Raw genomic sequence first — 144,179 nt, forward strand, 5'->3', positions numbered from 1 at the left:
CTCGGGATGTCCCAAAGCGCTTTACAGCCATTGAAATACATTTGAAGTGTAGTCACGGTGGTAATGTAGGAAACGCGGCAGCCAATTTGCACATAGCAAGGATGTACAAGCAGCAATGAGATAATGACCAGATCATTTGTCTTTTAGTGATGTTAGTCGAGAAAAAGAAAATAGATACTTGCATTTATATAGCTTCTTTCACGACCACCAGATGTCCCAAAGCACTTTACAGCCAATAAAGTACTTTTTGAAGTGTTGCATTGTAGGAAATGTAGAGGGATAAATATTGACCAGGACACAAGGGGGATCTCCCCTGCTCTTCTTTGAAATAGTGCCTTGGGACCTTTTACACCCCACCTGAGATGGCAGACGGAGAACATCTCATTTGAAAGACGTCACCTCCGACAGTACAGCACTCCCTCAGCACTGCACTGGAGTGACAACCTGTCACCTGACATCCTGTATGTTGTTCTCAAGTCTCTCGAGTGGGATTTGAAACCACAACCTTGTAACTCAGAAGCGAGAAAAAAAAAACATTTGCATGATTTCCAGACCACCACGAGAATGACTCTGTATGAAAATGCATCACCTGATATGAATCATACAGCCCAGCTCGGCAGTCTGTTCTGAGTTATTTAATCTCAATTGGGATGGTGGTAGCTGGGGTGCTAGAATTGCCCTCAGCTCCTCTGGGCTGTGGAATGGCAAAATTAGCTATACTCCAGATCACTTTCCATTGGCTCCTAGTGGAAAGTATGCAGGGATGGGCATGAAGTGAAGATGAGATCAGGTTCAGCTGTGATACTCCTCAGGGATCAGACAGGCACTACTGCATCATCAGGCACTGGATACAAAAACCCTTTCCAGGTTGACTGCCAGAAAAAGACTCATCACACCCCATTACACTGCCAGGAACAATGGGCTTTATTTTCAACACCAAAACGGCGCCCACTGATTTTTTTTGAGCAATCTTGACTTTGCAACTTTCCTCAAAGTTTATACGCCGGCGGCGACTGTCTGCGCCGCATTTTTTGTACGACAGATTTTTTGGCGCATGTCTGGTTGAAACCTGATTTCCGCACCGATTTTGGCTCTTTTTGGCCATTTAACCAATTTTCGCCAACACCGATTTTTTTCAGGACGGAGCACAGTGGCCTTAAGTACCGATCAGAAAAACCCCACGTTAACTTGAGGAAATCGGTGCTGAGTATATTTCTGAGTTTTCGGAGCGAGGGAGGAAGACAATGTAAAACTCAAATTCATGACGTTTTTTGCAGAAGGAACGCGGAAAATAACTCGGAAAGTTAATTTTTCCCACAGAATGTTAGAAATGTAACATTTTTCCATGTTATGTGGGAAGGCAAATTGCGACTCCACCCCACCACCGAATCTCTGCTCACGGGGCACGGGTCCGAGGAGTGCTGGCCGGCCAGACACAAGCACAGGAGCTCGGTGCTTGATCCCACCCCTCGGGCTCAGCTTGTAAAGAAGCCCGGGGGGTGGGGAGGGCGGGTGGAATACAAGTGCCGAGCTCATGTGCTTCTGTCCAACCAAGGGAGCGATCCTGCTGGCATGCTCTCTGAACTGGGCATTGGAGACAGCAGCAAACATACGCATTTCGGCAAAAAGCTCTTAGTGCCATAAATCACTGTGCATTGTGTTTCCATTGAGACAGAACTTAGTGTTGCGCATGCGCGCAAACCAGGGTGAGGTCCGTACTACTAGGGCATCACCCAGCAAAGGTGTGTGTTCTGTGCTTCAGTAAGTATTGTCTCACAATAACAAGAATAACAAAATTAAGAATAATAATTATGGGTGCAAATAACTATAGCTCATGTGGTAAGGTTGGTTTACATGCATGCCGTGCAGAGGCCACCATTGCAGAAACCAGATTGCTCGGGCGTTAATGGAGAGGAGGCCATACCCTGATTGAATCTACAGAGCGCTCATACCTACACCTGAGTGAGGCAGACTACATTCGCAGGCTGTGATTTAAAAAGGAGGTCATCACAGAGATTGACCAGCTAATCAGGGCAGACATACAGCCAAGAAGTGGCAGGAGGACTGACCTATCTGTGGAAGTGGAGGTTACTGCAGCACTTGCCTTCTATGCTTCTGGCTCATTTCAAGCAGGCAACTGGGGACATGTGCTGCATCTCACAGCACGCTACACATTGCTGCATTCGACAGGTGACTGCTGCACTATATGTCAAAAGGGACCAGTTCATCAATTTCCCTATGGCCACGCAGGCAATGCGAGACAGGGCTGTGGGGTTCTCCAGAATTGCTGGCTTCCCAAAGGTACAGAGTGCGATCGACTGATCCAATTTGCCTTGAGAGCACCTTTGGACTCCAAGGTTTATCGCAACAGGAAAGGGTTCCACTCCCTAAATGTGCAACTCGTCTGTGACGATCTGCATCGGATCATGGCAGTGGATGCCAAATACCCAGGAGGCATCCATGATGCTTTCATCCTACGAGAGAACGTTATATCTATGATGTTTCAGGAGCTGTCAGAAGGGCAGAGCTGGTTGCTTGGGGACAAAGGGTACGGGATCGCCACCTGGCTTATGAACCCCCTACCCAATCCCCGCACTGAACCAGAGTGTTGGTACAACATGTCGCACATAACGACACGGAGCATCATAGAGTGGACAATTGGGATACTGAAGCAGCGTTTCCGATGCCTGGACCACTCTGGAGGCTACCTGCAATACGCCCCTCACCACGTCAGTCAGTTCACTGTTGTATGCTGCATGCTGCACAATTTGGCCATCATGAGGGGCCAGGCACTGGACATTGAGGGGCGGGGGGGTGAAGAGGAGGACAATGAGGATGAGGAAGAGGAGGAGCAGCAGGAGGATGAGGAAGATCAGCAGCAGGAGGAGGACGATGACGAACCCATGCCACCATCTCAACCCACAGGACGATGGTGGACAAGGCGACCTCATCCACCTATAGCCATAGCTAGAGACTTGCGTCAGTGGCTAATCCGTGATCGCTTTGATAGCTGAAGGCTAAACGGCCCGACAGTGTTGACTCTTTGCACCTGTTAGTGTGAAAAAATAGTTACATAATAATGTACATAATGTTGTGTTGGTTTAATATAATTCAAAAAATAATGTGGAGGATTCTGCTTAAATTTTTAAAATAATTAGGTTTATTAAATGTTTGTACAGTTTTACTTAACTTTAATAAAAAAACTTTGTATCAAACTGTAAACCTTTCAATGAAGAAAACAAGTAGCAGCAACAACAAACAAACAAACAAACTCTAGCTGCAGCAATCTCTCCTCCCCCTTATTCAAAGACCTTAGCGCTGTGCACCCCCCTTGCCCCTGTTGTTGCCTCTACCCCTACCTGTGCCCGTTGTCGCAGACTTCTGCTTCATCACCCTGACCCAAGGTTTTTTCTGCTTTCTATGCGAAGGCGCATTTGTTGTTGGTGGGGTTGGACAGGGACAGACCTAGCAGACAGCATTGTGGAAGGCCCGGGTTCATCGTCGGACTCTTCTTCAGCCTGTGGATGAACTCCCAGCACACTACCTGACTTTGGTCTGGGGATTGGAAGTGCGTGTCAGCACTAGATGCTGCCAATCACTGTCGGGTAATGACAGCCTGGGTGTGTCCATTTACTACAGCAGCTATCTCCGACATTCCCTCCCTAATCTCCGACATTCCCTCCCTAATCTCCGACATTCCCTCCCTAATCTCCGACGTCCTCTCCCTCATGTGTCCCGACACTGCTCCCATTCCTCCAGACAGTGTTGCTACTTCTACTGACAGTCCCGCTAATTCTACCCTCACCCCACCCATGGTGTCCAGGAGCGATCTCGTTAGCTCAATGCTCTCCTTACTCATTCCCATGATCTGTCCTATGTCTCCTGTACCCTGCATTTCAGGTTCAGCTCTATTATCTACTCTCTCGCACATCTCCCAGGTGTGGCTTGCTGCAACCCACTGAGATCCGCAGCCTCAGACTGTACCCCGTGAAATGTCGCGCGGTTGTATCATAAGAATTAGGAGAAGGCCATTCGGCCCCTCGAGCTTGCTCCATCATTCAGTGAGCTCATGCCTGATCGTCTACTTGAACTCCACTTCCCTGCACTGTCCCTATATAAGAACATAAGAAATAGGAGCAGGAGTAGGCCATAAGGCCCCTCGAGCCTGCTCCGCCATTCAATAAGATCCTGGCTGATCCAATCATGGACTCAGCTCCACTTCCCTGCCCCATAACCCCTTATCCCCTTATCGTTTAAGAAACTGTCTATTTCTGTCTTAAATTTATTCAATGTCCCAGCTTCCACAGCTCTCTGAGGCAGCAAACTCCACAGATGTACAACCCTCTGGGAGAAGAAATTTCTCCTCATCTCAGTTTTAAATGGGCGGTCCCTTATTCTAAGATCATGCCCTCTAGTTCTAGTCTCCCCCATCAATGGAAACATCCTCTCTGTATCCACCTTGTCAAGCCCCCTCATAATCTTATACGTTTCGATAAGATCACCTCCATTCTTCTGAATTCCAATGAGTAGAGGCCCAACCTACTCAACCTTTCTCCATAAGTTAACCCCCTCATCTCTGGAATCAACCTAGTGAGCCTTCTCTGAACTGCCTCCAAAGCAAGTATATCCTTTCATAAATATGGAAATCAAAACTGCACGCAGTATTCCAGGTGTGGCCTCACCAATACCCCGTATAGCTTTAGCAAGAGTTCCCTGCTTTTATACTGCATCCTCTTTGCAATAAAGGCCAAGATTCCATTGGCCTTCCTGATCACTTGCTGTATCTGCATACTATCCTTTTGTGTTTCATGCACAAGTACCCCCAGGTCCCGCTGTACTGCAGCACTTTGCAATCTTTCTCCATTTAAATAATAACTTGCTCTTTGATTTTTTTTCTGCCAAAGTGCATGACCTCACACTTTCCAACATTATACTCCATCTGCCAAATTTTTGCCCACTCACTTAGCCTGTCTATGTCCTTTTGTAGCTTTTTTGTGTCGCTCAGCAAAGGGCTTGGCGTCCTCAGGGGGGTTCACCGGCTCCAGTTGCAATGTAACCATCTCATTATTGGGGGTCTTCCTGCTGCCCTTCATTGTCCAGCTCATCCTCGTCCTGAAGTTGATGAAGAATATCTGGACTGACAGCTTCCTGATCTTTTGCTTCAGCTTCTGTCTCTTCCTGATACACAACATCTGCAAAACATAACACAGCAAATGTTTGGTTATCAGCAGGGGAGGGGGCAGAGGGGGCAGGATGACATGAGTACACGGGTCACACAGCGCAAGGTTATTTTAAAAGACCACGATGCCAACCCAGACTATGCAATTTGCAGGGCTTACCCTCTCTCAGTAACCTGGGCCCAGCGTCCACATTAGTGGTTGACCTATCTTGCGAGATTTAATCATATCAGCGATCCTCTGTTCCACGGCTGTTAGTTGCAGCCTACTTGGCGCACCTGCTCTGGTTTTTGACCTTTCTCAGTTGATCTGTGACAACTTCCTCTGCAAAGATGAATATAGAACTTTTTAGGAGATGATCTTTCTGCTCTGGTGGCCACACATACACAAACACACACACACACACATATTAGTCACATTTACGAATGTAATTGCAGTGCATAAATAAAAATATTACGTACAGTAACTGCTTGGCCAAGGTCCTGCCACTTTTTTTTGATCTGCGTTCCGCTTCTCAGGGTCATGGCCACTGCATTAAACTCTTCTGCAACTTGGTTCCAAAGTTTTGATAGTAGAGAGGGGTTCAGTTTCTTTTGTCCCATTCTCCCTTTGTTCTCCAGCACATCCCATCGCCTCTCAATGATGTCTGCCAGGGGCTCAATTTCTTCTGCTAGAAATCTCTTGGCCCTTCCCTCTTCCCCTTCTCCTTCTCCTTCTCTGTCTCGTTCCCATTTCCCCTTCCCTTGGATCCATCTTTTGCAGCTAAAATGTAAATGTCCAGATCCAGCTCCGATCTGAATATGTTCTCACAAGCTGCTGATTCAGACCAGGAAGTTCTCCGTGGATGCGCGGACACACCTATCACGTGGAACAAGTTTTTTTCCTGGTGCGTGCTCATTGACATTTCGATACGCACTTGAAGCTCCGCTCCCAGATTTAACTTCAGGTACCGCAGCTCCAAAATTTAATTTTTCTTTGACGAAAGTTGCATTTTTTTTCGCCGCAATCAGGCACAAAAAATTGTCCGTACATCCTCCTGGGCGCCAAAAATCGACAAAGAGGAAAGTAGGGCCCAATGGATGTATACTCCAACATCAGACCAGCAAGGAGCATATATCCTTAACATACTGTTGTTGTAACTTAAATCAGATACAGATAGAATACCATTAATTTAATGAAATGTCCCAAAGGGTTTCACAAGGTTCGAGAGGGTTGAACGCTAGGGATAACAAGCACTGGTGGTGACCAGATGCCGGGTTGAAAAGATTTTGGGGAAGCTTTCAAAGGTAAGGAGATATAGCAAGGTGGTGGGTGGGAGGGCGTGTGTTTAAGGAGCGAATTTCAGAATGCAGGACCATGATAGATGAAGGACTGGAATGCACAGTACTCCAGACTCGGGGGAGTGGAGGATGTGAATCGGGACGTAAGGCTGCAGAGGTAGGGTGGAATTTTGAAATGAGAAGGAAAGAACTTGCATTTATAGAGTATCTTTCCTGACCTTAGTAATTCCCAAATTGCTTCTCTGCCAATAAAGTACTTTTGAAGTGTCGTGGCTGTAGGAAAATGAAGCAGTCATTTTATGTACTGCAAGGCCCCACAAACAACAATGAGATAAATTGGATGTTTTTAGTGATCTTGGTAAAGGGCTAGGTATTGGGCTGAACACCTTAATACTTCTTCAGTACTGCTCTGAAATGTTAGCCTACATTATATAAGCCATTCTCTGGAGTGGGGTTTAGAATCTATGGCCTTCTGACTCAGAGATGAGAGTGCTACCACTGAACCGAGGTTGGCACCAAATGAGGACAAGGAATTTGAACTCAATGTGCTGGGGGATGGGAACAAGGTGGAGCAAAGGAACGTCAGGCAGCATTTATTCACCGCCCCCTCCACCCTTGCCTTATAGAACGTGAAGGCAGCACAGGTCATATGAGGGCCTTACTAAACGGTTTACATAAGAATATTGTGTTTAAATATCGGGGACGCCTCGGGTCTCACCATTCAGGTGCGGTGCATATGCCCTGCACCCACCCCGCTCCCCCACACTCAGAAATGGTTGTGCCCGAATTCCTAGGCCAACTCTATTGGTTCACATTCCTCTGTTAAAATCATTAATTGTTCATTTCAAATGTGTTCATGTACTTGTTTGAATAGTGCACGGAAATGTCATGGCTTGTGACCTGGCGCATTCAGGTCCTGGTGGGCATTATGACAGATTTGCGGACTTCTGCCAAATTGACAGTTTCACCGGGACAGCCGTGCAATTTTTGGCCCCATCGTGTCGATAAAGAGAACGAAAGAACTTGCATTTATATAGCACGCTTCATGACCTCAGGACATCCCAAAACGCCTATATAGCCAATTAAGCACCTTTCAATAGTAGTCACTGTTATGATGTAGGAAACACGGCAGCCAATATGCACAAAGCAAGCTCCCACAAACAGCAACACCCAGCTCTACCTCACCACCACCTCTCTTTACCCCTCCACTGATTCTAATTGGTCACATTGCTTGTCCGATATCCAGTACTGGATGAGCAAAGATTTTCTCCAATTAAATATTGGGAAGACCGAAGCCATTGCCATTGGTCCTTGCCACAAACTCTGTTCCCTACCCATCGACTGCATCCCTCTCCCTGGCAACTGTCTGAGGTGGAACCAGTTTGTTCGCAACCTTGGTGTTGTACTTGACCCCAAGGTGAGCTTTCAACCACATATCTAGTCCATCATCAAGACTGCCTACTTCCACCTCCATTGCATCACCTGACTCCGCCCCTGCCTCATCTCATCTGCTGCTGAAACCCTCATCTATACCTTTTTGCCTCTAGACTTGACTACTCCAACACACTCCTGGCCGGCCTCCCATCTTCTACCCTCCATAAACTTAAACATCCAAATCTCTGCTAACTCACACCAAGTCCTGTTCACCTATCACACCTGTGCTCGCTGACCTATCTTGGCTCCTGGTTGAGCAACGCCTCGATTTTAAAATTCTCATCCTAATTTTCATATCCCTCCATGGCCTCGACCCTCCTTATCTCTGTCATCTCCTCTAGCCCTACAACCCTCCGAGATATCTGTGCCTCTTCAATTCTAGCAGTTTGTGCATCCTCGATTTTAATTGCTCCTCCATTGGCGGCCGGGCCTTCAGCTGCCTAGGCCTAAACTCTGGAATTCCCTCCCTAAATCCCTCCGCCTCTCTTTCTCTCTTTCCTCCTTTAAGCCGTTCCTTAAAACCTACCTTCCATCTGCCCTAATATCTCCTTATGTGGCTCGGCATCAAATTTTGTTTGGTAACCCTCCTGTGAAGCACCTTGAGACATTTTACCACCCATTAAAGGCGCTATATAAATACAAGTTCTAATTGTATGTGAAATGACAATTGGTAGCTCTTTCACAGAGTCAGCACAGTCACGATGGGCTGATAGGCCCCCTGTGTCATGCGATTCAATGATTCTATACTGCTGCTAAGAAATGTACTGGGGCTGAGAATTCTGTGAATCAGTTAATATGCTTTGTGTACATTCCCCAAAAATTTAGGTTTGCAGCAGTTTGATTTGTCTGTCCCAGGGGATCTCTTGGTAGAGTTTCTGCATATCATTAAACAAAACTAACGCATGTCCACAATTGAGCGTAAAGTGTTATCCAACACTTTGCCCTGCTGCAAGTACTCTAAATAAACTCTAAATAAACTGACAGCCCAACTGTAGGAGTGTGCGTTTTGGCGTGGGTGCACTTCCTGTCACACAAGGCAGGATGTGCCAGTCAATATGTGTCAGTCGATTAAACTATTATCCTGATCCAAATAAGCGTTTTGCATCGCAGCCTGCTAGTGACAGAGGAGCAAGAAACGGCCCATTTACTCCACAGATGCAATTTGTTTTGAATGTTTGATGATTGATTGATAAAGAAAGACTTGCATTTATAAAGCGCCTTTCACGATCTCAGGACGTCTCAAACCGCTTTACAGCCAATGAAATACCTTTTGACGTGTAGTCACTGATGTAATGTAGGAAGCATGGTAGCCAATTTGTGCACAGCAAGCTCCCACATTTAGTGATAATGATCAGATAATCTGTTTTAGTGAATTTTGATTGAGGGATAATTATTGGCCAAGACACCAGGGATAACTCCCCTGCTCTTCTTCAAAATTATGACGTGTGATCTTTAACATCTGCCTGAGAGGGTAGACAGGACCTCGGTTTAACGTCTCATCTGAAGGACAGCACCTCCACTAGTGCAGCTCTGGAGTGTTAGCCTACATTTTGTGGCACTTGAACTTACAGACTTCTGACTCAAAGAAAGGCAAGAGTGCTATCAACTGAGCCACATCTGACACTTGAGGATTAAATACTGAAGTAGAAACAGAGCAAAATAATTTGTTCCGATTGTAATTCAGGGTAAACGGCCTTCCTTGATATCAGAGATAACTTTGTACAACAGAAAACCTGCCTGAAGCAACTATTCTGTCACTTTGTAAAGGGGGAAAAAAATCATATTGCACACAGTGGGCTGATAATTCAAAGCGAAGTTTACACCTACAGCTTTCCACTGGCATGAAAGCAGTGGAGAGATCATAATGTTGTGATCAACACTTGTATATTGTAATTTTAAAAACGGTAAGAAAACATCCTAGCAGATTTTGCCTCATAACATCTTCAGAATGTACAGGATAAACGATGGCATGATGCAAATGAGTATATGCTACCCATGATCCTTTGTGCAATGACAGGAAACAGCTAATAGGAAATTGTATAAAATAGTCAACAGATGTGTGAGTTCATTTGTTTCCAGCTACATGTCGTGTCGCAAATAGCCATTTTATTTTTAAATGGAAAAGTTAAGAAAGGAGTATGAAAATGGCAGTGTAATATCTGAACATTTAATACTCGCAGGTGCTGGAAGGTGCAGTGGATTAGCACGTGGACATTTCAGCTCAAGAACTGAGCTTAAATCCAGACCAGACTGATGAGATAAGAATCTCCTCTGTTTGTTGGCTGAGGAAGAGACGAATATGTTGATAGTGTGAGATGAAGTAAGGTGGGAAGAATTGTGTGGAGCATAAAGCCCGGCATAGACAAATTGGGTTGAATGGCCTATTTCTGTGCTGTATAATTTTGGTAGTCTCAACCCACTTCCTTGCAGGCGAGGAGCCACAGCTCAAAACGGTCAGTAAATTGACCCAAAGAGACCACCACGCTGCTGATGGGGGAAATTAAAAATGTCATATTAGTACAATAGAGGGTGCTCATCTGAGGTTGAATGAGACTATACTGAGATAGAATAGAGGGTACTTTGCACTGCAACAAGCTGTATCATACCTGAAATGGGATTGCTAGATGCTGACACTGGTACCCAAAGTAGGAAAGTGCTCCATTTCCCAGTGCTGACATGCACTACTACAACAACAACAACTTGTATTTATATAGCGTCTTTAACATAGTGAAATGTCCCAAGGCGCTTCACAGGAGTATTATGAGACAAAAGAAAAAAGTTGACACCAAGCTACATAAGTAGAAATTAGTGCAGGTGACCAAAACCTTGGTCAAAGAGGTAGGTTTTAAGGAGCATCTTGAAGGAGGAAAGAGAGGTAGAGAGGCGGAGAGTTGTAGGCAGGGAGTTCCAGAGCTTAGGGCCTAGGCAACAGAAGACACGGCCTTCGATGGTTGAGAAATGACCTTTACCTTGAAGACTGCAAAATTCATACAAAAAATTACAATTGTATAATTCTATGCATGTGCACAAAATTATGGTTATGATTTTTGCAGTTTAAATAGGGTACAAATTGAAAGTGCAATATATGTAGTGGAGGCAAATAGCACTGATGCATTTAAGGGGAAGCTAGATAAGCACATTAGATGCAGGATGTTCCCGATGTTGGGGAAGTCCAGAACCAGGGGTCACAGTCTAAGGATAAGGGATAAGCCATTTAGGACCGAGATGAGGAGAAACTTCTTCACTCAGAGAATTATGAACCTGTGGAATTCCCTACCGCAGAGAGTTGTTGAGGCCAGTTCGTTAGATATATTCAAAAGGGAGTCAGATGTGGCCCTTACGGCTAAAGGCATCAAGGGGTATGGAGAGAAAGCAGGAATGGGGTACTGGAGTTGCATGATCAGCCATAATCATATTGGATGGTGGTGCAGGCTCGAAGGGCCGAATGGCCTACTCCTGCACCTATTTTCTTTGTTTCTATGTTTCTATGAAGGAGAAAGGAATAGAAGGGTGTGCTGATAGGGTTAGATGAAGAGGAGTGGGAGGAGGCACGTATGGAGCATAAACACAGGTATGGACCAGTTGGGCCGAACGTCCTGTTTCTGTGCTGTAGATTCTAATTTATGCAGAGTTTCGATGCAGGGTGGGTGAAGTGGTGTATTGTTTGGTAACAAAACAAGTACGGGCAGAAAGCTCGGATTCGGGACAGTTAGCTGCTGCCCTCTGAATTGCCGCTTCAATTGACCCATCAGGTAGAGACACTGAGCAAAGGCCAGCTGCTTCCCTTCATGGAGAGAGGGAAAATCAGGGGATTAGTCGTCTCAGGCCAGTCTCCTGCATCTCTGAGCTGTCAGCTCACAGGGTGACACTAACAGAGCCTTGAACCTGTCTGGGAAACAAAGCATAGTCCAGAGATGCCCAGAAGATAAATGGGGAAAAGGGGGAACCACAAATAAGTTTAAAAACAATTTAAAACATTTTACACAAAAGACAGTGTGAAGCCTGTAAGGTATAAGCAGGCTTCAAATCATTTATCTTTGCTAAATTTGTTGATCTTAACTGTGGAAGCAGTAGTGGAATTACAATTTGTCTTAGCCAACTTTGTCCTCCTGCATTAGGGCGAGGAGAATCAACAACAACAACAACTTGTATTTCTATAGCACCTTTAACGTAGTGAAACATCCCAAGGCGTTTCACAGGAGTATTATGAGGTCAAAAAAATTTACACTGAGCCACATAAGTAGAAATTAGGGCAGGTGACCAAAAGCTTGGTCAAAGAGGTAGGTTTTAAGAAGCGTCTTGAAGGAAGAAAGAGAGGTAGAGAGGCGGAGAGATTTAGGGAGGGAATTCCAGAGCTTAGGGCCCAGGCAGCTGAAGGCACAGCCACCGATGGTTGAGTGATTATAATCAGGGATGCTCAAGAGGGCAAAATTAGGGGAGCGCAGACATCTCGGGGCGTTCTGGGGCTGGATGAGATTACAGAGATAGGGACGGGCGAGGCCATGGAGGGATTTGAAAATAAGGATGAGAATTTTGAAATTAAGGCATTGCTTAACTGGAAGCCAATGTAAGTCAGCGAACACAGGGGTGATGGGCGAGCAGGACTTGGTGCGAGTTAGGACACGGGCAGCTGAGTTTCAGATAACCTTTAGTTTACGTAGGGTAGAATGTGGGAGGCCACTGAGGTTCCTGTACCTGTCTGCGATCCAGTGAATCCAGCTGGAAGTGCACATTGGTTGAGGACAGGATTGGGCTTTGCTTTGGTGCCTCCCATGTTTGTAAAGCTTGCCAACCCTCAAAGAGTCAAGGCTCACATCCAAATTATGGGCATTTAGGTGAGGTAATGGAAGGCAATGTTCCCTCTAAGCTGCGTGGCCACGTGGGCCGCTCACCGGTGTTTACATTGTAAATACCGCGCATGTGCAGACATTTAAAGGGACCGCGCATTAAAGGAAACATGCCGCGCAGAACAAAGTGTAGCTTACAGGGACCATTGGTGGAGGGCCACCAGTACCCATGGAACAATATCCCATCAGCAAGTTAATGCATTCAGGAGAAGCCTAAGGGAGAAAGTGACCAGACGGATAAAAACAGTATGATCAGGGTATAGTGCATCTCACGAACTGAACAGGTCACCAGAATGATACTGGGGCAGAAAGGGTTACAAAACTAGACAGGCTGCAAAGATTGGCTTATATTCCCTTGAGTATAGAAGATTAAGAGGTGATTTAATTGAGATGTTTATAAGATGATTACAGGATCTGATAGGGTAGATAGAGAGAAACTATTTCCTCTGATGGGAGAGGCCAGAACTAGGGGGCATGACCTTAAAATGAGAGCTAGGCCGTTCAGGGGTGATGTCAGGAAGCATTTCATCACACAAATGTTAGCAGAAATCTGGAACTCTCTCCTCCAAAAAGCTGTTGAGGCCGGGGGTCAATTGAAAATCTCAAAACTGATAGATTTTTGTTAGGCAAGGGGTAGATAGAGTTAAGAAACGGATTTGTCATGATCTCATTGAATGGCAGAACAGCCTCGAGGGGCTGAATGGCCTCCTCCTGTTCCTGTGCAACAAAGGATGCTATGAACATAAACCTTGTGAGATCACATGCTGATTGGATCATGCGAATTGAACCCAGTCTCTATTGTGATTTCATTAACCAGAGCTTTTACTTCTCAACTGGATGTGGTGGTTGTGTCTGCTTTGCTTGAACAAATGATGCTGCGCAAACCTTTGACTGACCCATTAAATTAGTGGCAGATTTGAAGCCAATCCCGGAGATTAGCTGATCCCTGTACTATACAGAGCAATATTTAAGACTGTCTACTCTCAGCTATGGAGCATATTTGTAGGAAATGAAAACAACTCACGCATGCAAATAGGCTGGCAAGACAAGTGAATTTTTACAGTGAAGGCAACAGGACATTTGCAGTGCTCAATGATACACAACAAGAGCCCTCCACTTATGAAGCATTAGAGGAGTTGCCAGGCCTTTTTCTGGAGAGAAGGTAAGAATGTTGCATCCTGTAGTGCTGTGCACCCAGTCTCCCCACCCCCCCCCCCCCGCCCCAGTTATTAGTGCAATTCTCATCTGCGTGATGCATAAGTAAATAGTCTATCCTAGCATTGCATGAATGAATAATTACAACAAAATTCTGGCTGCAGAAGACTGTCAGTTTTAAAATCGAGTGATGCCATGTTACTAATGTTCTTCTACCATTGAACAGACTGTTACGAGATATTTTCATCTACACCAGCAAATTCTTGTTAAAGGGTCACAATCTTAGAGACGATTTTGAGATTGCATACACATAATCCATGTGTTACATCCGCTAACACAAAAATTCACAGGCAACCTGCAAGGGTCTGAGTCTTCATATGGACTGCACATTCAGAATCATAGGAGCAGCAGTAGGCCATTCAGCTCCTTCAGCCTGTTCTGCCCTTCATTTCAATTATAGCTCATCTGTACCTTATCTCCAGCTAACCTCCTTGGGTCTGTAACCTTTGCCTAACAAAAATCTATCAATCTCAGTTGTGAAATTTGTTATTAACCTAGCCTCAACAGCTTTTTGGGGGTGAGAATTCCAGATTTCCACTACTTTTTGTTCGAAGAAACGCTTCCTTACATCACCCCTGAACGTCCGAGCTCTAATTTTAAGGTTACACCCTTCTTTCTTTGTACCTCACCAACTCCTTTAATAATCTTAAACGCCTTAATTAGATCACCCCCTAATCTTCTATAGTCAAGAGAATAAAAACCTTGTTTTTGCAACCTGTCCTGATAATTTAACCCTTATAGCCCAGGTCTCGCAATCTGCCATGGGAGTGAGTAATTGTTTTCTTTCCCAGCACGTTAAATATGCCGAGCCAGTTCTGTCCATCTGCATGTAGTTGCCATTACTCAAGCATCACGATGCAAGCATGTAGTCATACGAGGCGGTAACATTCCTAGGCCGCTGCAGATCTCAGGCCTTTATTTCCATCGGCTGATTTTTTAGCATTGTGTAGGAATATTCCTTGAAACAGAGTCAGCAGATTTATTTTCAAATCCCTCCATGGCCTCGCCCCTCCCTATCTCTGTAATCTCCTCCAGCCCCACAACCCCCCGAGATGTCTGCGCTCCTCTAATTCTGCCTTCCTGAGCATCCTTGATTATAATCGTTCAGCCATTGGTGGCCGTGCCTTATGTTGACTAGGCCCCAAGCTCTGGAACTCGCTGCCTAAACCTCTCCGCCTCTCTACCTCTCTTTCCTCCTTCAAGACGCTCCTTAAAACATACCTTTTTGACCATCACCTGTGTTAATTTCTATATATGTGGCTCAGTGTCAAATTTTTATCGCATAATACTCCTATGAAGCGCCTTGGGATGTTTCAGTACATTAAAGGCGCTATATTAATACAAATTGTTGTTGAAATCGTTAAAGGCAAGAAAAAAGAATTGGAGATAAAGGTTCTTTTGTGAACACCTAGGTGGAACATCACATATACACAGCAGGTTTGGGCTCTGTGCACGTAATCAGTCTCTAACAGACCTACAGGAGATTGGTGATAGATTCAAATGGAAAGAGAGGAAATCAATGAAGGGAGATTATTTTGGCATCATTCTCTCAGGTGCCAAATTGCTTGGGGTTGGAAGATAGAATAACCTTTAGTTACTGGTGTAAGATCAGGGGGTAGAGTTTCCACTTTGGATGCAATCGGGTAATTGTGCACAAATTGTGCTATTTAGGTTACAGTTCAAGTTGCCGCTAAAATTCATTTGCATTATCACAAGTGCAAAATCTTCAATGAACCAGTGCAATCACACAGCGTGACAGAACACAATTGTTTCTTTTTTGTCTTTCTATGAAAAAGTATTCCTTGATGTATTTATGTGTGGTAACCTGGTGCAATTTTATAAAAATGGCTGAAAATGGGTTTATCACAGAAAATAAATATTTTTAATAAGGGTGTCCCTTCCTCCACCTGATTTAAAATAATTGAAAATTACAAACATTTTTTAATACTGAACCATTTAATAGTTTCTTTGGTGTACACTTGTCGGATTCTTAGTAAATGAAATATTTTTGATATGAAAAATCTTTAGAAACGTGCCTACTTGTGTCCGTGCGCTTAAGATAATGAGCGCAATTTGAAGAGCCTTCCCAAACCAACGCAATCGGCAGAATCTTGCAATTGTGACCCGAGGGCGTGGCCATTTTTGTGGGCGGGGCCATTTTGTCAGGCGAATTGAATCTTGAACCAGTGTAAAAGATGGCGGAAACCATGAACATAAGTGGGTTCAGGCTAAACTCACTTATGTTTAAACTTCCCTGATCTTTTGCGTTGTCGGGCTGTTTCCGCGCGGATTGCGCTGATATTACTAACGTAAACGAGCGGAAATTCTACCCCAGATGCTGCCGGTCCATTTTTAAAAATATGCAGCATATAATTTGCAAATCAGTCCTTTTGAAATCAGACACTTTGAAGCCGTCCATTTACGTTTGGGGCATAGCTGTCACTTTTTTATTTTCAGTTGTAATACAACAGAGAGGACAGTTCTCTGAGGTTTTGAAAATGTTCTGCGCAAAAGATAGCAGTTTTATACCAGGGCAAAATCCAATCCCACACACTTCATTATTCAAACTACAGTTCGAATATAAATCCATCTTTGCATGGATCTAAAGGGATTTCTCCTACTTAAGATTGCAGTTGCCCATAACTAATTGCATTTGCTGCACTCATGCATAGACATTTGAGGCAGTAAGCCAGTGATTCCCAAGGATAAATAAATGGGAAGGCACCGAGGCATGTAACTTCAAAGGGAACTTGTGTTAACTAGTCACCAACTGTCAACGTTAACAAAAGTGGACTTTTGTTTAAGCAGCTAGAAAACGAAGAGAATGCAACATTTTCTGGAGTTTTGCGCGTGGGTCAGAGGTTGTCCTTCTCTTTGTGCAGACTGCAGCTGGCAGGCTGGCCGATCTCTCCCCTCTCCTCACACTCGCACACTTTTGTCTTCAACGACAGGAATCTTTTCTAAAGAAAAGTGAATGGCGTACAAAAGAATTCCTCCTACTGATCTCCTGAAGACAGCAGAAACTGACTATCAGAGTCAAAAACACACAATATTGGCCAGGACACCGGGGATAGCTCCCCTGCTCTTCTTCGAAATAGTGGAGAGAGCAGACGGGGCCTCGGTTTAACATCTCATCCGAAAGACAGCACCTCTGACACTGCAGCGCTACCTCAATACTGCACTATCAGCTTAGATTTTTCGTGCTCAAGTCCCTAGAGTGGGACTTGAACCCACAACTGTCTGACTCAGAAGCAAGAGTGCTCCCCACTGAGCCACAGCGTTACACTGCCCCTTTAAAGCATGGTGATATTAATTGCTTTGTGCACAAATGAAAGTTATAGGCCGAGAATTCGGATCGTGTCCGAATTGGGGCCAATCTAGGTGCAGTGCCCGCTGCATTTGCCTCAAGGGGCCGATGGCAGGACCACCAGAAGTTGGTCTCATTGGTCTAGTACCAGCGAGCTGCGGGTGCTAGTTGTGGCATTGGAGGCAGTTCGCTAATCGTGGGCGGGGATGGGGGGGAGGAAAGTGAGATCGTCTGGCTGGTTTGCCGAAGACAACGGGTATATTGGGGTGGGGGGGGGAGTGCGAGGGGGGGAGGGTGCGAGGGGGGGAGAAGGCATTTGGGAGGAGGGAAGAACTGTGGCCAGCAGTGGCCTGCTGTGGTAATGTGGTGCCAGGAGGACCGCTGCTACATTCAGGCAAGCAAAAAAAATGTGCCCTTTAAAGGCTACTGCATGTCTGGGAAAACTGATTGCAGCGGTGGGCCGCGACCCATTCCACAGGCAGTGAGTTTAATGCCAGTCGGGTAGGTGCCCTGGATGACCTCAGAGCTCTTGAACCAATATGGCATGTCGCGCACGTCCGGCTTGGACTGAGCGCACACCCGCCTCACGCCATTTTGTGTCAATCTTTCCTGCATTTCTAAGCCATATTGTATTTAAAGTAAAACTGAATTGCTGTATGTATGCAAATATACCACAATAAATCTGTCATTAATAACCCCAGGGATACATGCAAATCCTGATACCCTTGTTCTAGTTTTGCAGACTGTTTGGGAGTGCCTGTGGTTTGGAACTCCCACATTTGGAATATTGATTCTGTATTAGAAGCAGGGTCTTTCCAATCCGAGCATGAAACATAGATGCATCCTGACCCATGAATCCACTGAGTGTGCGCTCATTCCACGCCAGACGTGCACGACACGCCATATTGGTTCAAGAGCTCTGAGGTCATCCAGGGCACCTACCCGACTGATACTCGCCACTGTATCACAAGAGATCAAATGCTGATCATCTTGGATTGCTACGCCTGCCAATACTGCCAGGCAGCACTGAAGTATGCGCACCAGTGGACCACGAGTAAAAACAGACGCATACCATGGCAATAGACCACCAGGGACTGGAAATCTCTCACAAGACCACCAAGGATAAAACAAATAGAAGCAGACATTCAAAAGAATGCAAGACTTTCCCAACTTGCTGCAGTTTGAGAAACTTAATTTAGCTTTTCTCCTCCTTCATAATTTGCCTCATAATTACCTTGTGTTATCCCAGAAAACTACACTTTGAAGAAGGTATAATCAGAATAAACGTCATTTGATTAATTGCTATTTACAGCAGTAGGGAAAATACAGACATAACAACTTTAAAATAACATTTACCAACACATATATCACACATGCTCACATACACGGATAAACACTGCTGAGGTTTACTTTTTATAGAAGTATGCACACAGATCCAGTAAAAGGCATCAGCCGTGGCTTAGTGGTCGCACACTCACCTCTGAGCCAGAAGATTGTGGATTCAAGTCCCACTCCAGAGACTTGAGCACCTAATCCAAGCCGACACTCCAGGTCAGACCTGAGGGAGTGTTGTACTGTTAGAGGTGCCGTCTTTTGGATGAGACGTTAAACGTCTGCTCTCACATGGCTCTATATAAAGAGTTCTCCTGGTCCTGACCAGCATTTATCCCTCAACCAACATTATTAAAACAGATTAACTGGTCATTATCACATTGCTGTTTGTGGCAGCTTGCTGTGTGTAAACTGGCTGCCGCGTTCCCTACATTACAGCAGTGGCTGCACTTCCAAAGGACTTCATTGGCTGTAAAGTGCTTTGGGATGGCCTGAGGTCATGAAAGGCGCTAGATAAATGCAAGTACAGGTTGAACCTCCCTCATCTGGAACCCTCGGGACCTGGCCATTTCCAGATAAGGGATTTTTTTCCGGACGAGGGGTGGTCACGTTAAATTGGATGGTACAGGTACTGAGCAAGTGGATATTGGGGCTGGCTGGCTTGGGGCTGGGAGTGCAGCATAGAGAACATTGTGGGGGTGGGGGGGGGGGGGGTTTGGTGGTGGTGGATCGCGGGGTCAGGCCAGCGATTACGGGAGTCGGCAGCGAGGAATTTGTTCATGTCGGAGTTCTGCACATGTGCCACCCGGTGGCCGGGAGTGGTTCCGGACGAGGGGTGGTTCTGGATAAGGGGATTTTGGATAAGGGAGGTTCAACCGGTATTTCTTTTGAAAGCTTCAGCTAGACAGTCATCTGCACGCTGTGTGGCTGAGCTATATTTGGTATACAAGGCGTTCCACTCTAAAAAAAACATTACATCCACTGAACCCATTCCAACTCTGTGGGAACCATTGGCATCTTCCACTTGCTAAGATTTTTATTTTCTCACCAACACATCAGCCATTGTCATTTTTAATGACTTGAACTAATAACAATGCACTTGTTGTCATTATTGGTGACCTGCCGGTCTTTATGGAGGAAGGGGTTGTGTTGAAGGAATCACTAAAATCAAACAAAACAGCACGATTAACTGATTATTGATAAGTAACATATGGGTTCCATAATGACTCAGTACGATCTAGAATCGCACTGCACAGAGGGAGGCCATTGTACCTGTGCCAGTGCTCCTAAGAAGCTAACCATTTAGTTCCATTTCCCCATAACCTTCTACATTTTCTTTATCCACTTCCTTTTTAATAGTTGTTATGCTTTGGGTACTATTTCTGGTTGGGATTCCATGCCCTAACAACCCTCTATGTAAAAAATAATTTCTAACCTCTCTCTTCATGCTTTTGATGAAGATGCATCTCTAGCTGCTGACCAGTGGAAACAGCTATTCCTGAGTTACCTTATCAACCTTGAGCTGCCGTAACCTAGAAAAGTCCTATGTTGGATCCCTCAGTCTGTACTGAGCTTTCTGATCCCGGCCAAGGCATTACAGCACTATTTGGATCATTGCCCCTGGTCTAGTGAAGGGAAAATAAAACAATGTTGCCAATCCTAATCCTAATTGCTATCCAGTAACCACAGCTGGAAAGTCCATGTGCATCTCAATGTTGGGAGAGACAGGATAGGGTTTGATTCCGATAGTTATACACCCCACCAATGCTAACCAACTTAGTTCATGCATCAATAATGGCCACTGGGGTGGGATATCTCAGGCTGCCAACACACATGCAATGGGAGCCCGGCGTGAGTTCTGGCCTCCAGGTGAGGTCGGAGAAAAGGACGGAAACTTCGAAGGGAAACGGTTCATAATGATATGAACTACACCACATGTTGGAGCTCCAGTATTAATTACTTGTACCAGAGAGTGATAGAATGCGACTTGTGCTTACAATCCACCAGCCACAGGGTATTGTCTATCTGCCTTGCCATCGCAAGGGGGCAAACCCATCCAAGTTACACTGGGGGAGCAAAATATCAGGACAGATTCGCTGTATGTCGATGTAACACCACTGCTGCCAAATAACTGATACCCACTTTCCCTCACTTGTCCAGCACTCCTTCAGTGTTATTTTCTCGGGTTAAGCAAAATTCTCATCCTTGTTTACAAATCCCTTCATGGCCTCGCCTCTCCCTATCTCTGTAATCTCCTCCAACCTCACCCACCCCACCCCCACCCCCCCACCACCCCCCGAGATATCTGTGCTCCTCAAATTCTCTCCTCTTGAGCATCTCTGATTGTAACTGCTCAACCATCAGCGGCCATGCCTTCAGCTGCCTGGGCCCTAAGCTCTGGAACTCCCTCCCTAAACCTCTCATCCTCTCTACCTCTCTTTCTTCCTTTAAGACGCTCCTTAAAACCTACCTCTTTGACCAAGCTTTCTGTCATCTGCTGTAATTTCTTCTTATATGGCTCGGTGTCATTTTTTTTTTGCCTTATGATATTCCTTGTTTGAAACGCCTTGGGATGTTGTACTATGTTAAAGGCGCCATATAAAAACAAGTTGTTGTTGTTGTGGCTACTGTTTCTTCTCTTTTTATGTGTGTGTGTACACAATGGCACTTGCACAATTGTCTGATAATATTTTTCTACTTTATTTTAAATGGAGGAAGAGCATCCATGAGGGCGCTGAGCACCTCGAGTCTCGTCGCCGAGAGCATGCAGAAAACAAGCGCAGGCAGCGGAAGGAGTGTGCGGCAAACCAGATTCCCCACCCACCCTTTCCTTCAACCACTGTCTGTCCCACCTGCGACAGAGACTGTAATTCCCGTATTGGACTGTTCAATCACCTGAGTACTCACTTTTGGAGTGGAAGCAAGTCTTCTTCGATTTCAAAGGACTGCCTATGAATGATGATGATGATGATGATGATGAGCATGAGGAGAAATGACAGGAAGGATGATTGTGAGCGGAACCACAAAGAAGAGCAGAACAGTTGAGGGAGGATGTCAGGCAGGTGAACTTCTGTCAAGACAAATTCAGCAGATGGAACCTGTATAGGAGCACAAGATGGAAAAGCGGGGACAAACTTAACTTTTCTTAAAATTGGGAGGACAGTTAAAATTGCCCAAGTTACATATCAGCCGTGGAGCTGCTGAGAGCTGACAGTTTCCTATTATCACCAGCTCTCCTGAGCAGGCGGCAAGAACACCTGCCCAAAGCCAGCGGGGTCCTTTTTCACATCCACCTGTTGGGTCTGGATGATGTCATCGGTACCCGACTGCAATTTTTACTAGGCGGCTTGAACGGGGAGCGGCAGTAAGTAGTGAAAAAGAGTGGGGCCACAAGAGGCCCAAAAAGGTAGGTTTTAACAAAATGCTTACTTTCCTATGGGGCCAGGAGGAGGAGGAGTACTCCCCCAGGCTCCACAGGTAAAGCATAGGCCTCCCCTGCCACCGGCCCACTGCTCCCACCTCCCCTCCGATTGTGGGACCCGCCCCATCAGCTGGTCCTGACTCTTACCTGCTGGGCATCCTCTGGGCCGGAACTAGCAGGAAATCGGCCGATGGGGCTTAAATGAGAGCTGGGAGTTAAAATTCCCCATGGGCTCGTTTCTGGAGTAATGGGTGAACTTCTGACTCACACTGAAGCTCAGAGTTAAAAGTCGCAAGGTGTACGATGGGTTGACCATTCCCTCTCACCTGTTTTTATATATAAGTTAAAATTAACCCAAATTAATTTTATTTATTCTGCTCTGACCAGAATAAATGGGAGCACCGTTGCCTTGTATATATTTTGCACTTTTTAAACGTAAAGTTTTTATTCTATTGCAATAATGGAGACGTTAGTTTTCAAGCGGAAAATGAACCCTGTCATATTTGTAGCTAATAATGAGACCAAAGCCTTTGCTTTGCCGATGGCACTGAATGTGGCTGATGTCTTCTTTCAATACAGCAGAATTGATTGACACAATATCGAGCTTCGCTAGGCTTTGAAGACACGTGAAACCAAGGCAGGCAGTTAACACTTACGGACAATAGCCTTTGTTTTACCAGCCACTGTGTACGACAAGAGCCGAAGCCTTTGATCAGACCCGCAAGTGACAGGTAACACAAAAGGTCTGCCTTTCTTCACCGGGAGATAAAAACATTAAACCAGACGTGCAGGACAGAGGCGGATGATGAAACATATTGTGGCCTGAGGAGGAGGCATGGGAAGGACCTGATGGCAGGCCGTGAAACCTGCAATGGAGATGTGTCTAGCAGTCCCGTTTCATTTGTCTTTGAGTTGAGTACCCCAGAGAGTTCTGTTGTTTTCTGCTCAATTATTAAAAAAATCGCTTTTGGAGAATTCATAACCGTGTAAACTTTTTTTTTATTCATAGCTAGCAAGGGCAGCATTTATTGCCCATCCCTAATTGCCCTTGAGAATGTGGTAGTGAGCCACCTTCTTCAACTGCAAAGGGCAGTTGAAAGTCAACCACACTGCTGTGGGTCTGGTGTCACATTTGGCCAGACCGGGTAAGGACGGCAGATTTCCTTCCTTAAAGGACATTAGTGAACCAGATGGGTATTTATGACAATCCAATAGTTTCATGGTCACCATTACTGATCCTAGGAGGGGTTGAGATTCATTTTTTAACAGGACCCGTTGCCATCGGAGAGGGGCAGCTAATGGACGGCTAAGTCCTCACCATCAGCGGCGACCGGGTTCCTGGGCTCACTGGAGATTTAGTTGGGCAGTGGGGGACGGCGGCAAGACGTACTGCTGCGCAATCGGCCGCCATCCACGTGGTGACGTCATCATGCGTGCAACGCCCCCTTGCTGCTGCAGCTCCAAAATGAGGTGAGTACAGTGACCTAACCGGCAGGCGTCCTTACAGCCTGGGAAAGGTGGTGGGACATCAGGGATCCAGGGGCAGTAGCGTTCAGGGATTTATGTTTATGTGTTTATTTTTTTAAATATTTAGGCATTAATTAGTGGGGAAGTGTGGGTGAGGGTGTGGGTGTGGATGAGGGTGAGGGTGTGGATGAGGGAGAGGGTGTGGGTGAGGGTGAAGGTGTGGGTGAGGGTGAGGGTGAGGGCGAGGGTGAGGATGAGGGTGAGGTTGTGGGCGAGGGTGAGGATGAGGGTGAGGTTGTGGGCGAGGGTGTGGGTGAGTGTGAGGGTGAGGACGAGGGTGAGGACGAGGGTGTGGGTGTGGGTGAGGGTGTGGGTGAGGGCGAGGGTGAGGGTGTGGGCGAGGACGAGGGTGAGGGTGAGGGTGTGGATGAGGGTGAGGGTGTGGGAGAGGGTGAGGGAAGGGTGAGGGTGAGTGTGAGGGTGAGGGTGTGGGTGTGGGTGAGGGTGAGGGTGAATGTGAGGGTGAGGGTGTGGGTGAGGGTGAGGGTGAGAGTGTGGGTGAGGGTGAGGGCGAGGGTGAGGATGAGGGTGAGGTTGTGGGCGAGGGTGTGGGTGAGTGTGAGGGTGAGGACGAGGGTGAGGACGAGGGTGTGGGTGTGGGTGAGGGTGTGGGTGAGGGCGAGGGTGAGGGTGTGGGCGAGGACGAGGGTGAGGGTGAGGGTGTGGGTGAGGACGAGGGTGAGGACGAGGGTGTGGGTGAGGGTGAGGACGAGGGTGTGGGTGAGGGCGAGGGCGAGGGTGTGGGTGAGGGTGTGGGTGAGGGTGAGGACGAGGGTGAGGGTGTGGGTGAGGGTGAGGGTGAGGGTGTGGGCGAGGACAAGGGTGAGGGTGACGGTGAGGGTGTGGGCGAGGACGAGGGTGAGGGTGAGGGTGTGGGCGAGGGTGAGGGCGAGGGTGTGGGTGAGGGCGAGGGCGAGGGTGAGGGTGAGGGTGTGGGTGAGGGTGAGGGTGTGGGTGAGGGTGAGGGTGTTTGTGAGGGTGTGGGTGAGGGTGAGGGTGAGGGTGTGGGTGAGGGTGTGGGCGAGGGTGAGGGTGAGGGTGTGGGCGAGGGTGTGGGTGAGGGTGTGGGTGAGGGTGAGGACGAGGGTGAGGGTGAGGGTGTGGGCGATGACGAGGGTGTGGGTGAGGGTGAGGACGAGGGTGAGGTGAGGGTGAGGGTGTGGGCGAGGACGAGGGTGAGGGTGTGGGTGAGGGTGTGGGTGAGGGTGAGGACGAGGGTGAGGGTGAGGGTGTGGGCGATGACGAGGGTGTGGGTGAGGGTGAGGACGAGGGTGAGGTGAGGGTGAGGGTGTGGGCGAGGACGAGGGTGAGGGTGTGGGTGAGGGTGTGGGTGAGGGCGAGGGTGAGGGTGTGGGTGAGAGTGAGGGTGTGGGTGAGGGTGAGGGTGAGGGTGTGGGTGAGGGTGAGGACGAGGGTGAGGGTGTGGGTGAGGGCGAGGGTGAGGGTGTGGGTGAGGGTGTGGGCGAGGGTGAGGGCGAGGGTGAGGGTGTGGGTGAGGGTGAGGGCGAGGGCGAGGGTGAGGGTGAGGGTGTGGGTGAGGGCGAGGGTGAGGGTGTGGGAAAGTGTCAGAAACTTTTCTTTCCCTTTATTTTTAACTTTCATGCCGACAGACTCCCGTGGGGAAATTCGGTCGGCCTCCTGAACTTCCTCTCTGTTGGCGCCCGAGAATGAGTGTGTAATACCACTTTTAGCGCTGCTCTCTCATCTTTGGGTGGCAAAACTGAATTTTGCAGTTAAAATCAGCACTCAGCCTGTTTAAAAACTGCAGGACCGAATTTTGACCCCTAGCTTTTTATTCCAGATTTATTTAATTAACTGAATTCAAATTCCCCAGCTGCCGTGGTGGGAATTGAACTCACGTCTCTTGGATTACTAGTCCAGTAACGTAACTACTATGCTACCATTCCTGCAACCAAATCCAGCCCAAACTACTTGTCAGGAAGATTGAAGGTGAGTTGGAGACACATTGGGGTAGAAATGTGTCTTGGGATGTACCGTTAAACAGGTGGCATTGCACCGGATGTCTGTTATACGCCCGCTTGATGTTCAGTTCTAGAATCATAGAATCGTTACAGCACAGAAGAAGGCCATTCGGCCCATCGAGCCCATGCTGGCTCTCAGCTAGTCCCACACCCCTGCCCTTACCCCGTAGCCCTGTAAAAATAAATGTTTGACTGAAGTCAATGGCACTGAATATTGGGCGGAGAGTATAACGGGGCTCAATTCAATACCACCAGTTTTGCACTACCATCCAAGACAAATTTCTACCCCATATCTTATTTTTCAAGAATTTCCCTTAAGTTTCTACAAGGTTTAAAGATAACTTTCCATTTCCCTCTCACGTCCCCCAGTCGGTTTCAACATTTGTAAATTGAAAATGATCCTCACTCGTTGAGTTTCCAGTCAATATTAAAGGGAGAATCAGTGGATAAGACACCTAAAGGTACAATCATACATACTCTATTGACAGGATTCTGAGTAACAATGACAGAGTCCTGAGGATGGGTCATCTGCAGCCCTTTTAGTCGGGGAATGGTACACAGCCCCGAGGAAGCTAAAAGAGAAGGGGAAGGGGAGATTGCCTGCCATTATTGAAGAACTAATGGTTGACGCATTCCGTCGGCTGCCATCTTTGATGCCACCAAACACGTTCGCCCCGTCAACAGTGACATCAGTGGGCATAATAACACTCCTGTGAAGCACCTTGGGATGTTTTATTACGTTAAAAGGGCTATATAAATGCAAGTTGTTGATCTTGTACAAATATTACAAATGCTTGCAAGCAGGAAATACCTGACAAAAGCACTCTCCAGGTTTGAGCCTTGCACTCACTGAAGGCAGCAGCAACTTTGGAAACAAATACATCTGATCCGAATCTATCAACTTCAAAGAATTCATAAAATGTATTATTTTCCAGGTCGGTCCAGTTACACTAGCTTTTTATAGAATATGCAGCCTTAGGCAGAGAGTTTTGAGGCATTACGTATGTTTTGACTACTGAATTCTTTAATAATAACGCTGTGCTATCACAGGGCCCCACTGCATACAGGAAATCCCATGTCACCAGATACTCCTGGGTAAAAGATCTTAAAAGAATAAATTAACAATAAAATATTTTTTTTTACCGCTTTGGTCAATGAAGGTAATTTGTAATAATATTAGATGTGACACAATGATTGAATTTCTAAAGGCTTGTGTGGGACTCATCAATTATTTCTCTTCTCCTGATTTGATTTCAGTCACAAGCGCTTTGATTCTCCTATCTCCTTTCCCAACATTATCGCCGTGATTTTAACCCACCAGGAGGCAGGAGAGGTTCGGTGGGGTGGGGGGGAACGGGGGGGGGGGGTTAAAATATCAGAATTGCTCAACCCGACCCCAGCCTGCCACATTCCTGTCCGCTGTAAGATTTCCGGCAGCAATTCAGGCCCAGTGCGAGGCCCCCGCTAACAGCAGGCAGGGGCCTACTTAAGATGGAGCAGTCATGACTTGATGATGTCATCAGCGCCACGACATATTTTAAACCTCACCACAGGTAGAGTCCCGTGCTGTCTGTTGCCCGGCAGCAGAAATGTGGCGGGAAGAAGCGACTGGCCAAAAGAGGCCCAAGTATGTTTTACAAACTTTGCCTGTTTTTAAGCTCCACGTGGGCCAGGAGAAGCAAGAGTAAACCCCCAATCCCCCTTTCCCCACTGCCCCAGGCCTCACAAGGAAGCCTTCGGCCTCCCCAACCCTGGCCTTCAACCGAATCCGCCCTGACATCCCCCCCCCCCCCTCCTGATTATGATCAGGCCCAGGGCCTTCCTCCTCTCTCACTGACTGCCGGGGACTCTTCCCGCGTCTCCCCGGCTGCAGCCTCTGGCCGCTAGCTTCCTATTGCCACCCATCTGCCAAGCTGTCAATCTGGCCGGGTGTCAGGTGGGAAGCTGCATGTATTTTTTTAAATCATTATTATAGGCAGTCCCTCGAAATTGAGGAAGACTTGCTTCCACTCTAAAAGTGAGTTCTCAGGTGGCTGAACAGTCCAATACAGGAATTACAGTCCGTCACAGGTGGAACAGATAGTCGTTGAAGGAAAGGATGGGTGGGACAGGTTTGCCGCACACTCCTTCCTCTGTCTGTGTTTGGTTTCTGCATGCTCTCGGCGACGAGACTCGAGGTGCTCAGCGCCCTCCCAGATGCTCTTCCTCCACTTAGGGCGGTCTTTGGCCAGGGATTCCCAGGTGCCTATGGAGATGTTGCACTTTATCGAGGAGACTTTGAGGGTGTCCTTGAAACGTTTCCTCTGCCCATCTGGGGCTCGCTTGCCATGTAGGAGTTCCAAATAGAGCGCTTGCTTTGGGAGTCTTGTGGCGGGCATGCGAACAATATGGCCCGCCCAACGGAGCTGGTCAAGTGTGGTCAGTGCTTCGATGCTGGGGCTGTTGGCCTGATCAAGGGCGCTGTCCTTCCCGGGGGTTTACAGGATCTTGCAGAGATATTGTTGGTAGTATTTCTCCAGCGATTTGAGGTGTCTACTGTATATGGTACTGTATATGGTTAAATGAAGTCCTGCTGTTAAGATCGTTTGAGCCTCCACATCCCTGGCCTTTCCGGGTTCTTGCCCCATTACCGGGCTCCCTCACAACTCCGCCTCCCTGTTAATATCAGGGCCAATGTCTTTGCTTCATGTTTGCCATCTTGGCAACACTCAGTTTTACATCAGCGCTCAGTCATGCCCCCATCCACCAACCTAACCAAAAAGGAGACGGTGCCCAAGTTAAAAAGTTGCTCACAGCACACAAACAGTGATATAATTGAATAATTCTCTTTCTAAACTAAATTGGTAGAAATGCCAAGACTTTTTGCAGTCTGTCTGTTTCCAGTCATTCCTTTGGCCCCAATTTTTGATCAAAGTGTTTAAATAATAATACTGTCGATTCAGTTTAAGGCATCTCAGCAAGATTACGAACGCACATTTGCACAGAATGATTCCTGGGGCACCTGCCCTCCCAGGGTTAGAGGCCTGGGCACTGCCCTCCCAGGGTTAGAGGCCTGGGCACTGCCCTCCCAGGGTTAGAGTTCTGGGCCCTGCCCTCCCAGGGTTAGAGTCCCGGGCCCTGCCCTCCCAGGGTTAGAGTCCTGGGGGCGCAGGTTCTGACCCCAATCCAAATCTTAACAAGGATGCTACCCAAGATTACCCAGCTTAATTACAATCCAGCACATTTACATTCTATTTAATGAGTCAGTGCATCATTACAATTATAAATTTAATAATTTAATATTTACTCTTGCAGATGTCACCAGACTGTTCCAGCGCTTGCGGCACTGGTTTGCCTCTACCACTTCGGCGATGTCCGCCCATATTCGCGATATATCCATGGAGTGGAGGTTTCCCACGCCCACCCCGGGTTAATTGGCCCCACCAAGTCTCCACCTCGTGGACCAGAACTTCGTTGACTTCATCATAAAAGGCTTTCGCCTTCCTTCTCCCTGCAACCTCCACAACACTCTCTCCCGACTCCTCAGTTCCATTTCCATTGCCTTGACACAATCTTCCTTCTCTCTCTCTCCCCCCGATGATCCCTGACTTCCCGAATCGCGGGAAAAGTTAATTGACGGATAAAAAAACGCTCATGCGCAGAACGGCTGTTACTATGGAGCCGGCCTTGCACAACTGAATACATCACTATCGCCCATTCCACATCGCTAAGGTTATCACCCAAATTAAAAAAGCAAAACTAGTGGTTTTAAAAATGGGCAATATGCCGGCGATCCTGAAAAATAAAATAACCACTACCACCGGAAATATCGTCCATTTTTGGGCGATAGCGATAATAATGGAAAGTCTAGCCGAACGTCTTTATCAAATCATCATTACAATTTGTAGTCACATTCATATTTGGATTCTGGGAGATCAGCACCTGGGAATTGACTCCTTTTGACCAGGAAAACCTTGCTCTACAAGTCTGCTGCTGAGAAAGTGTAAACACTGTAAATCAGCTCACAGATGCCAGTCTCCCAGAATGCAAATTCAACAAGTGGCAGGATTAAAGTGGCTTTTGTGTCATCAGTTGGTAGCACTCTGAAGGTTTTGGGTTCAAGCCTTACTGACACTCCAAAGTAATACTAATGGAGTATCAGAAGTGCTGTCCTTTGAATGAAACATCAAGGTGAAATCCTATCTCCCTGTTTTAGAGGGAGTTGAAGTACATGGAGTTGTCTTCCTCACGAAACGCACCAGAACAAAAACAGAAAAATTGGTCATTAATTTCATTGCTGTCTGTAGAATATTAATATGCAGCCAAAATGGCTGCCACTTTTACCTACGCAACAGGCACTGTACTTCAACGTAATTTATTGTACATGAAGTGCTTTGGGATGTTTCTGAGCAATGTCATATGGTACGATATCAATGCAAGTCTTTCTTTCATTGTGCTCCTTTAACACTGCTGCTGCCATGCACTTTGAGAGAAATGAAACAAACTGCAACCAAAAATAAACAGTTTGATGCATTCAGATAGCATCCTTCATAGCCTCAGAATTTCCTAAACCGTTTCACAACTTCTGAGGTGTAATCACGGTTGTAATGTAGGACACGTGGCAGCCAATTTGCATTCAGCAAGGCCCCACAAATAGCAATGAGATAATGACCAAATGATCTTTTGTGCATGAAGGACAAGGGCAGCAGGCACATGGGAACACCACCACCTCCAAGTTCCTCTCCAAGTCACACGCCATCCTAACTTGGAAATATATCACTGTTCCTTCATCGTTACTGGGCCAGTATCCTGGGACACCCTTCCTAACAGCATTGTGGGTGTACCTTCACCACACGGACAGCAGCGGTTCGAGAAGGCGAAACATCACCACCTTCTCAAGGGCAATTAAGGATGGGCAATAAATGCTGACTTTGCCAGTGACACCCACATCCCGTGAATGAATATATATATATTTTCTAAATTGTATCCTGGGCCTCTACAATCTTCGGATCCTATCCCTACTTCACTTTCTATAACCTTGATAATTATCTTTAGTATTGTTCACCCTAACTTTATCGTATGCCTCCTTGGTGACCGACGTCTGCAGACTTGGACAGCATCCAGGCTGATGTTGCGTAAATCCCTGGATGTAGCTTGGAAGGTGCCTATGATCTAAACGTTGAGGGCTCTTCTGACTTTGATAGCATTGGACAAAGCTGGCTTGTTACTTGATTGGTGCAGCTAGTAATCATGCAGAAGGTGGCAGAAGGTGCATCCTGGGCTTTCTGAGTGAAGCAAAGAGTACTAAAGCAAGGAAGTTATGTTAAACCTTCAGAAATCACTGGTTCGGCCTCTGCTGGAGCATTGTGTTCAATTCCGGGCACCGCACTTTAGGGAGGAGACCAAGGTGATTTACTAGAATGGTTCCAGGGACGGGGGTAATTCAGTAATGTGGGGAGATTGGAGAACAATGAAAGTTAAGAGATTTAATAGAGGTGATCGAAATGATGACGGTTTTTGATAGAGTAGATAGGGAGAACAGCGAAAACAGAGGGTCAAGAACCAGAGGACACAGTTTAAGATAATTGGCAGAAGAACCAAAGGCACCATGGAGAAAAATGTTTTAATGCAGTGAATGGTTAAGATCTGGAATGCACTGCCTGAAAGGGTGCTGGAGGTAGACTCAATCACGGCTTTCAAAAGGGAATTGGATATATACTTGAAAAGGAAATATCTGCAGGGATACGGGGAAAGAGCAGGGAAGTGGGACTAATTTGATGGCTCTTTCAAAGAGCCAGCACAGGCTCAATGGGTCAAATGGCCACCTTCTGTGTTGTACTATTCTTATGATTCTATTAAAGGTAGACTTGCTCATTCATTCTGCAGAGGCTATTTACTTATTGTGCAGGGCATAGAGGTTGGTCTTAGCCTTCTTTGATACTGCTTTACCTTATTTTCCTCCTCTCTGTTCACCTCCTAATCATCTTCCCCCATCACGGCAGCAAAGAAGAGAGTTCCTATAGGGAAATGCAGCTTGCTCTATGGTATCCTTTATTGTGAGCTATTACATTTTGGTAGGAAGAATAGGGAGGTCACTTATTACTTGGAGGGTGCGAGTCTAGGTGGGGTAGAGGAAGAAAGGGATCTCAAAGTACGAATACACCAATCACTAAAAGTTGCGACACAGGTTAGCAAGGCCATAAAAAGCAAACCAAGCACTAGAGTTTATTTCTAGAGGTATAGAATTGAAAAGTAGGGAAGTTATGCTAAACCTAGGTTAGACCACACTTTGGGCCCAAGTTTCCACAAGAAAAAAAACGGGTGCCCCTCCGAGCTGGGCGCCCGTTTTTCGCGCCTACAACGGCACCTAAAAAAATCCTCGGTATTCTCCACCTTCCTACAGGTCCTGTGGCCCTCGGCGCAGCCAGCACGTGCTGTGGGGGGGGCGGAGCCAGGTCCCGGCGCTGCAAACAGTGCCGGGACCTCTGCACATGCGCGCTACAGTCGGCACGCAAGTGCAGTAGCTCCAGGCGCCGAACTGTGTGGGAGGGGCTCGAAGCACACAGCCCCTAGCCCTGGCCCAATGGCCTCACTGGGGCTGCGTGAATGAGGCTCCTCCCACGGCCAGCTCCTGCTCCCCGCCCGACCAGACCCGACACTCGCTCCCACCCTCCCACCCCCCCCGACCAGACACCCGCTCCCCCCCCCCCCCGACTGACCCGACCCGACCCGACCCGCGCTCCTGTTCCCCGACCCGACCCCCGCCCCCCCGCTCTCTCTCTCCCTCCCTCTGCCCCCCCTCCCTCTCCCCCCCCTCCTTCCCTCCCTCTCTCTCTCTCCCTCTCCCTCCCTCCCTCCCCCTCTCTCTCTCTCCCTCCCCCCCCTCTCTCTCTCTCCCTCCCCCCCCCTCTCTCTCTCCCTCCCCCCCCTCTCTCTCTCTCTCTCCCTCCCCCCCCTCTCTCTCCCTCCCCCCCTTTCTCTCTCTCCCTCCCCCCCTCTCTCTCTCTCCCTCCCCTCCCTCTCTCTCTCTCTCTCTCTCTCCCCCCCCTCTCTCTCTCTCCCCCTCTCTCTCTCTCTCTCTCTCTCTCTCCCCCTCCCGCTCAGCGGCACGAACGGCTGCAGAATTCTCCCTGGCTGAAGCACTTTCACACAGGTAGTAAGATGGTTTATTTAATCTTTTCTTGGCTTATAAATGTTTATTCAGGTTGGATTTATTTGTATAATATTTGTAGAAGTATAAATAAGGATTTATTGTCGAATTTAATGAGTTCCCTTCCCCCCCCCCTCCCCCCCACCTCGTTCTGGACGCCTAATTTGTAACCTGCGCCTGATTTTTTAATGTGTAGAACAGGTTTTTTCAGTTCTACAAAAATCTTCACTGGCTCCATTCTACTTTAGTTTGGAGTACGTTTTCACTGTGGAAACTTTCAAATCAGGCGTCAGTGGCCGGACACGCCCCCTTTTGAAGAAAAAATTCTGTTCTAAACTACAACTGTTCTACCTGACTAGAACTGCAGAAAAAAAAATGTGGAGAATTGCGATTTCTAAAATAGTCCGTTCTCCACCAGTTGCTCCTAAAAATCAGGCGCGAATCATGTGGAAACTTGGGCCCTTAGAGTGCTGCGTACATTTCTGGTCGCCATATTATAAAAAGGATATAGAGGCACTGCAGAGGGTGCAGAGAAGATTTACAAGGATGATACCAGAAATGCAAGAATATACATATCAGGAAAGGATGAACACGCTGGGTCTCTTTTCTCTTCAAAAAAGAAGGCTGAGGAGGTGACCTAATAGAGATCTTTAAAATTGTGAAAGGTTTTGATAGAGTGGATACAGAGAGAATGTTTCCACTTGTGGGGAAGAGCAAAACTAGAGGCATCAATATAAGATAGTCACCAAGAAATCCAATAGGGAATTCAGGAGAAACTTCTTTCCCCAAAGAGTGGTGAGAATGTGGAACTTGCTACCACAGGGAGTGGTTGAAGCAAATAGTATAGATGCATTTAAGGGGAGGCTGGACAAGCACATGAGGAAGAAGGGAATGGAGGGTTACACTGATAGATTTGGATGAGGAAAGCCGGGAGGAGGCTCGAATGGAGCATAAACGGCAACATGGACTGGTTGGGCCAAATGGCCTGTTTCTATGCTGTGTATCCTGTGTAATCCTATGTAAACATTCTAAGAACTATAGAACAGCTGAAGCCCTGACTTGAGGAGAGAGGGGCTAGGGCTGAAATTGGAGAGAAAAATTGGAGGACAAAAAATAAGTGGCCTTACTGACATCTTGTTATCTTATCCAATAAGGTCTACAAAAAAATGTGATTATACTCTTGCAAAAACTTGGGAATAGCAAACATATTACAAAAGCTTTATCTACCCTATTTTGAGCACAGTTTGTTAATTTGTGAAATCATGAGGTCACAGGGCAGGGTGGAGGGCTGACGCTTGGCACACACTCGGGAGGAAGTACTGACCTCATGCTCAGGTACACTGCATTGATCGGAAACACGAAGTGGGTGTGGTATGATAGATCTGATGATGTTTGTGCTGTGTTTCAATGTTCCAGACTCCACACAAGCGTCTACAGGAAAACCATTTGTCAAGGACTGATGCCAACACATTATTCTTCTGATATGTTATTTCCCGCAGAAAACAATTTAGAGAGGTTGCTAAATGGCTGATAACAGGAACTTTTAGATTAAATTTATCGTGTGCAGTGCACACTAATGATACTTAGTGCACCAATGAAAGGTCACGAAATATGATTGAGATCTTTGGATGGCTGTGAATAAATTATTGTAGCAATATTTTGTTTCCAGCCATTAAGGCTATAATGCCTCGTAAATTCATTTATTGGTTCCATGGTTAAGAATTGGAATAATTGACACCCATGTTTGCATTGTGAGTGGTTTTCTCAGTTGGTGAGTTAGTCAGCTCAGCTGGCTATCGTTGTAGGCACAGAGAAGAGCATAGGTTTAGGACGTTTGACAATGTTAAAGGTGCTGTACAAATACAAGTTGTTGTTGTTGTCGGTAACTTATCATAGGATAGCGGGGCCTCAGCCTTTCACCATAGTTAAATGGTTCAGATGAAGGAATAGAGAGACATATATCCAAGTTTGCTGACTGTAATGTATGCACCTGGGAGTATGCTCACAGGTTTATAGAGCTGTTGAGTTGGGAGCGGCTTAGCCAGTCACGTGATGTTCACAAGACTCAATAAAACCCCAGCCAGTTGGGTTCAGAGGATTCAGTGGTTGTGAGCCCCGTGGATGAACTGGTAATGTGTAGTGTGATTGTTAAACCTTTGCTAATAAACCGACTAATTCTTAAAAGCATGAATTCTTAAGCAAAGAACCCATGAAGCAAATACATTGCACTGACTAAGTTAGATGGCACAGTAAGTAGTGTGGATGGGAACAGAAAGCTGCAAAGGGCTGTTGATATATTAAGTGACTGGGCAAAACTGTGGCCAATGGAAGTCAATGTGGGGAAGTGTGAGCTCATCCACTTTGAACCTAAGAAAGATAGATCAGAGTATTTTCTAAATGGTGAAAAGCCAGCAATTGTGGAGGAGCGGAGAGGTTTAGGGGTCCAAGAACAGAAATCACTAAGAGCTAGTGGAGCGATGCAAAAAATAATTAAAAAGACAAATGGAATGTTATTCTTCATCTCAAGGGGGCTGGACGTTATGTTATAGTTCTATAAAGCTGTGGTTAGACCACATCTGGAGCATCGTGTTCAGTTCTGGGCACTACACCACAGGAAGTATATATTGGCCTTGAAGGGGAGCAGCTCAGATTCACTACAATGATACCGAGGCTAAAAGTGTTAACTTATGAGGAAAGGTTGCATAGAGTAGGCTTGTATTCCCTCAGGTGTAGAAGATCGAGGGGTAATCTAATTGAGGTGTTTACGATGATTAAAGGATTTGATAGGGTAGATAGAGAGAAACTGTCTCCTCTGGTGGAGGACCCCAGAACAAGGGGGCATAACCTTAAAATTAGAGCTAGGCCGTTCAGGGGTGATGTCAGAAAACATTTCTTCTCACAAAGGGTAATGGAAATCTGGAACTCTCTCACCCCCCCGAAAAGTTGTTGTGGCTAGGTCAATTGAAATTTAAAATCATAGAATGATAGCTACTTATTAGGCAAAGATATTAAGGGATATGGGGCTAGAACCTCCACTTTTTTTGCCTGCTTAACACCCACTTAATGCCCATTTTACCACTGAAATGACGTATAATGCCCATATATCGCCCATTTTGGCACAAAATGGAAACTTATCGCTGAGCATTACTTTCCCCATGTGGTTAACGGCGAGAAAAAATATTACTGCTCGCCCACTTTTTTTTGATGGAATCAGCAGAATGGGCAAATTTAACGCCCATAATATCGCCCAGCGTTACTTCCACACGAAATTAACGCCGAAATGCAATATTTAACGTCCGGCGACTGCTTTTGCCGTAAAGAGCATATTGACCCAAACTAGCAGCCATGGAGATCGCCCATCGTCAATTTCACCAACTCGCACACATTTCGCCCACAATATCGCTCGCTCAAAAAACTGCCCACAAAAAGTGGAACTAACCAGAGCGAATCACAGCGTTATGGACGCCATGCGTCCTTTAAAAGGCTGCTGTGCTTCAACCTCGGCAGAGTTCAGACGTACTCTGCAGGTCGGTGGACATCTTGACCACACTGTGACCGATTGGAATTGAAGAGGTGTGCTCGTCTGGACATTGCTCACAGACAAGGAATCGGTACAAAACAGAGAGCTACTGCAATGGGGCCTGTCCTTTTTCACCCTCTCTTGGTGACCAAATACATGCAGCAGACTCGACATTGCTGAAGGAACGCTGCACAGCATTATGTGCCCAATGTACGAAGTGACAGACTGATGAGGAGGACCAGATGTTACACCCCTCGCAAGTACAAGGAAAAACACTCTTACCTCGACTTGCCCGACACCACCTGCCTTCGGAGACTACACTTCCACTAAGGGGTTATCACTGAGGTATGCCAGCTGATAAGGGCAGATCTGCAGCCTGCCAGCACAATCAACACTGACTGCACTGTCTGCTGAGGTCAAAGTCACCGCGGCACTGTCGTTCTACGCCTCGGATTCTTTTCAGGCCACAGCTGGCGACATTTGCAGACTTTCTCAGCATGCCACACATCGCTGCATTAGACAGGTCACTGAAGCCCTGTACGCATGCAGGAGGGATTTGATCAGCTTCCCTATGACCATGGAGGCACAGAGTGAGAGGGCTCTAGGTTTCTCCAGAATTGCAAACTTGGGAGCAATAGGCTGTACGCACATCGTGATGCCAGCACCTTTTCAGGATGCTGAGGTTTTCAGGAACCACAAGGGATTCCATTCCCTGAATGTCCAGCTGGTTGTCGACCACCAGCAAATTATACTGGCAGTGAATGCTCAATTTCCAGGCAGCATCCATGATGTGCACATCCTGCGTGAGAGCACTATATCTGACTTGTTTAACAATGAGCCACAAGGTCAATGCTGGATGCTTGGGGACAAAGGATATGGCCTTGCCACCTGGCTGATGACCTCCCAGCGTGACACCCACACCGAGGCCGCGAGGCGATACATTGAGAGCCACAGAGCAACTCGCAATATCGTGGAGAAAACCATTGGAGTGCTGAAGCAGTGCTTCAGATGCCTGGACCACTCAGGAGGCGAGCTCCAATACCACCCTAAGCAGGTAGCTCAATTCGTGATGGTCTGCTCCATGCTACACAACTTGGCTATCAGAAGGGGACAAGAATTGCCTGATGAGTCTGACAGTCCACCTCACCAGAGAGAGGAAGAGGAGGCGGACGCTGACGTCGGGCCAGACAATCAGGCTGACGCTGAAGCCATGCCCCCGCCCTCCTGTAGAACGCATGGAAGGTCCCATGGTGGCATGATAGCTGCTTACGTCAGGAGCTCATCAATGATTGTTTTGCCTGAATGAACGTTGGTGTTATTTACAAGGCCGACACACTGCTGGGTGTGCAGGTCATGCATCGATGGTGGGCATCACCTTGGTGACAGTTAAAGTTTACGTTGATTGAAGTTAAGTGTAATAATACCCTTTGATGTTAAGGAATCACCAGTGTGTAATGGTGCAGCTATCTGAGCCAATGTGCTGCAAGGTTTTGGTAGATAAAAAACATTTAAACCGAACATTAGCCCAAAATCATCAGTATTTCTGTACAAACCAACCTTCCCACCCCCCCCCCCCCCCCACCCCCACGCACCCACTTCTCCTTCCCACCTCTACCCCATCCCCTCCTGACTCCAAGCCGCCTGGCCGAGGAGCTCCTCAGGCGATGCTTCATTGTGGGGTGGGGGGGTGATGGCCGAAGTGCTGTTTGGACGGATACGGGAGAGGACGGTCCCGAGGTGGGAGCGCGCTCCGAGCCATAAGCAAGATGTTGCTGCTGGCTCTCGTGTGTGGTTGGCAATGGGGGTGCAGTGCGGCACTCCGGGACCACTGGGAGCCCTCTGCCACCAGTGTTCCTGGCTATCAGCTCCAGGGCCGCCTCCATCCCTTCCATTTTATATCTTATTTGTTGGACAAAAACTTGGTGCCAACTATGTTCTTGGTGCTTAGTGGGCTTTTTGCTGCTGGTGAATCTCTGTCATTCCTCCCACAACAGCCAAACAAACACACACCACAGCCACACAGGCTTTCAGTGCCTCTGAGCTCCCTCTCTCTCTGTCTCCTCTTCTGTGCATGTCATGATGACCCTTGACTTCCTGAATTGCGGGAATCGAGCGTTGCCATGCCATTACTAAGGCCACACTTTATGGCAGAAGGTCAGAAAAATTTAACGCTACCGCCCATTTGATATCGCTCGCGGTAACGCCCAATTTCAAAAATGTAAACTAGGTGTTTTGAGAATGGGTGAGAAGCTGGCGATCTGAAAACCCTTTTTTACTGGCCACGCCGGGAATAACGCCCATTTTTGGGTGATCAGCTCAAAAGTGGAGGTACTAGCCCATGGAACCAAGGTGGGTAAATGGAGTTAAGACACAGATAAAAAAAAGGCTTACATTTATATAGCTCCTTTCACGACCTCAGGACCTCCCAAAGTGCTTTACAACCAATGAAGTACTTTTAAGTGTAGTCACTGTTGGAATGTAGGAAACGCAACAGCCAATTTGCACACAGCAAGCTCCCACAAACAGCAAAGTGATAATGACCAGATAATCTGTTTTTTTAGTGGTGCTGATTGAAGGATAAATATTGGCCAGGACACCAGGGATAACTCCCCTACTCTTCTTCAAAATAGGCCCATGGGATATTTTGCAACTACCTGAGAGAGCAGACGGGGCTTTGGTTTAATAGCTCATCCAAAAGACAGCACCTTCGACACTCCCTCATTACCGCACTGGAATGTCAGCCTAGATTTTTGAGCTCATGTCTCTGGAGTGGGACTTGAAACCACAACCTACTGACTCAGAGGCGAGCGTGCTAACAACTGAGCTGACAGATCAGCCATGATGCCACAGGGAAGAGGGCTGAATGGTCTACTCCTTTTCCTATGTTCCTAAAATAGAAATGTGACCAGGCCTGTCGCATTTGAATGATCCTAGAACTCGGTTGACTTGCAAGTTTCCTAAACAAAAAGAAGTTCTGTGGGTGTGAAAGAAAGAAAAGAAAGACTTGTATTTATATAGCGCCTTTCACGACCACAGGATGTCTCACAGCGCTTTACAGCCAACTAAGTACTTTTGAAATGTAGCCACTTTTGTAATGTAGGAAACATGGAAGCCAATTTGTGCACAGCAAGCTCCCACAAACAGCACTGTGATAATGAGCAGATAATCTGCTTATGTTGTGTTGATTGAGGGATAAATATTGGCCAGGACACCGGGGATAACTCCCCTGCTCTTCTTCGAAATAGTGCCATGGGATCTTTTCCGTCCACCTGAGAGAGCAGACTTGGTTTAACGTCTCATCTGAAAGACGGCACCTCTGACAGTGCAGCAAAGGAGATTGGGATTTGTTGTTCCTTGAACAATGATGGCACCAAGCTTTAGATTTTTACATCTTGAGATGGAGACAAGGCTGTTTGAACTTGTTGGTCCAGGATTAGGGTCAGTGGTCTTGGCTGAGCTGAGCCACTGATCCTGGGCTGTACACTCATCCCTAAATACAAAATCAATGTTCCAGATTTTAGCTCCCACCTCCTGGCGGAAACCGAGTGGGGCGGGGCAAATAAGATGATGGCAGAGACTCAGCCCCTTTGATCCGACTGCCTTCCCGCCGTGTCCCGATGTTAACCTGCCATTTTGAGCAGGTGAGGGGGACACCACAGGAAGGCAGCCAGGTCCTTCTTTAGACATGCATGTCACCAGGAACCGGATCTGCAATTTTTGCTGGAGGTCTAAGCGGAGGAGCAGTGTCGGCTCCCCCAACAAGCCAGCTCTGTCGACGGGTGGATCGTGGGCCAGAAGAGGCCCAGGCAATCTTATTTCAGGTTTTCTTGTGGGCCGGGAGGAGCAGGAGTGGATCTGGCCAGGTTCACGCGGGAGTCGGAGAAAGTTTACGGAACATCCCCGAACTCCCCAAAAAGGGAATCTCTGCTCCACAACGCAACACAGCAACTCAGGGCCGTAAAAACTGATCTTTTGTGTATGGGTTGGATGGAAATAGTGTTTACATGATGGTGGACAGCAAGAGAGAGGGGACAAGGCAGGCATCTTGCCCTATACATTAATAAATATTCTCCCTTTATAGTTTATCAGAAAGGATTACTGGGAATTCAAGTTTGGACCATTCTCGTCTGAAAATCACATTCTGGTGGGAGCTCTGTTTACCACCAATGAGTAACCATGGAAACTACAGAATAGTTCATCACTGAGTCAAACAGCAGTCTTTGTGCGTTATCAGACTTGTGGCATCTTGTTCTTTCCGAGGTGCTCTTTTTCTTTAAAGGAGGTCACAACCTAGGAGGGCAGAATCTAAAAGGAATAAGCAACTCTAGGCTAAACTCAGGAGCAGCTTAAAGGGGCATTGCCTTTGGGGAGAAAAATGATTGGCAAATCTCCTTTGCCTGGGGAGTGGAAAACGTCTCGAAGTGCTGCACGCCCTTTTTGTTACTGTGACATTACACACAAGCAACATGGTGATGCATTTTGACACAAACTCCTCTACCCCAAAATGGAGAGCCTCTGCTCCTCGGAAGTGTGAGGTCAGCTGCACACATTGCTCCATGTTTTAGTAAACAACTGAGCAATTCAGGAGAAACGTCTTTACCCAATGAGTGGTTAGAATGTGGAACTCGCTGCCACAAAGAGTAGTTGAGGCGAATAGCATAGATGCATTTAAGGGCAACCTAGATAAACACATGAGGGAGAAAGAAATGAAAGGATATGCAGATAAGGTGAGATGAAGCAGGGTGGGAGGAAGCTCGTGTGGAGCATAAACACCGGCATGGGACCAGTTGGGTCAATGCCAAATCGGCATAAATCAACATCACTACAATCGATTATCTGGTCATTATCACATTGCTGTTTGTGGGAGCTTGCTGTGTGCAATTTAGCTGCTGTATTTCCTATCTTCTTCTTTGTAGGCAGTCTCTCTGGGTCGAGGGTGACTTGCTTCCACACTAATATGAGTTCTTAGGTGAATGAAGAGACCAATGCGGGACCTACAGTCTCTGTCACAGATGGGGCAGACAGTGGTTGAAGGGACGGGTGGGTAAGGTGCTTGGGTTGTCGTGCGTTCCTTCCGCTGTTTGCGCTTGCCTTCCGCATGCTCCCGGCAAAGAGACTCGAGGTGTTCGGCGCCTTCCCAGATGCTTCCCCTCCACTTTGAGCGGTCTCAGGCCAGGGATTCCCAGGTGTCGGTGGGGATGTTGCACTTCTTCAAGGAGGCGTTGAGGGTGTCCTTGAAACATTTCCTCTGTCCACTGGAACTCGCTTGCCGAGTGGGAGCTCTGAGCAGAGCGCTTGTTTTGGGAGTCTAGTATCGGGCATGTGGACGATGTGGCCCATCCATCGGAGCTGATCGAGCGTGGTCAATGCTTCGATGCTGGTGATGTTGGCCTGAGTGAGAACACTGGCGTTAGTGCACCTATCCTGCCAATGGATTTTCAGGAGGCAGCGTTGGTGGTACTTCTCCAGTACTTTGAGGTGTCTGCTGTACATAGTCCATGTCTCTAATATTACAACAGTGACTACACTTCAAAAGTACTTCATTGGCTGTAAAGCACTTTGGAATGTCCTGAGGTCATGAACAGCGTAGCACTCTCGCCTCTGAGTCAGAAGGTCGTGTTTTCAAGACCCACTCCAAGGACTTGAGCACATAAATCTAGGCTGACATTCCAGTGCAGTGCTGAGGGAGTGTTGCGCTGTCGGAGGTGCCGTCTTTCGGATGAGACGTTAAACCGAGGCCCAGTCTGCTCTCTCAGGTGGACGAAAAAGATCCCATGGCATTATTTCGAAGAAGAGCAGGGGAGTTATCCCCGGTGTCCTGGCCAATATTTATCCCTCAATCAACATAACAAAAACAGATTATCCGGTCATTCTCACAGTGCTGATTGTGGGAGCTTGCTGTGCGCAAATTCGCTGCCGTGTTTCCCACATTCCAACAGTGGCTACACTCCAAAAGTACTTCATTGACTGTAAAGCATTTTGAGACATCCGGTGGTCATGAAAGGCACTATATAAACACAAGTCTTTCTTTATATAAATGCAAGTCTTTTTTATTTAATTCTTTTTGCCCTCTTTTTTTGTGTTGTAAATTCTATGTGATTCTATGTAACTGAAATGGTTGTGAAGCACTTTTGTCAAGAAGATGATGGCACCATTTAAATCTATAGTGTAACACAATGACCACACTTCATTGGCTGTAAAGCATTTTGAGACATCTGGTGGCTGTGAAAGGCGCTATATAAATGCAAGTCTTTCTTCAATGTTTCCAGAAGCTCTGTGAGAACATTCCATTATCTTTCGGTTTTTAATATTTTCTTATCCTCCGATTGTGAGAATGAAGTGACACATCTCTAATTTTTTGTTGCCCGTGTTCCATTCCATTGGCAGTCAGTCACTGAGGCAGAGCTCGAGTTAATTGCCAGGTTTTAACGCATGGGTGCCGTAGGCTGCTCTTAGTCTCTGGGTTCGGAGGTGAAAGCCTTTGATTTTTAGCAAATTAACTTGAGGCAGATTTTGAACAGTCACATGTTAAATCATCTGGCCTGATATTAATTGGGAATCCTTTGCAAACCGGTGTGTAAGTCACTTGACTGGTCAGTCACAGCACATGCACAATATGAAAAAAAACAATGTTCCACAATCTGACAAGATGTGCCCAGTAACGGATAGGTGGACGGAGGCCTGGAACCTTTAGGATTTCAGTCAGCTCCCAGGGCTGGGGGAAGGGAAACTTCTGTTATAGTTAATATGTATGTAAATGTAAATGTGAAGAGCTGTACTTCACAGGCGCTTGGTCTGTGCGGATGAGATACGATAGAATCCTGCAGGGCCACATATGCTTGTGATAATGGACTACCGGAGTACATCACTCCCCTCGCTATTATGCTTCCGACTCTGTAACAGGTTCCCACAGCACATTTCATCAGCAGCAGACTTGCTCTCTCCCTTCAGCCATTTTCTCCCCTCCTTTTCCTCACGAGGGAATGTTTACACGGGCATGGGTCACTATCTCTCCCGAATGAACATTAATCATGCACAATTCTTGACACTGAATGTTCCATCACAGTGGGCACCACATCTGATTGCAATCCCGCCCTCAACTGAACAGACACATACACTTCCAGCAAGGGTCATTGGATAGAGATTAGGAGTGGGAACCATGCCTGAGTTTCCCCTCGGTAACCCACGGGTTCTGAGGCCAATTGTAGCATTCTGCTCCCCTCCCCCTCCCCTCTCCCCACCCCCACAGTGTCTTAGCTGAGACCAGTTCGCTCAGCACAGATTAAGGATCGAACCTTAGACCTTCCTCGTCTCTGTGGCTCAACTACTCACTGGTCAATATTTATCCCTCAAGCAACATCACTGAAACAGGTTATCTAGCCCTTACCACATTGTGGGAGCTTGCTGTGCACAATTTGGCTGCCGTGTTTCCTACGTCACAATAGCGATGTATGAACAGTAATTCATTGGCTGTACAGTGCTTTAGATCATCCTGAGGTCGTGAAAGGCGCTATATAAATTCTTTAAGGGCTGGATTTTGGGTCTTCTGTCGCCGTTGTTAGTGCCCCAGAGGGGTGGCAATGGTGACGGGAATGGTCTCCGAGCGGACGGCCAGCTTGTGAAATGAGTTGCTGTGTTTGCGAGGGCACTGAGATGCACTGCCCGGGAGCGTCGAGCCAGTGTGGAACGCCACCGGTTTTGACTGCGCTTTGATTTTGAATTGACGCTGAGCCTCTAGCGCCCTGTAGCGCACCCTAGTGGGACTGCCCGGAAAACCAGGTGGTCAGAGCTGTCCCGGCGGCGGTGAGTACAGTAAGTAATGCATGAGGTAAGTGTGATTGTTTATTTTATTTTTATTTTTGCGATTTATCCTAATGCGGGGTGCTCAAGGTATTGGGAATGTTTTTTGCGTGTTTCGTGCCGATTTTTTTCTTCAAGCAAGGCTCTCTTCTGGCGCTCCGAGGCCGGCTCTTTAGCTCGGGATTTTCAGTTGGTCAGCCGGCCTAGCGTCCTAAAAGAGGTGTGCAACGTCTCCCTTAGCGCTCCGCTCCACACTCAGGGCCCAGTTGATGAATTTTGTGGCTGCAGACGCAAACCATTTGGCAGAGCAAACTTTACCGCCGTTACTGCCCCGAAATGACCAGACCCGAAAATCCAGCCTAGGCTTTATAAACTTGCTGAGCAGCCACAAGCTCGCCTATATTGCCTGAAGATTGAGATTCATTTGTTGAAGTGCTCATTCATTTGCCTTCCTTCTGATGCTGTGTGGAACTGCAAGTCCACAAAGGGAGAAACAGGAGGAAGTTCACGGTGGGAACTATTGTAAATCTTAAATAAGGAAGGAGACTTAGTATGTATTTCATTCATACCTGAGCATTTTGAAAGCACATATGTTGATTGATGTTGCCCCAGCAATAGAAACATCCACATGATTTTTGCAGTTAGTACAATTTTGTTTCAATCCCTCATCAAGACACTTAATTTTGAATCATTTCTTAAAATATTAAATACGTCTGAACTAAGAGAACTGTTCCTGAATTTGGCCCCAGTGTCTGGCCTACTACCAATGGTTGGCCAGCATATCCTCACCATGGCCTACATAGCTTAAGCATCATGTGATAGGGAAATGGTTAACCCCACCAGAATATAGTATTTCACAAATCTATGATGAAACAACCAAACCCTCCTATCCACCGCGCCCCCCCCCCCCGCCCTCCACCCAACACTAGCTGAGTGGTAAGTGCTATAGTATATCGTAATGCTATCATCACTCCCTGCAGGGGGAGGTGGGGTTGCCAAGTCCAGATTTGGCCAACGTCCTCCAATATGTATTGCCATTCACAGCAGACTCAAAAAGGGTAACAAAATTGTGATCGGGAATTTTAAAGTTAAATGAGTTCAATTATTTGCAGTCAGTTTTGGCCAAGTCTTAATAGACAGAATTGGCTGACCTCAACGTGATTGTGGGGGGGTTAAGACCCTTCCTGATTCTCCCCCGCCAATGGCTCCGCCATTGCCAGGAAACCATCTACAGGCCTCTCTGTAAGGCTCATCGTGTCATGTGCACTGCACCATGTATGTTGTATGCAGCAAAAGCAACATATTGCAATGTGTTGTTACCAAAGTACACTTTTAATAAAATATTGTTTTAAAAATATCATTGCTTGACTAATAATTAGAAGTTTGACGTGTTAGATAAGTTATCAGGGCAACTTCCACAGACCGCTGATTAAAAAGGCTCAATTAAAGTCTCATTCTTTTATCTACACTGGCCCAACCCTCCAACATGCTGGGGTTGTATATTTGTCTTAACTGAAAACCGGATTTGAATTTTACTTCTGGCAATAGTTTTGTTATACTTTTTTAAGACAGCTCTACTTCTGTGTAAACATTACAAAATGCAATAGTTCACTCTCAAACATGATCCTCTGCCAACTTCTTTGAGCTACATGCTGTGGTGTCACAGAAATCCAGCTTGTAATATTGCAGTCATTTTCCACATAGGCAGTCATATTCCAGCCTTCTTCCTATTGTTCTAGCACAGTAATTGCCTGGATTCCTATTGGGAAGGGATGTCATGGATGGCTCACTTGGGAGGTGTACAACCCAGTGTGGAACTGACTCATGAAGAGACCCAGCTTTGATCCATGCCCTGTGCCCTTAGATTTGGGAGGGTGATAAACTGACTTGAGTTGCTCCCCCAATTGCTCTCACTGGGGAAGGTGTGCACGTAGTTTCGAGGTGTGGACAGGATCAGGCTTGACTTAATGTACTTTGGTTGAGTAGCCTGCCAACACTCACAAATAAAGAGTGACCACATGGACAAGTTACTGGACAGTGGCCAGTTTATCTGGAACTTTAGCAACAGTAAGAGTCCGCATCTTCCGGAGAGGAGGGGAAAAGGTGTAGGAAGATAAAAAATAGAACAATTTGAGCACGATTGAACTAATATATCCAACAAGAATGAGGAATGTTGCTCTCATGTGAAATGAAATTTCTGAGGTGAATTTGTTCAGACGACAGCAGCATGAGATTCAGAACATGAGTTGGATTGTCGGCTTTTGAGATTTCGGGGCAGTAATAGCGATGGGGCAGTCCTGATACCGCCTGGAAAAAGTTTGCGCCCTCGTTTGCAAAATTCAGCAAAAAATGAGGTTCCATGATCGGGGGCGCAAATTCAGACGTTACACAAGGGAGTTTTTGCGCACCAGCCGAAAATTGAGGTGTGAAATAAGTTTTGCTGATTTAAGGGACTTCATTATTGCTCAGTGCCCTGAAACATAACGTCTATTGTACGGTTTTATTTTGGTGGGTGTGTTTTTGTGACTTTGTTGCAGTAAAATTTATGACTCATCATCTTGTGCATCATTCCAACGTTCACCGGAGATGGGCCTTTATGGGGGCACATACTGTGTCCAGTATTAGCTCCATCCCTCAGTTTCCTCCAATTAGGCGAACCGGTCCATTACGAGCTGGCAACGTGGGACACTTGGTCCGACAGCATTTCCACGCTGCCTGCCCCCTGTGGATGGTGTGGCGATCCGATGGGGGCCTCGCCAGGCTCCTCTTCATCGTCCTCCTCCTCCTGAGTTGAGCCTGCAATCCCCACTGGCAATGCCTGGCCCCTCATGATGGCCAAGCTGTGCAAGATGCAGCACACCACAATGAACTCGGATACGTGTTGAGGGGAATATTGAAGGCTGCCTCCAGAGCGGTCCAGTCATCGGTCTGCCTGTAGGAGATGGCATATCTCTGTCAGCATTTCCTTTTGGAAGTACAGCCTTCTCAGCCACTGCTCATCAGAGAGCTGGAGTTATGGGCGTTGGTGCCTGTAAGCCTGTGATAGGGGGGCGGGCGATAAGCCCTCCTCCCCAGAAGTCTTTGGCCTCTCCTCATCCATGGGCCGACATGACCCCTTCTTCTAGCATTGACGCCGCCTGGCAATAGCATGGAGCATGATACGCTGGTGAACTAGTAATGCCCCCATTTAATTCTCTCACTGAAGTTGTAAGGGCACTGTAAAAGTGCCATTTGCAAGTCGGAGCTTCACATAACGTGATGTGCGCAACCGTTGCAGCCAACATGACCTGCGATGTAGGAGCCTCATCCCTCCATTTAAAAACGCTGCCAATACCGCCTGCTGGCCCTTGGGAGCACCTGGTTTTTCAGACGTTTCCTGGGGCGGGCGTTAAATGAAGCGTTAGGACCTAATTTTGCATCCGGGGCGCTAGTGGAGCATTGCAAGACGATTGACATCATGATCTTAGTGAAACTCAAGGGCGGGGCAGTAAGTTTTAGCGCCGCCACAAACCATGAGCCAAATTTGCCGACCAGGTGGTAAAAGTTGGACGCCTGCCGTAATGCCTAGAAACACCATTTACCGCTATCAGAGGCACAAGCGAGCCGAAAACCCAGCCCTAGGTGGTGGGCAGACAGTTCACAGACTTTATTTGCCCTTTCTTGAAAGGTTTCTTTTGAATTTCCTGATGCACTACCTGATGTGTTCTAACAACAACATTTATATAACGCCGTTAACATAGTAAAATATCCCGAGGTGCTTCATAGGAGCTTTATCAAACAGAATTTGACACCGAGCCACATCATCATCATCATAGGCAGTCCCTCAAAATCGAGGAAGACTTGCTTCCACTCCAAAAGTAAGCTCTCAGGTGACTGAACAGGCCAATACGGGAATTGCAGTCTCTGTCACAGGTGGGAAAGGGTGGATGGGGAGTCTGGTTTGCCACTCGCTCCTTCGGCTGCCTGCGCTTGTTTTCTGCATCTTCTCGGCGACAAGATTCGAGATGCTCAGCGCCCCCATCAGATGCTCATTCTCCACTTAGGGCGGTCTTTGGCCTAGGATTCCCAGGTGGGGATGTTGCACATTTATCAAGGTGGCTTTGAGGGTGTCCTTGAAAGTTTCCCCTGCCCACCTGAGCTAGATAAGGAGTTATTAGGACAGGTGACCAAAAGCTTGGTCAAAGAGGTAGGTTTTAAGGAGCGTTTTAAAGGTGAAGAAAGAGGTAGAGAGGCAGAGAGGTTTAGGGAGGGAATTCCAGAGCTTAGGGCCAAGGCATTGAAGGCATGGCTGCTATTGGTGGAGCGATGAAAATCGGGGGATGCGCAAAGTATTAAGCGCAAGGAGGAAGGTGCCAGCTGAGATCCCTCTGTGCTGTTGGTCAATCTCACTTGGGGTGCAGTTGTGCTTAGTCCTTGAGATATGGAAGAGAAAATTAGTCATGATTCCTGCTTCTAATACCTGTCCAGTATTCCCTACAGCACAATGCACAAGTGGATGTTAGACGACAAAAAGATTGGGCTCAACCATGATGACTGATCAGCCCGCCAACATTCTGATAATCAGAGACTTTCACATAGCCCCACCCTTGGGTGCCAACTTGGCTGAGCTCATCGTACCGTCACCTCTGAATCAGAAGTTTGTAGCTTAAAACCTACTCCAGCAATTGACTACATAATCTGGGTTGTCACGTCAGGGCAGTGCTGAAGAAATGCTGCATTATTGGAGGTGAAATACTAAACTGAGACCCGCTCTGCCTGTTCCAATGGTTCCGGGGGATGGTAAAGATCCCAAGCAGGGGAATTATCCCCAGTGCCCTGGCCAATACTTATCCCACAATCAACATCAGTAAAAACAGATTAACTGGTCATTATCCCATTGCTATTTGTGGGAGCTTGCTGTGCGCAAATTGGCTACCGTGATTCCTACATTACAACAGTGACCACACTTCAAAAAGTACTTAATTTGCTGTAAAGCGCTTTCAGATGTCCGGTGGTCGTGAAAGGTGCTATCTAAATGCAAGTCTTTCTTTCTTTGAGTCTTTCTTTTTTCTTTTCACTATCTGAAGAAGAGTAGGGTGATCTTTTCGTGTCTTAGGCAACTGTCCTCCTCAAAACAAGACCACCAAAAAAATGGATTTAGCTGGTCATTTTCTGTTGGCAGAGCGTTACTGTGCACAAATTGGCAGTCATGTTTGCCAAATAAAAACAGTGACTGCACTCCAATAGTATTTCAATAATACCTTACACTTGTCTAGTGCCTTTAATATAATAAAATGTCGCAAAGTACTGCACAGAGGCAAACATAACCAGTCATTCGAAATGAAACACATTGGAACACTCTGGGAACAGGATGAAATGCTAGAGATGTACAAGTTCTTTCTTTAGGATTACACCTCAATGCTAATTAATCACTGATACTAAACCCTTTCATAGAATCATAGACCAGTATAGCACAGAAGGAGGCCATTCGGCCCATCGAGTCTGCGCCGGCTCTCTTGAAGAGCAATCCAGTTAGAACCACTCCCCTGCTCTTTCCCCACATCCCTGCAATTTTTTCTCCTTTAAGTATTTATCCAATTCCTTTTTGAGAGCTACAGTTGAATCTGTATCTACCACCCTATCAGGCAATGCATTCCAAATCTTACCCATTCTTTGCATTAAAAAGTTTTTTCTTATGTCGCCTCTGGATCCTGTGCCAATCGTCTTAAATCTGTGCCCACTGGTTATCAACCCTGCAGCCATTGGAAATAGTTTCTCTTTATTTACTCTACCTAAACCCTCCATCAACCCCTCAGGGTGTACCAAACTGGTACAGAACATGCTTTGGGCAATTTTATTTTTGAAATAAAGCATCACTCTTGCAGAATACCATTTAGCATTCCTAGGGGATACATAGAAACATAGAAAATAGGTGCAGGAGTAGGCCATTCGGCCCTTTGAGCCTGCACCACCCATTCAATATGATCATGGCTGATCATGCAACTTCAGTACCCCATTCCTGCTTTCTCTCCATACCTCTTGATCCCTTTAGCCGTAAGGGCCACATCTAACTCCCTTTTGAATATATCTAACGAATTGGCCTCAACAACTTTCTGTGGTAGAGAATTCCACAGGTTCACAATTCTCTGAGTGAAGAAGTTTCCCCTCATCTCGGTCCTAAATGGCTTACCCCTTACCCTTAGACTGTGACCTCTAGTTCTGGACTTCCCCAACATTGGGAACATTCTTCCTACATCTAACCTGTCCAATCCCGTCAGAATTTTATGTGTTTCTATGAGATCCCCTCTCATTCTTCTAAATTCCATTGAATATAATCCTAGTCGATCCACTCTTTCTTCATATCTGAGAATCAATCTGGTGAACCTTCATTGCACTCCCTCAATAGCAAGAATGTCCTTCCTCAGATTAGGAGACCAAAACTGAACACAATATTCAAGGTGTGGCCTCACCTATACTCTACACATATAGTTTAAGCCCTGTATATGAAAATTCAATAAGCCAATGCCTGATGGAGGCACTATTTCTGATTAAGCCCCAGTCTGTTGCCAACCTTAAACCTGAATTTATGTTTTGTGATTTTGTGCATTTCTTTCTCCAGAGTTTTGTTTCCAGTTATGTCCTGTTTACGTCTTTACTTTTTGCAGAAGAACAAACCTTTTGCACTTGTCACTTGCTAAGTGATTTGAGTAACAGAAATGTGGGCATCCATCTTATGTTCCTGCTAAGCTGTCTGTCCAAAGTCAGCGAGTTCCCCGTTAATGAAGGAGACTGGGTTTCAATGGGATCATCAAAGTGGAGTCGAATTATCATGATAAATTACAGTGATACCTGAGTGCCAGCAAGTAATGCACAGTAATAAAAACAGAGAATGCTGGAAATCTCAGCGGGTCAGACAGCATCTGTGGAGAGAAAAATAGAGTTAATGTTTCGGGTCAATGAGCCTGCTTTTGTGTAAGTAACGCACAGTGCCTGTTTTGATGTGCATACATCATGTAGCTTCATTAAAAGAAGTGATTACTTTGGCCGGAATGCATACAAGGACTTGAAGATATGAGCGAAGGAACACTTGGAGAATAAGGCTGGTGATGCTGTGTGAACCCTGTACATAACAGACCTTCATGGCAAGCATTAAAAGCATTGATTCGTAACTAAATTACAACAACAACTCGCATTTACATAACGCCTTTAAAGTAGTAAAACATTTCAAGGCGCTTCACAGGGTCAACCAACATTTGACACCGAGCCACATAAGGAGTTATTAGGACAGGTAACCAAAAGTTTAGTTAAAGAGATAGGCAATAAGGAGCATGTTAAAAGAGGAGAGGGACATAGGGCTCAATTTTGCCCAAGACTGTTTTTTGGCATATTGCCAGTGTTCTGCCCGTTTTTCTAGGCCAGAAATACTCCAAAAATAATTGTCCCAAGTTTCCCCGCTGTATTTTTCAAATTTGGCGCTGCGCAGCCTATCCTGTCGCCTCGGGGGGTGGAGCCTGCTGATGCGCCGAAGAAAACGATGCTGCACCTTCTGCGCAAACGCAAAAAAAAATTGACGCTTTTGACATGATTCCAATGGGCGTGCATGCACAGTACAGCTCCCGGTCTGCAATCAGACATTTTTAAAGAGCCAGTCGTGTGCGTGAGAACGTTGAGTGCTGTGTGAGAACATTAGAAAAATTGGAGCTGTAATACAAGATGCAACGCGGTACAAGGACCAAGAATTTCTTACAGGATGAAGCGGAGGCACTAGTTACTGTGATCGTGGTCAGATGGAAGGAGCTGTACACCAGCAGAGGTCACATAAAAGTTCCACCCAAAGAAATGAAGAAACACTGGAACCAAATTGCAGAAGATTACTGTACAATGGTGATCACCCCGGGATCTGGAGTCCAGTGTAAAAAAAAAGTGGCAGGACCCTGGTCAAATAGTTGTGTAAGTAATATTTTCATTTATTCAATGCAATTGCAATTATAATATAAATGTGACCAGCTGTATATGTCCCACTCAGCCCGAAATTCAGTACCGCTGGAAAGCTGGTGCTCCCCTCACCTTTTGTGGCCATTAGTGCCGAAATCTTTTCGTGGCTGAGCCTCCCCATATTCAGCTCTAAAAGGGAACAAATGGGTTCCAGCGTTAATGAACCCTTCCAAAGTGGATTTTTCAGCGGTGTGGTTGACTTAATTTGAGTGTTATCACCACTGAGAAATTCAGCATGCAGGTAAGGGTTTCTAATGAGCCAGCTGCTCCCTGGCCTTTTTAAAGGACAGGGTTTACAGCAAGGCCCTGAAGGGGGGGAGGAGTTTGGAAGGATGGCTGGTGTAAGAGGTGCAAGGAGAGCCAACAGGTTCACTGATATGGAGCAGGAGACACTGATGGACGGTGTGGAGGACAGAAGAAGAATACTGTTTCCTGACGTGGGGACACCTGGCAGACCGCCAGTACATAATGCATGGAGGGAGATTGCAGGGGAGCTGTCAGGCACCTCCATATCTGTGAGGACGAACCCTCCCAGGAGGGTGCTGGCCAGTCTGCACCTGGCCCTTCCAGGGTGGTGATGGGTCGACGCCTCCTAGCTCTGGGGTGATGAGGATCCTCATCCTCCTCCTCCTGCACCGCCTCCTCCTCCTCCTGCTCCTCCTCCTCCTGCACCACCTCCTCCTCCTCCTCAGGTGGTACTGCTGGCTCGACCTCCAGCGGCTGTGCCCTCATGATGGCCAGGTTGTGCAGCAGACCACGACGATGATGGAGACCCATTGAGGAGAATACTGCAAGGTGCCACCAGAGCTGGCCAGGCACTGGAACCTCTGCTTAAGGATGCCTATGCACTGCTCGATGATGCACCTGGTGGCACAATGAGCCTCATTGTATGCATGCTCTGGCACTGTCCTGGGGTTCTGCAGAGGAATGAGCAGCCAAGTGGACAGGGGATAGCCCTTGTCCCCAAGCAGCCAACCATAATCCTGATTCAGGCCGGTGAAGGCGGCGGGCACACTGGTCCGGCGCAGAATGAATGAATCATGGCTGCTGCCTCCCTTGCCCGCTGCCTGTCTGCGTGCCACCCTGCTTCTGACCAGGTGTACCAAGCGTCGTCCTCCCAACACTCCTCCCATCCTCAGCGTGAACCCTGCCAAGCAGGTCTCTGCAGCCCACAGGCCTCCACTAAGTTGTACAAAAGTATGTGCAAACCTCTGAGCAGCACTTAGCAGGTTGAATGGAGTCAAAACAATTAAGAAAACTATTAAAAGATAAATACAGTGGATGCTGTAATCTTAAATAAAAACCATAATAATTAGTAAAGCTACTAAAAGATAAATACAGTGGATGCTGTAATCTTAAATAAAAGTGCTAAAATTAATAAAACTATTTCCTTACCAAAGGGCCCCGATCGCGGCAACACTCCAGCAGTGTCTGGTTCAAGCACCGACTCGAATATCTCACGGGGGCACTACTGGGAAAAGCCTTACAGTTTTGCAGCTGAAAATCCCTGCCTTTGCCACTTTCCAGCGGCCCGCATGCTGCAGAGCTCTCCGCCGTTTCTGGTGGAAGTGCACACCGGTCAAATCCCCCCCGAGCGGAATATGGCTCGGGGAGGGCAAATCATCCGACTGCAGCGGCCGACTGATTTTTTCGGTCGACTGCCCAAACTCCGCGGTAGCTGTCCCTTTGTGGACGGTGAATTTCGGGCCCACCCTCTCTTTAAAAAGTTGTATTTTCTTCGCAGAGGAAAGTGGCACATAACAAAAGGGAAAGAACCCGAACAGGAGGAGGCCCGGTAATCTGCACCCACTGACACCCTTGGAAGACAGGGTCGCTGCTTTAATGGGTCCTGCCTGGAGAAAAGCAACCACCACTGCACAAGCTGGGCCCACACTCGAGGGTGAGGGTAAGTCCTGCAAATTCCACAGTCTGGCTTTGCTAAATGTTAAGTACTGTGCGGGATAGCAATGCTTCGGTTCATGGGGATGTCTCCGTCAGCCACGCTTGGGTTGATGCAATCATTCATCGTGGTCCTTCAAATCAGCCTGCTGCTTGCACTGTGTGAGCCTTCTCATGCCACCCTGACCCCTCCTCTGCTGCTAACCATTTGTTTGCTGAGCTTGAGGCCAACCTTGATGATGCAGAAGAAGATTCAGATGAAGACATGCCTGAAGACGAGAACATCTTCCAATCCCACCTTCCAGACCAAGAGCATGGGAGTGAGGATGAGAGTGAGGAGCATGGGAGGAGATGGATGAAGCCCCCACTGTTGTACTCACTTTTGAGGAGGTGCAGGTGCTGCCCATTGAGTTGCCAGCCCCTTCCCTCACTAGTGGTTTGACTTTTGGTGGGACATTCCATGGTTTCCCACCATCCGAGGCTACGGGTCCCAGTGGGGTGCAGCGAGTCAGACGCAGGGTGAGGAGGGGAAGGAGAGCTCGACAGCATTTTCCTGAGGTGCAGGATCCAACAGATGTGGTTCAGATGATGGGAATAAGTGCGTAGAGCATTGATCTTACGCAGTCACTCCTGGACACCATCAGTGGGGTGGGTGATGAGGTATCGGGACTGTCGGGAGAAGTAACAACACTCTCACGAGAAATGGGAACACTGTCTGGGGCCATGAGTGAGGGAATATTTCAGTCAGCTGAAACCATGTCAGTGAACATGAGGGAGGGAATGTCACAGATAGTTCAAACACTTTCAGTGAACATGAGGGAGGGAATGTTGCAGGTAGTTGGGATACTTTTGCTCAACATCACGGAGGGAATGCTGGAGGTCATTGAGATACTGTCAGGGCGCATTGGAGTCAGCTGCTGCCATAAGAGAACACGCCCAGACCTCGCGCCCATTGACAGAATCAATTGTCACTCCCACTCCAATCCCCAGAAGAGGCCCAAGCCAGGCCCTCCACATTACCCCCACCCCCCCCCCCGCCAACAGGTATGCATACCCGAGATGTTCAAAAGACTAAGCTTGGTACCAACCCCAGAAACACTGTGCCACCACTTGCGGGCAGGGATGGTGGAGTCACCAAGACCAAGCGCAGCGGGTGGTCTTAGAATAAGGTGGAGGAGAGATGGGTGTAGCCTTTCTTTGCTGCTGCTGCTGTTGTTGTTATTACTATTGTTACTGTTGTAACTGTTATTGTCAAATTAAAAGTTTCTTGTAAGTTATGTAAATTTACAAGTTTAAAAGTTAGTAAGTGATCTTAAAGTTTTTAAGTCATCTTAAAGTTTTTAAGTCATCTTAGAGTTTGTAAGTGATCTTAAAGTTTGTGAGTGATCTTAATTGAAAACTGTAAAGTTTGATACAAGAAGAATTTTATTAAAGTTAAGTTAAATGAGAGATAGCGGGATCGATGCCCGCATTCTCCACACTGCTTTCTTATTAAGGCGGAAATAGACAGATTTTTGAGCGCTAAGGGAATAAAGGGTTATGGGGAGCGGGCAGGGAAGTGGAGCTGAATCCATGATCAGACCTCATTGAATGGCGGAGCAGGCTCGAGGGGCCAACTGGCCTACTCCTCCTATTTCTTATGTTCTTATGTTCTTAAGTACAAAGAACTGTTTGTTAATCTTTTGAATAAAATATATTTTTAATTAAAACTGAATCTTTTACATTATTTGTTCCATTATTAACACAATGTTTGGAACTCGAGAAGAATCATTTTGATTATTTGTTCAATTATTAACACAACTTTCGAAGAAAACAAGAATCATTTCCATCATTTGTTCCATTAACACAACACAACATTACGGAACAGCTCCAAACAGTAAACATGGTCCATGTGGAATAGTTGTCGCTGAACCCTCAGGCAGCAAAGCGTTCATGGATGAGCTGCTGGCGCAAGGCTCGAGCAATTGTTAAAGGGGCACGACGGCCCGCCCTCCTCCGCCGTCGTGCTCCGGGTTCAGGTACTTGCATGGCTTCCTTTGTCCTCATCCTTATCCTCGTGCTCGTCATCTGCATCTTTCTCATCATTATCATCAGCCACTCTCACCGCAGGTGGGTCTTCTACTACCACCAACTGTTGCCTCATGATGGCTAAGTTATGCAGCATGCAGCACACAACAGTGAACTGACTGACAATCTCAGGGGAGTACTGCAAGTAGTCTCCAGAATGGTCCAAACATCGGAAACACTGGTTCAAGATGCTAATGGTCCTCTCTATTATGCTGTGCATCGCAATGTGCGACATGTTGTATTCCCAGTCAGCTTCCATCCGTGTTACGCGTAGGAACGTCATGAGCCAGGTGGCAAGGCCATACCCTTTGTCTTCCAGTAGCCAGCTATGCCCTTCTGACTGCTGCTGAAACATGGCAGATATAACGCTCTCGCATAGGATGAATGCATCATGGGTGCTTCTAGGGTATCTTGCATCGACTGACATGATGCGGTGCACATTAATGGAGTGGAAGCCTTTTCTGTTCCTGTACATCTCGGAATCCTCCAAAGATGCTCGCAAGGCGATGTGGATACAATCAATGCAGCCCTGTACCTTTGGGAAGCCAGCAATCCTGGAGAAGCCCACAGCCCTGTCACGCATTGCCTGGGTGGTCATGGGGAACTTTATGTAGTCGTTCCTCCAGGCATATAGTGCAGCTGTCACCTGCCGAATGCAGACATGTGTTGCATGTTGGGAAATGGCGCATACATCCCCAGTTGTAGCTTGGAAGGATCCAGGTGCATAGAATGAAAGTGCAGCTGTAACCTTCACTTCAACTGACAAAGAAGTCCTCCTGAAGCTTCTAGGGTGCAGGTCTGCTTTCACCAACTCACAGATCTCAGTTACAACTTCTTTGCAGAAACGCAGCCTTCTGACACAGTCTGCATCACTCAAGTGCAGGTACAAACACCTGAATTGATATACCCGATGTGGGTAAGGCCTTCTACCCAACATCCTATGGGCTCTGAGGTTCCTCATGCAATGACATTGAATCAATTGTCTCCTACATAACACCATGATGCAGAAGGCTCGCACAAGGTATGTCATTGTCAGTATTGCCCTCTTGCTTAAATGTTACCTTTGCAAGAAGCTCAAAATGGGATACTGAAGTTGTATGTTCAGCCATGAACTCATTGAATGGCGGTGCAGGCTAGAAGGGCCAAATGGCCTACTCCTTCACCTATTTTCTATGTCTATGTTTCTAAAACGGCAGGAAGGGAGGCAGGATAGGTTCTTTGTTCTCTCTCCCCGCAAAGTCATTATGGACCACATCCAGGTCTGAACAAGCACAGTGATCGTGTTTACAGAGGGTGCAAGGTGGGAGGAAAGAACAAATAGGAAAGATCTGTGAAAGGTTGGAGGGCAGGAGTGATTAAATGACAAAAGGGATGATAGTGCAAGGCACAAAATGCTGATAAGGGGAGAAGTAAAGAGACAAAAGATGTGTCCAGAGGAGGTGTAAATGGCTACAGAATGCCCAAAAGAAAATAGGAGCAGTGGTTAAGAATTAAAGCTGTTAAACTCAATGTTGTGGCCAGATGGTTCTAAAGTACTGTACTTTCTTACTGTGACTGACATAACAATCATTAAACATCATCCTGTCTGGTCTCCAGGTATGTGGTATGTTGTTCATGGCACTTATACTGGTTGTTACCTCCAGTCATTCTTGGGCAGCTTGCTGAGGGCTCTGCAGCACTCTAGCCCAAAGAGGCTCCTTCCTGTGTCTGATTTCCTCCTTCAGAATTGCTATGGCTCCATTGGAGAAATAGGACGATTTTTGTTTGCAGACATGTTTGCATAAAGAAGGGTCTGCAGACCCTACAGCAGTCTGCGAATTCCCACACAACAGCTAGCAAGTTCCCAATTACAGGCATTTTCCATACCAGAGGCTCCCTGAGGTTATGAAAATGACGGTGACCCTGAAAGGACCCAATCAGAAAATCTAGGCCGCACTGTCAAATGCAAAGTTCACTTACATTCATGACATTGTAAATCAGTGCAGTTACTCATACGACACTAATGTGTTCCATTCCTCTCATTCGCTTTTATTATTTTTCCCCACTGTTAATAAATATCCCGTTGCTCTTTTGGGTGTTCAAACACATGGTACCATTTTCAAACAGAGAGGCAATCCAGTTGTCTTGATGTTAATCACTAGAAGATGCAGGAGAGTCACATGAGATGTCTCGCTCTCCAAATTTCCTACCTTATGAGGAAGTGCCTCATCTCTAGTTGACTTTTATCTTGACTTGCAGCGTCGTGGAGTAAACTCTCACCATATCACAATGTAGCATGGGTATGCTGGGCCACCAAGGGTCACGTTTCTCCCACTTCCCTTTTCTCCTCTTGTTTCCTGTCTGTTTTGAAGGAACAGTTCAGTGGGTGCCGGCTGCATTCTCGTACCTTGCCCAATTGGTCATTCCTCATGTTGTGAGCCCAGGCAATGAGTGTTGACGGTTAAGAATAATAGAATAGTACAGAAGGAGGCCATTCGGCCCATCGAGTCTGTGCCGGCTCTTTTGAAGAGCAATCCAGTTAGTTCCACTCCCCCTGCTCTTTCCCATATCCCTGCAATTTTGCCTCCTAAAGTATTTATCGAATTCCCTTTTGAAGGCTATTATTGAACCTGTATCCACTACCTTATCAGGCAGTGCATTCCAAATTCTAACCACTCATTGCGTAAAAACGTTTTTCCTCCTGTCACTTCGGGTTCTTTTGCCAATCACCTTAAATCTGTGCCCTCTGGTTATCGACTCATCTGCCACTGGAAACAGTTTCTCTTTATTTACTCTATCTAAAACCTTCATAATTTGAAACACCTCATTATTCACCTCATTAGTCAATTCCATGCTGCATTCCCTTGATTTACAGAGGCACACTTTGCAGAGGTAGCTGGAGAGCAATCAGAAGCTGGAACTCTGGTTGTTTTTTTGACTTCTGTGATATATTCACAGAGCACAGCACACACAGCTTCCTAACATGGCAGGCAGCTCTCTCGGAAGTCTCCGGAAAGGTGCCTGGTTCTGTTTATTATTAACTCTGCAGTTGCATACACAATACATCCACATCCACAGTGTGGAGCTACAAACATTACAAGCTTACAGACATTACACTTCTCCCTCCTTAATGAAGAAGTTATTATAACAAACATCGTACATAACTTTCATGTTTATACATAACACAGGATAATAACTTATTTTTTTCCATATTTACAAATGTAACTTTACCACTTGTTTCCTGTTTCGAAGAGGATACCTTTGCTCTTGAACAGAACCCTCCAAACATGGGGTCGATTCTAAATTCATTCGAGGCTCATCCTGAGGAACATTTTCCTCCATGGAATTTCCTTGATTTTCATTTGAACTCACTCTAACTTCAGACTCTTTGTTTTCCTGACTCGGACTCAGACTTTCATTCTGGTTCTCTCCTGGATTTGTTTCCAGTACATTGGATTTAGGATTTGCTACTGGTATATCAAAACTATCTGATGAGTCAGAAATAATTGAATCATTCCTACCTTCAATTCCTTCCATGTCTGTAGGTAAAATATCAATCTGAACAAACCTAACCTGTCCATTATCAAACATCTTTACCAAATATGTGCGAGGACCACATATCTTCAACACTCTTCCTGGTAACCACTTTAATCATTTATGGTGATGGTTCTTCACTCTCACCTTCTGGTTTAATTTCACTCTTCTCTCGTTTACTCTACCTCTATCACGATTCTCTTTCTGTCTTAATTGTGTCTCTTCTACGGACTGTGCCAAATTTGGCTTTAACAACGAGAATCTGGTTCGTGGCTGTCGTTTGAGAAACAACTCTGCTGGTGTTCTACCAGTAGTTGTATGAGGAGTATTTCGATATGTAATCAAAAAATGAGCCAATTTGTGATCCAATGACAACTGACGATTCGTTGGATTTGGATCTAACATTTGTTTTATGAGGGCACATTTTACAAGTTGTACAGTGCGCTCTGCTGCACCATTCGAAGCAGGGTGGTATGGTGGAACCTTGGTATGTTTCACACCATTTTTGCTCGTGAATTGTGCAAATTCTTCTGAACGAAATTGTGGTTCATTATCTGAAACAATTTCTTCAGGGAGGACAAATGAAGAAAATAATTTTCGTAAAATGTCCAATGTTTTACTTGTTGTTATTTTCCATATTGGAAACGCCTCAACCCACTTCGAATGGCTATCAATCACAATGAACAATTGTTGTCCTTCTAACTCAGCAAAATCAATATGTAGCCTTTGCCAAACCCTGGGAGGCCATTTCCGTGGCTGTAATGGTACTGGTGGTGGTTGCTTGCTTACTGACTGACATGTCGTACACTGACTCATGATGTACTCTATATCTTTATCAAGACCTGGCTACCATAAATAACTACGTGCAAAACTTTTGGTCAAGCACATTTCCAGGTGCTGGTCATGGAGGTCTCCTAATAATTTGGACCTGAATTTATTTCATAAAACCACTCTTGCAAACCACATGATATAATCTTTATCGACTGATAATTCATTCCCACAAATGAAGAATGGATGTGTATCTTTGTCTGTTACCTGGTTTGGCCATCCATTTGCAATATACTCATACACCTTTGACATCACTGGGTCACGTTTGGTTTCTCTACCAATCTCTTCAGCTGTGACTGGCAGTTCATCAATGTATGAAAAATAAAACACTTCTTCCCTATCAGGTGTAATTTGTGATGGGGAAGGCAATCTAGACATTGCACCAGCATTACTGTGATCAGCTGATCGTCTGTATTCAATATCATATGTATATGCTGACAAAATCAAAGCCCATCTCTGCATTCGGGCTGCAGCTAATGTTGGCACTGGGGACTTTGGATGGAGGATTGCTGTTAGGGGCTTATGGTCCATAACAATGGTAAACTTACGACCATACAAGTATTTGTGAAACTTCTTAACCCCAAAAATTAATGCCAAAGCTTCCCTTTCAATTTGCTCACAATTACTCTCACTGGCACTGAGAGTGTGTGAAGCAAAAGCAATTGGTCTCTCCTCCCCACTACTTAATACATGAGAGATTACTGCCCCAACTCCATACGGAGAAGCATCACATGCTAGCTTAATCTCCTTGTATATGTCATAGTGAACTAACATGGTGCACTCTACCAATTTGCTTTTACACTCCTTGAATGCTGTATCGCATTCTTTTGACCACTTCCAATGGGCCTGTTTTTTCAAAAGTTCATTCAGTGAATGTAATACTGTAGCCAAATTTGGTAGGAACTTCCCATAATAGTTCAAAAGATCCAAGATTGAATGAAGTTCAGTGACATTCCTGGGAATGGGTGCATTTCTAATTGCATCCAATTTTTCCATGTCTACTCTTTGTCTACTCTGTACCCCAAGTACACCACTGAGTTTTAAAATAACTCACACTTACGAGCAGGCACTCGTACTCTGTGCTTCTCTAGCCGTTTGAGGACTTCATTCAATATGTTATTATGAATTTGCCTATTTGGTGCTGAAATTAGTATGTCATTCAAATAACATACTACCCCTTCAATACCTTGCAAAATCTGGTTCATCACCCCTTGGAATATGGCAGGGGTGGAAGACACTCCAAACAGTAGCCAGTTAAATTGATATAGGCCTAGCTGAGTATTTATAGTCAAACATGACTTGGACTCCTCATCTAGTTCAAGCTGTAAGCAGGCATTCGTAAGATCCAGTTTTGAGAAGATCTAACCACCTGTCAGCGTTGTGAACAAATCTTCTATTTTCGGCAATGTATTGGGGACATTACCCTCTAGAACCTGGTTTGTGGTTACTTTACAATCACCACACAATCTTACCTTACCATCAGACTTAGGTACAACAACAATGAGTGTAGCCCAATTACATCGATCTATCTTACAAATAATGTTCTCAGTCTCTAGTCTTTTGAGTTCTTGCTCGACTTTCTCCTTGAGTGTATATGGTACGGAACGTGGCTTATAGTAAACCGATCTAGCGTCCTTCTGTACCCTGACACTCGCCTTGAAGCCTTGGATTGGACCGCCCATTTCGCAGAACATCTTCGCTACTTCTTGATAACCTTATCCGTTGATGAAAATCTCGCTTCCACACAGAAAATCTTACTCCAATCCAGCTTCAGTGAGCTCAACCAATTTCTTCCTCGTAAGACAGGCTTGTCTCCTTTCACTACTATTAGAGGCAAGTTCTGAAATTGAGCTTTATATTTCACCGGTACGGTGATACGACCTACCACAGAAATTTTCTCTCCCGAGTAGCCTCGCAGCTCTATCTTGGATTTCTCCAGTTGGAAATCACGCAATTTGTCGCGGTATAGTGACTCCGGTACTACACTCACGGAGGCACCCGTGTCAATTTCCATTGGTATCTTGAATCCTGCAACATCTATGTGGATTTTGATGCTTTCCGAATCGCTGTCCGTTAACCTTGTGCTCCTGATGACATGTAACTCTAACATCTCCTCGTCCTGTTGTTGTTCTTCCATGCTATGTAGTCTCTTGGGATTTCTACTCAGAGATTTGAACACTGGACTCATAGCTTTGAAAACTGGTTTACCCTTCAGTCAGCATGCCTTCGCAAGATGCCCAGTCTTTCTGCAGAAGAAACACTCTGCCTTCACGTATGGACAACTTTGAGCAATGTGTTGTCCCAGGCACCTATAGCATGACTTCGACGCTCTGTTAGAATTTCCAGTTTCTGAGCCTTTCGGCCATGCCCGTCTTTTACATTGAACCTGCAGGTGATTTACCTCAGTTGACTGATGACCATAATCATTATTTAATTCTCGGGAATATTGTTCGGCCATGCCCATCGACCTCGCTGTCTGACAAACAATCTCAAAAGTCAAGTCATCTGTCGTCAATAACTTCCTTCTGATCGCATCATTTTTCACCCCACAAATAAAACGATCCCATAATGCTCGGTTTGGAAAGTTTCCAAAATTACAGTGCATCAATAGCTTTTTTAATGCTATGATGTAATCACTGATACTTTAATCAGTCTTTTGATTCCGAATCCAGAAACGATAGCTTTCAGCAATTTCTAACAGTTTGGGGTTATAGTGCTGCTCCAGCTTCGTTAAAATCTCTTTAAGCGTTGTGTCCTTTGGCTCATCAGGCACAAGCAGATTTACAAGGGTTTCGTATAATGCCGGACTCACCTCAGATAAGAAGATCGCTTTCTTACGTTCCAACACAGTCCGGTTCTGGACTGCATTGTCTGGAACTTCGATTATGTTATTTGCAGTGAAATACATTTCTAGCCGATCCACATACACTTTAAAACGTTCGCGGTCCTGTCTATATTCACCCAAATATCCCAATACACCTGCCATTTTAATCTCCAGCTGTTCACACCATGTGCTGTATTTTACCTCGGATTTTGTAGCTTTTTTCCAAAGACAGAAACTCCCAAAGTCTCTCTGTCAGCTGGCTGAATCCTTCGCCAACAAAATTTAAGCTTTAAATCATCCGAAAAATCCCATCTTCCGTCGCCAAATGTGATATATTCACAGAGCACAGCACACACAGCTTCCTAACATGGCAGGCAGCTCTCTCGGAAGTCTCCGGAAAGGTGCCTGGTTCTGTTTATTATTAACCCTGCACTTGCAGTACACAATACGTCCACATCCACAGTGTGGTGCTACAAACATTACAAGCTTACAGACATTACAACTTCTTTTCCCTAGCCTGTGCAGCGGGGTAGCATTGAAACCAAACTTTGTGCCCCCCCCCCCCACATTGCCCCAGCTAAGATTAGTGACCCCAGGGACCAAGGATCAAACATGGGACTTTGGGCCCAAGTTTACCTAAAAATAAATAATGGCACTCACTTACCTGGGTGCTCATTTTTATTTGGCCCGTCAGCGCTGAAAATAAAAAAACAAAGTCCCCTTCCACCATGCGCAGCTTCTGGCACCAGCACTACCTGAGCTGAACTCGTAGGGTGTGGCTTCAAGTGTGTGCTGGAACCGCACAGCACATACGCTCCAGAAAAAAAAACAGGCAAGTAATTGTGCATTGGGTACTGCGCATGTGCAAAGAAAAAAAAAAAATTTTTTTTATACGCACATTACGCATGCACACAAAAAAACCCTGCGCAAGTGCTGTACAATGTATAAAAACAGCACATGGGGACTGTGTGGATCACCATTGGAAATCCGTAAGTGGCAGAGGTGGATTTGCACTTCGGAAATACAGCTTCGATCACGAGATGGCGGCAATCAAAGGGCGCAGAGAAGGCGAAAGGGGCAGAGAGGGAGCGGAGAAGGGGAAGCAATGAGGGCGAAGAGATTTCTCGTGGAAGAAATTGAGCGCGTGGTAGACTTAAGTGTGACTAGGTGGGAAGTTATTGGAAACAAGGGGAGCTTCGGTAAAAAGAACCTTAAACCCTCTGCACTCGCAAAAGTTTGGGACCAGGTTGCAGTCGAGTTTAATGCAATGTCCCTCACCCTGAGAACCGGTGCGCAGCTGAAAAAGAAGTGTCAGGACCTCGGACAAGCAGTGACTGTAAGTAATATGTTAAACTTACATTTATTTGGGCTTTAAAATATATGTATATTTATGCACTGCAATAACATCTGTAAATGTGATCCGTGTGCGTGTGCGCACATGTGTCAGAAGGACCCTCTCTTTAAAAGTCCCATTTTCATCTTTGCAGAAGATGGTGTCACAGATTAACCGAGAACGGTCACAAACTGGCGGAGGTTCGTCAAGACGGCTGCAACTAACAGCTGTGGAGCAGAGGATAGTGTCCATGAGTAAATGTTACAGGATAAAACCAATCATCCACGCGGAAGCTGGTCCCAGTTTCCCAATAGAGGGTAAGCCCTGCAAATGGCACAGTCTGGGTTGGCTAAATGTTACATACTGCGTGTGCTGCCTACGCTTCTCCTTCCTCAATGCTGCTAACCAAGCATCTATCTTTTATTTTGCGGTGGTTGAGCATCAGGAGGAGACAGAAGGTGTACCTGAAGTTGAAGGTGGGAATGTTCAGGAAACTGCCACTCCAGATAGTCCAAATCAGGAGAATGTCGCTAGAAGACGTCGACGATGGTAACATGGTTACCTTGGATTTGGAGATGATGAACCCCTTGAGCAAGAGGACTTTTTTAGGTGTGATGTCTAGGGCTGCGGGTCCAGGTGTTTCGCAGCAAGCCACGCCTGCGAGACATCAAAGAAGGGCACACTGGAGACCTGATGCAGAAACAATGGATTCAGAGAACATAGGACATCTTGTGGGGATGAGCAGGGAGAACATCCAACAATCGTGCTTGCTCCTGGGAGCTGTTGGTGGGGTGAGGGCAGAGTTAGGGAGACTATCATCACAGCTGGAAAGACTTTTGGGACACTTGAGCAAGGTCGTAGGGGGGCTCAGCCAGTCTGTCATTGATGAGTGTTTTCTGTTCTGCACCAAAATCAAGGGTTGAGGATGATAACAAAGAGCAACCCGGGCCCTCCACAATGACACAGTCTGACTCTGTCCCTGTTGTAAACCAGCAGCAAGAAACGCTGCAACGGAAAAAATCCGGATGAAACCTGGGGTACGGGGGCTAAGGAAGCAGAAGTCTGCAACCATGGCACGCGCAGGGGTAACGGCATCTACTGGGGCAGGATTGGTGCACAGCGCTAAGGAGGATTGATGGCTTGCTTGTTTGTTTTTTGGTTGGTCTGGTTAATTGCTTTTTATAAAGTTTGCCACTGTAATCATTAAAGTTTCTAAAGGTACGAAGGTTTTAAAATAAGTCATGTTAAGCTAATTACCGTTCTGCTGTACAAATGTTTAGTAAACATATTTATTTTGGACTTTTAACCTGACTCCTGCACTTCATTTCTTTTACTCAAACATATTATAGGATAAAGGGACAGACACAACATGTAAAATGGCCTCAACACTTGGAACATATTCGTTTAAATGATACAGGGGCAGGTTCCACTACTAAGGTGTTCATGGATCGTAACTTTTTCTGGGTCACTGATACATGCCATGCAGGACCATGGTGCATGTATCAGTGACCCTGACCCAGTGTTATAAGATCCATTAACAACTTTGTACAGGAACATGCAAATGTAATATCTCCACAGATATATTGTTGCACATTATTGTCCACCTAAACACTCCAACACTTCATTTAAACATGAAAGATTTGTGGTGGGATTATTTAATAATAATGTAATTTATTAGAAATCACTGCTGCTTTCCCATGAGCCTGGAGTATCTTGCACTGTCTTCTGTGTGTAGACCTTCGGCCTGGGATAGCAGCGGGCCATGTGGGTGGAGGACCTTCGGCCTGGGATAGCAGTGGCTGCAGTCAAGGAGGAGAAACAGCAGAAGGCTGCCCTTGCTGCTCACAGAGGAAATCTTCATTTTGCCAGCTTCTTTGCAAAGCCTGGTGGATGTCTTGGAAGATGGATTAACTATGAAGAATTTTTGAAGATTTTGGTTGATTTTGGGACCCGGAACCATCGATGGAAAAAGGTGATTTTTTTTTTTATGGCCTGAATGCAGTTTAACGTCGCAGGAGCAGCATTCTTGGTAAATTTTCATTTAACATTTTTATTTTTATACTTAGTTACTGGTAATGTAGTATTTTAAATTGTGCTAATAATTAAAAGTTTTAGCGACGGAGTCCATTCGACCAGGGATAGGAGTTGTCCAACTGAAGGCCGGGTTTTTTCCTACGGTGGTTACAGAGTCTGTACGGCGGGTTAAACAATTCCGTCGGGTGGAAACTTGGCCGTAAGCCCAGAAATGGCGCGGAACCTTCTTCGCAGGTACACCAGCGCCAGAATGTATGGCACCAAACATTCTGCCGCTGGTAGTAGACGCCGGCGCACCGACACTGGGGAATCTTTGAACTGGGCTTTGGCGCCAAAAAACTCACTGGGCGCCAAACTCACTGGGTGCTGGGGAAATTTGGGCCTTAGTGATTTAACTTACTCAGGCATTTACCCACAAGGATACAACCTCGCTCTATATATTAATGGTGTCTGAGTACGACTTAAATTATTGATCATTTGTGCTGAATTTGCGAATTCTTACTAACTTGAGACATCTGTCTACAGGAAACTGAAATGATATTTTAATCTACAGGATCAGATGGGTTTGGCGGTGCGGGGGTTAAAACTGGCAAAATTGACCATACGTCGGGAAGCCAGCTCCGACCCGCCAAGTTCCGTATTTTCCTCGAGTGCGTTAGGCTGCGTGCGCCCAGCCTCCTTGGGAAAGGCGGGTTGCCAATTAACAAAAGTGTTAATCGCTCAATTAGAGCAATACTTCAACGCACTTTTCAGTTTAATGTCAGGTCTACGGGTTCCCCGGGCTTCCTGAAGCTCGCCAGTGAAAGCAAAGTGAGTACACAGCGGTCGTTGAGGGGCTGAAGCAATCTCAGGGAAATATGACAATCGGTACTCAGGACACACAGCCGCTTTCGCACCTGCTTGTGGCAAAGGGTTTGCTCACAGTACTTTTGCTGAGAGGTTACCTTCTACACTTTGAGGGTTTTCTCTATCGCCTCAGGACGGGTGCCGCTTATCCAGCCTCAGATTGGACCTCAGCTGAGGACCAAGATGACCCGCAACAGTACCCACAGTCTGCCGGTCACAGACCTGTAGCTGCACAGCTGAGAGGGGACCAGCAGAGAGAGGACAACCAGAGAGGGGAGCACAAAGAGGGGACCAGTGGGGAGTTACAGCTCGCAGGAGGCACTGCCCGTGAAACAGGGTCGACAGGCAGAGGCTCTGTTCCCTTGACATATTCGAACACCAGTGTCTCAGGAGGCTCAGCTTGTCACATCAGGTGGTGGCTGACGTCTGTAGCCCGCTAGAAGAAGACCTGCTCTCTGCTGGACCTGGTGGCCATGCGTTACCAGTAGCTGTCAAAGTCCCCACCACCCTCAACTTTTTTGCCTCCAGATTTTTCCAGGGCTCTGCCGCAGACATATCCAGGATCTCCCAGTCGGCCGCCCTCAAATGCGTTACAGGTGGCTGATGGCTTGTTTGCCAGGGCCGGCAGTTATGTCAACTTTGCCTGCGATGATGCCGGTCAGAATGAGCGGGCGCTCGACTTCGCGTCTCTGGCTGGCTTCCCACAGGCGCAGAGTGCCATCGACTGCACTCGGGTGGCATTTCCGGGCACCCCCAGTACCACCAGAAGCATTTGTCAACCACAAGGGTTTCCGCCCCATCGACGTGCAGCTAGTGTGCAACCACAAAAAGATCTTTATGCAGGTGTGCGCAAGATTGCTGTGGAGCTGCCATGAGGCTTTCATCCTGCAGTAGTCCAAGCTCCCTGATCACTTCGGACCTGGAAGCAGACTTAAGAGATCGAAGCTCGGCGACGAGGAATAGCCACTGCAAACGTGGTTCATGGCACACGTCAGAAACCCTGTCTTGATTGAAGGCCTCCAGGGTACAGCCTCTGTGTCCAGCTAGACAGAGCTTGGAGAAGGCACCCTCTGACGCGGACTCTCCACTGTTGTCCCTGTCTCTACCATCTGGCTCTTGCTCACTAGTGAAGTGTGAGTCACCAGGTGAAAACCCAAATACCTGCCTTACTGGTCCCACCAAAGTGTGAGTGTCATGTATTCTACATGGCTACTGTTGGTACTATCTCAAGGTGTGCCACCAGAGGGCACAGCAGTGGGAGACTTGTAGGTTACCTGTACAGGTGTGCCTGGCCTAGTATAAAAGGCAGGCCACCAGGTGTGATCCTCACTCTGGAGTTAACTAATGAAGGACTAAGGTCACTACAGTTCAAGTACAACATACTGCCTCGTGGAGTCATTGCTAGAGCATCTAAGGACACAACAGTGAGTATCTGAGCCTATGCCTGGTCTGAATGAGTCCTGTGACGTTGCACCCTCAGAAGGACACAGCTCTTCTGAGGAGTCATTGCTTCCATGTCCACCGACTTCTGCTGCACGCGTGAAGGCCCTGTGGGAGATAAAAGACATGAATTAGTCCCGGCAAGGTAAGAATGTTGCAAGTTATGCAAGATGATCATATTTCACTCGCTGTTGCAACCAAGTCAACATGACTGAGTGCTGTATGAGATGTGGTTGTCGTTTCTTTCATTGTGTTACCAGGTAGCTGGGAGCTCCCCCGCTTCCCCATGTCTGACAGCCAGGGATGCCATAACAATAACTTGCATTTATATAGCGCCTTTAATGTTGCAAAATGTCCCAAGGCGCTTCACAGGAGCGCCATCAAATAAAATTTGATACCGAGCCTCATAAGGAGATATTAGGGCAGATGAATTGGTAGCTTTTAAGGAGCGTCTTAAAGGAGGAAAGAGAGATAGAGAGGCGGACAAGTTTAGGGAGGGAATTGCAGAGCTTAAGGCTTGGCCAGCCAAAGGCACGGCCGCCATTGGTGGAGCAATATCCAGGATGCTCAAGAGGCCAGAATTGAAGTGTAAAGATCTTGGGGAGTTGTAGGACTGGAAGAGAGGGAGGGGCGAGGCCATGGAGGAATTTGAAAACAAGGACGAGAATTTTAAAACTGAGGCGTTGCTTAACTGGGGACAAATGGAGGTCAGCGAGCAAAAGGCTGATGGATGAACGGGACTTGGTGTGAGTTAGGACTTTACTTATTTACAGCGCCTCCTCTTCTGCAGATGTGATCTGCAGAGGCCCCCCCTCTGTTCTCTCCCTCACGTTTCGTGCTCTCTTCTCCTGCAAGGAGGGAAAGAACAGACCTATGAGTGAGTGTAACGGCATGTGTTCATCCAATGGATGACTATGAGGGAGAGGCATGACATTGCATAAGGATGAGGGTGAGTGGGAGTGGTGGATGGATAGATGGGGATGTGAGGAAGTGCACAGAAAGAGAAGGAGGGATGCACCTGCAAGATAAGCTGGTGTGAGGAGTAATGTGATAGAGTAGGCTTGAAATGGCAGGGTGAGGGGGTGAGGTGATATACACACAGCAGGAGGTAGGTGTATGTGCCACCATGCTCACCTTTCCTGCCCTGGTTAGCTGGTTAAAGCGCTTCCTACACTGACTCATAGAAACATAGAAACATAGAAAATAGGTGCAGGAGTAGGCCATTCGGCCCTTCGAGCCTGCACCACCCATTCGATATGATCATGGCTGATCATGCAACTTCAGTACCCCATTCCTGCTTTCTCTCCATACCCCTTGATCCCTTTAGCCATAAGGGCCACATTTAACTCCCTTTTGAATATATCTAACGAACTGGCCTCAACAACTTTCTGTGGTAGAGAATTCCACAGGTTCACAATTCTCTGAGTAAAAAAGTTTCTCCTCATCTCGGTCATAAATGGCTTACCCCTTATCCTTAGACTGTGACCCCTGGTTTCTGGACTTCCCCAAAATTGGGAACATTCTTCCTGCATCTAACCTGTCCAAACCCGCCAGAGATGTATATGTTTCTATGCGATCCCCTCCCATTCTTCTAAATTCCAGTGAATATAAGCCTAATCCAGGAGCACGGCACCACCTGCCCGCTGCTGACCTCCTCCGCAACCTCCAATCACGTCTCCTTGGTCTTAGCTGCGGGCTTCTTCCTCCCGTTGCTATGGAAGAGTATTTCTCTCCGGTTCCTCACAGCCCCCAGCAGCACATCCGGAAAGGCATCAGTGAAGTAGGGCACAGCCTTTACCTGTCTGGACTCCATTTTGACACTTGCTGCTCTCTTCTTCGCAACTCCAAACTCCTTCAAGTTGCTTGTTTGGATTGTCCCTTTAAATACTGGAGTTAAGATCACATCACGCAGGTCCACATCACGCCCGTTGCTGCTGATTGGTCGGGAAACCCGCAAGTAATATGATAACGAGGTGGCTGAGTTAAAAAGCAACTGAAAGCTGCACTGAACTTCCGGATTTCCCACGCGCTATTTGAACCTCCCTCTCGCCAACCTCCTTCAAGTTGCTTGTTTGGATTGTCCCTTTAAACACTGGAGTTAAGATCACATGTTGCAAACTTAAAATCAGGGCCTTGATTTGTTTTGAACCCACCAAAAACAAACAATCTTGACTGCATCTGTGAACAACAACAGCAGCAACAACAACCTGTATTTATATAGCGCCTTTAACATAGTAAAATGTCCCAAGGCGCTTCACAGGAGTTTGTAAAAAATATATTTTTTTCACGGAGGATAGAGAGGTAGAGAGGTGGAGCGGTTTAGAGAGGGAATTCCAACATTTATGGCCTAAGCAGCTGAAGGCACGGCCACCGCTGGTTGAGAGAGATCAGCCCCAGTACCACAGGCTCTGATACAATTTTTAACCAATTCTCATGATAATGTAGGCTGCTTTATCATCTAATTTAAAAAAACATTGTTTGTGTTTCTGTTAACTCGACTGAATAACAGTTAAAATTATGAAGAAATGGAAAAATCTTTTGACAGGGTCTAATCTTTTGTTTAATTTACACTCCAGCCAATCCTGTTCCAGGAAACCATTGATAGCGTGTCAAATAATATTTATATTCTGATTGTGGTTCTTTTGGCTCTTCATTTCTGAGGGGGGGGGAGCTGAACTGTCTGTGATGGTTCCTGAAAAACCGAAGGGAAGACTGTCCCTGCAAAATGTTATCAGCGTCTAAAGCGATTTTAATCAGAGAAAGAAAAACAATCCACACCCAGTCTTTTCAACACCAGCCAGTGAAAGTTCATGCGGTGTACCACTCTGAAACAATTACTATTTCCGCTTTATTTTTTCAGGTTAATTGCAATCATTTTCTAGGGCCTCCGGGACATGTCCCACCCAAGTTGGCAAGAGATTGGCTGCAGTTCAGACAAGTGCTGCAGGGCTGTGATAGGAACGGAGTAACGAGAGGATTACTGACACGAGCAGAAAGCTTTTTATTTCAGCTTTCACGACATCTTTGTTTTCCTGTGCAAACGTTTTTGTTCGTTTTTTTTTGGCAAAGGCTTCACTTCAAAGAATAATCTGCGACATTAACTTTTGATATTTTAAAGGCAGTGAACAAATTCACCGCGCTGCAAATTCCTTTTTAAAACACTCTCTAACATGTCATCGCTGATGGAACAAATCCAGGCCTCGTTAGAAATGGTGAAGCAGGATGCTTTTCATGGAAAGATGAGTTCACTTTAACAAACTCCTGATGTGAATAATAAAAGACAAATTATATATGTAAGGTCCTTACACAATACCACAAATCCACACGAGGCACATTCTATGGACGAGGTCACTCTGTGACCTGCACCTTTATTCACAGGACCAAGAAGTGCTGATCCTGTGTGGGACCTCCCTTTTTATATACCTGGATGACCAGGTGAGGAGTGTCTCCCACAAGTTCACCCCCTGTGGTCAAGGTGGGCATTTCTCAGGTATATACAGTATTGCAGTGTTGTTACATAAAGGTTACATACATGACATCACCTCCCCCCCTCTGGTCTGCGCTCCCTCGTGGAGCGCCACAGTTGGGACTCTGGCTGTTGAGCCTTGGCCTGAGTGTCTGTCCCCTGTGGTGATTCCGGCCTGTCCGGGCTGACCGCAGGGACTGTGCATGCTGCTGAATGTTCTTGTTGCTCATTCACTGGCGGTGGTGTGAATACCATCTCATGATCTTCCTCAGGTTCCTCAGTGTCCATGCTGAACCTTTTTTTACTTGGTCCAGATGCTTGCGGCATATCTGCCCATTGTTAAGTTTAACCACGATGACCCTATTTGCCTCTTTGTCTATTACAGTACCTTCAAGCCATTTGGGCCCCAAAGCGTGATTGAGAACGAATACGGGGTCACCAATTTCTATACATCTCCCCCTTGAATTACGGTCATGGTACTCATTTTGGGACTGGTGCTTTCCCTCAACAATGTCGGACAAGACAGGATGAATGAGGGACAGCCGAGTTTTGAGTGTACGTTTCATAAGGAGCTCCACGGGCGGGACCCCCGTGAGCGAGTGTGGTCTGGACCTATAGGCGGCATTGAAGGGAGGGACCTTGAATCCTGAGCATGCCTTGTTTTATGATTTGGACCGCACGTTCCGCCTGGCCATTGGAAACCGGCTTGAACGGTGCTGTCCTGACATGGTTGATGCCATTACCCGACATGAACTCCCGGAATTCGTAGCTAGTGAAACATGGGCCATTATCGCTAACAAGGATGTCCGGCAAGCCGGGGGTCGCAAAGACCGCGCGTAGACTCTCCACAGTGGTGGATGTCGTGCACGAATTCAAAATGATGCACTCGATCCATTTCGAGTACGCATCAACCACGATGAGAAACATTTTCCCCATGAACGGGCCTGCGTAGTCTATGTGAATATGTGACCATGGCCTGGTGGGCCAGGGCCACGGGCTGAGTGGGGCCTCCCTGGGGGCATTTCCCAGCTGAGCAAACGTCGTGCACCTGCGAACACAGTGTTCCAGGTCTGAATCAATTCCCGGCCACCAAACGTGTGACCGGGCAATGGCCTTCATCAGCACGATGCCTGGGTGCTCGCTGTGGAGTTCCCTGATGAAAGCTTCCCTGTCCCTCTGGAGCATGACTACCCGGCTGCTCATCCATCCGCCTGTGAAACGGTCTGACCTCCTCAGGGCATGCTCCGTGTGCGGGCGCCCAATCCCCAGTCAGGACACATTTCTTAATCAAAGATAGGAGGGGATCTCTGTTGGTCCAGATTTTGATCTGGCGGGCTGTGATGGGGGAGCCTGCACTGTCAAAGGCATCAACAGCCATGACCATCTCAGCGCTTTGCTCCGCTGCCCCCTCAGTGGTGGCCAGTGGAAGCCTGCTGATCGCGTCAACACAATTTTCAGTGCCGGCCGGTGGATGGTGTAGTCATAAGCAGCCAGTGTGAGAGCCTATCCCTGTATGAGAGCTGACGCATTGGCATTGACAGCCTTGCTGTCTGACAACAGGGATGTTAACGGCTTGTGGTCCGTTTCTAATTCGAACCTCCTGCCAAAAAGGTACTGATGCATCTTTTTCACCCCATCGACCCCATGCGAGTGCTTCCTTCTCAACCATCCCATACCCACGTTCTGCTTGAGAGCGCGACCTGGAGGCATAAGCCACAGGTTGTAGTTGCCCCTCAGCATTGTACTGCTGCAACACGCACCCAACCCCATAGGACGATGCATCACATGTCAGAACCAATTTCTTACAGGGGTTGTACAGGGGCAACAACTTATTTGAACAGAGTAGGTTATGCGCCCGATTTAAAGCCCGTTCTTGACAGTCCCCCCAAAACCAATCGCAACCCTTACGCAGGAGCACTTGTAGCAGCTCCAACAATGTGCTTAAGTTCGGCAGAAAGTTCCCGAAATAGTTCAAGAGTTCCAGAAATGAAGCAACTCCGATGTGTTGCAGGGCCCGGGCGCTCATCAAATCACCTCTGTTTTGGATTCGCTAGGCCGAATCCTGTCTGCAGCAACCCTCCTGCCCAGAAACTCGACTTCGGGAGCCAAAAACACACAGTTAGGTTTCTTGACTTGCAGGCCTACCCGGTCCAGTCGGCGTAGCACCTCTTCCAGGTTGTGGAGGTGTTCCTCGGTGTCCCGACCCGTAATGAGGATATCGTTCTGGAATACGATCATTCCAGGAATGGATTTGAGCAGGCTTTCCATGTTTCTTTGAAAGATCGCGGCCGCTGATCGAATGCCAAACGGGCACCTGTTGTAAACAAACAATCCCTTGTGCGTGGTGATTGTGGTCAGTAGTTTGGGTCATGTAGGCTGAAGTGAGGTCCAACTTGGTGAACAGCTTGCTGCCTGCCAGCATGGTAAAAAGATCCTCCGCTCTCGGAAGCAGGTATTGGTCTTGTCGGGACACCCGGTTGATAGTGGCCTTGTAGTCGCCACAGATCCTGACCAAGCCATCCGCTTTTAGGACGGGAACAATGGAGCTCGCCCAGTCGCTAAATTCAACGGGCGAGATGATGCCCTCTCTCAGCAAATGGTCCAATTCGCTTTCAATTTTCTCCCACATCACATACTGCACAGCTCTGGCTTTGTGGTGCACTGGTCTGGCATCCGGGGTGATGCGCATCACTACTTTGGTACTTTTGAACGTCCCGATGCCAGGTTGGAATAGCGACTCAAATTGCTGTAGGACCTGTGAGCATGAACTTCGCTTCACAGATGACACTGCGTGCACATCCCCCCCCATTTCCAGTTCATCTCAGCTAACCAGCTCCTCCTCAACAGTGCGGGACCATTGCCCGGGACAATCCAGAGCGGCAGCCGGTTCACTGATCCATTGTGTGTGACAGCCAACATTGCACTGCCTAGCACTGGAATTATTTCTTTGGTGTACGTCCGTAATTGAGTCTCAATGCGTTCTAGTTTGGGTCTGCTGGCTTTGAGTGGCCATAGCTTTTTGAATTGTTGAACGCTCATGAGTGACTGGCTGGCCCCGTGTCCAGCTCCATGCGTACAGGGATGCCGTTTAATAGGGCCTTCATCATCATAGGTGGCGTTTTGGTATATGAGCTGTGAATGTTTGCTACATGAACCCGCTGAACTTCAGCGTCCATTGATTTGCCCCACGCGTCATCCTGCCTCGCAGACCCCTCTTCTGGTCCATCCGCCTCGTAAATTAGCCTGGTCGCAGGCTTCCTGCACATTCTGGATAAATGGCCACTGAGGTTACAATCTCTGCAGACGAACTGTTGAAACCTGCAAGTCCTGGCAGCATGTCTGCCCCCACACCTCCAGCATGAACTGAGATTCCCATTGTTGTGGACAAAAGAGCCGTTACCAGGCATTCCTTGCTGATTGTCCCTTTCACTGCTCTTGAGCACCCTGTTAGTGGGTGTCAATGGCCCCATCCCAGAATGCATTGTCCATTGGGATGGCGTAAATGTCCATTCAGCCTGCCATTGTCTGTGTTGAAAACCTGTTCTGGGGTCTATTGCTGCCTGGGGTGTGTCGAACTGCCCTTGTCTGCCTGCTGGGCTCTGAGTCATGTTTATGATATTGACTCCCTGATCCATCGCCACGTTGGAGTCAGGGTTGTGCGCGTATATTATCTTGGTTTCCTCCTCCCCCGCCATAAAAGTCTGAGCCAGCAACGCCGCCGCTTCCAAGGTCAAGTCCTTGGTCTCGATTAACTTTCTGAAAATCCCAGCATGACCGATGCCCTCAATAAAGAAATCCCTTAGCATCTCCCCTCTGCAGGCGTCTGTGAACTTACAGAGGCTGGCCAAGCGCCAGAGGTCCACAACAAAGTCCGGTATGCTCTGTCCTTCCCTACGTCGGTGGGTATAGAATCTGTGTCGGGCCATGTGTACGCTGTTCGCCGGTTTGAGGTGCTCACTGATTAGTTTGCTGAGCTCTTCAAAGATTTTGTCCACCGGCTCCTCGGGTGCTAGCAGGTCTTTCATGAGGTGTAAGTCTTAGATCCACAGCTGGTCAGTAGATGAGCCCTTCACTTGTCGGCCGCTGCATCTCCCAGCCAGTCCTTCGTGACAAAGCTCTGCTGAATCCTCTCAATGAAATCGTCCCAGTCCTCACCAACACAGTACCGTTCCTCTGTGCTAGCGGTGGCCATTCTCGTGGGTCGTTGATTCCTGTTTCTCGTCGCCACTGTAAGATCCTTACACAATACCACAAATCCACACGAGGCACATTCTATGGACGAGGTCATTCTGTGACCTGCACCTTTATTCACAGGACCAAGAAGTGCTGATCCTGTGTGGGACCTTCCTTTTTATATACCTGGATGATCAGGTGAGGAGTGTCTCCCACAAGTTCACCCCCTGTGGTCAAGGTGTGCATTTCTCAAGTATATACAGTATTGCAGTGTTGTTACATGAAGGTTACATACATGACAATATATTTGGGAAAATATTTTTGATTTTAAAGTATTTTAAAACCAAGTTCCAAGTTCTGCCAGTTATGAAGTTAAAGTAGTCATCATCATCATAGGCAGTCCCTCGAAATCCAGGAAGATTGCTTCCACTCTAAAAGTGAGTTCTCAGGTGACTGTACAGTCCAATGCGGGAATTACAGTCTCTGTCACAGGTGGGGCAGACAGTCATTGAAGGAAAGGGTGGGTGGGGAGTCTGGTTTGCCGCACACTCCTTCCGCTGCCAGCGCTTGTTTTCTGCATGCTCTCAGCAACGTGACTCGAGGTGCTCAGCGCCCTCCCAGATGCTCTTCCTCCACTTAGGGTGGTCTTTGGCCAGGGACTCCCAGATGTCGGTGGGGATGTGGTACATTGATTCAACCCAGAGGTTAAGAGTTTATGGCCTAGAAATTGGGTATCGCCCCACCAGACGGACGCATCAGTCTTGCCCCTCTCGATAAATCCGGGTTGCCGCCCCCCGGAAGGAAGTGGAGCGAGCGGTAACAGGGCGCACGCCTCAGCAGTGCTACGCACTGCGCCGTGTAACGCTGCCGCGTCTGAGGGGCTCTGCCCTCAATTAAAGGGAAGGGCACATGTTGCACACTCTGCCAAAAAAGAACCCACCTACCTGGACCACAATGTGCGGCACCCCTGTACCAATCAGCCCATCACTCAAACAGAGTGCCGGGCTAAGTGATCGCGGCACCGACCCCGCGAAGAAACCACAACTGGAGTGTCAATGAAAAGGTCAGATTTTTTTTTCTCAGCAGCCGGCCACCTCACCTTTGATTTTTGCCACGGTAGCGGCTGGCCGCCCGGTGCGCGCCCGCTGAAACAGTCGCTGTCATTGCCCCACGCTGCTTCAAGGGGCGAAACCCACTTTAGGGGCAGGGACACTAAAGGGGCGATGCGCACGGTGATGATATCACTATCTCTGGGCGCAGGAGATCAGAGCGCCACTGCTGAATTTAGCAGGGGTCTCTAACAGCGCCCCCCAGGGGTGCGAATGGGAGACGCAAATGCACCCAATTTCTCCCCCTATAATTCCACTATGACAAGGTGCGAAACTCAATTCAATAAATCCTGGTAATTTGTGGACTTGCATGAGAAAAAATGACAATGCAAGAAGTTGGAATGCTGCAAAGACCCATCTTGTTCACTAATGTCTTTCAGGAAAGGAACCGCCTGTGCATACATAACTTTAGTCCATAATGTGTGGCTGACTTTTAATACTCCCTATATATGCCAGCCAACAAAAGCTGACAACTCTAAAGAATATAAAACTGAATAATGGTGTTTGAAAAAGGCAAGTGAATATGTTTGTTTTTAATCGGATTTTAGGATTTCTATTAAAGTTTTGGGATTACATTTATTTTGTGAAAAAATTGAAAGCCTTACATATGACAGACAAAATAAATCTTTAAAATGGGATTGCAGGGTATATGATTGTGATTTAAACTGCAGCTATACCCATCATTTCAATATATAAGATATTCAGGAATTCAGGAGAAGCTTCTTTAACCAAAGAGTGTTAAGAATATGGAACGTGGCACCACAAGGAGTAGTTGAGGCGAATAGGATAGATGCAGTTACGAGGAAGCTCGATAAGCACATGAAGGAGAAAGGAATGGAAGGTTATGTTGATAGAGTTGGATGAAGTAAGTGGGAGGAGGCTTGTGTGGAGCACAAACGCCAGTTGGCCCGAATGGCCTGTTTCTGTGCTGTACACTCTATGTAATTCTATATAAGTGTATTATAGGGGAAAATAGATCCTGAACTTCTGCAGAGGTTCTCCTGATCTCCTGCCATAATGTTGATCAGAGATTAATGGAACCGCGCTCCCCAAGAAACGGTGTAAATCGCCAGTGATTCATCAACCAACATCACTAAAACAGATTATCTGGTCATTATCACATTACTCTTTGTGGGATCTTGCTGAGCGCAAATTAGCTGCCACATTTCCTACATTACAACTGTAAAGGAAAAGGAGCTATATAAATGCAAGTTATTCCTTTCTTACTTACACTTAGTTTGCTCGGAACAAACAGATCGGTTCAGCTTGCAATATAGCGAATCAGCTCCTAATTCTGTGCAGTGAATGCTAATACACTGTAATCAAAACACCAAACCTGTGCAGAGAGTCGAACAGAGTGTTTCACTGTCAGCTGCAGCACGGTCACTGTCTTCAGACTTCTCTCCACTTCTTCCTTCCTTGTCCCCTCACATTGAAAAATCAATCATCAGCTGCATTCCGTTTGTGTTGATCAAAAAAAGATTGCAGCGTTAACATTGTGGAACAACCTTCCTATCTCTGTAACCCACTCCAGCCCTACAACCTTCAGAGAACTCTGCGCTCTTCCAAATCTGACCTAGTGCATCCCCGGCTTCCTTCACCCACCACCGGTGGCCGTCGGCGGCTTCAGCTGTCTCAGCCCGAAGCTCGGGAATTAACTCCCTAAACCTCTCCGCCTCGCCACCTCTCTCTCCTCCTTTAAGACCCTCTCTTTGACCAAGCTCGTGGTTCCTGTCCTAATGTCTCCTCGTGTGGCTCGCTGTGAAACGGTTTACCACGTTAAAGGTGCCACACAAATGCAGTTGTTCTTGTTTCTGCATTTTCCAACAGCTTGCGGTGACGTCTGCCTCTGTTTTCGCCCCACAGGGGGTGCAGTGGCGGTGGTGAGTGGCCAGCCAGCCTCCAGCACCCCGCGGTGGGGGGGGGGTTTCGGGAACGGGTTTGCGAGGGCGCGGAGCAGTACCGCCCGGAAAGAGTTGAGCCGGTGTGCAACGCCCCCTGGTTGCGACACGGCTCGCTTTTGGACTCATGCCCGACCTGTACGTCCCGCGGCGTGCACTGCTGGGACCGCCTGTGATAACGGGTGGTCCAACCTACACCGACAGCAGTCAGGTAAGTAATGTCCACCGCAAGTAAGTGTGATTGTTTTTTCTTTTTTTTTTGCCATTTATGTTGTGGTGGCGTGGGCTATGTATTGGGAATGTTTTGGGTGCTTTATTTCTCTACCCAAGCCTCTCTCAGAGCGCTCCCGGGCCGGCTCTTTAGCTCGGGATTTTCCCATGCTCAGCCGGCCTAACGCCCTAAAAGAGTTGTGCAATGCCTTCCTTAGTGCTCCGCCCCCCCACTCAGGGCCCAGCTGCCCAATTGTGACGACTGAGGCGCAAACTGTTTCCCGGGCGCAAACTTTACCGCCCCGCCGCCATTACCGTCCCGAAATCAGCAACACCGAAAATCCAGCTCCTATTGTACAAACTGAACACTTCCACTGATGTAAAATCTTCCCTTTCCTGTCTCTGTAATTAGATCACCCTCTCCCCCCACTCTCACCCCTACCAAGAAACACAATCTCGGCCTGCCCTACAGTTGCCATGCTGCTAAATAATTACAGTTGCTGCTGATAGCTAATGGGATCTTTTGCAAGAATCGGCTGCTAAAGGCCAGAGTGCAGCCCACTGCCTGACTTCTTTACTGAACCCATGTTCAACACATAAAATAGCTGCCAGCTTCGACAAGGTCAATATTTATCTTGGGACTCTTGCCCGCTGACTTGCAGCCCTTTGAGGCGCTTCTGTTGTTGATGTGATTGATGCAAAGTAATTGTCGCTACGTCAAACTGAGGGACCGCTACAGGGGAAAAGACGCTTTGAGCAAGACCAGCTAATGCGCAGTCCGGAAACAAAACACTGACATGCCTGCTTATTTTTCTTTTCGGGAAATGGCAGAGGAGTGACCTACTGACTACAGTCTTGGGCACATAGGGAAATCTGACTGGGGGAGGTGATTTTAACCGGGAGCGGGTTTCGAGCAGAATGAGCACCAACCTCTCCCACCCATGCCATCAATTTGAGGCTGTGGCTATTTTAACTTGCACCATATTTTCAGTCAGCTGCCCGCCCAAAAAAGGTTTTAAAATTCTCGGTCCTTGTTTTCAAATCCTTCCATTGGCCTTGCCCCTCCCTATCTCTATAATCTCCTCCAGCCCCACAACCCCGCCGAGAAACCTGCGCTCCTCTAATTCTGCCCTCTTGATCATCCCTGATTATAATCGCTCCACTATTGCCGGCCATGCCTTCTGTTGCCTTGGCCCTAAGCTCTGGGATTCCCTCCCTAACCTCTCCATCTCTCGACCTCTCCTTCCGCCTTTAAAACACTCCTTAAAACCTACCTCTTTGACCAAGCTTTTGCTCATCAGCCCTAATTTCTCCTTACGTGGCTCGGTGTCAAATTCTGTTTGATAATTGCTCCCGTGAAGTGCCTTGGGATGTTTTACTACCTTAAAGGCGCTATATAAATGCACGTTGTCATTGTAACGAGACAGTTGACTGGCTGCTGGCAGCCATAGATCGAGCCACCCAGAGACCACCTGCCGACATTCAGGTAAGACACCGGGAGGGGGGGGCTTGGAGTTTGGCAGAGTCTCGTAAGTGAGAAGGGGGAAGCCTCAGGGCAACAGAAGCCTTGGTTTTCCTTGTGGGGCCGGGAAAAGCACTCCTGCTCCCCCTCATCCCATGGAGATGTTTAAAACTTAACTTTTAGGGCCCCTGCTTCTTCCCAGACAGGTTTCTCTGAGTGCCATTGGGGTCCTAATGACTTCATAGGAATTTGGATGTATTAATGAGGCTGACGAGTCAGGTGGGCACCTTGGCAACCTATACAAAGGGCTCAGTTGAAGTGGCAGTGGGCGGGAATGGAGCGCTAAGTTTCTGGAGGCGATTTTAACTGGGACAATAGAGGCCGCTCCAAAAAACGGGCACATTTTTAAAATTTTGTTTTTTGTGGGGTCAGGAGGAGCAACTGGATGTGTGAGCTGCCCAGATTCTCCCCAGGATCACCTCCGCCCCACACCTAGGCCCAACCTGCCAGCGGGCCTGTGTCTTGCCTTCCCACAACTAGTGAGCTGCAGCCAGCAGCGTTTACATGAAGCCCAAACCGAAAACCGATTGGGCCTCCCAGCACTGGCTTTGATCCACTAACTTCACACGTGTTTTGGGAGGAAGTCGAAGATCTCTCCATAGAGTATGGACCTCCCACCATCTGCAACCCCATGGACAGAAATCTGATAAGCTTGTGGGCTCCAGTTTAGAAAGTCCAGCATGTTCTTAATAATTGATATATTTATGCTGTCCTTTGTGTGGTAGTCATGAAAATCACGAATGCTCTTCTTGGTCAGAATCCAATATCCACTTGACAGTAAACAGAATGTTCCACAGATATACCGGCCATGCTCTGATACCTCACCAAAGTGGCAGTTCTTCTTGCGTGCACACAGACAGCGAGTGTTAGCAGGCTTTTCAACCTCCAGAGGATCACAGCTTAATCCGGGCCCGGCTTGATGTGCAAACGTAGGCACTTACCCAGCAGGAGTCAGTTCAGTAGGAGTCAGAAAAGAAAGAAAGACTTCATTTCGCCCCTTTCATGACCTCAGGACGTCCCAAAGCGCTTCACAGCCAATTAAGTACTTTTGAAGTGTAGTCGTTGTTGTAATGAAGGAAATGCAGCAGCCAATTAGTGATATTGTTGAGTTAGACAAAAGTGTGAACCTGCCTGACCTCACCAACACTGGGGACAAATCGGACTTAGTTGAGATCAGTTAACATAACAGCAACAACATGTATTTATATAGCGTCTTTAATGTGGTTAAAAGTCCCAAGGTGCTTCACTGTAGCATTTATCAAGTAGAATTTGACACCGAACCACATAAGGAGATATTGGGACAGGTGTTCAAAAGCTTGGTCAAAGAGTTAGGTTTTAAGGAGCGTTTTAAAGGAGGTGAGTGAGGTAGGGAGACGGCGAGGTTTAGCGAAGGAATTCCAGAACTTGGGGCCTAAACAGCTGAAGGCACGGCCACCAATGATGAAGCAGTGAAAATTGGGATGCGCAATAGGCCAGAATTGGAGGAGCGCAGAGACCTCACAGGGTTGTAGGGTTGGTGGAGGTTACATAAGAACATAAGAACATCAGAAGTAGGAGCATGAGTAGACCATACAGCCCTTCGAGCCTGTTCCGCCATTCAATAAGATCATGGCTGATCTTCGACCTCAAGTCCACTTTCCTGCCCTATCCCCATATCCCTTGATTCCTCTCGTTCAAAAATCTATATATCTCAGCCTTGAATATACTCAATGACTGAGCAGCCATAGTACTATGGGGCAGAGAATTCCAAAAATTCACAACCCTCTGAGTGAAAAAATTCCTCAATTCAGTTTTAAAAGGCCGACCCCTTATCCTGAGACTATGACCCCTTATTCTGGACTCTCCGGCCAAGGGAGATAGAGAGGGGCGAAGGATTTGAAAACAAGGATAAGTATTTTAAAATCAAGCATAAAATGGCAGCTAAACCTGGAATTGTTTTGGTGTCTGTAACTCAAAAACATATCGATTAGTGCATTTACCCATGATACCAACTGGGGAGCTGAAATATAGCATTAAGCTAATTTCTTAGATAGGGAAGGGGTATCGCGGTCAGGCTCAATCATCATCCAACGCACACTTCTTGCCATGGATTCCTCTCGATCCATGCCTTTAGACATGACTATTCCAACACATTCCTAGCTGGCCTCCCACGTTCTACCCTATGTAAACTAGAGGTGATCCAAAACTCGGCTGCCCGTGTCCTAACTCTCACCAAGTCCCGATCACCCATCACCCCTGTGTTCACTGATCTACATTGGCTTCCGGTTAAGCAACACCTTTGATTTCAAAATTCTCATCCTCATTTTCAAACCCTCCATGGCCTCGCCCCTCCCTATCTCTGTAATCACCTCCAGCCGCACAACCCCCCGAGATATCTGTGCTCCTCAAATTCTGCCCTCTTGAGCATCCCTGATTGTAATCGCTCAACCATTGGTGGCCGTGCCTTCTTTTGCCTCGGCCCCAAGTCCTGGAACTCCCTGCCTAAATCTCTTCACCTCTCTACCTCTCTTTCCTCCTTCAAGACGCTCCTTAAAACCTACCTCTTTGACTAAGCTTTTGGTCACCTGCACTAATTTCTACTTATGTGGCTCGGTGTCAAATTTTTTATCTCATAATACACCTGTGAAACACCTTGGGACGTTTCACTATGTTAAAGGCAGTATTTAAATACAAATTTTTGTTGTTGTTGTTGGATAACAAGCAGGGGAATGAATCCTGTCTAATTTTCCCTCAACCTAGAGAAACTACTTGTATCTGTAATCAGCTGACTCAGCACAGAGCACAAACTGAACCTGGGACCATCTAGGTCTGTGTGCTTCAGCTACTCAATCGGTTTACTGAGCAATTAGAAGATATATATATGATCTCTGAATTAATATTGTTTAACATAATTTTAACAAAATGGACTTCCTGTCCAAAGAGTTTTCTTCCTGTGAATTTCTTATTTTTGAGACTCTGGCCTGGAAAGTTGGCCACGCAGCAGCCATTTTTCGGACAATAAATGGCCTAAGAAGCCACCAATATTGGGGGTACGAAACACACGGTTACTACAAGCTGGAAGGTTGCTGCAAGCCACAAAGGCCCCAAAATCGGCGTGCACTACTCACGCGTGAAACCCCACTGCAAGATTGATATGTCTTGAGGCAGCCGGTGCTGGCTACACTCAGGAAAATCAGGTCCACGTTTGGCCTAACAGACAGTCCTTAAAGGGACCGCTGCGGCCTACCATCCACAAGATAGACTTAACTGAATGTGGAGTCGGGAGGAGCTGCAGCACCCCCACCGCCCCCATCCCCCCACCCCCAATTGCCGCTGCTCCCTCTCCCCCGCCGCCCCCCCCCCCCATCGATTGCCAATGGTCCCTCCCTCCTCTCCCGACGTGGTCGCCCCCTCCCCTTCCCAACCCGATCGTCGCCCTTCTCGGTTGTGCCCCTTCCTCAGTTACCTGAAGGCCGCACTTGACATTGCAGTGGCCTGATTTTCAATCACGCTTCACTGGCAAGCGAGCACTTGGGGGTTCTTTCCCGTTGCCAGCCTAAGGATAGCTGCTCTTTTATCTATTTGGGCGACAAACCATTTTTGAATATTATTTAGCAATGCAAAAGTATGTTGCATGCACTAAAATTCTTAAGCCAAATGTGCGACTGGTGTCGGCTTGGTTCAGTAGGCAGTGAGACCATCCCAGTGCTGATAGGAAATATAAAGAAAGGCCTGATGGTTGATCCGTCATCACTCAGTGCAATTGCCTAGTATTTTCTATGCCAGCCATATGCTGTTCCTGGTTTATTTAGCAGAGCACAGATTTGAATGTAAAAGATATCTGTGACAGTAGGAAACAGTGAAACAAGCACCACACTTCATGCATTAAAAGGAATGTACACTAGATCATTTATAACACTGACTAACAATATTGCCAGTTCAATGCACAGTGCTCTGAAATGCAGATGCTATTCCTTTGAACTGGATTTATTACTTTTCTCTCTAAAGAATGTCTGCACGACTGAAAAATATTTTTAAGGTCAGGATTGCTAATTGAAATGGAATTAATTGTGCTGGGCATATAATCTGTGGATTTGGCACAGAGCTGAGGGATAGCAGCTCCCCGACTAACAGTGTTGGTCTTGTGTTGGCTGTACAGACACACAGTAAATGAGCAGAGGCCCTACTGCATGCCTCTAATAAGCAAACATCTGTTTCCTGTTCTGCTGTATTTACGGCATTACACATTGTTGGTAAATGACAGATAACCGCAGACTATGCTACTGTCAGTATCAATGGCTCCTTTTATGAGAGCGCATTTGGATCAACTGGACCTAAATTAACCTCTTTCCACTTAGCAATTTGGCAATAATGCTTTCCTGGTTGTCACTGTATATTGCTGATTGTTAAGAGGTTTGCAATGAGCTCACCAGAGCCAGGTGCCGCTGCCAACATCAATACCCGCCAGAATATCTGACCATTGTAACCATACCACAGTTTCCTTGTCTAATGTACAAAAATAGTAGTTATCCGATCGTCATGGCAGCAATGGCTGAAGCCACAGTGGCAGAGAAAAGTTTCACATAGAAGTAAATATATTGTTTGCAGGGAGTTGGAGGAGATAGTGTTTTGTGGTAATAAGAACATGGCACAGATCGCAGTCGTGAGGGTGCAGCCGTTAATGATTTGGTTTCAGGACTAAAGGGAGGGGCGCTTGAATTTGCAGACAATACTCAAATAGGAGGCATAGTAAATAATACTGAGGACCAAAGGAAGCTGCAAAGGAATATCGATATGATGATGGAATGGGCAAAAAAATAAGTGGCACTTTGAATTTAATGTCAGTAAATGTGAGGTGATACCTTTTGGTAACTATGTGGTTCTTGATTTTTCTGCTATGGACATATTTAATAGCCTCCCACAATGTTTAATGTGTGGCATGACTGATGTGAGAATTTGTTACACTAATTATAGAAATAACCAAGGGTTAGTTCCTTGTGGTCTAATGAGGGATTGTTGATTCCTGGAAAACGGTGCGGGCATGTGTATGTCAGGGGGTGAAGAGGGCATGTGATTCCTGCAGTGGTTAAACTTTCACTGTTGGTAATGCCAGTTTAATCAGAAGGTAGGGTCTATATCTGATCCCTGATTGTAGCAGTGAGAAAATAGCAATCTGACTGACCTGAAATGTTTACTCCTAATTTCTGCCGCTATCGCCTGGGACATAAACTGATTGTTTGTTGCCAATATTGATAATGTGCCCATATCTGAAAGCAGTCAATTCATGTTAAGATGAGAAAAGTCAGAAGCTTATATTAAGATTTAGCTCTGGAGAAGAGGTTGTTCTCTTGTGGTCTGGAGCTAATCCACTGTACTCAGTGGTCTACTTCTGATAGCCAATGATTTAGAGCTGGAGTGTGGACCCATTTTGCCTGTGTATTTAGGTCCTTGATGATTTACCCAGTGAGCAACTGAGCCATATAGACCAGTAAATCCCCAGATTAATTCCCCAGTCTAAGCTGAGTTAGCTGATCTTAGCCATGGCAGGGGTAAGGGTGCTACGATTGGCCTCAGTACCATTGCGTAAAGCAAAAGGCAAATTCTTCAGGGTTCCTACTCCTAATCACCGCTGATGGAAATGAAAAGTGTAGACACAGGGTGAGGATGCAATCAGCCCAGTGGTGATATCCTCCACAGCCAAATAGGCACACTGTCAAGGCTCACAGATGAATATTTGCCATGTGGGTGAGATACCAAAAGGTGCCCAGTGCCTACAGAACTATACAAAACTATACAGTTTTGGTCACCTTACTTAAGGAAGGATATACTAGCTTTGGAAGGGGTACAGAGACGATTCACTAGGCTGATTCCGGAGATGAGGGGGTTACCTTTTGATGATAGATTGAGTAGACTGGGTCTTTACTCGTTGGAGTTCAGAAGGATGAGGGGTGATCTTATAGAAACATTTAAAATAATGAAGGGGATAGACAGGATAGAGGCAGAGAGGTTGTTTCCGCTGGTCGGGGAGACTAGAACTAGGGGGCACAGCCTCAAAATACGGGGGAGCCAATTTAAAACCGAGTTGAGAAGGAATTTCTTCTCCCAGAGGGTTGTGAATCTGTGGAATTCTCTGCCCAAGGAAGCAGTTGAGGCTAGCTCATTGAATATATTCAAATCACAGATAGATAGATTTTTAACCAATAAGGGAATTAAGGGTTATGGGGAGCGGGCGGGTAAGTGGAGCTGAGTCCACGGCCAGATCAGCCGTGATCTTGTTGGGTGGCGGAGCAGGCTCGAGGGGTTAGATGGTCTACTCCTGTTCCTAATTCTTATGTTCTTATGTTCTTATTAATGTTGGGGAAGTCCAGAACCAGGGGTCACAGTCTAAGGATAAGGGGTAAGCCATTTAGGACCGAGATGAGGAGAAACTTCTTCACCCAGAGAGTGGTGAACCTGTGGAATTCTCTACCACAGAAAGTTGTTGAGGCCAATTCACTAAATATATTCAAGAAGGAGTTAGATGTAGTCCTTACTACTAGGGGGATCAAGGGGTATGGCGAGAAAGCAGGAATGGGGTACTGAAGTTGCATGTTCAGCCATGAACTCATTGAATGGCGGTACAGACACGAAGGGCCGAATGGCCTACTCCTGCACCTATTTTCTATGTTTCTATGTTTCTATGATATCAAGAAGTCAGCACATCGAGGAATGGAAAATAAAGGGGAGCAGAAATGTGGCAGAATGGAACATGTATCCATTTCCCCGCTGGAATAGGGTAAGAGGAGACACTGTCATAAATCCTTCCCACTGTAAAGGTCAAAGGGCCCGATCTTTATCCAGTGATACCATGAAGACAGGAAGCAACATGTCCATGTTCCAGGCACATTTGCACTGATCTATTGGATCTGTGTCTTTGACTTTCTCAGTACCTGAAGAGTTGGATATCCAAGGCTGAAAATGGACTCTCAAAATAAGATCAGTTGTCATCTCAATAGACAACAAGGGATGAGTTTCCACTGGGGTTCTTCCGATCGTCCACCATAACTCTGGTAAAAGCGTCATGGACCCCACAAAAAATGGTGTAAACTGAGCCAATGCAGTTTTTACAGGGATTCTGGGGCTTTTGTGCTATTATGGCAGACGAGTGGGAGACTCATCCTCTAGGTCTGTGAGGGACAACAACACCTGATGGACTCTGGAACACATCCTTCTGATCTTTAACTTTCAAAAAGGTGAAAAGTTCTGATTCAACTTGCTGGTATTGATGCTTCCTCGGGAAAGATATATTGGGCTTAGAGCGAGTACAGTGTAAATTCACCAAATTCACCAGGGCTTAAAGGGTTAAATTATGAGGACAGGTTGCAGAAACTAGGCTTGTATTCGCTTGAGTTAAAAAGGCTGAAGGGTCATTCACTGGAGATGATTGTAATGATAAAGGGTTTTGATAAGGTAGATACAGAGAAATTATTTCCTCTGATGGCGAAGTCCAGAACAACGGCACATAATCTTAAAATCAGAGCTAGGCCATTGAGGAGTAAAGTCAGAAGCATCTTTTCACACAATGGGTAGTGGCAATCTGGAACTTGCTCCCCAAAAGGCCCAATTAAAATTTTCAAGACTGAGGTCGATGGATTTTTGTTGGGTAAAGCATATTAAGAGATATGGATCAAAGGCAGGTAACTGGAGTTGAGGTGCAGATCAGCCATGATCTAATTGAATGGCAGAACAGGCTCAAGAGACTGAGCGACCTACTCCTGTTCCTATGTTTCTGATAGATAACCATTTATTGTTATTGCGAGTCACTGGGGTAAATAGTACAAATGGTGGTTCATGGCATTGGACCATTCCAGGTTCCATGTTTTACCATATTAATCTGTGTTTTTAAAGTTACTTCATATACCGCCTCTTGTCCCGCTATTGAATTTTCAGGGCCTTTAGTACAAAATGTGTAAAATACACTAATATTAATGGACTTCTACATATTTCTGATGATCTGAACACTGTGGTATGTTTGCAATTTTCCTTGAGGGAAAATTGAGTAAATTAATAAAAGTAGGAACATTAATAGAACTAATGAATTTATTTTGGGACCCTGGGACAAATTGAGTTATCTCAATTCCAACCAAAAAAACCGACATCTGCAAATGATGACAAGCTTGAGCTCTCCCCCAGTGTCTGTCACCTTTCAGGATTTTTTGTTCATGGAAAGGATTTGGTATCGGGCTATGTTTAAGTGTTGTGTTTTCAAACATAGAAACATAGAAAATAGGTGTAGGAGTAGGCCATTCGGCCCTTCGAGCCTGCACCACCATTCAATATGATCATGGTTGCTAATACAACTTCAGTACCCCATTCCTGTTTTCTCTCCATACCCCTTTATCCCTTTAACCATAAGGGCCACATCTAACTCCCTTTCGAATATATCTAACGAACTGGCCTCAACAACTTTCTGTGGTAGAGAATTTCAAAGGTTCACAATTCTCTGAGTGAAGAAGTTTCTCCTCATCTCAGTCATAAATGGCTTAACTTAGATTGTGACCCCTGGTTCTGGACTTTCCCAACATCGGAAACGTTCTTCCTGCATCTAACCTGTCCAATCCCGTCAGAATTTTATATGTTTCTATGAGATCCCCTCTCATTCTTCTAAATTCCAGTGAATATAAGCCTAGTCGATCCAGTCTTTCTTCATATGTCAGTCCTGCCATCCCGGGAATCAATAGCAAGAATGTCCTTTCTCAAATTAGGAGACCAAAACTGCACACAATATTCAAGGTGTGATCTCACCAAGGCCCTGTACAACTGCAGTAAGATCTCCCTGCTCCTATACTCAAATCCTCTTGCTATAAAGGCCAACATGCCATTTGCCTTCTTCACCGCCTGCTGTACCTGCATGCCAACTTTCAATGACTAATGTACAATGACACCCAGGTCTCGTTGCACCTCCCCTTTTCCTAATCTATCATCATTCAGATAATATTCTGCCTTCCTGTTTTTGCCACCAAAGTGGATAACCACATTATACTGCATCTGCCATGCATTTGCCCACTCACCTAACCTGTCCAAGTCACCCTGCAGCCTCTTAGCATTCTCCTCACAGCTCACACTGCCACCCAGCTTAGTGTCATCTGCAAACTTGGAGATATTACATTCAATTCCTTCGTCTAAATCATTAATGTATATAGTAAATAGCTGGGGTCCCAGCACCGAACCATGCGGTACCCTACTAGTCATTGCTGACAATCTATTTTAATGAGGATCAATTGTCTCATCTCTGGTTATTAGCACAGGATGTCCCATATTCACTTTGAGGACAGGAGGGCCAGTTTTATTGGCAGGCCGAATGGTGAATGGCCGATTAGGGGAGGAATCAGAGGCACGGAGGAAAGAGATAAAGACAGACAATCAGCCAGCCCGGACTCAGAGGAAACTTTGGCCCAGCAAAGGGAACGTTGCTCTTCTCAAGCCTGGAGCTTGCCAGTTGCAGAGGCGCACCAAGAAATGTTTAGCAGGCCCGCTAATAAGGATAGAGTGGTGCTTTATTATTTTTCTGCTTCTCGAGAAGGGTTCTGTACTTAGTTGAATCAGAGCAACACTATATCTCTTACTCAGGATGCTCACTTGCTGTAAATAAAATAAAACAACTTCACGATTCACTTGTGTTTCAGTCCACCTTCAGAAAGGCTGGAAAATTGCATGTGAGGGCACATGTGAAAGACCAATATCCAGTTAACATCACAAGGGAGATGATATTGTTACACTTCTGGGTTACACTATTGTACAATTAGATATGGTATAATAGCCAACGCCATCAACTTGGCCAAAGTCTAGGAGCTAGAAATTCGGTATCGCCCAGTTTGAGGCGTTGACGCTGCCGGGTCGCTACCTTTAGCGCCAGACGATGTCTACCGCCTCAAAGTGAGATATTCAGTTGTATCGCCCCAAGGGGAGAGTGGAGCACTAAGGGAAGCGTTGCACAATTCTCTGAAGGCGCTAAAGACCCATCGCGGGACGAGAGCGCAGGAGCGCTTCTCAAGTTGAGGCACGAGGATACCGGCATCCTAGCGCCTAAAGAGGAAGTGAGCTCGACCATGTGAAACCTGCAAAGAAATGGAAAAGAGTGACCAACAACCTTCCACGGGTAAGAGAGGTAAGTAATTGTTAAAAATTTGACTCTCAACATTTACCTCTTCATTCCCTGCGATATGGCCTCGGGATCCTCTGTGCACCGTCTGCTACCCTCGGTCGGGATCAGCGCCAGGCGCTAAGGCAGACGAAAGCAGTCAATTTCGGAAACGTGTTGCAAAGGGGCCGTTGCGCACTCTTGACCTCACCAAGTGGGTGGTGCTAAAGTGCACAGCGCTAAATGACAGCGCCGCCACTAAACCACTCTGAAGTTCGCAGCAGGCTGTCATAGCATAGTGCTCTGGTGCTAGGTGTTTAGTGGCCCCTTAGTGCCCCTCCCTGGTGTTAATGGTGGCGCTGAGCAACTCAATTTCTCCCCCCTCCCCGCCCCCCCCCACCCATGAGTTTGGTTAAAAAATCATCTGCTTCTCAAAAAATGAGATTCACTTAACAGCATCAGCTGGGCACAGGATGCAGGAACACCATCATTTGTGAACATTTTTTTTTAAATTCCTGCTTAGTTGATGGCTCAACTAATAGAAGCAGTGAGAGCTGAGCCATAAAACCAGGAATGCTTATCTCAGCTAAGGGAGGTGGTGAAGCATTACAGACAGCCTCGCCATTAGAGTAGGGTAAGTCAGCCAGATTCCTTTTACTTTTTGTTATCTAGTGACCCTGATGGAAGCACCTGTATATGGACATCAAGCAAGGACGGGTTCAGGCTTGGCTGTGGTTACTCTCCAGGATCACGTATGAGTTGTCACCTGTGAAAGTGAAAGAAAGACTTGCATTTATATAGCACCTTTCACGACCACCAGACATCTCAAAGCGCTTTAAATGAAGCACTTTTGGAGTGTAGTCACTATTGTAATGTGGGAAACACAGCAGCCAATTTGCACACAGCAAGCTCCCACAAACAGCAATATGATAGTAAACAGACAATCTGTTTTTGTTAAGTTGATTGAGGGATAAATATTGGCCAGGACACCTCCTCTGCTCTTCTTCGAAATAGTGCCATGGGATCTTTTACATCCACCTGAGAGAGCAGACAGGGCCTCAACTTAATGTCTCATCTGAACAACAGCACTTCCGACAGTGCAGCACTCCCTCAGCAATGCACTGGAGTGTCAGCCTAGATTTATGCACTCAAGATCCTGGAGTGGGACTTGAACCTACAACCTTCTGAATCAGAGGTGAGTGTGGTACCTACTAAGCCACAGCTGACACAAGATTCAACCTCTTAAAGAGAGGAGGAGGAGGCAAGGAGAGAAAATTGGTAGAAAAAAAAGATGCAGAAAAATCTTATGAGACAAATGTAAATTAAAATTTAATTTGAAAAAGTAAGAAAAATAATGCACACATTCCTTTAAAACTAGCAGGGAATTATGAAAGTTCTCATGAGAAGAAAACCATGATAGTAATATACAAACACTACATTAATCAATTAATTATGTGACAAATGATTGGGTTCGCTGTATAAACATTTCAATCCCTGGCCAAAGACCGCCCTAAGTGGAGAAAGAGCATCTGGGAGGGCGTTGAGCACCTCGAGTCTCGTCGCCGAGAGCATGCAGAAAACAAGCGCAGGCAGCGAAAGGTGCGTGCGGCAAACCAGACTCCCCACCCACCCTTTCCTTCAACCACTGTCTGTCCCACCTGTGACAGAGACACTAATTCCCAGATTGGACTGTTCAGTCACCTGAGAATTCACTTTTAGAGTGGAAGCAAGTCTTCCTCGATTTCGAGGGACTGCCTATGATGATGATGACGACAAGTAGTGTACACCATTCAGCAATAAGTCACACATATGCATTCATGTTGTTACTTTTACTGAAATAATTTATGCACTGCAGACAATGGAAATCATACAATGATCAGAAACTTAATGCAATTGATGATCCAAATGAAAAATCATCGAGTAGCCCAGTGATGGAGCTATTGAAGTTCAGCATATCAGTCTAATGTGATGGCCTGGAGGTAAGCCAAACATCACCCACTTCAAGGAGCAGTCACTTGACAGACAACGGTTCGCTCCAGTCATTCAAGTCATTCAATTGTCCCCCAACCATGGTGTGTGCCAGCATGGAGGCCTGAATTCTGACCTTACTTTATTGCATAACTATACAGAAATCCCTGTAGCTATTAAAAGCCATAACTGGGTATGCTCAGCCTTTGCAGATCAGTCAAAAACAATATGGTAAATGTCCAATATAACCATCACTCAGGGCACTGAATTGCCACTCAAGCAGTCACACGCATCCAACCAGTTAATCTCAGATGATGAACTTGGGTCACACTTGGAGTACTGCATACAATTCTGGTCACCATATTATAAAAAGGATATAGAAGCACTGGAGAGGGTGCAGAGAAGATTTACAAGGATAATACCAGAAATACAAGGGTATACCCATCCGGAAAGGATGAACAGGCTGGGTCTCTTTTTTCTTGAAAAGAGAAGGCTGGGGAGGGTGACCTAATAGGGGTCTTTAAAATTATGAAAGGTTTGATAGAGTGGATACAGAGAGAATGTTTCCACTTATGAGGAAAAGCATAACTAGAGGCCATCAATATTGGATAGTCACCAAGAAATCAAATCGGGAATTCAGAAGAAACTCCTTTACCCAGAGAGTGGTGAGAACGTGGGAGTGGTTGAAGAGAATAGTACAGATGCATTTACGGGGCAGTTAGATAGGCATATGGAGGAGAAGGGAATAGAGGGTTATGCTGATAGAGTTAGATGACGAAAGACGGGAGGAGGCTCGAGTGGAGCATAAGTTCCGGTATGGATTGGTGGGGCCGAATGGCCTGTTTCTGTGCCATATATTCTATGTAATCCTATGAACTGAATGGCTGCAGCTTGGGGTGTTCGTGAGTGGCTGCTTCACTTTTATTTCCCTGTATCTCTCTTTTTGGAAAACATGTCACTTCGCACAAACCAACACAAACACTCCCATTGTTCTGAAAGCTCTCAGCCCCCAAAAAATCAGATTGTTATTTCCTGAAGGTGTTTTACTAGAGAATAAAACGTACTTTTAATCTCTTTGGATGCAAATTCCAAACTCATATTTATCTTTTTCACTCCAAACAGTTGCGTGGGTGGAAAGTGCTTTCTGTACCCTGAGGTCAGAAATTCTAAACACGCAGGCTTGACCTGTGGTACCTGCCCCTCATTAAGATATAAAAAGCGGCAGACTGTGGAGCTCTGTGTCAGCACTGATAGGAGAGTCTTTGTCAATCGGCTTCCTGTGTGACGGCCCCTTAAAAACACAAACTGACCTCTTTTACTGCCTCCCTTTTCAGATGAAGGGCTAATGGTTTTATACAATGGAGGAGATATTAATCCCATCGATCTCTGAAAGGTTCAGAGAAACACCTGCTGACTGGATGCCTAGATCCCCTTCAGGCCTATTAGGCAGGTTACGCCATTTTGGAGGACTGCTTTCACTATGCAATTTAAGTCATAATAAGTAAACACTACAGGCATTGTATATTATGCTGGCACATTAATACTATTTTATTAACATGCTCCAGATTTGAAGCCTTATGCCAGTGATGTAAACCCTCTGATGTCATAATATTGCACATACCCACCAGCCTGGAAATGACTGTTGGGTTGAGGTGAAACTGTGCTAATCGACTGTTACAGAGCAATGGTACAGGGATTTGGTACAGCACACAGTTCCTGTCCTTAACCTCACATCGCACCAACCTGCTGTTCAGAGGACATGACTTGAGTGTGCTATTATGCTGAAGATTAATGTTGTTAAGCTTATTACTATCAGTACGTAAGTGGAAAGTGCACCATTGTGGTGACCCTGTAAACTGCCGATCCCAGGACATCATGTGCGTGCAAGCCATGATATCTCATCTAGTGTCAGCCGTGCCACAGTGGGTAGAGTCCTCACCTCTATATCAGAAGATTATGGGTTCAAGTTCTACTCCAGCGACTTAAGTACATAAATCTCGACGGTGTAGTGCTGAAGGAGTGCTGTACTGTCGAAGGTGCTGTCTTTGGGGTGAGACGTTAAACTGAGTCTGCTCTCTCGGCTGGACGTAAAGATCCCATGGCACTATTTCGAAGAAGAGCAGGAGAATTATCCCCGGTGTCCTGGACAATATTTATCCCTCAATCAACATAACAAAAACAGATTATCTGGTCATTATCACATTGCTGTTTGTGGGATCTTGCTGTGCGCAAATTGGCTGCCGTATTTCTTACATTACAACAGTGACTACACTTCAAAAGTATTTCATTGGCTGTAAAGCGCTTTGAGACATTTGGTGGTCATGAAAGGCACTATATAAATGCAAATATTTATGTTCTTTTTAAGATATATGGGTAGAAAATCAAGGGCTGATCTCCGTGATGCACCCCACTGCGCTACTAGGGAAGTGCCGGATCCGGAAATCGTCCCTTATGTTCCAAAGCATTGTTGCAACGGCAGAAATCTGTTTGACTGAGTGATGCGGTGCTACACATTTTAACTGATATAAACTTTTTGTGTATTAGGTGGGACTTGGACTTGACACTCCACCAGCACTGGAATTGGCACAGCAGGGTCAGCAAGAGCAGGAAAGAGCTGCCCAAGATGTTCAAGGAAAGGAAAGCATTTATATAGCACCTTTCATAGAAACATAGAAACATAGAAAATAGGTGCAGGAGTAGGCCATTCGTCCCTTCGAGCCTGCACTGTCATTCAATGAGTTCATGGCTGAACATGCAACTTCAGTACCCCATTCCTGCTTTCTCGCCATACCCCTTGATTCCCCCTAGTAGTAAGGACTTCATCTAACTCCTTTTTGAATATATTTAGTGAATTGGCCTCAACAACTTTCTGTGGTAGAGAATTCCACAGGTTCACCATTCTCTGGGTGAAGAAGTTTCTCCTCATCTCGGTCCTAAATGGCTTACCCCTTATCCTTAGACTGTGACCCCTGGTTCTGGACTTCCCCAACATTGGGAACACTCTTCCAGCATCTAACCTGTCTAAACCCATCAGAATTTTAAACGTTTCTATGAGATCCCCTCTCTTTCTTCTGAACTCCAGTGAATACAAGCCCTGTTGATCCAGTCTTTCTTGATAGGTCAGTCCCGCCATCCCGGGAATCAGTCTGGTGAACCTTCGCTGCACTCCCTCAATAGCAAGAATGTCCTTCCTCAAGTTAGGAGACCAAAACTGTACACAATACTCCAGGTGTGGTCTCATCAAGGCCCTGTACAACTGTAGTAACACCTCCCTGCCCCTGTACTCAAATCCCCTCGCTATGAAGGCCAACATGCCATTTGCTTTCTTAACCGCCTGCTGTACCTGCATGCCAACCTTCAATGACTGATGTACCATGACACCCAGGTCTCGTTGCACCTCCCCTTTACCTAATCTGTCACCATTCAGATAATAGTCTGTCTCTCTGTTTTTACCACCAAAGTGGATAACCTCATATGTATCCACATTATACCTGCCATGCATTTGCCCACTCACCTAACCTATCCAAGTCGCTCTGCAGCCTCATAGCATCCTCCTCGCAGCTCACACTGCCACCCAACTTAGTGTCATCCGCAAATTTGGCGATAATACATTTAATCCCCTTGTCTAAATCATTAATGTACAATGTAAACAGCTGGGACTCCAGCACAGAACCTTGCGGTACCCCACTAGTCACTGCCTGCCATTCTGAAAAGTACTCATGTACTCCTACACTTTGCTTCCTGTCTGACAACCAGTTCTCAATCCACGTAAGCACACTACTCCCAATCCCATGTGCTTTAACTTTGCACATTAATCTCTTGTGTGGGACCTTGTCGAAAGCCCTCTGAAAGTCCAAATACACCACATCAACTGGTTCTCCCTTGTCCACTCTACTGGAAACATCCTCAAAAAATTCCAGAAGATTTGTCAAGCATGATTTCCCTTTCACAAATCCATGCTGACTTGGACCTATCATGTCACCTCTTTCCAAATGCGCTGCTATGACATCCTTAATAATTGTTTCCATCATTTTACCCACTACTGATGTCAGGCTGACCGGTCTATAATTCCCTGTTTTCTCTCTCCTTCCTTTTTTAAAAAGTGAGGTTACATTGGCTACCCTCCACTCCATAGGAACTGATCCAGAGTCTATGGAATGTTGGAAAATGACTGTCAATGCATCCGTTATTTCCAAGGCCACCTCCTTAAGTACTCTGGGATGCAGCCCATCAGGCCCTGGGGATTTATCGGCCTTCAATCCCATCAATTTCTCCAACACAATTTCCTGACTAATAAGGATTTCCCTCAGTTCCTCCTTCTTACGAGACCCTCTGACCCCTTTTATATCCGGAAGGTTGTTTGTGTCCTCCTTAGTGAATACCGAACCAAAGTACTTGTTCAATTGGTCTGCCATTTCTTGGTTCTCCGTTATGACTTCCCCTGATTCTGACTGCAGGGGACCTACGTTTGTCTTTACTAACCTTTTTCTCTTTACATATCTATAGAAACTTTTGCAGTCCGTCTTATGTTGCCTGCAAGCTTCCTCTCGTACTCTATTTTCCCTGCCCTAATCAAACCCTTTGTCCCCCTCTGCTGAGTTCTAAATTTCTCCCGGTCCCCGGGTTCACTGCTATTTCTGGCCAATTAGTATGCCACTTCCTTGGCTTTAATACTATCCCTGATTTCCCTTGATAGCCACGGTTGAGCCACCTTCCCTTTTTTATTTTTACGCCAGACAGGGATGTACAATTGTTGTAGTTCATCCATGCGGTCTCTAAATGTCTGCCATTGCCCATCCACAGTCCACCCCTTAAGTAACATTCGCCAATCTATCCTAGCCAATTCACGCCTCAAACCTTCAAAGTTACCCTTCTTTAAGTTCTGGACCATGGTCTCTGAATTAACTGTTTCATTCTCCATCCTAATGTAGAATTCCACCATATTATGGTCATTCTTACCCAAGGGGCCTCGCACAATGAGATTGCTAATTAATCCTCTCTCATTAAACAACACCCAGTCTAAGATGGCCTCCCCCCTAGTTGGTTCCTCGACATATTGGTCTAGAAAACCATCCCTTATGCACTCCAGGAAATCGTCCTCCACCATATTGCTTCCAGTTTGGTTAGCCCAATCTATATGTATATTAAAGTCACCCATGATAACTGCTGCACTTTTATTGCATGCACCCCTAATTTCCTGTTTGATGCCCTCCCAAACATCACCACTACTGTTTGGAGGTCTGTACACAACTCCCACTAACGTTTTTTGCCCTTTGGTGTTCTGCAGCTCTACCCATATAGATTCCACATCATCCAAGCTAATGTTCTTCCTAACTATTGCATTAATCTCCTCTTTAACCAGCAATGCTACCCCACCTCCTTTTCCTTTTATTCTATCCTTCCTGAATGTTGAACACCCATGGATGTTAAGTTCCTAGCCCTGATCATCCTGGAGCCACGTCTCTGTAATCCCAATCACATCATATCCGTTAACATCTATTTGCACAGTTAATTCATCCACCTTATTACGGATACTCCTTGCATTAAGACACAAAGCCTTCAGGCTTGTTTTTTTAACACCCTTTGTCCTTTTAGAATTACGTTGTAGTGTGGCCCTTTTTGTTTCTTGCCTTTGTTTACTCGGCCTTCCACTATTGCTTTTTACCTTTCTACCATCTGTTTCTGACTCCATATTACTTCGCCCTGTCTCGCTGCATAGGTTCCCATCCTCCTGCCATATTAGTTTAAACATTCCCGAACTGCATTAGCAAATGTTACACCTGGGACATCAGTTCCAGTCCTGCCCAAGTGCAGACCATCCCTTTTGTACAGGTCCCACTTCCCCCAGAACTGGTTCCAATGTCCCAGGAATTTGAATCCCTCCCTCTTGCACCACTGCTCAAGCCACATATTTATTCTAACTATCCTGCTCCCTCTACTCTGATTAGCACGTGGCACTGGTAGCAATCCAGAGATTACTACCTTTGAGGTCCTACTTTTTAATTTAACTCCTAGCTCCCTCAGTTCAGCTTGTAGGACCTCTTCCCGCTTCTTACCTATATCGTTGGTACCTACATGTACCATGACAACTGGCTGTTCACCCTTCCTCTCCAGAATGCTCTGCAGCCACTCCGAGACATCCTTGACCCTTGCACCAGGGAGGCAACATACCATCCTGGAGTCTCGGTTGCAGCCGCAGAAACTCCTATCTATTCCCCTTACAATAGAATCCCCTATCACTATAGCTCTCCCACTCTTTTTCCCACCCTTCTGTGCAGCAGAGCCACCCACGGTGCCATGAACCTGGCTGCTGTTGCCTTCACCTGGTAAGTCATTTCCCCCAACAGTATCCAAAACGGTATATCTGTTTTGGAGGGAGATGACCGCAGGGGACTCCTGAACTACCTTCCTGCTCTTGCCTTGTCTCTTGGTCACCCATTCACTATCTGTCCTAACCCTTACCTGCGGTGTGACCAACTCACTAAATGTGCTATCCACAACATTCTCAGCATCGCGCATACTCCAGAGTGAGTCCATCCACAGCTCCAGTGCTGTCATACGGTCTGTCAGGAGCTGCAGCTGGACACACTTCCCGCACACATAGTAGTCAGGGACACTGCAAGCATCCCTGACTTCCCACATAGCACAGGAGGAGCATGACACGGGTCCGAGCTCTCCTACCATGACTTAACCCTTAAATTAATTTACTTTCTACAATATACTTAAACACCAAACAGCTACTTATTGGTTGGCTGCCAATTAAACCAATCTAAAAGTCAGTCCAAAAGAGAGTTATACTTACCAGTCGAACAGCCAACCACTTACCAGCTTGGCTGTGGCATCACCTCTCGATTTCGCACCCCTCTATCTTTGTCTGCAACTGGTTGGGCTGGTCTCTGGGCCTTTGTCTCCTACTCTCGCACTCCTTATCAGCCAATCTAGTGTCAGCACTGGTAGGAAAAACAAGACAAAACAGCACCTGCCACCCCCGCTTGCCCGAACTCACCCACTTACCAATACACGAATGCCACTCTATGCTGCTGCACTCCGTGTTCTGCACGAGCTGCCTTTTTTTAAACTGTATCTAGGTCAGATGACTCACTACTGGTCAGTCGTTTACAGAACTGGTTTTAACTAGCTGCTAATTGCCTCCTACTGGAGAGTTACCTTGTTTTTCTCTGCCTAAACCTGAAAGATTCCCAACTATTTAACTCTTCCCCTTTAAATTAAACTGCTACTTACTTAGAAGCTACTGGCAATTGCCACTAACAATTTACTCTCGCCTCCAAATGGTTTAAAGAGAATAACCCTTAAAACTCACCCACTTACCAAACTCACAAATTCCACTCTATGATATTGCACTCCATGCTCTCATGATCTCAGGAAATCTCAAAGTGCTTTACAGCAAATTAAGTACTTTTTGAAGTGTAGCCACTGTTGTAATGTAGGAAATGAGGTAGCCATTTTGCGCACAGCAAGCTCCCACAAACAACAATGAGAGACACAACCAGATCATTTGTTTTAGTGATGCTGGTTGTGGGATAAATATTGCCCAGGATACAGGGAGAACCCCTCTGTTCTTTTTCGAATAGTGCCATGGGATATTTTACATCCCCTGTTGGATTTTTGGTGCCAATATCTTACTGGTGATGGGTGGAGAGATTAGCAACATAGTGAAGGCTTGAATGTATCAGTCACGTTGGAAGGTTGTTTTTGGACACTTTTCTCCTTTCCTGAAGGCACCAACAAATGCTTCCAGCAAGGGACTATCAACAAAAGCAGACATTGATGATGAGATCCAACACCGCCTCCAGTGCGCCAGTGCAGCCTTCGGACGCCTGAGGAAAAGAATGTTTGAAGATCAGTCCCACAAAACTGTCACCAAGCTCATGGTCTACAAGGCCATAGTAATACCCGCCCTCCTGTATGGCTCAGAGATGTGGACCATGTACAGTAGACACCTCAAGTCGCTGGAGAAATACCATCAGCGATGTCTCCGCAAGATCCTGCAAATCTCCTGGGAGGACAGACGCACAAACATTAGCGTCCTCATCCAGGCCAACATCCCCAACATTGAAGCACTGACCACACTTGATCAGCTCCGCTGGGCAGGCCACATAGTCCGCATGCCAGGCACGAAACTCCAAAAGTAAGCGCTCTACTCTGAACTCGTCCACGGCAAACGCGCCAAAGGCGGGCTGAGGAAACGTTACAAGGACATGCTCAAAGCCTCCTTGATAAAGTGCGACATCCCCACTGATACCTGGGAGTCCTTGGCCATAGACTGCCCTAAGTGGAGGAATTGCATTCGGGAGGGCGCTGAGCTCCTCGAGTATCGTCGCCGAGAGCGTGCAGACATCAAGCGCAGGCAGCGGAAGGACCGTGCGGCAAACCAGACTCCCCGCCCACCCTTTCCTCCAACCACTATCTGTCCCACCTGTGACAGGGGCTGTGGTTCTCGTATTGGACTGCACAGCCACCTAAGAAATCATGCTAAGAGTGGAAGCATGTCTTCTTTAATTCCGAGGGACTGCCTATGATGATGATGATTGGATAATGCTCAGGTGTAGTTGTCCTGGCTGTATTTTCATCTCCCTAGTCCAGGAATGCTGAACTCCTTCGTAGTGCCACCTATCCCTTCCTGCGTGAGATCAACTAATTCAGCATAAACCAGAAATTGTTCCTGGGACCTTCTAGGCCTGTATATCTGATGGGGGTACAGAAGTCTAGTGAGGTGAATGTTAGCCCGCCGGCCCCTCAAGCTTCCCCCGCCCCGTCCACCCCCCCCATCATCAGACCACCATCAGACCCCTCCCCCGGGGTCAGGGATTGGAACTATCTGATCCTGCAGATTGCTCCGGAGTTCTCCCCATTCAACTAAAAGCTAAGCCTGTCAATTAGGCTAACTTACGGGTGGGGAACCTGTCAAGAGAAAAAGACGTACATCGTGAAGTTAAAATTCTACAGCATGCAGGGGAACCCAGAATTCCGCCTCCCCCTGCTCACATAACCCGCCTCTGCCAATATCCGGGCTTATATTACTGCAATAGTAATCCAGAGGCCTCGACTAATAATAATCCAGAAAACGTAAATTCAAATACCGCTATAGAAGCTTGAGAAGTCTATTGAGTTTTTTTCAACCTGGACATAAAATTCTGGTTTCAGTAGATGTGACCAGCTATTGGATTGTTGTTAAAAAAACAAACAACTGGTTCACTAATATCCTTTAGAGAACGAAACCTGCCATATTTATCCAGTCTGGCTTATATGTGACTCCAGTCCCACTCCAACATGGTTGACTCTTACCTGACCTGTGAAGTGGCCGAGCACGTCACTCACTTGTATCAGTGGTTCAAGAAGGCGGCTCACTGTCAGTTTTCCAGGGAAACTAAGGACAACCAGTGTAAATAGAAAGAAAGAAAGACTTGCATTTATATAGCACCTTTTACGACTACCGGATGTCTCAAAGCGCTTTACAGTCAATGGTGTACATTTGGAGTGTAGTCACTGTTGTAATGTGGTAAACGCGGCAGCCAATTTGCGCACAGCAAGCTCCCACAAACAGCAATGTGATAATGACCAGATAATCTGTTTTTGTTATGTTGATTGAGGGATAAATATTGGCCAGGACACCGGAGATAACTCCCCTACTCTTCTTCGAAATAGTGCCGTGGGATCTTTTGCGACCTCCTGAGTTTGGCAGATGGGGCCTCGGTTTAATGTCTCATCCGAAAGACGGCACCTCTGACAGTGCAGCACTTCCTCAGCACTGCACTGGAGTGTCAGCCTAGATTTATGTGCACAAGTCCCTAATTAAAGTATAGAGAGACAATGGGGGCAACTTTCACCCTGTGGCTCGGATAGAACCCATTGCATGGAAATCGAAATCGGGCAGGCTCTGCAACGGGCGGGTGATCTGTTCCACCAATCTACCGCCCAAACAGTGAAAATTACCAATATGTGCAGGTGGAAACAAACGTCGAGGTCCTTTATTTGCTACCGGAGCAGTGGGGTTATAGTTGTAACAATATTTAATTTGACTTATTTTTATATGTAATTTTAGTTATAAAATAATTTCAGTTTAGCTAACAGTTTTTGGGGGGAATATTGAATAAATACACACAAACTCCACACTTCATCCTGTATATGTGGATATTGAGCTCTGGCTTATTATGACTTCTTATGTAGAAGCTGCAGATGAATTATCAGACAGAATTGTGTAATCCCAAGCAGGCTGCCCTCTCTCACCAACTCACAAATTAAAAGGCTGACATGTGCCATATGTCCAGCAAGTTACATCGGGGAAAAGTGAGTTGTCTAATAACTGTGGAATTTAGTACCGAGGAGTAACATAAAGGCAAACCATTCTAAGTCTCTCAATTAAAATTGAAAGCACTGCACTGTTGAATGCTATAAAGGCAGATCTGGAAGAGCAAGAAATGTTAATTGAAAATTTGAAATGCCGCAAATGCTGATTGTGTTTTAAGTATGGGTTGCCCAGAAGGGCGATTGGAGGCAGGGCAGTGGGCTTAGTTAAGATGTTATACTGAAGAAGAGGCCAGTATTCTGAAAGGATGAGATTAAATGAGCCCCGGGCATTCTTTATTTGAAATGGAAACTTGTGAACACTTTCATTTCAAGATTCCTGCTCATTCTGTTGCAGCAGTGGTCATAAAACTTCATGTTGAAAATGTGCACACATGTGCTGGCCAAAACAGAGAATTTTGATAAAGTGATTTTACACGAGCAAACTAATTTTAATTTGAGTTGATATTAAATTTTTTATCTGTAATTCTAGTCTTGTTGTTTTTGTTCATAATTTTAGTTGATGCTTTGATTACAGTTAACAAAATGTATTTTTAATTAATGACTTTCCTCCTTTTAATCACTCCATAAAACCAACCTCTTTGACCAAGCCTTTCAGCACCTGTCCTAATATCTCCATATGTAGCTCAGCGCCAAACTTTATTTGATAATGCTCCTGTGAAGCAACTTGGGACATTTTATAATGTTAATAGTGCTATATAAATGCAAGTTGTTGTTGTTGTGATATCACTATTCTTATATGATGCTGGTATAATTACAGGTAAGTTATCACTGTAATATTGTACTGTCTTGAAATATGCCTTGAAATATCAATAATGCAGAAGACTGATGTAATACTTGGTGAGCTCTTGGTGTCATCATCATCATCATAGGCAGCCCCTCGGAATCGAGGAAGACTTGCTTCCACTCCTGAATTGAGTTCTTTGGTGGCTGAACGGTCCAATTCGAGAGCCACAGACTCTGACATAAGTGGGACAGGTAGTCATTGAGGGAAGCGGTGGGTGGGACTGGTTTGCTGCACGCTCTTTCCGCTGCCTGCGCTTGGTTTCTGCATGCCCTCGGCGTTGAGACTCGAGGTGCTCAGTGCCCTCTCGGAAGCACTTCATCCACTTAGGACGGTCTTCGGCCAGGGATTCCCAGGTGTCAGTAGGGATGTCGCACTTTATCAGGGAGGCTTTGAGGGTGTCCTTGTAGCATTTCCACTGTCCACCTTTGGCTCATTTCCCATGAGGGAGCTCCGAGTAGAGCACTTGCTTTGGAGCTGATCGAGTGTGAGAAGGGGAATATCATTGGGTTTATTTTGACACCAATATCTATCAAAGTATTCTAAAAGGGTCACTACTTAACCTCTGTCACTGTCAAATCTTCCTGATTCCTCAATATCAGCAAGTGGCTCAGTGGGTAGCACTCTTGCCTCTGAGTCAAAAAGTTGTGTGTTCAAGACCCACTCCAGAGACTTGTGTGCAAAAATCTAGGCTGACATTTCAATGCTGCACTGTTGGAGGTGCTGTCTTTCAGATAAGATGTTAAACCAAGGCCCTGTCTGCTCCCTCATGTGGATGTAAAAGATCCATGGCACTATTTTGACGAAGAGCAATGTCCTGGCCAATATTTAGCCCTCAACCAACATCACTAAAACAGATGAGCTGGTCATTATCACATTGCTATTTGTGAACTTTTTATTCTTTCATGGGATGGGATGTGGGCGTTACTGGCAAGGCCAACATTTATTGCCTATCCATAATTGCCCTTGAGAAGGTGAGCCACCTTCTTGAACAGTAGTGGGCAGTAAAGAGTCAACCACATTGCTGTGGGTCTGGAATCACATAAAGGCCAGACCAGGTAAGGACAGCAGATTTTCTTCCCTGAAGGGAAGACGTGAACCACATGGGTTTTTACAACAATCCGGTAGTTTCATGGGCACCATTACTAATACTAGCTTTTTATTCCAGATTTATTTCAATAACTGAATTTAAATTCCCCAGCTGCCGTATTGGGATTTTAACTCATGTCCCCGCATTATTAATCCAGGCCTCTAGATTACTAGTTCAGTAACATAACCACTATGCTACCATACCCCTTGCTGTGTGCAAATTGACTGCCACGTTTCCTATTTTACAACAGTGACTACACTTCAAAAGGTACTTCATTGGCTGTAAAGCACTTTGGGACATCCAGTGGTCGTGAAAGGCGCTATATAAATGAAAGTCTTTCTTTCAATAAACTATCTGATAATCAGAATGGAGCTGAAAACAGTCAACACAATTGCCATCCTTCATGGAATCCCCTTGGCTCAGTGGTTAGGCACACTATCTGGGGTGGCATTGAATCACACAGTGAGGCCCTAGGTTTAGATTCTTGGCCTATGCCAAGTTTGCTGATCTCATCCAGGAGGACAGTGGGGACACTGCCATTGCTTCAATGTTTATAGGCTTGCGAGGGGAAAATTCAGCGAGGTCTCCTGTTCCTGAGGGTTATGACATGACACCTGCTGAAAGTGTGCCCGTGAAGATACAATTGGGCTCAGCAATGATGCCCCCCACAATCAAATTGCACTGACAATCCAGGCTCATAGATGAAGAATGGCTACATGGATATGGTACAGAGGGCTGATACCAATGGAACTGCACTGCAGTATAACTCTTCAGAGGAAGAGGGGAGAAAATTGGGAGAAAATCAGACTTGATAATGTATGGATAATCTTATAAACAACAACAACAACTTGTATTTATATAGCGCCTTTAACATAGTGAAACATCCCAAGGTGCTTCATGGGAGTACTATGAGGTACAAAAATTTTACACCGAGCCGCTTAAGTAGAAATTAGGGCAGGTGAACAAAAGCTTAGTCAAAGAGGTATTTTTTCAGGAGCATCTTGAAGGAGGAAAGAGAGGGTGAGAGGCGGAGAGGTTTAGGCAGGGAGTTCCAGAGCTTGGGACCCAGGCAACAGAAGGTACGGCCACCAATGGTTGAGCAATTATAATCATAGATGCACAAAAAGGCAGAATTAGAGGAGCGCAGACATCTCGGAGAGTTGTGGGGCTGGAGGAGATTACAGAGATAGGGAGGGGTTGAGGCCATGTGGGGATTTGAAAATAAGGATGAGAATTTTGAAATTGAGGCGTTGCTTAACCGGAAGCCAATGTAGGTCAGCGAGTGCAGGGGTGATGGATGAGCGGGACAGGGTGCGAGTTAGGACACGGGCAGCCGAGTTTTGGATCACCTCTAGTTTATGTAGGGTAGAATGTGGGAGGCCAGCCAGGAGTGCATTGCAATAAAGATAACAGATGCGACACAGTCAGATTAAACTACGTAAATTAGGAAAAAAGTGAATAATTCTGAGGTATCTAATTTTCAAACACCCTGTTATTTGCATGTTAATGAGCTTGTGCAATTAATCTAATTAACAATCACCATTGAACAACAAGCCAAATTGAATGAGGGTATTGTATAATGTGAGCTCCTATTGTAGGTGCATTGACACATTTCCATAACTTTAGCAGTATACTGAAAGGGGAAAGTACTCTTGTCCATATGAACTTGTTCGAGAGTTTACATTAGATATTTTAGTTTGGGGTTCATTTAATCTCAGTCACCAATGCCTCTGCTAATACATCAATGCTTTGTACAGGTTCGGGTTAGAGTTAGGGTCAGTGCAGTGAAGTGGTTTTGGACACGGGCGTGACACTGACCTGGGGCAGCCCTGAAATCCTTGCTCTGAAGTAATAAGAAAGAGCAGAATGGAGCCAAAATCCCTTTGGAAGGCTGCCGATTGTCTTTAACACAATCCAGGCGCTCGGAGCACACGTTTCCCACCCTAATCTTGTCATGTAAATGCCTCCATTCGTGTTGTGCAGAGAAATTACGCCTACAGCATTCACATGCAGATTCCACTTCATCCATCACCTCTAACAAGGGAGAGGGGCCGGCACACTAGCAGCCACCTGTGAACTTTAACACTTCCAGAGGAGGTAGAGTCCCCGTTACCATGGAGGTTGCATTGGTAGCACAGATATTAACAATTCACACCTCCTTCCCATCTGCGCTGTTAAAGGGTAAAAGGGAGCTTTTTAACTAAGCCTGAAGCAGTGGAATTCTCTTGCTTGTTAATGCTGTGTGATTTCACAAGGAATTTTAGTTGGAAATTATATTGCAGAGATGGCCAATGAATGCTGGTCTCGCTAACGACAGCCACATCCCATGAACGAATATTTAAAAAAAGACCATTTTCAAGACATCTTGTCAAAATGTTCTAACAGAATTTACTTCTCCGCCCCTCTAATTCTGGCCTCTTGAGCATCCCTGATTATAATCGCTCCACGATTGGTGGTCGTGCCTTCAGCTGCCAAGGCCCTAAGTTCTGGAATTCCCTCCCTAAACCTCTTCACCTCTCTACTTCTCTTTTCTCCTTTAAGATGCTCCTTAAAACCTACCATCTTTGACCAAATGTGCCCTAATATCATCTTGTGTGGCTCCGTGTATAATTTTGTTTGATAACGCTCCTGTGAAGCACCGTGAGAAGTTTTACTACGTTAAAGGTGCTATATAAATACAAGTTGTTGTTGTTGTTGTTGTTGAAGGACACAATTCTGTGCAGTTAAATCAGGCACAAAGTGTTGAGTGGAAATCTCGGAGACCTGATGTCATCAGTGGGGCCTTAAACCCAGCCAGGTGGCTTATCACAAAATTGTGGGTCTACTAGCTGTGATTTTCCATTGAAATCTGATAACCGACATCCATTGAAATCAATGGACAGGATCGAGAAGAATTACAAACAGTGCACGTGTGTTTTACCGATAAAGATAGACTTGCGTTTATATAACGCCTTTCACGACGTCAGGACCTCTCAAAGTCCTTTAAAGCCGTTGAGGTACTTTTGAAGAGTCACAGTTGTAATGTAATGTTGAAATGTCATTGCTGTAAGCAGTATTCAAAGCTGTGATGGTAGCGTTGGGTCTTGGTAGAATTATGCCTATTATGCTTAGATGAGAATTTTCAATACGATGGGAATAAGAACATAAGAATATAAGAAGTAGGAGCAAGAGTAGGCCATATGGCCCCTCGAGCCTGCTCCGCCTTTCAATAAGATCATAGCTGATCTTCGACCTCAACTCCACTTTCCCGCTCAATCCCCATATCCCTTGAGTGCAAAAATCTATCTAACTCAGCAACTCAGCATCCACAGCCCTTTGGGGTAGAGAATACCAAAGATTTGTAACCCTCTGAGTGAAGAAATTCCTCCTCATCTCTGTCTTAAATTGCTGACCCCTTATCCCAAGACGATACCCCGTAGTTCAGCCAGGGGAAACAACCTCTCAGCATCTGCCCTGTCAAGCCCCTTCAGAAGCTTATATGTTTCAATTAGATCATCTCTCTAGACTCTAAACTCCAGAAAGCATAAGCCAAATCTACCCAATGGTTAAATTAAAGCGATCTTTGCAGCAGTTATGCATTTACACAGATCTCATTTGATTGAAACTAGTCTTGAATGCTCAGTCCACTATTAATAAAATTATACCAGTCAGTACAAATTGTTAAAGAAGCATTGGCAGGACATTTGGAAAAGCAAAATTCAGTCAAGCAGAGACAGCATGGATTTATGAAGGGGAAGTCATGTTTGACAAATTTGCTGGAATTCTTTGAGGATGTAACGAACAGGGTGGATAAAGGGGAACCAGTGGATGTGGTGTATTTGGACTTCCAGAAGGCATTTGAAAAGGTGCCACATAAAAGATTACTGCACAAGATAAAAGTTCATGGGGTTGGGGGTAATATATTAGTATGGATAGAGGATTGGCTAACTAACAGAGAACAGAGAGTCAGGATAAATGGTTCATTCTCTGGTTGGCAACCAGTAACTAGTGGGGTGCCGCAGCGATCACTGCTGGGACCCCAACTATTTACAATCTATATTAACGACTTGGAAGAAGGGACCGATTGTAAAGTAGCCAAGTTTGCTGACGATACAAAGATGGGAAGAAAAGCAATGTGTGAGGAGGACACAAAAAATCTGAAAAAGGACATAGACAGGCTAAGTGAGTGGGCAAAAATTTGGCAGATGGAGTATAATGTCGGAAAGTATGAGGTCATGCACTTTGGCAGGAAAAATCAAAGAGCAAGTTATTATTTAAATGGATAAAGATTGCAAAGTGCCGCAGTACAGCGGGACCTGAGGGTACTTGTGCATGAAGCACAAAAGGATAGTATGCAGGTACAGCAAGTGATCAGGAAGGCCAATGGTATCTTGGTCTTTATTGCAAAGGGGATGGATTATAAAAGCAGGGAAATCTTGCTACAGCTATATAAGGTATTGGTGAGGCCACACCTAGAATACTGCGTGTCATTTTGGTTTCCATATTTACGAAAGGATATACTTGCTTTGGAGGCAGTTCAGAGAAGGTTCACTAGGTCCAGTCCGGGGATGCGGGGGTTGACTTATGAGGAAAGGTTGAATAGGTTGGGCCTCTACTCATTGGAATTCAGAAGAATGAGAGGTGATCTTATTGAAACGTATAAGATTATGAGGGGGCTTGACAAGGTGGATGCAGAGAGGATGTTTCCACTGATGAGGAAGAATAGAACTAGAGGGCACGATCTTAGAATAAGGGTCTTCCCATTTAAAACAGAGATGAGGAGAAATTTCTTCTCCCAGAGGGCTGTAAATCTGTGGAATTCGCTGCCTCAGAGAGCTGTGGAAGCTGGGACATTGAATAAATTTAAGACAGAAATAGACAGTTTCTTAAACGATAGGGGGTTATGGGGAACAGGCGGGGAAGTGGAGCTGAGTCGATGATCAGATCAGCTGTGATCTTAATGAATGGCGGAGCAGGCTCGAGGGGTCATATGGCCTACTCCTGCTCCTATTTCTTATGTTCTTATGTTCTTATGTTTACTAAATGAAATCTTTATTTAACAGTATGTACAGTACTTACATGATTTAATGGTCCATGAGGAGAGGTTCAGAATGATGTCCCTTGCGGCTATCTCTCTGAAAATTATGAATCCAAATATGATTTGCTGCTGGCAAATGCATTCAATTCAAGCTGCTTTTGCACCGGCATTATTTTCGATCAGCCTCCAGACACTGGTGTCAGACAGGCAACTCCCAGCATTTACACTACTTAAAGATGGCTTTTATATTGCTCATTGGCACCAACTTCCCGAAGCACAGGACTCGTGCAGCTGATTGCAAACCAAATGTGAAGCTTCCGGAATTCGCTAAGGCTGATAGCCTGGACGACCTGTTAAAAATCTGGGCTAGATATTGGATCTCCCAGCACCTGTTTTTCAAGTGAAATGGGTGCAAAGTTTCCAATATAGCGTGCATGTGCTCATTTCATACTGGGTAGGGGGACACATGCCATCTGGTTTAGGGAGCCATGCGGTCCTCTCGGGCCTATGTATTTACATAGCACCAATCAGGAGCCTATCGCCTATTTCAGGCGCATTCCCAAAATTGGTTGGCATCACTTTTCTCAGGTGCAGCGCAGCCAAACCAGAGGTCATATTTGACCCTGAAATGAACTCTCGTCCACATATCCGCGGCATAACTACATCCAGGATTTTTCCTCCTCCCTAACTTCTCTCGTCTCCGCCCCTGCCTCAGCTCATCTGCTGCTGGAATCCTCATCCATGCCTTTGTTACCTCTAAACTTGACTATTCCAACGCACACCTGGCTGGCCTCCTACATTCTACCCTATGTAAACTAGAGGTGATCCAAAACTCGACTGCCCATGTCCTAACACGCGCCAAGTCCTGTTCACCCATCACCCCTGTGCTCGCTGACCTACATTGGCTCCCGGTTAAGCAATGACTCGATTTCAAAATTCTCATCCTTGTTTTCAAATCCCCCCATAGCCTCGCTCCTCGCTATCTCTATAATCTCCTCCAGCCCCACAACCCTCCGAGTTGTCTGCGGTCCTCTAATTCTGCCCTCTTGAGCATCCCTGATTATAATCACTCAATCATCAATGGCCATGCCTTCTGTTGCCTAGGCCCTAAGCTCTGGAATTCCCTGCCTAAACCTCTCCACCCTCTTTCCTCCTTCAAGACGCTCCTTAAAACCTACCTCTTTGACCAAGCTTTCGGTCACCTGCCCTTATCCTAATTTCTCCTTGTGTGGTTCAGTGTCAAATGTTTTGTCTCATAACACTCCTGTGAAGCGCCATGGGACGGTTCACTATATTTCACTATGTTAAAGGTAGCACCGAAGGACTGACCACACTCGATCAACTCCGTTGGGCGGGCCACATCGTCCACATGCCCGACACAAGGCTCCCAAAGCAAGCGCTCTATGCAGAGCTTCGACACGGCAAGTGAGCCCCAGGTGGGCAGGGGAAACATTTCAAGGACTCCCTCAAAGCCTCCTTGATAAACTGCAACATCCAAACTGACAACTGGGAATCCCTGGCCCAAGACCGCCCTAAGGGGAGGAAGAAAATCCGGGAGGGCAATGAGCACCTCGAGTCCCATCACCGAGAACAAGCAGAAAACAAGCACAGACGGCGGAAGGAGCGTGCGGCAAACCAGTCCCACCCACCCTTTCCTTCTACCATTTTCTGCCCCACCTGTGACAGCGACTGTAATTCACGCATTGCACTCCTCAGTCACAAGAGAACTCACTTTCAGAGTGGAAGCAAGTCTTCCTCGACTCCAAGAGAATGCCTATGATGATGATGATGGTATTGTTGTTGCTATAAGGGGACTCCTGCAGACTCACAACGAAAGGATGTGCTCTGTCTGGCTCCACACTAAAATTGCAGGCCACTGCCGACAACCCTAAACATTGGTTGAGGATATCTCTCCTGCTCTTCTTCGAAATAGTGCTCTGGGATCGCTTACATTCACCTGAGAGAGCAGATGAGGCCTTGGTTTAACACCTCATCTGAAAGGCAGCACCTCCAACAGTGCAGTACTCTCTCAGTGCTGCACTGGAGTGTCAGCCTAGATTTTTGTGCTCAAGTCTCTGGAGTGGGCTGAGCTCTGCCGACCTGTGGACAATCAGAAGACAAAAATCTTCTGATTCAGGTAAGTGTGGAGTCCGGAGTTCGGTGGAGGGAGATCCGTGATACAGGAGCGGAGAGAGTCCGGGGCACAGAAGGCCTAAACTTTCCTTGTGGGGCCTGGAGGAGGATTTCTGCTCCTCCAGACCCTAGAAAGGAAAGTAAAAAAAACTTACCTTGTTTGGCCTCTCATGCTTCTGACCCTCTTCTGACTTGACTTTACCGGGTGGAACAGCCACAACTGTTTCCTCACTCTGGTCAGAGTTAAAACGCAGTCAGGTCCCAATGGCATCATTGGACCCTGACCTCCAGGACTCTGCCTGATTCAGGCAGCCTGCTCAGGAACATAGGTTAATGTTGAAGATGGTGAGATATCGGAGGGTAAGTCACTCCATTGATATTAACTGCCTACCTGCTCAGTTTCCACCGGGCGGCTAGGGTTAAAATCGACTGTTGTCTTAGAATGAGTTACCACCTCAAACACAATCTGAAAGTTTTGTGAGCTTTGCTTTGTTTGTTTATGATGTCACCTGAACCCCTTGATTGTATTACAGCCATATAACACACTCCTAGCCACCTGTTAGCCTCCAATTACACAATGTTACATTTTTATTTGGCAGAACAATTAAGCCATCGCCTGTCTCCATAAACAACGTTATTCTTGTAGTCTGAAGGTGACAGTGTGTTGTATGTTTTCTATGATCAAGCACCTTTGCTGTGCACAGAATGAGGCAAAAAGAAGAGCTCAAGCAAAGGATAGTCACATAAAAAAAGGAAGCAAATGCAGTAATGTGCCATAATACAATTCCCAGCACAGTCTGGACACTGCCAGGAAATGTGGGTTTGATACGTACCCAGCGAACAGAAGTGAGACTAATTGGCAGCTATCGGATTATCCAGAAAGCTCCAGTGAGCTTTTACACTGATTAAACACCAACAACTTCAAAGCCAAACGTTCCCACTCACCAAGAGCAGCCTCAATCAAAAAAATGTTATGCGAGTTTCTTCAATTACACAAACGGGTTTAAGTCAACGGCACAGCAAAGCTGAGGGAATATAACATTTCACAGCCAGAGAAAGGTACATCACAGAGATCACGAGAACTAACGAAGAGAAGAAAGATGGCAAGAGGTGAGAGGGAAGGGGCATGTTGAACATTCCCTGAGTATATCTTCAACATGTTGGAGGCTAATGTGCATCTTTTTTGGTGACCGTGTGTTAGCTGCTCTATTATTCATGATTGGTAAATTTCAGGACCATTTTTGAGGCAGTTGTGATGCTGTTCAATTTTTTAAAATGTTTCAGTTTAACATCTGAATAGCCAGCCCTTTGACTTCAACCTACATTACAACAGCATCTACACTTCAAAAGTACTTCATTGGCTGTAAAGCGCTTTGGGATGTCTGGTGGTCATGAAAGGCACTATATAAGAACATAAGAACAAAAGAATTAGGAGCAGGAGTAAGCCATTCGGCCCCTCGAGTCTGCTCCACCATTCAATAAGATCATGGCTGATCTTCTACCTCAACTCCAATTGCAAGTCTTTCTTTTTAACCCAGGAATCCCTGGTGTCTGAGGAGGTTTCTTTGGACACAGTTGTAGCTGTGTATCTGAAAACCCAGAATCACTTTTGAACACCCTCTGTAATCCTGTAGAAAATGCAGTCAACAGTTTGAGCATTTTGGAAGGGACTGCGAAATATTCATTTCTACCACATTTTTAAAATTGATATCTAGCTCAGTGTTCTCTACTATTTACACTGCGTTAGCCCTTGTTGACTTGTTTGCTTCTCATTGTCTATTTTCTTGGCAAGTTTTTCCCTTTCCCTGAGGGCATTGTGGATGAAATTGGTTTTGGGCGGTAGTGCGAAATGAGCAAAAGTGACTCGGCAGCCCATTTCACAACCCACTCGGTTTTCTTTTCCTGTTGAGTGAGGCATGCAATGGGCTGCCTAGTCACTATTTTTTTTTTTTTGAAATTCGTAGCCAATCGTTCCAATTCTTTGTCAAATCACAAACGCCAGAGGTCACCTTGCACACATCAAGGATCACTCTGCGCCAATGCTCTTAGCCAAAAGGCCAAGAGCCACTGCACCGTTCCTGGAAGTACTGCAATACCAGGTTCGTGCCATGGAGGTGGATGGGTCAGGCCCCCCACACACCTCCGTGGAGGTGGATGGGTCAAGCCACCCCACCCACCTCCTATTTCCAAAAAAGCAAGCATATACCTTCCTGATCCAGGGAGAACCACCTTGGGGTTATGGTGGTTACTCCCCTGTCAGGTCAGTTACGCATGATCTTAGCCAAAAGGCCGAGAAGCTGCCTAGTCACTATTGCCCAACCAATTTCACTCCCACTGGGACTTGAGCACAAAGAAATCCAGGCTGACACTCCCAGTGCAGTGCTGAGGGAGTGCTGCATTGTCGGAGGTGCCGTCTTTCGGATGAGACGTTAAACCGAGGCCCCGTCTGCTCTCTCAAGTGGAAGTAAAAGATCCCATGGCATTATTTCGAAGAAGAGCAGGGGAGTTATCCCCAGTGTCCTGGCCAATATTTATCCCTCAATCAACACAACAAAAAAAACCAGATTATCTGATCATTATCACATTGCTGTTTGTGGGAGCTGGCTTGTGCTCAAATTGACTGCCACGTTTCCTACATTACAACAGTGGCTACACTCCAAAAGTATTTCATTGGCTGTAAAGTGCTTTGAGACGTCCGGTGGTCGTGAAAGGCGTTATATAAATCCAAGTCTTTTCATTGACTCCTTGCTTGGTACCAGTCACCCTCTAGTATCTCATCCAAATGGCCACAATGAATATGTGCGCAGGTTTTTTAACTCTGGAGGACATCCGCAGCAGAGATTGATCCTGTCCTCATCTGGTGACACAGGTACACTGCCAACATAAGTTGCTGGATATCGACCATAAGCAGGAATGTGGGCTGTTGGTCCCCCTTCTTACCACAGGGCACTGAGGCCAGCTATAATGCCTCTACCACCACCCCAGCTGAGATCCGCTCAGATATCAAATCTGGGCCCTACCTGGCTGGTATAGCTCGCTACTACAAGGACAACAGTTTACATTTCTATCGCAGTCATTACATGTGCGATGGATATTGAGTGAACGCAAGCGGAGGATGATAAAAGGAAGAAAGTCAGGAGGAGAAAAAAAACATAGGTGCAAAAGTGAGTCTTAGGGAAGGCTGGGAGGTAGGGAAGTGTCAAGGTAGAGATGTCAAGGAAAGAAATTCCATAGAGTGGGACAAGATGTCTGAAGGAGTGACCATCAATGGCGGAGAGGAGGGAGCAGGGAACAGGAAATAGACTAGATGGAGGACTGTGAATGCTGATCCTTATCATTCCTTTCCTCTCCAGCCTCCACTGGCTCCCTGCGTCCCAGAGAATTGACTTATAAGTTACTTCTGACCTTCAAATCCCTCCACGGCCTCACTCCCCCCTACTTCTGTGATCTCCTCTGTTGTCTGCCTCTTCATCAAGTCCATGGCTGTCACCAGCGTCTCCAACTGCCTATCCAATTTTAAGGTCTGGACCGAAAAATTTCTTCCAGCTTAATGTCTACAAAACTGAAGCCACCCTATTCATCTCCTACAAACACCTATGTGTCTCTGGCAATTGTTGATTTTCAGCTCAGATTCTGCCCTTACATCTGATCTGTTACTGAGACCGCTTTCTTTTGCAACATCTTTTTCAACAATTAGGAGTTCTAAGAGACATTAGACTAACTGTTCAATAGTTACTTGGTTTATTTTTCTCTCCACCCCCACGGGTGGTTACACTGTCTACTCTTCAGTCCCATGGCACGGTTTCAAGGACACCTTCAAAGCCTCCTTGATAAAGTGCAACATCACTGACACCTGGGAATCCCTGGCCAAAGACCGCCCTAAGTGGAGGAAGAGCATCCGGGAGGGCGCTGAGCACTTCGAGTCTCGTCGCCGAGAGCATGCAGAAAACAAGCGCAGGCAGCGGAAGAAGCGTGCGGCAAACCAGACTCCCCACCCACCCTTTCCTTCAACCACTGTCTGCCCCACCTGTGACAGAGACTGTAATTCCCGTATTGGACGGTTCAGCCACCTGAGAATTCACTTTTAGAGTGGAAGCAAGTCTTCCTCGATTCCGAGGGACTGCCTATGATGATGATGACACAGTTTGCATATTCAAGAAGCATTGAAAAGCTGAGGCCAGATACTTTGCTACCTCACGATTTGGTGCGGGAACCACCAGGAGCTGAAGTCCTGCTCTGCCACATTTCTGATGGTGGAGTAGCAACTGCAGAATTTCAGGCTCTGTATTGAACCGGCTACAAAGAACTATTGCACCTGCATACAGAATCACAGCATATTGTGTGTCCAGTCTCTTGCTCGACCCAAACATATTGCACTTGCAGCACAAATAGGAATTCAGCCCCAAGCCTGCTCAACGGAAAATGTCAATAACATTGGACAGTAAACATCTCTAATTTGTATTACTTTTCATCCATTTTGAAAAACATTCTTAAGAAAAATGTACATACATATATTTTGTGAAGTTACCATACAATTTTCTCATACGGCACATCATAGGCAGTCCCTCGGAATCGAGGAAGACTTGCTTCCACTCTAAAAATGAGTCCTTAGGTGGCTGAACAGTCCAATACAAGGACCACAGTCTCTGTCACAGGTGGGACAGATAGTCATTAAGGGTAAAGAAGGGTGGGACAGGTTTGCCGCATGCTCTTTCCGCTGCCTGCGCTTGTTTTCTGCGATGAGACTCGAGGTGCTCGGCGCCTTCCCGGATGCACTTCCTCCACTTAGGGCAGTCTTTGGCCAGGGACTCCCAGGTGTCAGTGGGGATGTTGCACTTTATCATGGAAGCTTTGAGGGTGTTCTTGTAACGTTTCCTCTGCCCACCTTTGGCTTGTTTGCTGTGAAGGAATTCCCGAGTAGAGCGCTTGCTTTGGGAGTCTCGTGTCTGGCATGCGAACAGTGTGGCCTGCCCAGCGGAGCTGATCAAGTGTGGCACACATTTTACAAGGGAACAATTTATTATTTTGGGGTAAGAAATATGAATTGGACACACTGGGAATAGTGTCTTGTTTGAGGGTTGGTATAATTTGCTAATTGTCCCTGGAGTTTGGCTGAGTCAGGGCTGTCAAAGATCTTACATACATGATGACGGGTCATTGCCCTTTGTGGAGCGCTGGGAGGGTCTGTTAACTTGTGGCTTCCTGCCGACGGTCTTGGGAAGTGGCCTGGGTTTGTGTGGGAGCTGTGTGGCTCATGTAAGCTTTCAGGAAAGGGTTCTAGACTGCCTGGTACTTTCCAGGCAGAGTCGGTGCGTGGCCTGTGATGATGATGATGATGATGATGATGATGTTCTGACTGGCATATGTCCCACAGATGTTTCGCTCATATGTTTATCGTGGCGAGGGTTATACTGTGCCCCAGAGAGAGAGAGGGGGTATTGCCTTGCAGCTTTGACTTGCATGTTGCACACACAATACATTCCGAATATTAAGTTCCAAAGATAAATTTGTTGTTGTCGTAATAATAGCAGGTTTCACGAGCTGTTTTCTGAAACTAGGAGCAGCTGTTAATAACTGCAAAATAATTGTTCGCATTTTGGCACTTGATGAGGATAATGGTGCCACATTCGAATCATGGAATCATACAGCACAGAAGGAGACCATCTGTGCATGTGTCAGCACTTTGAAAGACCTATCCAATTCGTCCTATAGCCCCGCTCTTTCCCCACACCGCTGCAAATGTTTCCTTTTCAAGCATATATCCAATTCCCTTTTGAAAGTTACTATTGAATCTGCTTCCACCGCCCTTTCAGGCAGTGCGTTCCTGATCATATCAACTCGTTGCGTAAAAAAAAAATCTCCTCCTCTACCCTCTGGTTCTTTTGCCAATAGTCTTAAATCTGGTTTCTGGCTCTCCTGTCACTGGAAACAGTTTCTCGTTATTTACTCTATCAAAACCCTTCATGATTTTGAACACCTCTGCTCTGAGGAGAACATTGCACGCTATTGTTGAGGGAACCAGGGCCATCAGCTTCAGAGGGGTTTATTAATTGTACGATCTCATTAAAAATATCTCTTTAGTAACTAAAAGGGTACCATGTTCGTGGAAAGGCTTTAAGCAAACATTTTATTATTTGGGGCGAGAGAGGAGTAGAGTGCTATTTTCACCACAGTGATGTCACATGAAGGTGACCTGATGATGAGTGTGGACACCTAGTGCTTCATTATGTTGTGTCGGTATAGACAGATGAGCAAGGGTCTGACAGGAAAAAAAAGTCATCACGAAAATACTGCCTTTTTAAAAAGTAGAAGAGTTTTCTGCAAACTTCCTGGATGCTGCTTGAAGCCTACAGGACTCTTAGATTTCCATGTAATTCAAGCCATTGGAAGCAGTGTGATATCAATTCTCTGAATGCAGACGATTAACAATCCCGCCTATTGACCGAGAATGTGTATACAAAACCTGCTATTTCCATTTAACAATCTGTGAAATTCAACTCAACGGGGTCGATCTTAACTTTGTGGGTGCGATAGTGTAAAACGGGTCGGCAGCCAGCTTTACATTGATCTCGAATTGTATTTCCATTGAATCAATAAGAGTGATAATCGGGAGAGATGTATAAAGGACGGCTGAGGGGGAAGGGGAGGGGGAGGAGAGTGGGGGGGGGGGGGGTGGGAAAAGGTGGAGTAGATGCAATAATAGATTTAAAGTGATAATCCAGGTGTCTAGGCAACAGACGTTACTGCAGCACCACATCACTGGTAAACGTACCTCATATCCAGAACGCTGATCCCAAATCCTTGCTGCTCTGTTTTAATGCACAAAATGTAGAAATCACTGTTTTATTCGTGGAAATACAGCCTTATTTTCTGCAAAAAAATCCTGCAGGCCTAAGTTTACAGGTATGGTTAATACTAAACTGTCGCACAGTTTGCACTTACTCGATTGGAATCAATTTTGAAATCCATTACTTAAGGTGCATTTAAAAAAATATATATGTTCTATAAACAGATTGTCTTCCCAATTTTAGCTCAAAACACTATCCTTCATTTTCCTTAAGTCCGTAAACACCAAATGATAATTTGCACACAAGGACACAAAGATAATTATGAAATGTTGGCTCAACGTGGAATATAACATTATCATTTAATTTCTCCGGTTTAAACGTCAATCTTTAATGGCTTCGTAGGTCTTAGGGCTTGACCTTTGGAATCTCACTATCATATCATGGCCGAATGGATTCTAACTTCCATTAGGGATGGTGTCCTAAGGGAAGAAGGTTAGATTGAGCAACGACCCGCTCTTTTATTTTTGGAGTACCTTGACCTCCGTGCCATATGTAGGCGGGCACTGGGGTATCCATCTGTGTGTTTCTTTTTACAAGGTGTTCAAAATCCAACACTTCTTGTGTTACAAATGACTCCTGGAACTTTTCCATTTAGCAGGATCTCAGGATCAAAGCTGTGCTTCGCTGCAGCCTGCAATGGATTTAGAATCTGATGGGTTTATGTATGAATAGATTGGCCCATCACCTCCTCCCCCCCCCCCCCCCCCACCCCCCACCACCACCACCACCACCAACGTAAATGAATTACTCAGGCCTGAGAACTGATAGCCTGGGCAATCATTATCCCAACCCAGGTCTCAGGGTGTAACATTCCATTTGCCTGAGGCCTCTTTCACCATCTGCTCTGGGAGATTCCTCTGGGCTCATGTTCTTGGTTTGTGTTTCATCCCATTATAGTTCCCATCTGAAGCGTGAACTGTCCGCAGTCCATTACTTGCTCAGGTTGGCCTTGAGGACGGCGATGCAAATGTTAGAGGCCCCTGTGTTGTTCTCAATGATCCTTTTAGAAAATAAAACCCACTATAATGGTGTCACTGATCCAGCCCGAATGCTGTTCAGACATGCTGCGAGGACCACTTCACACAGGAGGTCAGGTGATGCCAAAAACCGCCTGTTGCTCGCGGTGAGAGCTTTAGCCATTCCAGACATCATGAAAGTGTTTCAAGTACCCGAACGGTTGCACAAAAATTCTGATTTGTGCAGTGCCTCACAATCTCAGACTACATTATACGTGCAAGTTTGATTAGCTGTTTGGAATCGTCACTGCTTATTGCCATATTTATATTAGCCCTGTGACTATGCGTTAGTTTTGCTTGGTGCCAGATTTGAGGGCCTGGTCTTCGAAAATTCTCTTCCTCAGGTGATCGAAGGCTGTGCTGGCGCACTGGAGGCAGTGTTGGACCTCGTTGTCGATGTCTGCCCTTGTTGATGGTAGGCTCTTGAGGTATGGCCACGGCGTAGATTTTGATGACCGGGGGCAGTGCTGTGTGACGGGGTCAGTCAGGTTGGTGGAGGACCTTTGTCTTACGGATGTTTAGTATAAGGCCCATGCTTTCGTATGCCTATGTGAAGATGCTGACGATGGTTTGGAGAACTCGAGACTCACTTTTAGAGTGGAAGCAAGTCTTCCTCAATTTCGAGGGACTGCCTATGATGGTGATGAGTTTTGCTTCCACTCACCTGGCGTAAACGGTCGGTAACGGCCTCAAATGGGCCGAACCGGCCTGTGAACACAGGCAAAGCAGCTGGCACCATTTTAAAAGGGGGCTAGCACCAGGGGTCCAGAGCACACACCTGATTCAGGTGATAGACCCCTTTTAATATGGAATCTAGGTCCTATGATGCAAATACAACAACTTGCATTTATATAGCACCTTTAATGTGGTAAAACATCCCAAGGCGCTTCACAGAAGCATCATCAGAAGAAAATTGATACCGAGCCACTAAAGGAGATACCTGGACAGATAACCAAGAGCTTGGTCAAAGAGGTAGGGTTTAAGGAGCGACTTAAAGGAGAAGAAAGATAGAGAGGCGGAGAGGTTTAGGGAGGGAATTCTAGTGTTTGGGATGTAGCCAGCTGAAGTCACGGCTGCCAATAGTGGGGTGAAGAAAATTGGGGATGCATAAGAAGCCAGAATTGGAGGAGCGCAGAGATCTCGGAGGGTTGTAGGGTTGGAGGAGGTTACAGAGATAGGGAGGGGCGAGACCATTGGAGCGATTTGAACGCAAAGGTTCATTTTATATCTGAGGCATTGCTGAACCAGGAGCCAATGTGGATCAAAATAGGACTCCAACTGTAGGCTTTGACCAGTACCACGGGTGATGGAGGAGAAGAGGCCCATCAAAGGTTATTGTGAAGTCATTTTTGTGGGCCCCGGGGGAGCAGGAGTGCATTGCCAGGGCCTACAATGTGGGTTGCTGCCAGAAACCCACACACTACGATCTCAACCATCTCCTCGTGATTTACCTCTGTGGTGGCGGTTCTAGCCCAATTTCCTTTGATGAATCTGCTGAGCTACACCGGGACATTGGTTTAAAGAAAGACTTGCATTTATATAGCGCCTTTCACGACCACTGGACGTCTCAAAGCGCTTTACAGCCAATGAAGTACTTTTGGAGTGTGGTCACTGTTGTAATGTAAGAAACGTAGCTTCCAATTTGCACACAGCTAGCTCCCACAAACAGCCGTGTAATAATGACCAGATCATCTGTTTTTTTAGTGAGGTTGATTGAGAGATAAATATTGGCCAGGATACCAGGGATAACTCCTCTGCTCTTCTTCGAAATAGTGCGCTGGGATCTTTTACGTCCACTTGAGAGAGCAGACGGGACCGCGATTTAACACCTCATCTGAAAGACGGCACCTCCGACAATGCAGCACTCCCTCAGTACTGCACTGGAGTTTCAGCCTAGATTTATGTGCTCAAGTCTCTGGAGTTCTGATTCAGAGGCGGGAGTGCTACCCACATAAAAATTATATATTAATATTTATTGAACATTAAGAACATTTACAACATCGTGATCATTTCATTGTATCATACAAATCCATTTCACCCCTCTGCACAGCCGTTCCTCCAACACATATTAACATCAGTTTAATTTGTCTCCTGTAAACATAATTTATTGTACTTTACAAATTGATCATAAAATACTATCTTTAAATTCTTTTCTGAATAAAACATCCACACAGCCTTATAATAATCTTTTAGTTTATATTTAAAATACTCTTTTAGGTTTATTCTCCTCCCCTTAAAACAGAGCATTCCTTCTTTGCATAATCACAAATCTAGCCAAACTGAACACTATATTAATTGCCGTTCCGCTAGACTCGGACAGACTCTCCTGCAATCCCCATCTCAAAATTGAGTCCCACGGGATTCCCATTCTTGCTCTTTGGTCCTCACCCAGCAAGAAAACCTCACACAACTGTCGAACATAGTACTTAAAATCCTTTAACTGCGGACATAACACCGGCAAATGGGACAGAGTCTCATCCCGGGGCAAGTTGTCATCTCTACTCACCCAATCTTACATAAGTCTATCATGGTAAAAATCTGGTTATGAGCCAATTTGAAATCCAGTTCGATCCACTCTGGACATTTAAAATTCGCCCACACTCCCTTCCAAATCCTGTTGAAGTCCAGCTGTGGGTATATATTCTGCCAAAACTCCTGACCAGCAGATGTCTTAAATCTCCATTCTCGAAATACCCCATAGAAATCTCGAGTATTACAGTTGTCAACTTTGACCAACTCCTCCCCTTTCTCCAGCAGAAAGCTTGGAAAAGCGAGACACATTATACCTCCTTTGGAGATTTGCGTATTTATTTCTTCCATCCAGTCCTGTGGCATTGCCCTCGCAATCTTCTCATACATGATCTTAATTGTTTTTTCCTCTACCTCCTGATCCTCCTCCAAAACCATGTCCCTCACTACCACTTCCAGCAACCAACCTGGAATTACCTCATATAATACATCTTTCACATATATAATACCAGCTTTTATAAAAGCTTGATTAAGTAATACCTCTCCTTCAATGTTGATCCATCTGTTCAAATATAAGGGCTGTTCTAAAAATTCCTCAGCACCTTTGGGCATAAACTGGACACTTTAAAAAAAAATTGGGCCCAAGTGTCTACAACCTCCTTATAAAATCTAGGGAGAGGTTTAATCGATTTCAAAAACATATTGTTGTATTCCATTTAAAATATTCCCTGTCCTCCTATCCCACTTAATTAAAAAAAATGCTGGAAACAACCCTTCCAAAAACTTCTATTTGACTTCTGAAGAAATCTCTTCACCCATTTAATTCTAAAGGATTTTTTCTTCAAAGCAATATCTGGGAAATTGAGTCCTCCCTGATTTCACTGTCCAATTATGGTATTGTAAGCAGCCAAGGCTGGTTTCCCTTCCCATAAAAACTTTACACAAGCCTCTCGGATAGACTTTTCCGTCCACTCAGGAATATCCACCACCGTCAATAAGCACCATAGTTTAGAAAGCAGGAGAGCTGACACCACTGTCACTCTTCCTTGTACGTTCAATCACTTTCTTTCCCATCTTCCCAAAATCTTTTTAATTTTCATAACTTTTGGTTCCCAATTTAGTCGATCCACTTCATCCCTATCCTTCTTACACCGCCAGAGCTTCTAAAACCTCCACCACCTTAAAAGGGCTTTCCTCCAACCACTCCCCCCTACTCCTTCCCACAACCAGGCATTAGGACTTATTATAATTTACTCTGGCTCCTGAAGCTCTACAATACTCCTCCACTACTCCCATAGCGTACAAAGTCAAAACCTACCCCAATATTGTGTATAATCTTTGAAGAAACAAAAGGAATCTAGCATTATCCAATGTGTTCTGTGGATCAATGTGAAACAATTGTAGCTTAACTCTTCAACAGGAATTCCATTTAAATAAGCTTTCAGGCTTAACTGGGCAATCCTGCATAAATACTCTTAATAAATAAATATATAAACACTGTGGCTCGATCTAGTAAGAAACTGAATCCAGTTGTTAATCTAGTTCCCATTACATTCAAAGATAGTGTAAATAAGCATATGTTCAAGGGAAATATTGTAAAATATATCAAAGATTTAGGTTCCTGTAAACCACTGGGAGCTTGTGAAAGTGAAGTTGGCCAGGTTGGGAGGCAGGTGGAGAGAGGGGAGGGAAGGGTTTAACTGGCATCTACTGAGCTGTAAAAACTCACACATCAGGAGTAAGTCTCGTCAAGTTAACAGCTCAGTCAACATGCAAATGAATATCTGTTTTCCAATATATCGTGTTATTAAACATACCAGAAATATGCAGTTAAGAAAGTTCCCATGTAATTAAAATGTATTTATATCAGAGGGACACTCTGGCCAGATATAAATATAAGATAGTCCCCAGTAAATCCAATTGGGAATTCAGAAGAAATTTCTTCACCCAAATAGTCGTGAGAATGTGGAACACGCGCTACCACAAGGAGCAGTTGAGGCAATTTGCACAGATGCATTTAAGAGGAAACTAGATAAGTACATGAGGGAGAAAGGAATAGAAAGGTATGGTAATAGGGCTAGGGGTGGGAGGAGGCTCGTGTGGTGCATAAATCCCGGCATTGACCGGTTGGGCCAAATGACCTGTTTCTGTGCGGTAGGATGGATGTAACTCGAAATGGTCAGACATTTGTAAGGTGGGGTTAACACAGCAAAGTTCTGAGGTTTGATGATAAGATCTGAGTTTTCTTCTTCCTGCTGGTCCATGCATGCTATGACCCCAAACTCCTTTTCCTTGGTTGGATTTAATTGTGTATGTCGGGCAGAAGTTCAGTGGGGGCTCTTCCTTGCAGTGGGAGCACACCATTGCCAGAGAGAAGGATCCTGTGGAGCTGTAGCAGCACCACAAATGGTCAGAGCGATTGTTAAAGGGCACAGAAGCTCCATAAATGCTCCTGCCTTCAATGGACATGTAATGAGATTTACTTTCATTGCTGATTCACTTTGATGGTCTGGAGGCAGGGAGTTGTACATTACCGCCAGTCCTCCTACCTCCCGCTTCAATAGAACTTCCCCCCACTCCCATCACTACTGCCTCCTATTTTACTGTTTGCTGCAGGGACGGTAAGTGAGGGGAATTGTCCAAAGTCCTGAACTCTGGCCCCTTGCGACGGGATGGGCAATGGGCAGGTGGCTGGTATCAGTGTCAGCTGGAGAGAGGGCAGGAAATGCTGATATATTCCCCATCTGCTCAGTTTAGGGGAAACGTAAAAGATCACCTGGTTAAAAAGCAGAACATTGGAGAAATCTATTGAAATGTTTCCTTAATCTAATTATTCTTCTGCTGACGTACGTTTAGTGTTATGTCTGACTGGCATGTCTACCTTCATTATAAGGTCACAAGGTAATTACAAACAAGGAAGGCCATTCAGCCCATCTTATTTCACCTCCCCATCCAATTGCTTCTTAGATGATTCCAAGCTTTTCACCTCACTACTCTATCTGGAAGTCTACTCCACAGGCTGACCCCTCTTTGGGATGTGGGTATCACAAGCAAGGCTGCCATTAATTGCCCATCCTTAGTTGCTCTGAGAAGGTAGTGGTGTACCTTTCCTTTGAACCGCTGCAGCTCATTTTTAGCAGTTTGAATTATTTTTCTTTTGTCCCACTAGCAATTATGTTCAAATAATATTCTGGATTTACCTTTACCTTACTCTTAAGTGCCTTTATATATGTCTATAAGATTGACTGTTAGATGCCTTCATTGTAGGTTGAAAACCCCAATTTTTTTTTTTACATACAACTACATAGTCTACAGCCCAGAAACAGGGTCTACGACTGCATTCATACTTCACACGAGCCTCCCCCCACCCTACTTCATCTACCCTATCAGCATAACCTTCTATTCCTTTCTCCATGTACTTATCGAGCTTCCCCTTAAATGCATCTATAGTATTCGCCTCAACCACTCCCTGTGGTAGCGAGTTCCACATTCTAATCACTCTGGGTAATGACATTTCTCTTGAATTCCCTGTTGGATTTATTGGTGTCTATCTTATATTTATAGCCCGTAGTTTTGGATTCCTCCACAAGCGGAAACATATTCTCTATGTCTACCTTATCAAACCCCTTCATAATTTTCTCGTAACTCATATCTTTTCCACTCATGACTCTTCTCTGCAATGCCACCAGTGCTTGAAAGTCTCTCATTTCTCGACCACCAGAACTGGACACTTTACTCCCTGGTGCAGACTGACCAGTGTACTGTGCAGTTTAACCATGACATCTCCCGACTTATATTCTACTGCTTTGGCTCGGTAGTTCAACAATCTGTTGACTTTATTGATTGCTGCTCTCCATTGGTTAGACATGATAAGCGTCTAGTCCACTAAAACTTCCAGGTTTCTTTCAACCTCATCCTTAGCTTTTTCAAACCATTCATGGATTACATGAATCACTTATTTTCCTTATTGTGTAATATCTGCAGGCAATATCATCTACCATCTTTCTGTCCACATACATATTTGTTTAACTCATTCTTTAAATTCTGAGCTGCTTTGTTCAACTTCACTGTCCCTCTGAGTTTGTTGTCAGAAAAAATGTGGTCCATTTGCATTGGGTTTCTGAATCCATCATTGATATAAAATAGAAACAGTCATGACCCCAAACACAGTAATTTCATCCTCCCGACATAGGTTGCCTAATAAGTACCCGCTGCGTCCTCCATTTCAGACATTTTCTGATTGATTCCCAAGATTGACCATGGATCCCCACAACTTTGAGCATGTCTACTAACTTTCCATGTAGAATATTGTCAAATGCCTTTTGGAAATCAAGGTGCATCATGTTGCAGGGTTTCAGTACAATTGGGTTGTCACTTCCTTAAAGAAATTGAGAAGCTTGATGAGGAACAGTCTTCCCCTTTTGAACCATGTTGACTGTTGTTTCTTAGATTAACACAATCTTCAACAATCCTCCAGGTTTGCGATCGGGTTTTCGCCGCGATTTGACCCTTCGCAGCGAAAACCCGGTCGGCGGGATCCTCGGGTACCTCTTTGCAGCGGCCCTTCCAAGTACCGCCAGGGAGAGGTGCGCCGACGTGCAACGCCACGGATTGCGTTACCGTTGTACTTTCGGCACTTTCCGCCAAGCCCAGAATACCGACAGGTCAAACTTGTCGGTGCAGCTCTGCCAGCACCGGTGAGTATGAAGACCTGCAAAAAAAAGGTCAGTTAAAGTTATTATTTTTTAATTATTTTTCAACTATTTAGTAGGTAAAGGTTTTATGAATGTTTTGTGAATGTTTTTTGCAATTTCTTGTTTTTGTTTTCCCCCGCTCCCAAGGCCTCTCTCGCAGCGTTACCGGCCCCGGACTGAAGTTGCCGAAACTCGCGGTTTGTGCCGCGAATTGTCACGCAATGCCAACTTTACCGACGTAAAGGCCGAACGATAGGCCTAAAAGCCGTAACGCGTCGAAAACGTTAATTTTGGCATAAAACTACCGTTTGCCAAAAACTGAAAATCCAGCCTGAGTGTACTCTAGATCATCAATTCCTCTATTCAATCATCATCATAGGCAGTCCCTCGGTATCGAGGAAGACTTGCTTCCACTCTTAACATGAGTTCTTAGCTGGCTGTACAGTCAAATACGAGAACCACAGTCTCTGTCACAGGTAGGGCAGATAGTCATTGAGGGAAGGGGTGGGTGGGACTGGTTTACTGCACGCTCTTTCCGTTGCCTACGCTTGATTTCTGTGCGCTCTCGGCGATGAGACTCAAGGTGCTCAGTGCCCTCCCGGATGCGCTTCCTCCACTTAGAGCAGTCTTTGGCCAGGGACTCCCAGGTGTCAATGGGGATGTCGCATTTTATCAGGGAGGCTTTGAGGGTGTCCTTGTAACGTTTCCGCTGCCCACCTTTGGCTCGTTTGCCATGAAGGAGTTCCGAGTAGAGCATTTGCTTTTGGAGTCTCGTGTCTAGCATGCAAACTATGTGGCCTGCCCAGCTGTGCTGATCAAGTGTGGTCAGTGCTTCGATGCTGGGGCTGTTGGCCTGGTCGAGGGCGCTCATGTTTGTGCGTCTGTCATCACAGATGATTTGTAGGATCTTGCGGAGACATCGTTGGTGGTATTTCTCCAGTGACTTGAGGTGTCTACTGTACATGGTCCATGTTTCTGAGCCATACAGGAGGGCGGGTATTACTACAGCCCTGTAGACCATGAGCTTGGTGGCAGTTTTGAGGGCCTGGTCTTCAAACACTCTTTTCCTCAGGCGGTTAAAGGCTGCACTGGCACACTGGAGGCGGTGTTGGATCTCGTCGTCAATGCCTGCTCTTGTTGATAGGAGGCTCCCGAGGTATGGGAAGTGGTCCATGTCCAAACACCCAAGGCCCCATCCCACTGCTGGCCAAGAACGGGGATTTGTCGCCCTTTTGAAATATGGGCATCACATTAGCCTGCTTCCAACCTACTGATTCTTCACATAATAATTCTCAATGTCTCATAAATCTCTTCCCCAGCCTTTCTCCTGAATTTTTCTTGCACAATAAAGAGCCATTTGCAGGAAGAAAACAAATTTGCGATAAAATAGCTCTTTAAACTTTTATTTGGTCTTCGATGTTTTCATTTGTATTTTCCTTAATATATTAATTAATATGTCCTTGCTACACAGTACAAATGCACACGAGACCCATACTTGAGAGAAGGTCACTCTGTGACCAGTGACCTTTATTAGCCAGCACTGAAGTGATGAAGGTGGGTGGAGCTTCCCCTTTTATACCTGAAAGACCAGGTTAGGAGTGTCTCCCACAAGTTCACCACCTAGTGGCCAATGTTCTCACAGTGTACAACTTAGGTCAGTTTATACATGGGTTACAATGACAGTTAAATACATGACATCACCTCCCCCCCAAAGTCTTATTGGGATCACAGGTTAAGTCTCTCTGGTGGTTTACGCTCCCTTGTAGAGCACCTGAGTTGGTGCTGGTCTGAGTGTCTGCTGTTTGCAGTGCCTCAGGCCTGTCCGGACTACCCACAGTGACTGGGCTCTCCTCCACTTGGTTTCGGTGTTCGGTCACCTGTGGTGGAGTGAACTCTACACCGTGTTCTTCCTCTGCTTCTTCTATGGGGTTGCTGAACCTCCTTTTTGTTTGCAGCATATTTTTCCATTGGTAACTTTGACTACCAGAATCCTATTCCCCTCTTTGGCAATCACAGTGCCTGCAAGCCATTTGGGCCCTGCAGCATAATTGAGAACAAAGATGTGGTCATTGACATCAATATATCGTGCCCTCGCATTCCCATCATGGTAGTCACATTGTGACTGGTGCCTGCTCTCAACCATTTCTTTCATGGTGGGGTGTAACCTGGTTTTGAGCGTCCTTTTCATTAGCAGCTCTGCGGGTGGGACCCCGGTGAGCGAGTGTGGTCGGGATCTGTAGGCCAACAGGAGGCGTGATAAGCGGCATTGTAGGGAATCCCCTTGGATTCTGAGCATCCCCTGTTTGATTATCTGCACTGCTCGTTCTGCCTGGCCGTTTGAGGTCGGCTTGAACGGTGCCGTTCTAAAACCGATAATTCCATTGCCTGCCATGAAGTCCTGGAATTCAGTGCTTGTGAAGCACAGGCCATTGTCGCTGACCAAGATGTCCGATAGACTGTGGGCAGCGAACATTGCCCGTAGACTTTCTACCGTGGCAGAGGATGCGCTGGAATTTAAAATGGCACACTCAATCCATTTGGAGTAGGTGTCTACTACAACCAAAAACATTTTTCCCATGAAAGGACCTGCATAGTCCACATGGATGCATGACCATGGCTTGGCGGGCCAGGACCAGGGGCTAAGGGGGGCTTCCGTGGGCGCATTGCCCAGCTGGGCGCACGTGTTGCACCTGCGAACACAAAGTTCCAGGTCTGCATCTATCCTTGGCCACCAAACGTGTGACCTGGCAATTGCCTTCATCATGACAATGCCCGGGTGCTCATTGCGGAGTTCTCTGATGAACATCGCTCTGCCCATCTGGGGCATGATTACTCGGTTTCCCCATAGTAGGCAATCGGCCTGAATCGAGGGTTCATCCTTGCGCTTGTGAAATGGTTTGAACTCCTCAGGGCATGCCCCGTACGTGGCTGCCCAGTCCCCATTCAGGACACATTTCTTGACTAAGTACATTAGCAGGTCTCTATTTGTCCAGACTTTGATCTGACGGCTGTCACGGGTGAGCCTTCGCTTTTGAAAGCTTCAACAGCCATGACCATCTCAGCAGCATGCTCGGTGGTGGCTAGGGGGAGCCTGCTGAGTGCATCGGCGCAGTTTTCAGTGCCCGGTCTGTGCCGAATTGTATAGTCATAGGCGGCTAACGTGAGTGCCCACCTCTGTATGCGGGCCGAGGCATTTGCATTTATGGCCTTGTTGTCGGCCAAAAGGGATGTCAGGGGTTTGTGATCTGTCTCCAGCTCAAATTTCCTGCCAGATACTGGTGCATTTTTTTTTACAGCACATATACATGCAAGCGCTTCCTTTTCTACCATTCCGTAGCCCCGTTTTGCCTGGGACAGACTTCTGGAGGCATAAGCTACCGGCTGTAACTGACCCTTGGCATTAACATGCTGCAACACACACCCGACACCATAGGACGACGTGTCGCACGTTAAAACAAGTTTCTTACATGGGTCATATAGCGTTAACAGATTGTTAGAGCATAATAAATTTTGTGCTCTATCAAAAGCCCTTTCCTGGCTGTCCCCCCAGACCCATTCGTGACCTTTGCGTAGGAGCATGTGTAGCGGCTCTAACAGCGTGCTCAATTTGGGAAGAAAGTTACCAAAATAGTTCAGGAGCCCCAGGAACGAACGCAGCTCCGTCGTGTTACGGGGTCTGGGTGCTCTCTGGATCACTCCTGTTTTGGACGCGGTAGGTCTGATCCCGTCTGCTGATACCCTCATCCCCAGGAATTCTACCTCTGGAGCTAGAAAGATGCACTTTTTCAGTCGCAGCCCTACCGGTCCAGTCTGCGTAGCACCTCCTCCAGGTTGCGGAGGTGTTCATCAGTATCACAACCCGTGATGAGGATGTCGTCATGAAAAACCACTGTCCTTGGAATCGACTTGAGGAGGCTTTCCATATTTCGTTGAAAGATCGCGGCGGCCGAGCAAATCCCAAACGGACACCAGTTGTATTCAAACAACCCCTTGTGTGTCGTGATGGTGGTCAGCTTCTTCGACTCACTCGCCAGCTCCTGGGTCATGTCAGCTGAGGTTAGGTCCAATTTTGAAAAATGTTTGCCACCAGATAGTGTCGCAAAGAGGTCCTCCGCTCTCGGTAGCGGGTACTGGTCTTGGAGTGACACTCGATTGATGTTGGCCTTGTAATCACCACATATCCTGACCGACCCATCCGCCTTGAGCACCAGCACAACCGGGCTCGCCCAGTTACTGAATTTGACTGGCGAGATGATACCTTCCCTCAGCAGGTGGTCCAATTCGCATTCTATCTTTTCCCGCATCACATACGGCACCGCTCTGGCCTTGTGGTGTACTGACCTGGCGTCCGGGTTTATGTCAATCACTACCTTGGTCCCCATGAAAGTGCCAATGCCGGGTGAAATAGTGAGTCAAATTTGTCCAGGACCTTGTGAGCGTGATATTCGCTCCACAGAAGAAATTGCATTGACATCGCCCCATTTCCAGTTCATGACAGCCAGCCAACTCCTCCCTAGCAGTGCGGGGCCATCCCCCGGGACAATCCAGAGTGGCAACCTGTTCTCCGAATCTTTGTAGGTCACGACTACCATGGCGCTGCCTAGCACCGGAATGATCTCCTTTGTGTATGTCCGTAGCTGTGCGTCAATTGGCAATAATTTTGGCCTCCTGGCCTTGGACGCCCACAACTTGTCAAACTGTTTGATACTCATCAGAGACTGGCTGGTCCCTGTGTCTAGCTCCATTGATACTGGGATGCCATTGAGGAGCACTTTCATCATTATCGGTGGCGTATGAACTGTATATGTGCTCCACATGAACTTGCTGAACTTCAGCTTCCAGCGAGTTCCCCCAGTGTCTATTTGGCCTCGTAGGGCTTACATCGGGCCCATCCTCCTCGTACATCAACCTGGCCGCAGGCTTCCTGCACATACGTGCCAAGTGACCGCTGACGTTGCAGTTTCTGCAGGTATATTTCTGATACCTGCAAGCTCTGGCTGTGTGTTTGCCTCCACACCTCCAACATGAGCCGTTGTTTGAAACAAAAGTCGATTCTCTCTGACTGTCAGTGTAACTGTTCTTAAGCGCACCATTAACAGGTGTTGATGACCCCATTACTGGCCCCATTGTCCCTTGCGATGGCGTGAATCGCCGTTCAGCTAGCCATTGTCTCAGTTGAGTTCCCCCTTTGGGTTCGACTACATGCTTGGGAATGTCTGCCTGGAGAACGGTGTGCCGCATTAACAATATTGACTTCCTGTCCATTTGCTGCATTTAAACCAAGATTTTTGTCAAACATCATTCTGGTCTCTTCCTCCCCTGAGATAAATGTCTGGGCCATCAAAGCCGCCGTTTCCAGGGTCAAGTCTTTGGTCTCAATCAGTTTCCTGAAAACCCCAGCGTGCCCTCAAGCAGCATCTCCAGCATCTCCGCTCTGCATGCATCTGGGAACTTACATAGGCTCGCCAGTCGCCGGAGGTCTGCCACGAAATCTGGAACGCTTTGCCCTTCTCGCCGCTGGTGCGTATAAAACCGGTGTCTCGCCTTGTGCATTCTGCTCGCCGGTTTAAAGTGTTTCCCGATCAACTTACTGAGCTCTTCAAAAGTCTTGTCCGCCGGCTTTTCTGGCGCTAGAAGGTCCTTCATCAGGGAGTACGTCCTGGATCCATAAACCGTCAGGAGATGAGCCCTGCATTTGTCGGCCGAATCCTGTCCCAGCCATTCCTTAATGATGAAGCTTTGCTGTAGTCTCTCAATAAAGTCGTCCCAATCATCACCAACACAGTACCTCTCATCTGTGCTGCTATTGGCCATGCTTGCGTGATTTAAATCCCAGTTTCTCGTCGCCAATGATATGTCCTTACTATACAGTACAAATGCACACGAGGCCCATGCTTGAGAGAAGGTCACTCTGTGACCAGTGACCTTTATTAGCCAGCACTGAAGTGATGAAGGTGGGTGGAGCTTCCCCTTTTATACCTGAAAGACCAGGTTAAGAGTGTCTCCCACAAGTTCACCACCTAGTGGTCAATGTTCTTACAATGTACAACTTAGGTCAGTTTATACATGGGTTACAATGACAGTTAAATACATGACATTAATAACTGTAAAACTAGTAAGTTGGATCACTCTTAGCACCAGCTTTCTTTCATCCTCAGTGCTGGTTGAAATGAATAAACTTTGAATTGCATTTTTCAATTTTCACTTTTAATGACATGAATTGAGTTTGTTCAAATCTATAGATGCTGTCTGGTGGTGAAATGGTTAAATGGATGTGATTAGAAATACCTGATGGACATAAAAAATGTTGCTTCACTCAAACTCAAACAATATTTAGATTGTTACTCATATGTGATCAATGTCTGGATTCCTTTGTAATCTCTGCCATAGGCTAATTCTCAGCAGTCTTTGAGACAGTTGCCATTCACTTCACAGCGTATCGGAGTTTAATTTGGATTTGTTTTGTGAACATTTTACGGCAGTACTTATCGGGTTCAGGTGCTTTTCTTTCAAGTCCAGTTATGATCACAGCATGAATTCACCAAGAATCAAAAAGCAGTACAGCTCTCCACTGAGCTTCTCAATATAGCCTTTGCAGGTCAGAGCGCTATTTTAAATGGTTGCCTTCATGTTCTTGACTGCCCTTATTACCCAACCGTTTTATTTCCCCAATGTCCTCCTTGCCAGTCTCCAAAAAATCTACCCATCCAGAATACTGCTGCCCACATCAGTCCTTGTACAAAAGCCATCACCCTATCCTTATCCAATTTCACTGACCCCCCTGTGCCCCAATCTATTAGCTTTCAGATCCTCGCCCCATTCCCTAATTATTCCAAGGCCTTGTCCCAACCTACCATAGCGATCTCCTCCAGCCATCCATCCCCGCACACATTGTCTGCTTGTAGGGCGCTGGTTTACTCTTTGTTTCCCATTCCCTCCAGTCCATCTTTGGCGACCACTCCAACCACTGTCAATCCACCTTCTGAAACTTCTTCCATCAACAATTCTGCCTGGTCACCTCCCTCCCTTCCTTAAAAAAAGCCTCTAAAGACCCTTCTCTTTGTGTTTTTATCCCCTCGCCATCTTTTCCGCTGCTGTCGCCTGCTCAGAGTTCACTCTCAGTTCTCTGCCCTGTGACGCCCTCTGAGACGCCTCGGTGTACTTAAAAAGCACGACAGGAATGTTGGTGTCTGACCCACTGTTCATTCTAGTACTATTTTTCCAGGTTGTTTTAATAACATTTGTGTGGTTGTAGAATTGTAAAGAGTCATTTTAAAATCCATATTAAGAACATAAGTAACATCAGCAGATTTCTAACCTTAAAAAGGAAATAAAAATGAAACACATGAGCGTTGTTAAGACATTACTGACTCACAGTCTGTATAATGTGATTTGTAATTCCTTATTTCATTGTAGTTCATTTAGAGAGATAAAGCCACACTATTTGACATGCCTCTCGTGTCTTTCTATTTTGTATTTTGTGCTATTCACTGTTTAAGTCGATTACTCCATTACTTGTCCCTGCTAGCTTTCCGGTAATTTTTTGACTTGCACTAATTCTATCCATGTGCAGCATTTGATCTTTGGCACTTCAGAGCAGTTTGTTTTTCCCATCTATCCTCAGATTAAAGGGAACTGTCATCTGGTGGGAGTTTCAGCAGTAAAGGCAGCTCCTGGAACAGCCCTGAGCAGTACACACCGTGTGAAGTTACCATGCTCCACGGTACATCAGAACAAGATACAGTTTGATAATATGAAACACTTCCATCTGCCTCAGCATGCCTGCGCCAAATGGTTTTAGATGTGGAACGAAACCTTAAAATTAAACTTAGTACATAAAAAGAAAGAAAGACTTGCATTTCTATAGCACCTCGAGCGGCCCACAGTGCTTTATAGCCAATGAAGTACTTTTGAAGTGTAGTCATTGCTGGAGGGCGCTAAGTACATCGAGTCCCATCGCCGAGAGCATGCGGAGGACAAGCGCAGGCAGCGGAAGGAGCGTGCGGCAAAACAGACTCCCCACCCACCCTTTCCTTCAACCACTGTCTGTCCCACCTGTGACAGAGACTGGAATTCCTGTATTGGACTGTTCAGTCATCTGAGAACTGATTTTTGGAGTGGAAGCAAGTCTTCCTCGATTTTGAGGGACTGCCTATGATGATGATGTAGGAAGCTGTATAAAAATGACATCTTTCACCAGACGTCTCAAAGCACTTTACAGCCAATGAAGTATAGTCACTGTTGTAATGTGGGAAACACAGCAGCCAATTTGTGCACAGCAAGCTCCCACAAACAGCAATGTGATATTGATTAAGGGATAAATATAGACCAGGACACTGGGGATACTTCCCCTGCTCTTCTGCAAGATCGTGCCATGGTATCTTTTATGTCCTCCTGAGAGAGCAGACAGGGCCTCAGTTTAACGTCTCATCTGAAAGACAGCACCTCCGACAATGCAGTGCTCCCTCAGTACTGCACTGTCAGCCTAGATTTATGTGCTCAATCCCTGGAGTGGGACTTGAACCCACAACCTTCAGACTCAGAGGCAAGAGTGCTACCCACTGAGCCACAGCCAACACATGCGTAATATCCTTGAAGAAGAAATACTTAACTTGATAGGAACACTTCCTTCAAGTGATTCAAAAATTAATTATTAGCAAACAACCTAATAAATTTTGCCATGTCATAATTATTTCAACCTAGCTTTCCTAGCAACAAAGTGTTAGCTCTTTATCCCTATCTTCATGTCATGCTCTTATACTTCACTTGTGTGTACCGTCAAGCTATATTTCAACAATCTCTCTTTTTGGACCCTTGTGTCATAACCTTAACTATTCATCTCTAGCAACCTTTGCACATTAAAATTAATATTATGGTTTGGGTTTGTGTAAAGGCACTTAATTGATGTGTACTGATCCCTTTGTATGACATCTTTATAGATTTGCAATGGACCGGAATATGTGTGTTCGACTTCAAGCTATGGGAACAGTCCAAAATTATTTTCACTGCTATTCACTGAGCAGCTTATCAGAAACCCTCCCTCCAAATGATTCTCATTTAAACTGGAAAAGTTTTGTTAAACTGTCAACTGTTTCAGAATTTCAATAAACGAATTAAGAGCAGACCGGGGGAATGTTATGACTGTGTCAAGGATAAAGCTGCAATTTCTGTTCATAAGGAAAAGATCATCCAGGAAATGGTTTGTAATCTGAGTCCAGGGTATCCTTCTGCTTTTTGTGCAGGGTAAAAAAATGTTCCAGTTACATAGCAACATAGGAACAGGAGTAGGCTGTTCAGCCCCTCGAGCCTTTTCCCCATTCAGTTAGATCATGGCTGATCTGTATTTTAATTCCACCTACCCTCCTTGGTTTCGTTATCCTTAATACCCTGTCTAACAAAAATCTATCAATCTCAGTTTTGAAATTTTCAACTAACCCAGCCTCAACATCTTTTTGGGAGAGAAAGTTCCAGATTTCCATTACCGTTTGTAGAAAGAAGCACTTCCTGACATCATCCCTGAACAGCCTAGCTCTAATTTTAAGGTTAAGTCCCCTTGTTCCACCAGAGGAAATAGTTTTTCTCTCTCTACATTACCAACTCCTTTGATCATTTTAAACACCTCCCTATCTCTGTAATCTCCTTCAGCCCTACAACCCTCCGAGATATCTGCGCTTATTCAATTCTGGCCTCTTGAGCATCCCTGATTTTAATGTCTCCACCATTGGTGGCCGTGCCTTCGGCCAATACCCTAAGCTCTGGAATTCCTTCCCTAAACCTCTATGTCTCTCTACCTCTCTTTCCTCCTTTAAGATGTTCTTTAAAACCTATCTCTTTGATCGCATCTGCCCCAATATCTCCTTCTGTGGCTCAGTGTTAAATTTTGTTTGATAACACTCCTGTGAAGCGCCTTGGGACATTTTACTATGTTAAAGACGCCATATAAATACAAGTTGTTGTTGTCGATCACCACTTAATCTTCTATACTCAAAAGCATACAAGCCTAGTCTATGTAACCTGTCCTCATAATTTAACACTTTTAGCCCCTAAATCAAAAAGTTTCAATCTGTAGTTAACATGGAAGTTAAATTATTGAGTGCAGTGATTTAGAACAGAATGGGATTGATATTCATCTTCACCCAGTTGGTAATCTAGCGAAGCAAAGCGCTACCCTTTTAGAGAGCATGTCTGATTTTCATTCCAGGCCTGTTCAACAATGGGTGGTTGATTTGCTTCAACATATTTCTGTCCAGGTGGTGAAGATGAAAATCTACCCAAATTTCCCTCAAACAGTATTATTTTGCAGAGAGAGAGAAGTTGGCAGTATACTGACAAAACAAAACCCTGCCTTCCATGTTAATCTTCACGTCTGGTAACGGAAATGGCCCTGTGTTAAATTACAACGTTAATGACTGGAGAGCCTGCGTTCCTTGTGGTATTCGTCTGTCTGAAACCCACAGAGTTCCTTTTGAAATGTTAGTTCAGGGTCCTTCCTCACCCACCAAGGTCTCTCCTGGTGTTTTCTCACCAATTTGGAAAGTAACGAGGTCACACAATTTCAAGCCTATTTCTGGCAGTTTATTTCTCGCCTCTCAATGGGGCACTGACTTTTCCTGGAGTACAATTCCACAGGCACCAGCAACTCTCACCCGAGACAATGAGGCCTTGATCTTTGTGTCCATGCATGGGCAGGTGCATCATGATTATCATTCTCCTAATTGGATGAGTGCCGGCTGGGACAAAATCACTGAGCTCAGAATTTAACCATCAGAATCAGCCTCACTTCAGTCCAGGAGGTGAAGATGTGGCCTCGTTGGACTTGGTGCGGGGAATTTCCCCAGAGGGGAAGGTATTGATGAGAACCTTTAATGGGATGTGGCATCTCAAAGGTAATTGGCCAGATATGGGAACAAAAAATGCTTTAGTTGTTAACAAGGCTGTAGATATCACAATCCATATTGTAATGAACTTCAGGGAAGGAAACCCGCCACCCTTACCCGGCCTAGCCTATATGTGACTCCAGACCCAAGATGGTTGATTCTTAACCGCCCTCTGAAATGGCCTAATGAGCCATTCAGTTGTAAAGAAAAACGCTACGACAATGTGGGAGTACCTTCACCACAAGGACTGCAGCAGTTCAAGAAGGTGGCTCACAACCACCTTGTCAAGGGCAATTAGGGGTGGGCAATAAATTCTGGCCTTGCCAGCAATGCCCACATCCCATGAATGAATAAATAAAAAATATATATTTGCTGGGGGGGTGGGTGGAGGAAATGATTAGCAATACCCAATGGCTGGCACAATAAATGTAGAGGAAGGAGGTAGAGCCATTGGGCTACTGACTCCTGTTTGATGGCTGGGAGGTGCTTCTGCATGAGTTGGATGCCAGGCAGGTTGTCCTGTTTGCCACTTCAAGGCACCTACTCCAACGGACAGCAGAGCAGTATGTCGCAGAGAAGATGGTGAGTAGGCTCAATGCCGTGTGCGTTACCTGCAAGACCTGGAAACAGGTAGAAGAAGATGACATACTTTAAGAAAGTTAATCTTACTCAATTGGATAAATTTATGTCCCACCTATACATGTCACAAAATGTTGCCAGACAACCTGCATCACATTCTTTGCTGGCCCATGCAAAGGCCTCACATAACCATAGCTGACCATGCATATCCATAGGGCACACATTACAGCTGCAGCCAACAATTCAAAGTTTGTGGGCTATCAGTGCAGTCGAAGTCTATGCTGGACTGAATAGAGGTGGAGCCAATAGATGCTTTGCCAACCTTGCATGTCACGCAACAACCAACCTTAATTTGGTTGCAGGTGTCCTTGTTGCATATGGTACAACTCTCATTGCCCCCCAGAATGATATCCACAGGCAGGCCCAAGGCACACCCAATATTGGATCTCATTTCAATGAGACCAGCCAGCTGCAGACACCTGCTGGTCATTGCCCAGACAGCTCACTGGTAAATCGGCATAGGATTTTGGGCTGCTCGGTAGGTCCAGGGGGGTGGGGGAGGAGGCGATTGAGACGGGGGGGGAAGCGATTGAGGGAGGGAAGGTGATCATGAATGGGGGGGGGCAGGGGGGCAGGTGATTGGGAGGAGAGTAAGCGATTGGGAGGGAGAGGCGTTATTGAGAGGGAGGGTGACATTGAGAGGGAGGGGTGATTGTTGGGGATGAAATAAGGAGGGAGGCAACGATCAAGAAGTAACCTATCTGCTACCAAAATGCATGTCTTTATCCTCCATACTTGAGTATAACGGTGCTCTCCACCCTCCATATATTTCAGCTCATCGAAATCTCTGCTGCCCATATCCTAACCCACACCAACCTCCACTCACTTATCGCCCCTGTGCTCGCGGACCTACACTGGCTCCACGAGTCCCTCAATGCCTGGAATTTGAAATTCTCATTCTGGTGTTCAAATCCTTTCATGGCCAGACCCCTCGCTAGCTCTGTAACTTTCTCAAGCCCTGCAACCCTCCAGGAATTCTGCGTTCCTCCAGTGGCATTCTGCCACATTCTTTGCCCAACCATTGGTGGCCATGTCTTCAGCAGTCTAGAACCTCAGCTCCCATGTCTTCAGCAGTCTAGAACCTCAGCTCTGGAATACTCTCCCTAAACTTCTCAACATCTCCATTTCTCTCTCTTCCTTTAAAACCCTTCTTTTAACTCAACTCTTTGACAAAGCTGTTAGTCACTCCTCTAAATATTACTTTCCTCAGCTCAGTTTCAATGTTTGTCTTTTTACACTCTTGTGATGCACCTTTCTATATTAAAGGTGCTTTATGAATGCAAGTTGTTGTTTCATTATGGTTATATTTACCCATATTCGCACTTGCAGGAAAATATATATTTGAACCCCTAGGCCTCTCTGTTCAGCCATGCCTTTTAGCAGGCTATTCAACCACATGGGCCATCCCAGCTGAGCCTGACCCTGTGATCTCTTGTCATCGACATTCGAGATAGTTCCAGCAGAGATCAGTGGATGGAGATCAAGAATGGGCAGACTTGATCATTATACATTTGAAAAGTAGGGAAGTTATGCTAAACCTGTATCGAACCTTGGTTAGACCTCACTTAGAGTACTGTGTGCAGTTCTGGTCACCATATTATAAAAAGGATATAGTGTGGAGAAGGTGCAGAGACGATTTACAAGGATGATACCAGAAAAGCGAGGGTATACACATCAGGAAAGGATGAACACGCTGGGTCTCTTTTCTCTTGAAAAAAGAAGGCTGAGGGGTGACGTAATAGAAGTCTTTAAAATTATGAAAGGTTTTGATAGAGTGGATACAGAGAGAATGTTTCCACTTGTGGGGAAGAGCAAAACTAGAGGCCATTAATATAAGATAGTCACCAAGAAATCCAATAGGGAATTCAGGAGAAACTTCTTTACCCACAGAGTGGTGAGAATGTTGAACTCGCTACCACAGGGAGTGGTTGAAGTGAATATTATAGATGCATTTAAGGGGAGGCTAGACAAAAATGTGAGAAAAGGGAATAGAGGGTTAGGCTGATAGATTTAGATGAGGAAAGGCTCGAGTCATCATCATAGGCAGTCCCTCGGAATCGAGGAGGACTTGCTTCCACTCCCAAAGTGAGTTCTTTGACGGCTGAACAGTCCGATACAAGAGCCACAGACCCTGTTACAGGTGGGACAGACGTTCGTCGAGGGAGGGGGTCGGTGGGGCTGGTTTGTCGCGCGCTCCTTCCGCTGCCTGTGCTTGACCTTGTCATGCTCTTTGTGTTGAGACTCGAAGAGCTCAACGCCCTCCCGGATGTACTTTCTCCACCTCGGGCAGTGTGGAGCATGGACTGGTTGGGCCGAATGACCTGTTTCTGTGCCATATATCCTACATAATCCTTGGTAATTCCTCTTTGCAGCATCTGAGCTCCTAGTGCCACTGTAGCCGACACCAGCATAAGCCAGAAATTACACCTGGTCTCTCCGACTGAGTTATGTGGTGAATTTCCAAAATGAGCCATTGTTAGCTCAATATATATATATTTAAAGTATTAATCATGTTAACATTGCTTGTGGGTTTTATGGTGATCACGCTGCAGATTGGTATCTCTTACTCAGCTATCTTAATTTGCAGTTTAGCATCATTCAATCGAGTATGTTTTATAGGACCATTTATGTTGCAGTTAACAAAGCAAATTCAATATTCAGAATTCTCTCGGGTGTGCTGGAAGCTGAGCCACCAGCTGCCAGTTTTACACAGTGTGTGTGTGTGTCTGAAGGAGTACAGAGCTCACGCAGAGCAACTGACAGCTAATTACACATCAAACACTTCGCTGGCGTCACGCACTGATCCACCTTATCGCCCAAACCAGAAATCCCTGCGGATAAACGTCCATGGAAAATCTGATCAGTGTGTCTGTCTCTTGAACTGACCCTCGCCGTCTCTGACTGGGGCACTGTGCCAGCTGCACTTTGACATTGTGTGCTCTGCGTTTCAAAAGATTACAGGATTTTTGACCAGCTTCAGGTTGCCGTCATTTCTAAATGAAATCGCCCCCGACAAACAGGTTATAAAATGGGAGAATGCAAAAAGAGGGCCCAAGTTAACCCTTGCCCAAAGGTCGAGGGGGTAAAGGCACTACTGTATTGGTCTCTGACTCAATGCATACTGAAAGTTTCCAGGTCCCTATCATTGGGGTACTATCATTGGTCTCAGTAGGTCTGGGTTAAAAAGAGGCAAATTAATAAAGACTCCTACTCCTGACTTTCATCCTGTCACCCATGCTGGAAAGTGGTCATAATGGGGCAGATTTTCTTGTTCCTGCACCTACATAAGAACATAAGAAATAGGAACAGGAGTAGGCCATACAGTCCCTCGAGCCTGCTCCGCCATTTAATAAGATCATGGCTGATCTCATCATCGACTCAGCTCCACTTCCCTGCCCGCTCCCTATAACCCTTATCCCCTTATCTTTTAAGAAATTGTCTATTTCTGTCTTAAATTTATTCAATGTCCCAGCTTCTACAGCTCTCTGAGGCAGCGAATTCCACAGATTTACAACCTTCTGAGAGAAGAAATTTCTCCTCATCTCTGTTTTAAATGGGCGGCCCCTTATTCTAAGATCATACCCTCTAGTAGCTGGGCACATGGGATCAGATGTGGATGGAAAATCTGGTTGTCCCCACTTATGGTTGTGTGATTTTTACTGGCAGATTTTCCTCTGTGTGCTGAGACCAAGAGATCCAATATGCCCAGAGTCGGGAACAGGAAAATGTGCCCCAAAACCTTAATCATGAAGATGGCCAAGTTGTAGCAATGCTCTTTAACCTTTCACCCAAGAGTTGGATATTAGAGCAAAATGTCAAGTTACACTTTAATATTCTTCATATCATCTGTTTAGAGGATAAAAATATGAACCTTGTACCAAATGCTTCTCTGCATTACCTAAACGGGTTAATGCCTGTGCTGAGGTAGCCTAGAAATGAAACTAGTACAAGTGTGTTCAGTGCTTGTACAAAATCAGTGGTAATCGTAATTTCCTACCTCAACTTTCTTTTAAATCCATATTTTATGTATCGCTCAGAATCTAAAGATTGAATTCTAATACAACAACTAAGAACAACTTGTATTTATATAGTGCCTTCAATGTAATAAAATATCCCAAGGCGCTTCACAGGAGTATTATAAGACAAAGATTTGACACCGAGCCACATAAGAAGAAATTACAGCAGATGATCAAAAGCTTTGTCAAAGAGCTAGGTTTTAAGGAGCGTCTTAAAGGAGGAAAGAGAGGGAGAGAGGTGGAGAGATTTAAGGAGAGAGGTCCAGAGCTTAGGGACTAGGCAGCTGAAGGGACGGCCACCGATGGTTAAGCAGTTATAATCAGGGTTACTCAAGAGGACAGAATTTGAGGAGCGCAGATATCTCGGTGGATTGTGAGACTGAAGGAGATTAGAGATTGGGAGGGGCGAGGCCATGGAGGGAATTATAAACAAGATTGAGAATTTTGAAATCGAGGCGTTGCTTAACTGGGAGCCAGCGAGCACAGGGGCGATGGGTGAATGGGAACTGGTGCAAGTTAGAACACGGGCAGCCGAGTTTTGGATGACCTCAAGCTTACGTAGGGTAGAATGCGGGACGCCAGCCAGGAGTGCAGTGGACTAGACAAGTATGAATGATGGTTTCAGCAGCAGAGGAGCTGAGGCAGGGGTGGAGATGGGCGATGTTACAAAGGTGGAAATAGGCGGTCTTAGTTATGCCGTGGATATGTGGTCGGAAGCTTATTTCAGGGTTAAATATGACACCATGGTTGCAAACAGTCTGGTCCAGCCATAGACAGATGCTAGGGAGAGGGATGGAGTTGGTGGCTAAGGAATGGAGTTTGTGGTGGAGACCAAAGACAATAGCTTCGATCTTCCCAATATTTAATTGGAGAACATTTCTGCTCATCCAGTACTGGATGCCGGACAAACATTCTGACAATTTAGAGACCATGGAGGGGTTGACAGAAGTGGTGTGGAGGTAGAGCTCGGTGTCATCCGTGTATATGTGGAAACTGACGCTGTGTTTTCAGATGATATCACCAAGGGCAGCATTTAGATGAGAAATAGGGGGAGTGCGAAGGATAGATCCTTCGGGGACACCAGAAGTAATGA

General features: G+C 46.0%; 1 pseudogene; it reads right to left on the bottom strand.

The window, feature by feature from the left end:
* Nucleotides 1-114,589: 114,589 nt before the first annotated feature.
* LOC139226043 (U2 spliceosomal RNA) lies at nucleotides 114,590-114,828 on the bottom strand (annotated as a pseudogene).
* Nucleotides 114,829-144,179: the final 29,351 nt, after the last annotated feature.

The sequence above is a fragment of the Pristiophorus japonicus genome, chromosome 15 (assembly GCF_044704955.1).
Source record: "Pristiophorus japonicus isolate sPriJap1 chromosome 15, sPriJap1.hap1, whole genome shotgun sequence".
Lineage (NCBI taxonomy): Eukaryota > Metazoa > Chordata > Chondrichthyes > Pristiophoridae > Pristiophorus > Pristiophorus japonicus.